Genomic DNA, 141450 nt, shown 5'->3' with positions numbered 1-141450 from the left:
CTTCCTTCTTTCTTCTTCCTTCTTAATTCTTACTTCTTCCTTCTTCCTCCCTTTTCCTTTTTTCTTCTTCCTTCTTCCACCTGCCTTCTTCCTTCTTCCTTCTTTCTTCTTTCTTCTTCCTTCTTCCTTCTTCCTTCTTCCTTATTTCTTCTTCCTTCTTATTTCTTCCTCCTTTTTATTTTCTTCTTCTTCCGTTCTACTTCTTTCTCACTTCGCACTAGTCACTTCTCACTCCCCAGTTCTCATTCGGCCTAATGGCCATTCGGCCTAATGACCGTTCGGCCTAATGACCATTCGGCCTAATGACCGTTCGGCCTAATGACCATTCGGCCTAATGACCCAGCATCGCCACGTGGTGGAAGCAGTCGTACAAAAGATATTTTAGTTACCAGATAAAGATTGTCGCTGTCGTCGCTGTCCGGAACATCTTTTGCTGGCGAGGATAGGGGAGCTAAATGTCAAAGAAGGAAAATCCATATGATTTGACAGCTTGGTACCCAACATGTTCTGGACAGCAGAACAAAGGGAACCGAAGCGACAATCTGTATCTAGTAACTAAAATATCTTTTAGTCGTACAGTACCTACACAGAAAGAAAAATCAATAATAAAATTAAGAAAACCGTTGGTTAAAATAAAAAGTTGCGTTGGTTCTTTTTCGTAGAGAGTTGGGTATGTTTAAAACAAAAGTACGCTAACTTTTACGCACACCATGGCTTAAAAGCTGCGTACTACTCTGAAATTAAAAGTTTAAGTTTTCAATTCAAAACTGTAGAACTGTCAAATCCAAATTGTGGCACTGTAAAAAATAAGAGTGATCTATTTATTTTTATTCCGAAATTAAACATTCATTAGCTCAAAAAGTCCCTTCCCCTTCCTTCATCATTTTCTTTCAAATCGAATCAAATCCTAATGAATAGAAGTTTTTATTTTTTTATTCTTCGAGTTCCTTTTTTCCAGCATTTTTAGTTGAGACAATGCAATTTTAAAGCAGCACTAAAGGTACGTCAAGGTACTGTAGCAAACTGTAGCCTCCTCGGTAGCCTCTTATCGTGGTGCGCATCGTAGGCATGTAGACACTGTACCCTTGACCGCAGCATAATTTTCCGTCAGCTACAAATCCCGAAACATAAAATTATCTGTAAAAAAAGCAGAAATCTTATTGCGCACTTCCCAATCGTTGGACTCCGCACTTCAGAAGTGCGAGATAGTCATAAGTGCGAGATGTCAAAATCCTTTGTTCTCCCGGTTGGCGGGCTGATGAATCGGGTGAAACGGCTTGGCGCCAACGAAAGTTGTTTATGTTTTCATATGAACACGTGGGCTCGGCAGGGTTGCCAGTACATTTGTTTGATCAAACTCTAGAAAAATAATAATGATTTGTAGTGAAAGTTAATCTTTTCGCTACTTTCAAGTTAGTTATAATTTGAATTCTTTGCGGAAGCATATTACAATAATTGCAATAGTGGTACAACAGACGGTTATTTCCAAGTTTCATGCATTTAGATGAAGCTTGGAATAATAATAGATATTGTAAAATATTTGACATCACTGCTCAAAGTGCGATCTATGATTTTCCCAAAAATCCATCGGGAGCTGCAAATGGCAATATATAAGTAAAGGCTATGATATGCAATGCTTTCGAAGCAAAAGCAGTTTTGTTCTTGTCATTGAAGCTGAGATTGAAGCAGAATTTTTGGGCGCTTTTTAGCGATGGCTAAAATGAGTACACAATGCCGCACCGGTGGTGATTCTTCACGTTCTATCGGTTCATTTTAGGTTTTCGTTTACAAAAGGACTCCAGGTTCCATTCGGTGGACAGTGCCTTTTCTGGTGATTTGGCATTTTTTGCGATGATTATAGCCTAGACCGAGACCTAGACTGTCTGGCCAGCCTGGCCTAAAAACAAAACAGGACATAGCTATTGCTATACAACACAATTAGACACTGTTATTTGGTTCCCGGCACCACTAATTTTCCGCTAAGGGCCTGTTCACAAATTACGTAACGCAAAAATCCGAGTTTTTGACCCCCTCCCTCCCCCTCGTAACAAAAAGTAATATTTTTGGTACCCCCTCCCCCCCCCCATGTTACGCGTAACTGTGAAATTTTTAAAGGCAGATTTTTTTTCTTCGCTGAAGCATTTGGGTTTTGGTATTTTGTAAACACTGTTAGGGACGGCACATGATCAAAAATCAAGGATATCAAGAATGCAGCTAGTAGAAACGAAAATAGAATTTGCGATCATAACCATTTACACAGTTTAGCGGAACTATGGTGTCGAGAAATACAATATTCGCTTGGTATTTTTACGCATATCAGTCCCGCTATGTCAGCATGCTTGATTTCGATAATGACTAATGTTCGATAACGATAAACAGCAATTACTTCAATCAGTGATTTAAAAAAAGACATTCAAATAAATTTTTATTTGCGTTATGCGTAACATTTGGTAGTACCCACCCCCTCCCCCACCTTTTAATGTAACAAAGTATAACGCAAGTTGGACCTCCCCCCTCCCCCCAAAAGCGTTACGTAATTTGTGAACAGACCCTAAACAACTTTTCGGCTTAGACACTTTTGTCACACCAGTCCTCACTTGTCCGGTTGAAAAAGAAATTTGTTTACGTTGCGATAGTGGGGATAGAGGCGAGAGAGTAAAATTGGCTGTCAATAATGTTTAGCGCACACTGTGACTTTTCCGTTTTTAAATAGTCAAAAATAGTTTTAATCAATTTGCAAAAAAAAATCAATTTTGTATAAAACTTTAGAAGTTTTTTTTTTTTAAATAAGTGGATTTAATTATAAAGATGATTAATATTAGATTAATAGAATGTGCATTTGCACAGCATGTGAAAGATTCTTTTCGAAAAATGCAATTCCTTTCGTTGGGGCTTAATCCTTCGCTTAAACCCATATACGACCCTCTGTATACGCGTATACGCTAGACTGGAATACTTTCTCCAACATTGAACCAAACTTGGTTTTGTTTTTGACCATCTCATGTATTCCATAGTGCCTGTATAGAACGGAGAAGAACACTGGAAAAACGATTTTTTTATTTACTCTTTTTGCACAATGGTTTACTGGTGACTGATTTGACAGTTTTACAATTTTTAGGTTGAATGGAAGAACTTTTAATTTCACATTCGGAACAAGAAAAACTGAACTTTCATTTAAAAAAATAACTTTTACGAAGGCTAGTTTCATTTTTATTTTTAAGCAAATCAAGTACTTTTCATGTGGAAAGTCCAAAACTTTCTATAAAATCATGTTTGTTTTTTGTGTGTACCAAGCAACTACAAAGCAGAATCAAATCGCCTGCCACTGCAATGGAATAGGTAGGCTACCATTTGTTCGTTTTCTGCTGCTGTCTGTCGCAGGGGCAATCCCACAGTGTTAGCGCGAATTGTGTGACGACCAGAGTGTAAAATAATCGAAATTTTTTAGTGAAGTCCATTTTTCTTCATTTGTCAGTTCACTTCCGACACATTCATAGTCGGCTCTGGACAGTCAATATTCAATTGAATATTAGTCATTGAATATTTACGCACAATTTACAAATTGATAAATTATCTGAAATCTGAACACGTTTCAAATGAGTAAAGTGATTTATCACACAGGACTGAATCCGATTTTCATCCGCGAGGCACTTTCAGCGGTAAACATCAACATAAACAATGATAATTATGTTTTTTTCTGCACATAGTAAACACATTCAGTGACAGTCGAATGAATGAGTTCGTGGAGTAGTCATCTGACTATGTCATTCTATGTTTTGAATATTCATGCGATGTTTGTCAAAATTCGGATCGAAGTTGCTTCATGAAGATGAATATTTTAGGCTCTGGTGACGACATTTTCCAGAAGTAGTTCGGTTTCTCTCTCATTTGATACCCTACATTTTATCTCTTTTTTTAGTTAAGTTATTACTGTTATTATTATCCATTCGGTAGATAATATTGAAATATTATTCTCCAAGTTCTTTTTTTTTTGTTATTATTTTATACGTTTATCATTATTATTATTATTAATCTATATTTTCCCCAATATTTTTTTCTCTACTTTTTCCTTTTTCGTAACCTGGATTGAAGTATCGATATCCTCAAAATTACATTTAAATTTCCTCTGCTCCCCCGTTTAATTCTTTTTGCTTTGTTTGTGCCAGTTTCACCGGTAGATGACCCAACTGACTAATGGAAGAATCAGATACAGGCGGGGTGGATACACAATTTGTGATATCCGATGATGAAACAATTGATTCCCCATCGTTTGAAAACTTGGTCGAATCTCTGTTTACTTCCTCAGAAACCGAGCCAATTAATCAAGCTGCTTCTACCTCGTTTGAAGTTCAGCAAATCACCAATACTTCCGGCTCTGGCATTGCCACTATCTCATTCCCTGAGCTTATGGATACCAACACAGCTCCTGTGTAGACCAAATAACTGGCACAAAGAGAATCGCCCAGCACCACATGATGAACTTACCTGTTCGACCGTTGACTGACGAATGAGCCTTTGCACAGCAAGCTCTCACGGCTGTCGCCTAAGCGCAGCGATGCTCGGGCAGCCGACACGATGATCGCCGAGTTGTTCGCGTTGTATCCATCATGTTGGTAGCACTGGGCAATGTGTGTTGAAGGAATGTATAGGATGCATATACTGCTGTGAGTGGTAGACCAAAGGCTCGTTCTACTTCGGGGATTCCCAACCCACACATCTCTCCTCTTCTCACAGAATAAAACGACGAAAAAATAACAGGAATAAATGTTTAATTAAATCAGCCTATATGTACATTAGAAAACATTTTTATTGTAGAAAAAAAATACATTTTTTTGGATTCATGTGCGTTTAATTTTAATGGCAACTAACTGTCATCTATAATATGCACATAGTCCCGTAGATGACCCGGCACTCTTCTGAGTCTAGTGGTCCGCTGAACCGTACTTTCATTATTGTCCTGTTCCGGGGCACCTACACTTCCTTTATTGTTATCCTGTTTCGAAGCACCTTCATTTGAAGTTTGAACACGCCATTCGGAAACTTTCTTCGTTTGTGAAATATGGCGCTTAATCATACGTCCGTCGTCGTCACCCAGTACAAGACATCCATTTTTTTCTTCCATGACGGTATAGCGTTGTGAGCAAAACCTCGAATCTCCCTTTGCTCGTGATTGTCGTTTGATTATCACCGTGTCTCCAGGTTTCAACTGGCTCTTCCGAGCACCACGGCGGGTGTCTTCGTGTTCCTTTGATTTAAGCTTCATTGTCTTGTCCCTTTCGTCCAATATGCCATCATCGTGATCCGGTTTTCCACGATTGAAGAGTGGCAGTCCTCGTTTCACCCTTCTACCACGCATGATTTCTTCAGGTGGAACTTTTGTTATGGTGTGGGAAGCTGCATTGTGTGCTCGTACAGCGGCTTGTAGCTCTTCACTGTAATTTGAGCCGGTAGAGACAGCTATGGCCATCGATTTATTTATTAGTTTCATAAATTGTTCAACCATGCCATTCTGCTGTGGGAAGTGAGGCGTTGATAAAATAGTTTTCATACCTCTCTCATGGCAATATCGGCTATAATCATCCCCGTTAAAAGGGGGTCCGTTATCGCTCTTTATACATTCTGGAAACCCCTCCTTATCAAATACATCATCAAGAACCTTCCTGGTTTGCTCGAAGCTGGTAGATTTTATGGGACGGGCTATTATGTACCGCGAACGGTAGTCAACAATAACCAAGACGTAAACACCTCCAAACTTGCTATAAGGCCCATTAAAATCAATGGCGATAGTTTCCCAGGCAGTCTTCGGAATAACAGTACGCAACATTGGAGTAGGTTTTTCAGGTAGACCATTAATTGCACATGATTGACAGGCTTTCACCCACTTTTCAGCATCTCCTGCCATCCCTGGCCACCACACACGTTCTCGCAAAATCGACTTCAACTTTGCGGCTAGAGGATGACCTTCATGAGCAACACATAAAGCTTTCTCTCGTAATGATTCAGGTATCACCGCACGACCTTCTTTCAAAATAATTCCATTTTTCACGCAAAGTTTATCTCTCACTGGGAAGAATCGGTTCAACTGCTTTGGCCATTCCCCTGAGTCAAGAGCCCATGACACTCTCTTCATCATATCATCTCGTTCAGTTGCTTCAACAATCTCTTTTTCCGTTAAGAACTTCACGCTGTTGGCTTCAAGGCTCGAAATTTCCCAAGGGCTGGTATCCTCGTTAAACGGCTCGTCGATTCCAGCGTAGAGTCGTGATGACGGATCAGCAATATTGTCTCTTCCACGTATAAACTCTACCTCATAACTATATGGGCTAAGTCGTAGAGCCCACCCGTCTGCTCTTGTTAATGCTCTCTTGGACTCCTCTCGGGATCTGTTGAGGATAAAACTGACGCCTCGAGCATCCGTTCGTAGAGTAAAATGCCTCCCGAGCAGGAAGAATGAAAAATACTCTACTGCCCAAACTGCGCCCAAGGCTTCTCTCTGATTCTGCGCGAACTTTTTCGCCGTTGCTGTCAATGATTTAGAGGCTAAACTAATAATTCTTCTAGTTCCGTCCTTGCCTTCCTGAGTTAGTACCGCCCCAAGCGCTACCGGTGAAGCGTCGGTGTTTATTTTTATTTTTTTTTTATTATTTTTTTTTTTCGTTTCCTCGAACGCTCTAGTTTGATCTGGACCCCACTGTCATGTTTGAGATGTAGCTACTTTCCACAGAGGACAAGTCAAATCAGCAAAATTGTGAGTGTACGAGCTAACGTAAGATGCCAAGCCAAGGAAGCTCCGCAACTCTGATACGGTTGCTGGCTCTCGAAAGTTTCGGATAGTGGAGACTTTAACTTCATCTACATGAAAGCCTTCTTTGTCCAGGAAAGAAATTTGATTCGCTCTTGGTTGAACTCACATTTTTCCCTATTCAAAGTAAGATTGTTTGCTCTGAGTACTTTGAGCACTTGAGCTACAATCTTTCTGAGGTTTTCCGGAGTGTCTGCGAATATTAGGACATCGTCAATATAGACGATAACGTTTTCGATACCTTCCAAAATCCGGGACATTTCGCGTTGAAATATTTCGGGGGCGCAATTGACCCCGAACATAAGCCTCGTGAATCGATACATCCCAGTTTCAGCAATAAAGGTAGTTAGTTCCCTCGACTCCGGACTCAATTCCAAGTGGTAATATGCACTTGTTAGATCCAACTTGGTGAAGAACTTGGCCCCCGCAGCGATGCTCGGGCAGCCGACACGATGATCGCCGAGTTGTTCGCGTTGTATCCATCATGTTGGTAGCACTGGGCAAGGTGTGTTGAAGGAATGTAGGATGCATATACTGCTGTGAGGGGTAGACCAAAGGCTCGTTCTACTTCGGGGATTCCCAACCCACACAGCTCCGTCTGGGGAAAAATCCTCAGAAAACCCTCGCCTGAAAGCATATCCTCCCGGATCTAAAGGCCCCTTTCTGGTTTTCTTTCGGCCCAAAGGCACACCGCTGAACAAATTGTAAATCGCAAAAGACCTGGCAAAGTCGTTTCGGGGCATTGAAGAGGTGAATGCACCGAGCCGCAATAAGTTGCGGGTCACAGTTACTGATCGAGATCAGGCAAATAAGATTGCTGCTTACGAGCTCTTTTTGAGGGAATACCACGTTTACATACCGAGTCGAGAAGTCGAAGTAGCCGGAGTGGTTACCGAGCCGTATCTGTCCTGTGCTGACATCAAATCTCTTGGCGCTGGTGGGTTTAAGAATAGGACCGTCCCAGCTGTTCAAGTGATTGATGTGATGGCACTAAAAAAAACCTCAGATTCGTATCGGGTAACCTTCTCTGGATCGGCTTTGCCGGACTATCTCGTGATCGGGAAGCTTCGTTTACCTGTGCGACTCTATGTGCCGAGTGTAATGCACTGCACCAAATGCTGTTCATTGGGGTTCAAGTTTGTGGCTGGCGAATTTCCATCACTTCCAGGAACATCTAAAACCCCAGCTGTTCCAGTTTTTCGCCCAGAAAGTTTACAGCAACAAAAAAGTCAGCGAGTACCTCAACATAACCAAGTTGAGGTCTCCGACAAAATGACTCTCTCTGGGATTGTGGATTTTATCTTCAATACATTGGATATCTCTCCCGCAGTGAGAAACAGGGCCCTAAGATTGAAGTATAATAAGTAATAATAAGATTGAAGTCCTGCAGTGGAATTGTAGGAGCATCATTAAAAATTTAGCTGCGTTTGAATATTTAGTTCACACTTTATCTTGTGATGCATTTGTTCTTAGTGAAACACGGCTTACTTCAGATAAAAATCTTTCTTTCCACGATTTCAATATTATTCGCCGAGATCGAGGCGATGGATATTTAGGGGTGCTCTTGGGGATCAAAAAGCTCCACTCCTTTTATAGAATTGATCTTCCCCCGATGACAGGCACTGAAGTAGTCGCATGCCATGTCACTATACGAGGCAAAAGCTTAAGCATAGCCTCTGTGTATATCCCATCGAATGCTTCTGTTCGACACAGAGACCTTACGGCTATTTGCTCATCAATGCCTGAGCCACGGTTGATCCTAGGAGATTTTAACTCACACGGTACAGTTTGGGGGGAACTGACCGATGATAACCGTTCATCCTTAATTTATGACATGTGTGACTACTTCAATTTGACATATTTGAATAACGAAGAAGCAACACGAGTGGCTCCTTCAGGACTCGAAAGTAGAATTGACCTCTCAATCTGTTCGATCTCACTAACATTGGATTGCACGTGGAAAGTAATTCAGGATCCCCATGGTAGTGATCACTTGCCTATTGAAATCTCAATTACCAATGGATCGCGTCAGAACCATCAGATTGACAATGCATCCGACCTCACGAAGCACATTGACTGGGGAAAATATGCTGAAGCGATCATCGATGGAGAAGAATTAGTCGACGTACTTCCTCCGTTAGAAGATTACCGATTTCTCTCCGGTTTAATTCATAACAACGCGCTACATGCTCAACGTAGACCAACATCGAACTTTCAAGCTCGTCGACGTCCTCTATTCCTCTTTGGTGGGATGACGAGTGTACTAAAGTATATCGCGAAAAATCCGACGCGTTTAAGGATTGGATCGGAAGCGTGGATCACGGGATAATTATAATCGGTACATCTCTCTTGAACGAAAATTCAAGGGCCTCGTGAATGCCAAGAAGCAAGGGTACTGGCGCCATTTCGTCGATAGCCTATCGCGAGAAATGTCGATGACAACACATTGGACCGTCGGGAAAAGAATGCGAAACGCGTCGTCGATTAACGAGGATGGAGAAAGCTCCTCTCGGTGGATCATTGCATTCGCCAAAAAGGTGTGCCCGGATTCCGTTCCAATACAAGGGTTCGTGCGTGACGTAATACGCGGTCGAAGCGAAATGGATAGTCCCTTTTTGATGGTTCTCGCTTGCTCTCCTTTCTTGTAACAATGGATGGTATTAAGTTCAATCTACTTAGAAACCTCCCAGACGTCGCGAAGATGCGATTGTTGAACTTATACAATCGATTCCTGGAAAGCAACATCGTTCCAGATGAATGGAGACAGGCAAGAGTGATCGCCATAAAGAAACCGGAGAAACCTGTGTCGGATCACAATTCGTATCGGCCAATCGCGATGTTGTCGTGTATACGGAAGCTGTTTGAGAAGACGATTCTTAATCGGCCCGACAAATGGGTTGAATCGAACAGCTTTCTATCAGATACTCAATTTGGATTCCGCAGAGGCAAGGGAACGAACGACTGTCTTGCGCTGCTTACTACAGAGATCCAACTGGCCTATTATCAAAAAGCTCAAATGGGTTCAGTTTCCTTGGACATTAGGGGGCGTTTGACTCAGTTTGCGTTGACGTCCTTTCAGACAAACTCCACGAGTGTGGGCTTTCACCAATATTGAACAACTATTTGTATAACTGGTTGTCTGTGAAACATATGAGCTTTTCTCATGGAAACTCGACAACTTCAAGAATTAGTTACATGGGTCTCCTCCAGGGCTCATGTATAAGCCCCCTTCTTTACAACTTTTACGTCAGAGATATCGATGGATGTCTCATGGAAATTGGACGCTTAGACAGCTTGCGGATGACGCCGTTGTCTCCTTTACAGGAACAGGGGTGGGCGATCTGCAAGGACCACTGCAAGATAGTTTAGACAGTTTATCTACTTGGGCCATTCGGCTAGGTATCGAATTCTCTCCGGAGAAAACTGAGCTGATTGTCTTTTCTAGGAATCATATGCCAGCAGAATTAAAGTTTCATATTGGGGGTAAGAAAATCGCTCAAAGTCTTTCTCATAAATATTTAGGGGTCTGGTTCGACTCAAAAGGCACCTGGGGAATGCACATTAGACATCTGTATAAGAAATGCCAACAACGTATCAACTTCATCCGTACAATAACTGGAACATGGTGGGGAGCCCACCCGGAAGATGTGATAAAGCTTTATCGTACAACGATTCTGTCGGTCATCGAATACGGTAGTTTTTGTTTCCAATCCGCCGCGAAAACTCACATATTGAAGCTCGAACGTATTCAATATTGTCTCTCTATTTATATATTGTATTCAATATTGTCTCCGTATCGCTTTAGGCTGTATGAACTCGACGCATACAATGAGTTTGGAGGTACTCGCGGGAGTACTCCCTCAGATCGTTTCGCGGAATTGTCGTTCAGGCTCCTCATTCGGTGTGAGGTCTTAAACCCATTGGTAATTCAGAATTTTGAGAAGCTAATCAAACTAAACTTCCGATCCAAATTTATGACATTGTTTTACTGTTACATGAGCCTGGAGATTGGCCCTTCTGCGAATGTTCTCAATCGTTGTTGCTTCTTAGACTTCTCCAATTCTACTGCAGTTTTTGATCTGACCATTAGACAAGACATCCGTGAAATACCAGATCCGCACCGATCGGAGTGCATACCACCAATTTTTGCAAGCAAGTACAGCCATGTCATTTGCGACAAAAGGTTTTTCACCGACGGGTCAAAAACAAATGAATCCACTGGTTTTGGTGTTTTTAATTATTTTCATAGCGCCGCTCTTAAACTTCAAAACCCTTGTTCCGTATATGTTCCGTTAGCGGCTATACACTATGCATTAGAGCGAATAGCCTCTCTTCCCTCTGATAAATATTTCATTTTTATTGAGTGCTCTATCGAATCGCTTTTACACTATAACCTTGGTATGGGTCCCTTCTCATTGCTCAATTCCAGGTAATGAGAAAGCAGATTCACTCGCCAAGGTGGGCGCTATGGAAGGCGATATATGTGAGCGCAAAATCGCCTTTAACGAATTTTTCACAATAGCACGTCAACACACTTTGATCAGTTGGCAACGAAAATGGGATGAAGGAGATTTGGGTAGATTGTTACATCCCATTCTCCCACAAGTATCGAAGAAACCTTGGTTCAAGGGATTGACAATTAGTCGAGAATTTATCATGGTAATGTGTCGACTAATGTCCAATCACTACTCTTTAAACCCACATTCCTATCGAATAGGACTTATAGACAGCAATCGATGCGACTGTGGTGCAGGTTACCAACACATCAACCACGTTGTCTGGAGATGTCCCAATTACGACTTTGCCAGGTTCGATTTAAGTGCATCCCTCCGGGCCCGAGGGAAACCAGATAAGGTAGACTTTAGAGATTTGCTGGGTAAGCTTGATCTAGAGTACATGGCCATCGTGCATAACTTCTTAAAACGAATCAATGTTTTTGGCTAAACCCCCTGTCTATTGTAAGGTCATGTCCACCTCGTCCCCACCCGCTCCGCCAGGCAAAAAGTTTGTTTGTATCATTACAGTTTGTCCCCTGTTAATGATAGGAATCTTAATTTATGTTTCTCCATAACAATGAATATTTCTTACATAAACTTTGCATTGGTTCTGATGATAAGTCTTAACATCATTGCAAACCATAAATCAGCCAAGAAAAAACGTAAGATTAAAAACGAGCAATGGGTAATGTTCATAACATAACCACGAGTAGACGTAGGACTTGTATAAACGTAACGTATTTACATTTAACTTCTAACTTTTGGATCTATGGAGTTTGTTTATAGGTATTGATATTGGAATCGAAAACTTCCATGCTGTGTAGAATTATTAGCAAATTGTTTATTCAAAACTTCTGGAAATAGAACTAATAATCAAGTTCATAATTAGAATTAATTTGTTTCTAACTATTAAGCCCTTATTTTGCCCTTAGGGCATTTATAGATTTCTTATTGATAATAGTATTTGAAATTAAAAGATGCTATGAATAAAATTTTCTGGCTTGGACAAAATGAGCTATTTTGAGCGATGTCTCGTTTTCCAAACATAGAAATAAAGCACCAATTTCGTTGCTTCTTTTTGCTAACATGCGTGCTCACTGCTGAATAAAATCACAATAATAAGAAACAAGAAGCAGTTCTTCATCAAATAAAATAATAATATTGAACATTTTAGATTTAAATATTTAGGTAGGATTTTTTTTAAATTTTTGTTGGAGAAATTTTTAAGAGTAGCCAAGAAAGAAGTTTACTGTACTATTGGATAGAACAGCGGTTCTCAACTTGGGGTACATGTACCCCTGGGGGTACCTAAGTTGGCTCCAGGGGGTACCTCGGACAAGAATGCGTAATGGCAGATGTATACCAATTCCAATAAAAATTTAGAAGACTCGGAAGCCTTCTTCCAAGAGGCTCGGAAGCCTTCTTCCAAGAGGCTCGGAAGCCTCCTTCCAAGAGGCTCGGAAGCCTCCTTCCAAGAGGCTCGGAAGCCTCCTTCCAAGAGGCTCGGAAGCCTCCTTCCAAGAGGCTCGGAAGCCTCCTTCCAAGAGGCCCGGAAGCCTCCTTCCAAGAGGCTCGGAAGCCTCCTTCCAAGAGGCTCGGAAGCCTCCTTCCAAGAGGCTCGGAAGCCTCCTTCCAAGAGGCTCGGAAGCCTCCTTCCAAGAGGCTCTTAAGCCTCCTTCCAAGAGGCTCGGAAGCCTCCTTCCAAGAGGCTCGGAAGCCTCCTTCCAAGAGGCTCGGAAGCCTCCTTCCAAGAGGCTCGGAAGCCTCCTTCCAAGAGGCTCGCAAGCCTCCTTCCAAGAGGCTCGGAAGCCTCCTTCCAAGAGGCTCGGAAGCCTCCTTCCAAGAGGCCCGGAAGCCTCCTTCCAAGAGGCTCGGAAGCCTCCTTCCAAGAGGCCCGGAAGCCTCCTTCCAAGAGGCTCGGAAGCCTCCTTCCAAGAGGCTCGGAAGCCTCCTTCCAAGAGGCTCGGAAGTCTCCTTCCAAGAGGCTCGGAAGCCTCCTTCCAAGAGGCTCGGAAGCCTCCTTCCAAGAGGCTAGGAAGCCTCCTTCCAAAAGGCCTGGAAGCCTCCTTCCAAGAGACCTGGAAGCCTCCTTCCAAGAGACTGGAAGCCTCCTTTCAAGAGGCTCGGAAGCCTCCTTCCAAGAGGCTCGGAAGCCTCCTTCCAAGAGGCTCGGAAGCCTCCTTGCAAGAGGCTCGGAAGCCTCCTTCCAAGAGGCTCGGAAGCCTCCTTCCAAGAGGCTCGGAAGCCTCCTTCCAAGAGGCTCGGAAGCCTCCTTCCAAGAGCCTCGGAAGCCTCCTTCCAAGAGGCTCGGAAGCCTCCTTCCAAGAGCCTCGGAAGCCTCCTTCCAAGAGGCTCGGAAGCCTCCTTCCAAGAGGCTCGGAAGCCTCCTTCCAAGAGGCTCGGAAGTCTTATTTGAATCGATTCAGAAGCCTCGTTTCAAGAGACTCGGATCAAGAGGCTCGAAAACCTTCTTTCAATATGCTTGCGAGCTTCCTCATAAAAGACTCGATAGCCTCCTTTTATAGATGATAGAATGATAGAAGAGGTTCAAGAGAAGACAATGTGAGTCACCCACCGCGAGTTTGCATCGGTGGTGATTAAATCGAGGTGGTAGAAGAATTTGTGTACTTTCGGAGACGCATAGTGGCTGGAAATCGTACGTTCTTTGAACTCCGCAAGACGCTCCGATCGAATAGCGTTCGCCGCCGTACCAAACTGACAATCTACAATACGCTCATTAGACCGGTAGTTCTCTACGGACACGAGACCTGGACGATGCTCGTGGAGGACCAACGCGCACTTGGAGTTTTCGAAAGGAAAGTGCTGCGTACCATCTATGGTGGGGTGCAGATGACGGACGGTACGTGGAGGAGGCGAATGAACCACGAGTTGCATGAGCTGCTGGGAGAACCATCCATCGTTCACACTGCGAAAATCGGACGACTGCGGTGGGCCGGGCACGTAGCCAGAATGTCGGACAGTAACCCGGTGAAAATGGTTCTCGACAACGATCCGACGGGCACAAGAAGGCGAGGTGCGCAGTGAGCAAGGTGGATCGATCAGGTAGATGACTTGCGGACCCTCCGTAATATTCATGCCATTGTTGTTTTTGCCTTTTCTTGATTTGTGAAGCATTCTAGATAAGTATTTTAAAAATGAAATACTAGTTTGCAATCTACAAAATTTATCAATACAATGCTAATGCAACTTGTAGCTCTATACCCGGTTTGAAAATTCATGCAAAAGTCACTATTTGGTGAATGTTTAAGGGTAAGTCCACGTTGGACGTTGGACGTAAAGGGGCGTAAAGACCGCTGAGATACCGATCCAGCGGAAAAGGCGAAGTAATCGATGCTGTGCGTAAGTGACACTTGATGAGTATAATGCATTCAACAGCGCAGTAGGATAAACAGTTGCCATTCTTGACACCGATCGTCGGCGTCGCCGATGTCGTAGCCCTAGGGGTTTGCGGGGAATCAATTCCCGAGGTGGAACTGACCGCAAGGTGACGGATGCAGTGATTCATGTGGGAGAAGCCGAGCTTCTCGGAATTATGATGGGCGACAAGCTACCTTCCGCAGCCATGTCGATTATGCATGCAAGAGGGCTTCGATTGCTGTTGCGGCATTATCGAGGATGATGTTGGACATATTCAAGGTGCGCAATAGTAGACGTAAGCTACTGACCTGGGTGCTGCGGAAAGAGAAGCTTTTTTATTGTCAAGCGAGTATAGGGTTATTTTGAAATCAATTCCATAAGCAAAATTAGTTTGCAGCTACTTAGCTCGATTTCGATTTTTTCTCTTAGAACATTTTTGGGATTTTTTTACATCGAATTTTAACAACGAACGATACGCAAACGTTTTCGTAGCCAAAAACATCCTCCTATGCAAAATTTGGGCTCATTAATGTTTTTAAATTTTTACCCATGAAAATTTTCCCAAGGGGGGGGGCGAAATCAAACGTCTTTTTGTTTTTGATGCCGTATGACTTAAAAATACATGAAACGTCAAGGTCTTAAAAAAAACAATTTTGAGAAAAATCGATTTTTTCTCTTAGAACATTTTTGGAACTCAGATGATCAAAAAAAATTTCATCAAATTTTAACACCGGACGATACGCAAACGTAAAATAAAGTTTTGATTAATTTTGAGCATTCCTAAATCATGTTCGAATTAGCTCAAATTTTGCATAGGGGAATATTTTTGGCTACGAAAACGTTTGCGCATCGTCCGTTGTTAAAATTTGATGAAAAAAATTTTCATCATTTGAGTCCCAAAGTCCCCAAAAAGTTCTAAGAGAAAAAATCGAATTAAGCAAAAAAAAAAAAATTTAAATGGCATCAGATCTCGACGTTTCATGCATTTTTAAGTCATTTGGCATTAAGAACAAAAATTCGATTTTCGACTTTTCCTTTGGCCCCCCCTTGGGAAAATTTTCATGGGTAAAAATTTCAAAACTTTGATGAATTTTAGGCACCCTTAAATCATGTCTGATTGAGATCAAATTTTGCATGGGATCATATTTTGGGGCAATGAAACTTGTCAGCAATGTCGTTTTTTGAAATTCGATGACAATTTTTTTCCCATGCATTCCATTGGCACCCTATATGACTTTACTATGGTTTATACTAAGGACACACCTGTGGTACTTGTACTATGGTACAAGAGGACAAGAAAATTATTCCAAGACTATCTTTGATAAAGACAATAATTGATATGGTACTCATTTCAAGATTCTTGTACCATGTACTTGTACTTATACCACCAGTGTGTCATTAGTATTACTTGCATTCCCGCTTCAACCAACTGTTGGATTTCGTACATTTTCGTAACAAGTGATTTCCATATTGCTTCCCTACTAATTCGCCGCTCGAAATATAATGGGAAAATAGTTGTTACAAAACTTACAAAACTTAAACATAATTTATTTTTATTTTATTTCCAAATAACAACAATACTTCTCAATATAAGGTTTGAAACGAACATAACCACAATCTTCAATGTTTGGCTCCGGAAAAAAGGCAGTTTTGGCTTCAGTTTGACAAGCAAATTGATTATATCCGCACCACCCAGCTACTGACAGGCGTTGCCGTATCTATCCTTAGATACGACGGCCGGTCCTAGGCTCATGCTCGTGGGGAAGCCAGTTACCTGCGGACGCTGGAGAGCACGTACCGCTTGATGTGTCTCAGAGTGATATCTGCCTACCGCACGGAAAAGAAACCATTGGTGTAGCGATGCTCTTTGTTCCAAAACCTTGTGAGAAGATGTGATCTGATCAGATCAGATCAGAATGAAGAGCAAAGCTAAGTGGATCGAACTAGTCAAGACGTCGAAGACGAAGTACATGATAGGAAGAGACTCAAAAGACAACTATGTAAGTTACCCACCACGATTCTGTATCGGTGGTAACGACATCAAGGTGGTTGAAGAATTCGTATACTTGGGCTCACTGGGCTGCCCAAAAAGATACCAGCAGAGAAATTCGGGGATGCATCGTGGCAGGAAGTTGTACATACATACTTTGGACTCCGCACGATCGGAGCGATCGAATAGAGTTCGCCGCCGTACCAAACTGACCATCTACAAAACAGTCATTAGATCGGTCGTCCTCTACGGACACGAGACCTGGACTTTACCAGGAGGACCAACGTGCACTTGGAAGTTTCAAAGTGCTGCGTATCTTCTATTTCCATCTCCAAAGAGGAGGGTTGTCATCAACCGTCATCAACGTATCCGCACAGACATTTAATGCTATATATTCTGACTTTATCTAACCTTGACAGTACCTATATGTAAGTTGAAATATACAAATCATGCTCAGCAGCTTGGTTCAATTTTATCCAATATCCAGTCCATGTAATCAGCAACCCGGCAGTACACTCCAGGTACGTTCAATTGGCCACAAGAGCTGACACCGGCGGCAACGATTCCGTACTGCACGAAACGGACCCCCCGATGGTCGACGAAAGTTCCCATTGGTCCACCCGAATCCCCGCTGCAAGAGTCAACGTAATCTTCACCGCCTGCGCACATATGTTTGCTGCTCAACTTGATGTTTAGTCGGTTCTGATTCAGTTTCTGTTGACACTCTTTGTTATCTACGAGAGGCACAGTAGCTTGTAGGAGCACATTCGAAGGTGCTCCATGTTCCGTCATTCCCCAACCAGTTACAATGTATCTATCGAAGACGTTCCTTCGAAGCTTTGCCGTAACTGGTAAGCAAAGTGGTCGCATGTGATCTTCAATAGATAAAATAAACTCAGTTAAGATCATTAGCATGTATTCTAAATGACACTATGAACATGTTCGTTCAAAGTGACTTCAAAGTGATCCACACCACTAAAAATATGTACCTGCAAAAGTGACATCTCTATTCAGGCGAATCAGTCCGATGTCATTACTGAATCTTGGACGATTGTATTCCTCGTGTACAGCGTACGACTCAACCCCAAACGATTCAGATGGATTGGCGCAATCTCTATCGATTTCATTTCCACGTTCATCGTGGAAAACGTTGCAATCTATTTCTTGATCCTTAGTATGTTCCCCCAGTACCACGCTATGTCTGTGGAAATTGAAAGAATGTCAATTAGATGTCAGCATAGCCTTCGCTCGATTCACCCACAATTTCTCCCTTCTAGTCCGGATGCAATGCGCTGCTGTTAGAACATATCGTTCGTTAATCAAGGATCCACCACATCGGTCGGCGATTTTTCCTTTCACCTCATACCGAATGACCGCCATCCAAGGGTACGAAAATACCTTAGTAACATTTGCTCTTGACAATCTATCTTCAGCGGCTTTCCCACATTCTTGCGGTAGTAAGTTTAGCTTGGAAGTAGTTGATCGATTAGGACATGTCCTTGCTGTTGTAGCAGTCGGTGAAGGGGATTGAACGACCACTTCTTGTGGTTCGCAGCAAATGCTACGCGTAACATCGGGAAGTACGCAAGCTGCCTTCCTTATGTAATTAGCATGTCCTTTCGATGGAGGAATAGGATTACTCAACAGTGTGTAAATGTTTCGACATCGTTGTATTGGAACGCAATAGCCAGATTTTTGAAGAGGTGTTGTACACGGAGCATCTTCTGCAAATGGTTAACAATTCACTGTAGAAGAAGTCACAAATTATTTCACTTGTAGCTTGTAAAATACAAACGGCCTTGCACTCCACTAAGCCAGGCGAGTAATGCCCAACATAATCCAATCACCGAGAGTGAATAAGTAGAAGGCTTCATCGCCTCTTGCTCGAAATTAGTCGAATAACACGTAATCGGATCGCTACACACGGATCGGCACAATTATGTACGATGCAGTCGAGGAAGCTCCGAATACTGAAAAAAGCTTATTTACACAGCGTCAATAGGTGAACCATTATCAATCTTAATGACCTTTGCTCCAGCTGCTAATGAATCTTCGGGCGCTGACTGAACATTACATAAACATCTAACATGTTGGATGTTATGTGGGGAATTTGTTGTATTTGTACACAGTAGAGTTGGGCGCAATTGTGTGGCAGAACTTAAACTTCTTCCAATCAAGTGAGATAGCATAGCATATCTGACCGCACACTATCCTGGGTTGGCTGTCGATAGGGACGTTAGATGCGCCAGAAGAACAGCCTGGGGCTTGGCATGTTTTTCATTCAACGATCCCTTTGTTCAACACCTGGCCAGGTCCTTACGATCAGTGGGGATTTAGGTGGGAAGTGTTGATTAGATACCTACTTAAGAAAATGCGGAGAACTCGCGCGACCTTCATAGGTATATGGAGTAATATGTAATATGAACAAATAGATGTTGACAAAACAATTGCATTGATTTTGCAATCTGCGGCATATTTCTGAAATAATAAATTATAGTAATATTAGACTTTGTACTGTGATGCTCCTTCAGAATCATCGTCAGCACCCAATGTTTCTGAAAATGAAGATCAACTATTGTCATTTGGTTAGGTAAATCGTTGACAAGATGATTGTTTATAAATGTTTATGCGAGATTATTTAAAATATATGGAGCTCCGTAGTATGGAAATATTAAAAATAAGTATAGAAAAAACGTTGAAATTTATGAAAATCGAAGGAGAGCTAATTGATCCTTGGTGTGAAATAAACTTCACCAGCAACACTTGTTTCAGCTGAAAAGGAAATATTAATGTTTAGATTGCGATTACATTATTTGACCCTGACCGAAGGACCTCAGCTTCAAGAAATCAGCGTCACCCGATCACCGTGTGTCAATAAAAATATATGGTTAAAATTATTAAAATAAATATGTTTCTTCTATTGTATTGGAAATGTTACCTTTCTTTGTATCTTGTCAGCTCCTCCCGTTTTTATATCACAAAACCTATCAAAGTTTTGTCAGATAATAACGACCTAGGAAAAGGATGCCCTCTCAATCTTCCTGTATTTTTAGTGAACCAGTTTTAGTAATTTTTTAATAAAAATTTATTTGTAAGTGTGGAGAAAAAAATATTAGAAAATATGACAATTTGAAGGGATTGAAAATGAATATATGAAAATATGAATAAAACATGAACATTTATGATAAAAATAAATATTAAAGAATGAAAACATAAACATATGAATATATAACAAAATGAAAATATATAAATTTGAAAATAAGAAAATATAAAAATATGAAAGTGGCAGAATATGACAATATGGGTATATGAAAATATGAATCATGAACATATGGAAATATAAGAGATAAACATTTAAACAAGGAAAATTATGAGAATATAACACATGGAAGGATAAGAATAAGAATGTATAAAATATGGAAATAACTTCACACTTTCACACTATTATATATACATGCTATGAAAATAAAAATATGAGAAAACAAAAGTATATATTTTCATACTTAAAATTTAAATGTATATGAAAAAATAAATATATGAAAATATAAATATATGATAATATAAATATATGAAAATAAAGATATATAAAAATATAAATAAATGAAAACATAAATACAGGTAATCTTCGATATAACGTACCCCCGATATAACGTACACTCGATATAGCGTACATTTTTCCCCGTTATAACGTACACTTTGAAAAATAATTTTAATTTTGGTAGTTATTACAAAATAATTTACTAAATCGTTATGATCATTCATGTAGGGATGGCATCATTGTATGGAGTTTAATTTTATCAGCTAGAGGCATTAATTACTGTTTTCCCCACTTTGCACTATCCTCAGAATTCTCCCGAGGTATTGGATGATATTGAGTTAATGTAGTTTTGGCAAGTCTAGTTGATATTAGTCAAAGTCAGAATTGATGACGGGTTGTTTTCAGGTCTAAGTCAGCTAATGTCGAGTGAAGTAATGGTATTGTAGATCCAGACTTGAAATGTGTACCAGCTTATTTTAAAATAAATCCTAGAGGAAATTCCTGGAGAAGCTCCCAAAATAATTTCTGGTGAATTTTGTAGAGGAATTCCTGTAGGAAATTCTAAAAGAGTTTCAAAAAGAATCTCCCAATTAAATCTTTAAAAAAAATCTGATTGAATTCATGAAGGGATTAAAAGAAACTGAATACATTTTCGAAACGAATTCATAAAGTAATTTCTGGAAGAATATTTTAAAGAATGTACAATGATATTTTTGAAGGAAATCGTAAAAGAATCTCCGAAGGAGTTTGCTGAATATCTTCTTCTTCTTATTGGCATTACATCCCCACACTGGGACAGAGCCGCCTCGCAGCTTAGTGTTCATTAAGCACTTCCACAGTTATTAACTGCGAGGTTTCTAAGCCAAGTTACCATTTTTGCATTCGTATATCATGAGGCTAACACGATGATACTTTTATGCCCAGGGAAGTCGAGACAATTTCCAATCCGAAAATTGCCTAGACCGGCACCGGGAATCGAACCCAGCCACCCTTAGCATGGTCTTGCTTTGTAGCCGCGCATCTTACCGCACGGCTAAGGAGGGTAATTTCTGGAAGAATATTTTAAAGAATGTACAATGATATTTTTGAAGGAAATCGTAAAAGAATCTCCGAAGGAGTTTCCTGAATATATTTTCAAGCAATTCCTAAAGGTATTCAGGGAGGAACTCGAAATATAATTTGCAAAGAAATTCCTAGATTTCTACAGAAATTCCTTCAGGAACTCCGGCAATTCCCGGAGGGATTTCTTCAAAACATCATCCCGATGTTCGAAAATTCTTCCAGGAATTCTTTCGGAATTTCCCTTACACATTAGGTCAATACTTTCACATCGTATTCTTTCTTTAATTTCTTTCAAGAAAATCCTAAGACCTCCGGACCCCCTTCGGAAACTCCTTGAGCAACACTTTTAGAAATCATCCCAGGAATTTCTCAAAAAATTCTAGAATAAAAGTGATGAGTGTTTCCGAGAAATTCTAGAAAATGTAGTCTAATGCGTTAATTATTTGAGAATGGCAGGTAAAACTCGTCTCGTAGGTTTTCTCAGTACTTTAGCAACTGCAGTAGAGCAGGGCATGATTAGCCTCCAGCACCCTGTAAGACCGCATCCAACCACTCACCATAGTCCTCCAACCCAGCACCAGAATTACCTTCGTTAAGTAGCCATTAAGGGGTGGCGTAATTGGGTCGATACTATGAGACGAGGTCACTGACTTGAAAAGGAGGTCATGAGCCTGGGATGCGGTCGGATGTTACAAAGTTACCAAAGTTGGAAGTTGAAGAGTAGAGATAAGGTACTTGGGACAAGAGAAGGCGTTGAGGACAACCTCACGGTCTTTACGACGAAAACCCCAGCAAGAACCGCCGTAATTCCCTGGTTCCGTAGTCGGCCCAATCCGGTATTGTTTCCGCCGATAGTCAAGTGCCATTCTTATTGGTCGAGTTGTAACGAAGCAAGAAGCGAGGAAGATCTCCAAGCCACCCGGCGATACCACCGCCCGGTAAGCCCGCACAGCCACAGAAGGGAGGAAGGAGGAAGAGGAAGGAAAGAGTAGTGCAGTGCTGCGAGGAAGGCCAGTGCTAGTTGGGATTTCTTTGAAAAATCATCCGGAAACAACTTCGGAAATAAATCTAAAAATCATTTTTAAATTCCTTCTCAATGTTTCTTCGAAAAGAATGAATTTTAAGAATTACTTCAGAATCTTCCTAATGAGTTCCTTCCGAATTCAAAACTTCTTCCTGGAATTCTTTAGGAAATTCTTCGAATCATTCATTTAGAAATATGTTCACGAATTCCTTTTAAAGTCACTTCTGACAGAATCCAAGTTTCAAAGTGCTCGCGTTTTCGGAGGCACACCACTCGATACGGAAGCAACACACAACTGTCATTTTTATTTTTTTCACGCATGCTGCGACGCAGCAAAGCTGAATCAACAAAAATGACAGTTGTCCGCCGACTCCATATCGAGTGGTTTGCCCCCGAAAACGCGAGCACTTTGAAACCTGGATTATGTCAGGAGTGACCTTAAACATTATCCGTAAAAACCTTCCGAAACACCTTTAGAAAGATCTACGGAAAATATTCCAGTAATTCTTTCGGATATTCCTTCAAACATTCCTTTGGAGATTCGTTCTGGAATTCCTTTACAAATTCCTTCGGGAAATTATTAGGGGTTTGAAAATTCGCTTAGGAATTTCTTTGGAAGTTGCTTTTTTTTAGGAATTCATTGAGGAGTTCCTTCAGGAGTTTCACCGGAAATCCCTATGGAGATTACTTCGTAAATACCTCAGGAAATTTCTTCAGAAATTCCTGTTAGCGTCGAACTTAGTTTCTGAATTAAAATATAAAAAGACGTTAATAAAAATAAAAAAATCAGGATTTTTTTAAAAGTCCTGCAGAAATTCGTTTAGAACTTTCTCCAGCAAATATTTCAGATCTTTCTGCAGGAAATTACTTTGGATATTCCTCTGGAATTTTCTTCAGAATTTCTTTAAACATTTCTCAGGAAATTCCTTTAGAATGTTTTTCGGTAATACCAGCGAAAAATGCTTCGGAGAATTCTCTTGAATTTTTAGGCATTCCTTTGGGAAATAGTTTGTGTTGTGACAACGGAACAGCAGCGCTGGGAACACGGTCCACGTCGCTTACCTTCCCACCGCTTTCTCGCTGGGCTCATCGATGACAGCTTCAAGCTGTCCTACGATAGACGTCAGAAGCATAAACCGGATACCGCTTTGATATATATGTTGTCATCATTGTTAGATTGTTTCACGTTAAGACTGTTACCAGACATGTGTCGTTTATTCTGTTAGATTATACAGTAGTTTTATTCCGCTTACGTTCGCGTTTTATTTGATAAGATATGACCAACCATATCACGGCTACCTCTCACTAACGCGTCGTAACAGTGGCGACTCGGGTGCGCGAATTTTGTGTCGTTTTCGTGAGTGAAATAGCAAAATCGCGCCTCCCACGCGGAAAAAGCGCAAGCTTTCATCGCCTGCAGAAGACGATTCCGGAATGCCAACCGATCAGCAACCAGCATCAATGGCCACGGATGCGCTCATCCTCCAGGTGTTGAAGCAGCTGGAGCAGCAGCAGCTTGTGACAAACGAACTCCTCCGCAACCAGCAGCAGTCAAACGATCAGCAACGCGCATTTATCCAGCAGCAGGAAAACGTGCTCCGGAACATCCAAGTCCAGGTGCCGCCGAATCCCGAAGCGATACTCGACTCGTTGGCTTCAAATGTGAAAGAGTTCCGATACGAAGCCGAGAACAGCATCACATTTTCGTCATGGTTTTCCCGGTACGAGGAGATGTTCGCCAACGATGCGGCGCGGCTCGACGATCTAGCAAAGGTTAGATTGCTGATGCGAAAGCTCGGCATCATGGAGCACGAACGCTATTGCAGTTTTATACTGCCGAGAACTTCGAAGGATTTTACCTTCGATGAAACGGTCGCTAAACTTAAAGGACTGTTTGGAGCAGCTGAGTCGCTGATAAGCAAACGCTATCGCTGCCACCAAATAGCCAAAAGCTCAACCGAAGATTTCGTTACCTACACCTGTCGTATCAACAAAACTTGTGTTGAATTCGAGCTTGAAATTTTTCTGAAGAGCAGTTCAAAGTGTTAATTTTTGTTTGCGGCTTAACTTCTGAAGCGGATGCTGAAATCCGAACACGGTTGTTAGCGCGGATTGAAGAGAAAACTGACGTTACTCTTGAGCAGTTGTCATCCGAGTGTCAGCGCATGTTAAACCTGCGTCATGATACTGCCATGATCGAAGCTTCAAACAACACAGTTAACGCAGTCAAACGGTCCCAAAAACATTCTCGGTCGTGGAAACAGCCAAGCAGTTCGTCGTCATCGTTTTCAGCTAGTGACAAACAGAAAACCCCACCTAGCCCCTGTTGGAAGTGCGGGTCTATGCATTTTGTACGTGACTGTAGGTTCAAGGACCATAAGTGCTCGATGTGCCACCAAAGTGGACACAAAGAAGGTTATTGTGACAGTGACAAAAAGTCCCTTAAGAAGCGGGTGAAGAGACGGTTGAGAAATGTAATTGTAGAGACAAAAACTGTGCAAGTGTCAGTGAACAATGTTCGGGGAAGAAGAAAATTCGTTCCGGTGTTACTAAACGGCGTCTCGGTTCGCCTACAGTTCGACTCGGCGTCGGACATCACCGTAATATCGAACCGGACATGGCAACAGCTTGGTGAGCCACCAACCAAACCACCGTCAGTGAATGCAAAAACGGCTTCGGGTGATCCGCTTGAACTACTCTCGGAGTTCGACTGTTCGATCACCATAAACGATGTTACCCAAGTCAGTACCGTCTTCGTTGTCGAGCAGAATCTGCAAATTTTGGGACTGGATTTGGTGGAAAAATTCAAGTTGGATGCCGTTCCTATGAACATTTTTTGCCGTCAAGTAAACTCCTCCCCTACATCAATTGTCGAACGACTGAAGAACACTTATCCGCAAGTTTTTAGCACCAAACTTGGCCGGTGCACGAAAGCAACAGTGAAGCTAGATCTCAAGCCAGGACAGCATCCTGTTTTTCAAGCCGTAGATGAAGAGCTCGATCGTCTCGAGCAATTGAAGATTATCACTCCTATCGACTATTCCGATTGGGCGGCACCAATTGTGGTCGTGCGGAAAGCCAGCGGTGCAATTAGAATTTGTGGCGACTACTCTACTGAAGCTCTTCAACCGCATCAGTACCCGTTACCACTTCCACAGGATATCTTCGTTAAACTCGCCAACTGTAAAGTGTTCAGCATTATCGACATGTCAGAATCGTACCTTCAGGTCGATGTCGATGAAGCAACGAGTACCCTCCTGACAATTAACACCCACCGGGGCCTTTACAAGGTTAATCGCCTAGCACCCGGAGTTAAAGCGGCACCAGGAGCGTTCCAACAACTCGTTGACACCATGCTGGCGGGACTCGAGCACACTTGCGGTTATATTGATGACGTAATCGTGGGTGGAAAAAACGAAGAGGAGCACTGGAAGAATCTGAACGCGCTTTTTCAACGCCTACAAGAGTTCGGGTTTACAATTCGTTTGGAGAAATGTTCGTTTGGCCGTGAGCAGATCAAGTACCTCGCCCATTTGCTTGACCAGCACGGAATTCGCCCCGATCCAGCGAAAGTTGAAGACATCAAGCTCATGCCGGCACCCACAAATGTGTCGGAAGTTCGGTCGTTTCTCGGAGCAGTAAATTTTTACGGGAAATTTGTACCGAATATGCGTGCGCTTCGTAGTCCGTTAGATGAATTACTGAGAACGGATGCAAAATTTGTGTGGACGCCTCAATGCCAGCGTGCGTTTGACGAATTCAAAACCATTCTTTCATCGGATTTGCTTTTGACCCATTACAATCCAAAACTGGACATAATAGTTTCGGCTGATGCATCGTCAGTCGGACTGGGAGCGACAATTAGTCATCGCTTCACCGATGGGTCTATTAAAGTAGTCCAGCACGCCTCAAGAGCCTTGGCACCCGCCGAACGCAACTACAGCCAGATTGACCGAGAAGGATTAGCAATCATCTATGCGGTAACCAAATTCCACCGCATGATTTTCGGTCGCAAGTTCTTGCTCCAGACTGACCACCAACCGTTACTGCGAATCTTCGGTAGCAAAAAGGGCATCCCAGTATACACTGCCAACCGTCTACAACGATGGGCCCTAACGCTACTCTCGTACGATTTCAATATGCAATACGTGCCCACCGAGAAATTCGGAAACGCGGATATTCTTTCCCGCCTCATCAATCGCCACGTGAAGCAAGACGAAGATTTCGTAATCGCATCTGTAACATTGGAGCGTGATATTAGGTCAGTAGTATGCAATACTTTTAATGCGTTACCTTTAAGTTTTAAGGCAGTACAACAAAGTACCAAATCGGATCCGGTGCTCAAGAAGGTCTACCGGTACATCCAGGACGGCTGGCCGAACTCTCTGGTCAGTGATGTCGATCGAGAACTTCTTCGTTTCCATAATCGTCGTGAGTCGTTATCTACGATCCAAGGCTGCATCCTCTTCGGTGAAAGGCTTGTTATTCCGTCTCCCTTACGCAAGCAATGCCTCGACGAGCTCCACCGGGGACACCCCGGGATTCAGCGGATGAAATCATTGGCTCGAAGCTACGTATATTGGCCGTCACTTGATACAGAGATCGTCGATTTTGTAAAAGCGTGCTCGCCATGCGCTTTGACAGCCAAATCCCCCGCTTCAGCTGTACCTGTGCCATGGCCCAAGTCCGTTCGTCCTTGGCAACGTGTCCATGTAGACTACGCCGGTCCTATCAACGGTGACTACTATTTGCTCGCCGTGGATTCCTTCTCGAAATGGCCAGAAATCATCCGAACCCGTCAAATCACGGCGTCTACAACTATCACCATTCTTCGCAACATTTTTGCACGACTAGGAATGCCGGAAACGCTAGTGTCAGATAATCACCACTGCAGACAGAATCACAAATCGACCACGTTCTGATTGATGGACGGCACTTCTACGACATTATCGACGTCAGGACATATCGTGGCGCTAACATCGACTCTGACCACTATCTGGTGATGGTTAAACTGCGCCCAAAACTATCCGTCATCAACAATGTTAGAGCGACTGAAGCAACCTGATCGCCACTGCATACGCGCAGCATTTCGAGGCAGCGTTGCCGGCTGGAATACAGTTAAAGCAGCCATTAACGACGCAGCGGAGAACAACGTCGGGTATATGGGACGAAGTCGACGGAACGATTGGTTTGACGAAGAGTGCAGACAGATTCTGGAGGAGAAGGACGCAGCGCGGGCGGTCGCGATGCAGCAAGGTACCCGGCAGAACGTGGAACGTTATAGACGGAAGCGGAGACAGCAGACCTGCCTTTTTCAGGGAAGAAACGCCGCCTGGAAGAAGCGGAGTGCGAGGAGATGGAACAGCTGTGCCGTTCTCAAGAAACACGCAAGTTCTACCAGAAGCTCAACGCACCCCGCAAAGGCTTCGTGCCGCGAGCCGAAATGTGCCGGGATAAGGATGGGAGAATCTTGACGGACGAACGTGTGGTGATCGAAAGGTGGAAGCAGCACTACGAGGAACATTTTAATGGCGCTGAGAGTACAGGCAGTGAAAGTCAAGGCAGCGGAGGAGATGACTACGTCAGTTCAGCGGACGATGGAAGCCAACCAGCCCCCACCTTGAGGGAAGTTAAGGATGCCATCCAACAGCTAAAGACCAATAAAGCAGCTGGTAAGGATGGTATCGGAGCTGAGCTCATCAAGATGGGCCCGGAAAAGCTAGCCACTTGCCTGCACAAACAGAATCTGGGAAACTGAACAGCTACCGGAGGAGTGGAAGGAAGGGGTTATATGCCCCATCTACAAGAAAGGCGACAAGCTGGAGTGTGGGAACTTTCGAGCGATCACCATCCTTCATGCCGCCTACAAAGTGATATCCCACCCAGACAACCACACATCGCATAAGAATGTACGATTAAAATCGTTTACCGATCCAAATTTCATCAAAATCGCATTGTGGTGCGAAGCTCATCAGTTTATTTATAAACTTTCCCGCACAGTAGGCTATTTTGCGAGTTTATTCCAGCTTCATATGTTGACATCGCATATTCCTGCAAACAAACTCAAACGAAATCGGATTATCTGTCAAAAAGAGTTTGTTATCACAAACTACATCGCAATGTATAATGAACAATTTCGCATAAAAATCGTGCATATCGCATACACTGCCGTTCAACGTCGGATAAGAAATACACATATATCGCCTCCACTTTTGTACGCAAAAAGCGTTTTCGCGACTGGTAAGCGATGAAATTTGTGTGCATAAGCATCGCATAACAGAAAAACAATTCTATTATGCATGCATTCTGGTTGTCTGGGCAGATTAGTTCGTGGTAAGAGAGAGAATGAGTTCGTGGTAAGTTATCAAGCGAGTGGCGTGCCCCCGAAAACGCGAGCACTTTGAAACGATTCCGTCAGAAGTGACCTTACAAATTTGAGGCGAAGGCAATACCAAAGAACTCGTGATCCCGCGTCGAAAATTATTTAGCGAGATTTCCAAAATGAAATTACAAAACGTTTCGCTATTCTGAAAAATACCAACTTTGAGAATAATGTCTCGTAGTTGGATCCCAGTTCGAAACCCTTTTGAAAATTAACGAAAATTCTTAAAAAAAACCTTAAAAGCCAATTCAAGCGCTTAAAGAGGGAAATAAAATTTTAATAATTTAAAATGTTGTGAGGTTGTGTAAGTTATTTGCCAGTCGGTCACCAAGCTCAGACCCGACCGCATTGCGTAGGCAAGAGCACGCCACTCAGGATTGGCTTGACAAATGGATTGTAAGTGATTTGACTATGCGTCCAATTTGAGAATCTCGGGCTCATTCAGTAGCCGCTAAGTTGCGAAAAGGCCGACAGAGGTCCTTCGTAGCTTAGTTGGTGAAAGCACCAGTCTAGCGTACTGAGGGTCGTGGGTTCGTGTCCCATCGAAGGTAAAGTGATTACCTCCAATACATTTTTCAAATCAAAATCTCCCACGTAATGTACATATTAACATCTGAGTCTTCAAGACATTTTAAATACTATGCATTGCCACCAATCTTGAAAAAAAAATGTTTTTTTTTATTTTGATTTTTTTTCCTAGGAAGGAACAAAGCAATGATTTTTCAAAAATTTCGAAATGCAATGTCCGATCGGGCCAATTTTTAATAGCAACAAATGCATCATATTGAACGCTGGAGACGCCTAAATGGTCGCCACACAGATTTCACTTTAAAAAAATGAAAAATGTTCCAATTGTGCTTTATTTGAGATAATATACGTAATACCTAAACATAGTTTAAGCTTTCATATTATTCAATATCCACTCTAAATAACTACCAACACGTGTGTACAACCCGGGGAGGTCCTTTACCCCGCATGACTCGACTCCATATGAAACCACTCCGAACAGTACGTATCGTGATAATCCAGCCTTGTATTTTGTTGCCCACATCAGTGGACCACCGGAGTCCCCAGCACAGGCATCGACCAACCCGACAGCTCCTGCGCAAATTTGCCTCTCACTTATTTTGATGTTGTACATCTTTTTATAAGGATTGAACCACTGCTGACACGCTTCCCGATCAATTCGAGGCAGTAAAGCTTTCATTAGCACGTCCGATGGTTCCATATTCTGTGTGTATCCCCAGCCGGCCACAATGTAATTCGGTAGCAGAGAATCTTTCAATTCCTCGCTCATGGGAAGACATATCGGGCTGATGTGCGCTGTAAGAAACGAAGCTAAAGAAATTGATTTGCACATTAAGAAGTTTCAAGAATACTTTTGAAGACTATCGCCTCTGCTAGCCGAATCAGTCCAATATCGTCACCAATAAAACTTTTGCGATAATCGGGATGGATCACATAAGACTCCACGGCAACATCTTCTACAGGGTCTGCACAAACTTCTTCGAAATATCCGTTCAGTTCGGTGAAATTTACACAATCTGGGTTAGTGCTGATAATGTGCTCTCCAAGCCGAACAAATTCACTGTAATTCAAAAGATCAATTCATCATTATTGATAAGACGCGCCATGTTTGATATTACGACCACATACAGTTTACTCGAATCCCGGCCTTCAGATTCTCTTGGTAAGCAATGCGCCGCCGTAACGACATATCGTACGCTAATTAACGATCCACTGCACCTACTGTCCACCTCGTTGCTGTCCAGATCACGATACATCAGCAAAGCCATCCAGGCAAACTCGCTCATCTCCGTCTCATTACCGTTGGCGATGCGATTTGAGTCTGAAAGGCCGCATTTTTCCGGTAGCTCGAAGATCTTCTCGGTGGCACAGCAAACGCCCATTGTCGAAGCCTCAATGTTGCATGTGGCATTGCGGATGTCACTCTCCCGCGGATTTGGTGATGTTTGGTATAATTGCTTGGAAGCAAACAGGTGTGCACATTTTTCAATCGGAACACAGTTCCCGGCGAGGTTGTTCGGTGTAGTACAAGGAATCTCTAATTAAAAGCATATTTACTGGTTCTGAACAAAATGTCTAAGGAATCTTACCATTTCCGACTGACTGGGTTATAAAGATCACAATGCAAGTTAGAAAAATAATTGTTTTCATCTTAAAAATCAATTACGTCCCACTCACTGATGATCGTCGCGTTCCAGCCGCGTGGAAAATATTACTGCAACTTGCTTGCGAAACCTGGTATCTTTAAATGATATAAATAGGTGTTTGAGCAGTAGCGTATCATGCTTGTACTGAGCCCAATCAAGATTATAATTTTCCCATTACGGTTCTCTGATTGTTCCTCCTGTTTCAGCGGTTATGGTTGCCTTCTAATGATTCATTCATGAAATTGACATCAATGTGCATTTGAACAATATGAACTTGTTTTGTGAGAACCAGTACGTAGCGCGTTGTATATAAAAACTTATATTAAAATTTAATTAAGTAGATCTACTGTAGCGTTACCTGTATCCTTGTTGTGCTACTGCTATCGAGAAGCAATATACAACGAATTTCGTTACAATTCTCGTTTCGTTTTCCCCATAAACTTCATGAGGGGTAAAATACTCTGATAAGGCTCCGGTATTCAGACTCTTCAGAATCAAAATGTAACCTTTCCACTTATTATTGACATTACATCCCCCACTGGGACATTGCTGCATCGCAGCTTAGTGTTCTCTAAGCACTTCCACAGTTATTAACTGCGTGGTCTCTAAGCCAAGTTACCATTTTTGATTCGTTTATCATGTAAGAAAATATCCTAGACCGGACCGGGAATCGAACCCAGCCACCTTCAGCATGGTCTTGCTTTGAAGCCACGCTTCTAACCACACGGACAAGGAATTCAACCATATTCTGAGTGTTAGGAGCACCCTATCGAACAGCCCGTGTCAATCAGGAGGATCGTCACTCTAATAGATATTTATTGTGAATCTTTATACCGTTTTTTTTCCCACATTCACCCCCTCCCTCCCACCGGATTATTATAAACCCCTCACACCTCGCCATACGATCGGTGCCCCTAAACGAGACCTTTCTTCCAGGTCATATTTACTGTAGTCGACGAGATACACACACTTAATTTATTTCGCCGAGGCCGGCAAAATAAATTGCCGAGAATCCAACAGCTGATATTTCGGTAAAAATCTCGGTGAAAGTTCAAAATGCCGAATGGTCGTAAAATTAGCGAAACCACCCAGCTGTCAAAATTTACCGTACCGTTCGGTAATGCATTGCCGACTTGATCGGTAAAGTGCTTTACCGAGATTCAGTGAAAGATTATTATTATTTATTTTCGGAGGAATCAAAATAAAAATGAAAAGCGTGAAGTATTAGAATATATTTGCAGGCGTTTATTGTTGCATAATCAACACTATACAGAAAAATCTTTGAAAACTATGTGCCTACAAAAACGATTATTATACAATCCGGGAGTCATATTCCACGATTCCTGATATACATATTCGTGGGCCTATTCCCAAAAGATTTTATCAACTATGTTTAGTTTTGGCCTCGGTTTTGGCCCCTTCGTACGGCCGCGCAGGTAATGCTGTTTCCATCGACCATATTTTGTCTGTTTTCTGCAGGGCAATGTACAGATCAAGCAAATCCGCTGGAATTATAAACATTGTAAAAGGGCAGATTAATTGAAATACTTTCTAACTTTAAACAGATTGAGCAAAATAAAAGGAATCGTATTGAATACTTACAAAAAGTAGAGGTAAAGTAATTTTTCCATTTTTCTTAGTTCTCACGTGTTTGTTTTCACAGCGATACATCACGAAAGAGGATATTACGTTTGACAGATGGGTTTGCCGAAACTCGGATAAATTCCTAATCACCGATAATTGTGGCAAACTTAATTGCCGAGTTTCAGTAACATGTGTAAACGTCATATTTATTAACGAGATATCAGTTAAAATATACTTTAACGATCATGTTCGTCAATTTATTTTACCGAGAGGAAAATTGACGATTAAGTGTGCAAGCCGAAGTTAGGCCGTTGTGGGGGTTTGATCCGGTAAAACGATAAAAAAAACGCGGCGAGTACTTGGAAATAAAATATCTTTATTATCGAACGTGTGCTTACACTGTTGTCCTATATAAAACTGACTTGACATATATACAGACACGGCAATACTCAACATATAATAGGGTGGCTCAGAATGATACCACTACATACGCCCTCCAGTTACACCATGAATCGAACACGATGCCCTGCTGGTGTAATGACTGTGCGACGATCATCTTGGGGATAACTTGACAAATCCTGATCACAAACAAATGCAGGCTTAATTCTATCGATCGAAACTATCTGATTCTTTCCGAACACCAGAATTTCAAAGTATTTATCATGACGCTTAACAACTTCATAAGGTCCTTCATATGGTTGTTGAAGTGGCCGCCTAACTAAATCAACCCGAACGAACACATGACTACAATCCTTCAACCTATGGTTTATGTTGAGGCACCGATGACGACAGAGTGCAGCTAACTGACAACACTACTTGCGCGAAGATGTAGCTGCACCTGCGAGTCATATAATCCGTAGATGAACTGTCGATGTCTGTGGGAAAGCAAAGAGGTAGAGAGTAAATGAAATCTGTAAATGAAAACAATAAAGGTGGTGAAAAAAGTGAATTATAAAATTTGAGATTGTTAGTGGACGTTAATAAATAAACTGAATATAAGTCGGTAGGAGAAAATAGTTAATCGTTCATAGTGGAAAAGGTAATATTATATTGCGGAGTGGAAAGTAGTTAGCTAATAAGTTAATTTGCAGGAATAGTGAAGTATCGCGCATCAAATAGACAGGCAAAAACAAAAGATTTGTTGGAGAGAAAACTATTCATGTAAGTTACTACTGAATGAAAAAATTATACCATATAATTAAAACACAATAACAATATATTTCAGTTTTGAGCTGTTGTGTAACGAAGGCACTGCTACAAAAAAATAGTTTTCATAAGCCATCCGAATATCCTCAAAAATGAAAAAAGAAAAGGCTGAACGATCAGCTGAAGAAACCGAAAGTGACGAAGAGAGTTCACAAGAAGAGGAATCGAGCGGATCCAGGGAGTCGGAAGAAGAGCATCACGAGGAAGAAGAGGACGAAGAAGAAGCCACCGTGAGAAAAATGAAGCGTATCCGGCCGCAAGAAGAAGCAGCCCCGACAAAAGCGCAAATATCGGCTCGGCAGTTTCTTTCCCGAAAGCTGCCAAATTTCACCGGCCAGCCAGATGAGTGGCCGATCTTCATAAGCAGTTTCAATACGACGACGAAAGCGTGCGGGTTTTCAAATCTGGAGAACCTGGCGCGACTGCAGGAGAGCTTACGAGGCCCTGCTAGAGAAGCAGTGTGTAGTCGGATGCTGTTGCCGCAAGCAGTACCAAAAATCATCGACACGTTGCGAATGCTGTACGGACGACCGGAACAGTTGCTAAATACATTGCTAGTGAAAGTTCGGAAGGCGGAACCCCCAAAAGCAGACCGTTTGGAAACGTTCATCGGTTTCGGGATGGTAGTTCAGCAATTATGCGACCATCTCGAAGCGACGCAGCTTAACGACCATCTGGTAAACCCTTTACTGATTCAGGAACTGGTCGAAAAGCTGCCGCCGTCGACGAAAATGGAATGGGTGCGGTTCAAGAGGCAGCATGTTAGGATCACTCTACGAACGTTGTCAGATTTCTTGTCCGATCTGGTGTCAACAGCAAGTGAAGCGACTGGGATGATCGATACACAACCGAATTCATCCGGAAAATCGTCCTGGAAAGGCCAGAGGAGGAAAGCAGAAGGAATACGAGAGCCACCTACATGCACACGCCGAGTACTTTCCAAAAAATCCGGAACACAGAAGAACGCCGTGTCCAGTTTGTCGACGTACGGATCATCGGCTACGGAATTGCGACGAGTTCCAAAAAATGGGCATTCCTCAACGGCTGGAAGTGGTAGATCGATTCGAGCTGTGCCCGTCCTGCTTGAATGGCCACGGAAAAAGTAGGTGCAAGGCGAACATCCGGTGTAAAGTGGAGAGGTGTCGACGACCAGGCGAGCACAATACAATGCTCCATCGTCCGCAGTTAGAGATGCGATCGGACTGCAACGCCCACAACGCAATTGCGCATACGCCGATTATCTTCCGGATGATTCCGGTAACGTTGAACTACGGAGGAAGGTCAGTCAATACCATGGCCTTTCTCGACGAAGGTAGCTCGTTCTCGTTGATCGAGGGCTCCATCGCGAGTCAATTGAAAGCCAACGGGAAACCACAGCCGCTCCGTGTGACCTGGACGGCAGGTATGAGTAGGTTGGAGAGAAATTCGGTGGTGTTCAGTTTGACAATATCCGCCATCGGATCGAAGGAGCAGCTACCGATCAATGAGGTCCACACCGTGGAGGAACTCAAGTTGCCCAAACAGTCACTAAACTATCGCGAACTAGCGGAGCGGTATAGTCACCTACGGAACCTTCCGCTAGCAGAGTACTCGAGTGAATCGCCGAGGATCCTGATAGGTTTGAAACACCTACATTTGTTCGCGCCACTCGAATCGCGAGTTGGACAGCCTGGAGAGCCGATAGCTATCCGATCCAAACTGGGTTGGACGGTATATGGTCCGCAGGAAGGAGGAAGTGTAAGAACAGCTTACGTCGGTCATCATTCGTGCATTGGTGTATCCAATCAGCAGCTGTACGATCTACTGAAGTCGCACTACGTGCTAGAAGAGGCTGGAGTTACGGTAAAGGTACTTCCGGAGTCAGTGGAAGATCGACGAGCCCGTGAGATTCTAGAGAACACCACTAGGCGAGTAGGAGACAGATTCGTCACGGGAATGCTGTGGAGGGAAGACAACCCTACGTTTCCAGATAGTTACCCGATGGCAGCGCGCCGTATGAAGACATTGGAAAAACGTTTGGCACAGAGTCCACAGTTGCAGCAGAATGTCGCGAATCAACTGATCGAGTATCAAGCAAAAGGATACTGTCATGAAGCGTCAGCGAAGGAACTGAGAGACACATACAAGAAGAAGATCTGGTACCTACCCCTGAACGTTGTGATCAATCCGAAGAAGCCGAATAAAGTTCGCCTTGTGTGGGATGCTGCAGCCGCTGTGGGAGGGGTTTCGTTGAACTCAAAGCTCCTAAAAGGTCCAGACTTTCTCACATCGCTGCCGTCGGTGGTGCGCAAGTTTCGGCAGTATCGCGTTGGATTTGGTGGAGATATCCGAGAGATGTTCCACCAGCTGCAAATTCGGCCGGAGGACAAGCAAGCGCTGGGTTCATGTTCGATGAAAGGATCTTCGTGATGGATTGTGCAATTTTCGGGGCGACATGTTCGCCAAGTCAGGCGTTGTACGTGAAGGATCGTAACGCCAACGAGTTCGTGGAGCGATTCCCGGATGCCGTCGATGCGATCGTCCACCGACACTACGTGGACGACTACTTCGATAGCACAGAGAGCGCCGAGGAGGCGGTAAAAAAGGCGAGCGAAGTCCGATACATTCATTCCAAGGGCGGGTTTGAAATTCGGAACTGGGTGTCGAACTCCGTCGAAGTATTGCAGCAGCTAGGTGAGTCAAAAGCGAATCAAGTCGTTCATTTCAACACCGATAAAGCCAAGGAGAACGAGCGGGTTTTAGGTATCGTCTGGGAACCTCAAGCGGACGTGTTCACGTTTGCGATGAAACTGCCGAAGAATGTACAGCCGTGTCTTTCCGGGGACAAACGACCGACCAAAAGAATCGTCCTCAGCATCGTGATGAGTTTGTTTGATACGCTGGGACTGCTAACGATATTCACCATCCATGAAAAAATGTTGATCCAGGACCTGTGGCGCGCGGTTTGCAATTGGGATGAAGTGTTCGACGTCGATTGTCTCAGGAAGTGGCAGAGATGGACAGGACCCGTCACTATTTGGTGGCGGTTCATTGGATTACGATTCTACATGTCTTCGTAGATGCCAGCGAAGGGGCGTACGGCTGTGTGGCATATTTTCGTATGATAGTCGATGGAGCTCCACGATGTTCCCTGGTGCAAGCCAAATCGAAAGTAGCACCTCTGCGAGCGTATTCAACCCCACGTCTGGAACTCATGGCGGCGGTTCTAGGAGCGAGAATGGCCGAGACGATTAGAGCGAACCATAGTTTGACGGTGAAGCGCGTTCAGTTCTGGACAGATTCGAGCACGGTGTATTCCTGGATTGTGTCAGATCACCGCCGGTACAAAGTATTCGTCGCATACAGAATCGGCGAAATTTTAAGCAGAACGAGCCCCATGGAATGGCGTTGGGTTCGTACGAAACTAAACATAGCAGACGACTTGACGAAGTGGAAGGCGGGATTGAAGATAGAGTCCACCAGCGCGTGGTTCACTGGACCAAAGTTTTTGTTAGAGGCGGAAGGCAAGTGGCCAAGCCCGGAGCCACCTCGGCCGAACGTGGTTGATGAGCTTCGGGCTAGCTTCCTGTTTCATCGAGCTGAGGAAGCAAGCGGATTGATCGATTGCACCAGGATTTCAAAGTGGACCATTACGGTCCGCATCATCGCCAATGTTCTTCGGTTCATTTCCAACATCCGGCGAAAACAACAAGATTTGCCGATCGAGGTACTACCAACCGACGCGGCAGTTGGTAACAATCGGCGAGTGGTAGCGGTTACAGTGCGGTGTATAGAGCGATCGTTTTCGAGGGAAGAGTACCAGGCCGCAGAATGTCTACTGTGGAGAATGGCGCAGGAAGAAGCATTTGTCGATGAGGTAACGGTCCTACGCAAGTGCAGAGAAGGAAGGGTCGGTGAACTTGAGAAATCCAGTCCGCTGTTCAAGTTGTCTCCGGTGCTGGATGAAGATAATGTGTTGCGGATGGACGGCAGATTACAAGAGGGTGAGTTTGTTCCGTTCGAGTTGCGGTTTCCGGTCATTCTACCAAGAGGCCATCCGGTGACGATCAAGATAATCGAGCACTATCATCAGCTGTTTGGCCATGCCAATAAGGAGACTGTAGTAAACGAGCTAAGGCAAAGGTTTTATATCCCAGCTGTTCGCAGAGAGCTCGACAAAGTAGCACGAGAATGCGTTTGGTGCAAGGTGCACAAATGTAAGCCGATGGTTCCGAGGATGGCACCACTTCCAGTACAACGGACAACTCCGTTCATCCGTCCATTCAGCTACACAGGAGTGGACTTCTTCGGTCCTATCAACGTCGTTGTGGGACGGCGCACCGAGAAGCGTTGGTGTGCGTTATTCACCTGTTTAGGAACAAGAGCCATCCATCTGGAACTAGTCCACAGCTTGCCCACGCAGGCATGCCTGATGGCTATCCGGAGGTTTGTCTGCCGGCGAGGAGTTCCGATCGAATACTTTTCCGATAACGGGACGAATTTCGTGGGTGCAAGCAAGGAGATAGTGAAGAAAATAGAAACCGACTGTTCGCAAGCGTTGACAAGTTCCCGGACACGGTGGAATTTCAACCCACCCTCGGCGCCCCATTTTGGGGGCGTATGGGAGAGATTGGTGCGGTCGGTTAAGGAGGCGATGGAGGTGTTAGACGACGGACGTAGACTGACCGACGAAGTATTGTTGACGACATTGGCTGAGGCAGAGGATATGGTCAATTCTCGGCCATTGACTTATATCCCTCAGGACCCAGGAAACGGCGGATCGATAACGCCAAACCACTTTCTTAAGGGTCTTCCGGTGGGAGAGAAGGAAGGCTGTGTTCCAGCCAGCGATGAAGCGGAGGCGTTAAGGAACAGCCACAAGAGGTCGCAGGTGCTAGCTGATCGGCTGTGGAAGCGATGGCTGGTCGAATACCTGCCACATATCAATCGGCGTACGAAGTGGCACAGCGAGCGGCCTGCGTTAGAAGTAGGTGAGGTGGTGTTCATGGCTGACGACGATAACCGAAAATGCTGGGTACGAGCGATTGTTGAAGAAGTGAAGCGAGGTGTGGATGGCAGAATCAGGCAAGCGGTGGTACGGACAGCGAAAGGAGTCTACCGACGACCGGTGGCTAAGCTGGCGGTGCCTGAAGTGCGGAATCGTAATCATAGCTACGGAAAGGACCCTTCGCCAATGTTACGGGAGGGGCTGTTGAGGCACCGATGACGACAGAGTGCAGCTAACTGACAACACTACTTGCGCGAAGATGTAGCTGCACCTGCGAGTCATATAATCCGTAGATGAACTGTCGATGTCTGTGGGAAAGCAAAGAGGTAGAGAGTAAATGAAATCTGTAAATGAAAACAATAAAGGTGGTGAAAAAAGTGAATTATAAAATTTGAGATTGTTAGTGGACGTTAATAAATAAACTGAATATAAGTCGGTAGGAGAAAATAGTTAATCGTTCATAGTGGAAAAGGTAATATTATATTGCGGAGTGGAAAGTTGTTAGCTAATAAGTTAATTTGCAGGAATAGTGAAGTATCGCGCATCAAATAGACAGGCAAAAACAAAAGATTTGTTGGAGAGAAAACTATTCATGTAAGTTACTACTGAATGAAAAAATTATACCATATAATTAAAGAGAGATATTCGATCCGCCATTGGTAGCACCGCAACCGCTGCACTAGGCACGGTGCCCCCGGATCAGAGAAACGACTGGTATGACGGCGAATGTGAGCAGTTAGTGGAAGAGAAGAATGCAGCATGGGCGAGATTGCTGCAACACCGCACGAGGGCGAACGAGGCACGATATAAACAGGCGCGGAACAGACAAAACTCGATTTTCCGGAGGAAAAAGCGCCAGCAGGAAGATCGAGACCGTGAAGAAACGGAGCAACTGTACCGCGCTAATAACACACGAAAGTTCTATGAGAAGTTAAACCGTTCACGTAAGGGCCACGTGCCACAGCCTGATATGTGTAAGGACATAAACGGGAACCTTCTTACGAACGAGCGTGAGGCGATCCAAAGGTGGCGGCAGCACTACGAAGAACACCTGAATGGCGATGTGGCAGACGAAGATGGCGGTATGGTGATGGACCTGGGAGAACGCGCGCAGGACATAATTCTACCGGCCCCGGATCTCCAGGAAATCCAGGAGGAGATTGGCCGGCTGAAGAACAACAAAGCCCCTGGGGTTGACCAACTACCAGGAGAGCTATTTAAACACGGTGGTGAGGCACTGGCTAGAACGCTGCACTGGGTCATTACCAAGATTTGGGAGGATAAGCGATTGTAGCAACTATCGCCCAATCACATTGCTGAACGCCGCCTACAAGGTACTCTCCCAAATTTTATGCCGTCGACTAGCACCAATTGCAAGGGAGTTCGTGGGGCAGTACCAGGCGGGTTTTATGGGCGAACGCTCCACCACGGACCAGGTGTTCGCCATTCGCCAAGTACTGCAGAAATGCCGCGAATACAACGTGCCCACACATCATCTATTCATCGACTTCAAAGCCGCATATGATACAATCGATCGGGACCAGCTATGGCAGCTAATGCACGAACACGGTTTTCCGGATAAACTGACACGGTTGATCAAAGCGACGATGGATCGGGTGATGTGCGTAGTTCGAGTTTCAGGGGCATTCTCGAGTCCCTTCGAAACCCGCAGAGGGTTACGGCAAGGTGATGGTCTTTCGTGTTTGCTATTCAACATCGCTTTGGAAGGGTAATACGAAGAGCAGGGATTAACACGAGTGGTAAAATTTTCAATAAGTCCGTCCAGCTATTTGGTTTCGCCGACGACATAGATATTATGGCACGTAACTTTGAGAAGATGGAGGAAGCCTACATCAGACTGAAGAGGGAAGCTAAGCGGATCGGACTAGTCATCAACACGTCGAAGACGAAGTACATGATAGGCAGAAGTTCAAGAGAAGACAATGTGAGCCACCCACCGCGAGTTTGCATCGGTGGTGACGAAATCGAGGTGGTAGAAGAATTTGTGTACTTGGGCTCACTGGTGACTGCCGAAAATGACTCCGCAAGACGCTCCGATCGAATAGAGTTCGCCGCCGTACCAAACTGACAATCTACAAAACGCTAATTAGACCGGTAGTCCTCTACGGACACGAGACCTGGACGATGCTCGTGGAGGACCAACGCGCACTTGGAGTTTTCGAAAGGAAAGTGCTGCGTACCATCTATGGTGGGGTGCAGATGGCGGACGGTACGTGGAGGAGGCGAATGAACCACGAATTGCATCAGCTGTTGGGAGAACCATCCATCGTTCACACCGCGAAAATCGGACGACTGCGATGGGCCGGGCACGTAGCCAGAATGTCGGACAGTAACCCGGTGAAAATGGTTCTCGACAACGATCCGACGGGCACAAGAAGGCGAGGTGCGCAGCGGGCAAGGTGGATCGATCAGGTGGAAGATGACTTGCGGACCCTCCGTAGACTGCGTGGTTGGCGACGTGTAGCCATGGACCGAGCCGAATGGAGAAGACTCTTATATACCGCACAGGCCACTTCGGCCTTAGTCTGAATAAATAAATAAATATAATTAAAACACAATAACAATATATTTCAGTTTTGAGCTGTTGTGTAACGAAGGCACTGCTACAAAAAAATAGTTTTCATAAGCCATCCGAATAGTTTACGAAGACTCGTTGCCTGGAATGACGCGTTCCTACGGGTGCCTTTACGTCCAGGAATGCTTGATGTAGGATTTTTGCAAACTCAGTGCGGTCCACGTCTGTAATAGGTGGATCGTAAAATTCTCCCAGAATTCTCAGCCGAAAACGAGCTCTGCAGCTGAACATTTAGAATCTTCCCGAAATGCACTTCTTAGCCCAAGCAGAACCAAAGGAAGACGTTCATGCCAATTATTTGAAGCGGTGCACATTGATGCCGCCTTCATCGTACGATGGAAACGCTCAACCATATCATTCGATTGTGGATGATATGCGGTGGTGTGGATATGATGAACTCCAAGTAGGTGCGTCAATTCCTGAAATACTTCCGATTCGAACTGACGACCCTGATCAATGGTGATTGTTTCGGGTGTACCGTAACGTGTAATCCACTCGATATATATAGCCATTGATACTGTTCGCGCTGTTATGTCTTGGAGCGGTACTGCTTCTGGCCAACGCGAAAAACGATCGATCATTGTAAGAAGATAACGGAATTCTCTTGAGGGGGGCAGTGGTCCAACCAAATCTACATGTACCTGTTGGAATCGTGCTTTCAAAAGTCAAAAGTGGTGCGACGGTATGACGTGAGATTTTCGATTTTTGACACTGCAGGCATGACTTCACAAACTTGACTATGTCCTTGTTCATCGATGTCCAAACAAATTTATCGGCGATAAGTTTTTTTGTGGCCCGTATCACAGGATGCGCCAGTCCATGTAATTGTTTCATGATTGACAATCGGTGTTTTTCTGAAAGATAAGCCCGAATACAATTACAGGCATACCTCGATAGTACGTACACCTCCGTAATTTTAATGTACGTATTATCGAAGCGTACGTACTATTGAAGCAAAAAAATACCGATCAAAAAAGTTTTTTTTTGCCTTCATGATCTTTTTGTTTGGCCTACATAGATTTTTTCACATTGGGAACAACTTTACCACTACTGCGTTGCCCTTATCGGCTTTTACGTAGTATACTGGTTTTTCCTTAAGCTCCTTTAGAATCCTCCTTTCGTCATGGTTCGTTGTCCCGTGCCGTCCTTCTTTGATGGCGTCTGCCACGATTTTCCTCGCTGTATTTTGATCCTGTTTCTCGATGTTTCGGGAAATCGCTGTCTCCATGTCCACGATGATCTGTTCCACGTCTGATTTCTGTGTGATCGCATACCCCAGTCCCTTGTTGAGGTGGGCAAGTTGTTCCTCGGTAAACTGCTGTGTCGAACGGTTCACGACGAATCCTTCGATGATCTGTACGGTGGGTTTGTCAGTACGGACTTCCTCTGCTGATTTCGCTCGCAAGTTGTTCAGTTTTTTCCTGTGCAGTCTCCGCTTCCGGTCTGATTCACATTCTTCTGCCCTCTTTACCTTCTTCAAAAACAGGTCGAATGATTCCGGGTTATCCTTAGCTAACTTCAAATGCATATTGTAGCACTTCAAAGTCACTCGTTCTAATTTAGCGTAATGCCTCTTTATCGATGTTTTCGTGAACTCGGACTCTGCTTTCTTATTAATACTTTTTGGTACATGAGATCCCATCTTAATCTTATGGCTGACGGGTGTCAACTTCTCTTTTAGGCACTTCTTAAGGAAGGCCACGTCCTTATTAATACTAGCGATTGTTCTCCTCAAATTGAGGAGAACAATCGCTAGCCGCTCGGATGCCATTTTCAGAAAAATATATAAAGCTCTTTTAGTGTAATGTATTCAACCGTCTAAGACGAATTAAGTACTCCCCATTTAATTCCACCAATTATTTTCGATATCTTTGCAGATACGTATTTCGACCACAACTGTGTGGGCGTAAAGATACTTTTTTTCTACAGGAAACTAAGGAATTACTTCAAGAACACCCTCTGAAATTCCACTAGAATTTTTGCGAATTTTTATTTGAAAATATTTCCAAATTTTATTTGAAAATTTTTGAAATTCATTCAAAAAACTTCTTATTTTCAAATTTCTCCAAGATTTGTTTCAGACATTCTTCTAGGATTTTTTTCCGAGGATGTCTCCAGGAAATCCATAGGTAAATCCATCAAGATTTTTTGAAACTCAAACTCAAACCAAGAAATCCATCGTGAATGTTTTGTTTAAAATTACTTCAGGAAATTCTTCAGGAAATCCTTTCGGATACTCCTATTCTTCCTGAAAAAGGAAAAAGGAAAGGAACAGGATCTTCCGGGAGAATCCCTTAAATAATTTCCAGAGGAATATCAAGGGGAATTTTTGTAGGTAATTCCGAAAGAGTTTTGACCAGTGGTGGAATTCTGTGAACCTTGTTCATAAAACAACGCACGTGGATTTTTTGAAACATGTTGCGAAGAGTTTGGTGGCAAATTGAAGTCACACGATCAAAAATACGAGCGAAAAAAAATCGTGTAAAAACAAAATCCTGTGTACTTTTGTTGACTAGGAGATAACTTGACGGAAAAAAATTCTAACGGTTTCCAAATACCCCTTTCAAGTTGCTGCAGAACTACGCCAGCCGCGAACTTAGAAGCATCCACCATGAGTCCAAGTGGCTTTGGCGCATTTGGATAGTGCAGTAAAGTAGTCTCTGCTAACGACTTTTTACAAAACTCGAAACAACGAGCAGATTGCTCATTCCCAGAAATTGGTCTGGAATCGTTCCTCCGGTTATCTGGAATTAGCATCCTCAAGTCATTCTGGATTTCAACAGCATGCGGAACAAAACGTTTGTAGACGTTCAGCAGCGCAAGGAAACGGCGTAAATCCTTGACCGTTTTTGGGACTTCGTAGTCCAGCACTGCTTAAACTCTAGTAGGAAGCGGCCGTACTCCTCTTTCACATATCACGTAACTCAGGAAGTCAACTTCAGGGAGCGTAAACTTGCACTTCTCAATATTAATAGTTAGGCCATTTCCTTCAGGCGGTCCAAAACAATTTTCACATGCACCTTATGCTCTAGGTCATTCGATGAAGCTATGCATATATCGTCAATGAAAACAATGACGAAATCAAGGTCCGCGATTAATTTGCTCATAAACCTTTGAAATGTTTGGCTTGTATTGAAGAGGCCGAAAGGCATTCGAGTAAATTCAAAAAGCCCGAAAGGAGTTATAACGGCGGTTTTCGGTATATCGACCGTCTCCACCGGAATGTTGCAGTAGACTCTCACAAGATCCAACGTAGTGAATATGCTTTTACCTTCAAAACGATTCGAAAGATCGTGTACATGCGGTACGGGATATCGGACATAATCCGAAACTCATCCTTCACCGCTTTCATTTTTTCCGGGTGCATTCAACGAGCTTTACACGCAACCGGTGGACCACGCGTGACGTGACGATGTGATGTGTGACGTCGTGCAAATACTTCTGATGCGCAAACGATGGCGAAAGAATTTCTCGATAATCAGATAGAACTTCGTGAAAAGGATGGCTAGCATTGATGACAGTTATCCCGTGTAAGGTTGTAGTTTTCAAACATCCGGAACTGCGTAGGTTGGTGGTGCCATCAATCAGTTGATGGCGCTGCAAATCAACAAGTAAACCGAAATGCACCAACAGATCTGCACCGATGATTCGCCTGGTACTGCCCCACGAACTCCCTTGCAGTTGGTTTGGGAGAGTACCTTGTAGGCGGCGTTCAGCAATGTGATTGCGCGGTAGTTGCTACAATCCAGCTTATCGCCCTTTTTGTAGATGGAACACACGACACCTTCTATCCACTCCTGCGGCAAAACTTCCTCCTCCCAAATCTTGGTAATGACCCAGTGCAGCGCTCTAGCCAGTACCTCACCACCGTGGTTAAATAGCTCTCCTGGTAGTTGGTCAATCCCAGGGGCTTTGTTGTTCTTCAGCCGGTTGATCTCCTCCTGGATTTCCTGGAGATTCGGAGTAGAAAATCAGCCACTGCCAATAATTCATTGACAAGCATTTCCAGCTTGTCTTCGGGGCGTCACTTCTTTTCCACGGTAGTTTTAACTGATCGTTATTCCAACCGACTACTTATAGGTTTATATTTATTCGACAAAAGTGCAAGAAGAGTGCGGAAATCTCTACTTCGTAATTAAATTAGGATGCCAGCATGAACGCGAATACAGAGAATGAAGTTAGTAGCTCGTAGTTACGTTATGCTACGCCTCTGTTTGATGCAGACATAGTTGACATTGTGAATGCTTTCAGGCAATGTGCACTCGTTGCGAAGAGCTCTCCAAAGTCATCACTGATAGTGCTAGCAAGAATTGGAAGCAGCATGTATGGACAACGGTTGGGATGAAAACGGACGACTACCGTGCGGGACCGAAATCCGTACAGCACCGAAATCCGTCCACCTCATGAGATATCAATAAATTAAAGGAGGTTAAAGGTAATTAATGTAGGAATAATTAATCTTATCCTGTTCAGATACTTGACAGTAAGCTTTTAGGGCATAGAATTGCAAAGAAGGCTTTGAAATTAAAACAACAAAAATCAAAAACAAATCCCCACCCACCAAACGCGGAGTTTGTGCCGCCATTTTGTTTTCGGGTAGAGCATAATTGCACCTAAAGTAGCTGTGTTTTAATTGATAATTGCAAATCATTACATAAGATAAGCGGAATACAAATCGAAGGGATCGCTTCACAAGGTGCGTATCGAACTATTTACAGTGGTAGTTTAGTCAATCAGACTGTTTCAATTTAAATATTTAGTTGAAAAATAGATGTACGGATTTTGATCCTTTGATTCGAAATCCGTCCACGGTGGACGGATTTCGAGTCAGGAGTAGTTGATTTAATTCATTATTGTATCATGTTTTTCGTAGTTTTTAATGAGTAAATGTGAAACACAAAAGTAGAAGCCTTCATGCGCCTGTGTCAATGACAAACGTTTTATTTACATTCGATTCCTATTTTCTAATTACTTTTTCATATACTAAGGTGCTTAAGTGTACGGAAACCATTCAAAGCTAGAGATATCCAACTTCGTTATGAAACTCGTTTGTCAGAACGGAATCTACATCTCTCTAAATCTGTTATCAACTCTGCCCTTGCTATCGCCGAGTGCATATATGCCCAACCGACGGTCCAGGACAATTTGATCCTGGAGTGGAGGCGTCCCCATCAGCTGCAGCTGCATTGAAGTCTACCTACCACTATTAGCTACACGCCCAACACGACAGAATCAACTGTATGGGTACCACGTTAGTCTACGAGGATTTGGAAACAGCCTAAAGTGATTTTTCTCCGTAAAACACTAAACGAAAGAGATCTACCCAACTGGGATCAGATAGTCCGTAACATTATTTTTAGGGACATTTTCTTTACCATCGCTTAGCACTTATCCATAACCGGGTTGAAGAACAAAGTAGAGGGTACAAAGTCCTTATTAGGCACCTAAGCCAGAGAAGTGGATGCCGACATCACACGGCTATCTGATGTTCGTAGAAAGAAAAGTTGTCATTGACTTCCCTTTAACTCTCAATAGCTGAACAACAATATATTCAAGAATCAATATGGCAGCCATATCTTCTTTTTCTTCTTCTTCTTCTTATTGGCATTACATCACCACACTGGGACAGAGCCGCCTCGCAGCTTAGTGTTCATTAAGCACTTCCACAGTTATTAACTGCGAGGTTTCTAAGCCAAGTTACCATTTTTATATTCGTATATCATGAGGCTAGCATGATGATACTTTTATGCCCAGGGAATTCGAGACAATTTCCAATCCAAAAATTGCCTAGACCGACACCGGGAATCGAACCCAGCCACCCTCAGCATGGTCTTGCTTTGTAGCCGCGCGTCTTAACGCACGGCTAAGGAGAATCCATTATTGGTATGAAATCATGTAATATATCTGTCGTTCGGCTTTGATGAGTAGAATTCGTAAATTGTAACTTTTTATGACTAAATAAACAACTCGTGCTGAATAAATCATTGTTTTGCAATGCATTGCAACAATAGTTATTTGGGTATTCCCACAGTTTATGAAAATTAAGATTTACTTTGTTGTTCTTGTTTCAGTCATCATTGGGCTTCCCCCTCGCTCTCTACGATTCGCCGCATTAGACTTACTGCACTTGATAGTGCATGTGTTTGCATGAATTAATTCACCCGTTGATGGAATATGCAGAGACGAGACAACTGCAGCTTATTGCAGTTCAGTTAATATAGCTGTAAGGTTCAGCTGTGCTTATCGCAGCGAATTTAAGATGCTTAATCGATTGCCTTCGGTATACCTTGTCTTTAGTTTGTGCCTATGGCTGGAGATCAAAGCTGATACGCACGGTATGTTTATTAGATTGTATATTTTATTCAAATTGACCTTCTATCGTTATTTTTCTTATCACAACAGGTCCGAATTCGGACAAATTAAAGCTGCTTTCCAGGTTTTGTGGAGTTTCCGTACTCGATAGAATTTTCCAAGGCCAATATGCCCAGATTTTCCGAAATCCATGGATAGCTTTACTGCAGTATGAACATGACGGAGAAATTGAGCATGGTTGCAGTGGTTCCTTGATCAACAATCGCTACGTGTTGACCGCTGCTTCTTGTCTGACCAACAAAACAGATGTTCAGTTGTACGTAGGAGATGATCAAATATTAAAAATGATAGGATTAATGATGTCATTTTACGTTTAAAGGCTCAACATTCGTTTGGGTGAGCTAGACAAAAGTCAGTATCAAGACTGTGTTTCTTACGGCTCGGATATAGCGGAAAAAGACTGTGCCGAACCAGCAGATGATTATGGCGTGGAATCAATAGCAATTCATCCGGAGTATAACCAACAGACATTCCTCAACGACATCGGACTGATTCGTCTAAACAAAAACGTCACTATGCATGGTTCGTTCCCCTAATTCAATATATAATGTGCTAACCGTTGACCATATAATTACCATTGCAGATAACACTAGTCCAATATGCTTACCAATCACTGCAATGCAACCTCCGCCCACAATTACACGGTTCACTGCTATTGGATGGGGTACTTGTGGGAATCGTACGGGCTCGAACGCTTTGCTACAGTCGATGTTGACCTCAATGGATAACGTGGAATGTGGTCGAGAAATTAGCGAGCATCAAATATGTGCCACTCGTTATACGGGCATCGATGTTGGCGGACCACTAGCAACCCCAATGCCTCACCTACATGCGGGTTTAAGATTTGTTCAGCTTGGCGTTGCTTCAGGAGCGGTTGACTCCTGCGCACAAGACGGTTATCCTGGAGTCTATACCCGCGTTTCCAGCTATATAGAATGGATCTTGGAAACCATCGAGCCCTAAGACAATGTAAGCCCCTGCCGAAGGATCTGGTAGGCTTGTTCTTGTTAGGTAGAATTTACTCATTAAATTGATTATGCCAAGTTACAGCTAAATTAGCCATAGAAATACAAATAATAGAACAAAACGTGTAAAAGTTGTTCTTTAAGGGCCGATGTCCACGTAGCGGTTTTGAACTCGCGTGCACGCGGCGTCCACGCATTTGCGGTAGGAAGTACCCAACATCACATAGAATCATGCACACGCACTTGCGTTAACGCGGCGTCGCCTCGCGTCTCATTTGCGGCGAAAGCTACCGCAAAGTCACCGCTTTTCCCCACAGGAACGCAGCGTGCACGCGAGTATTTTTTTGACATTTCTCTATTCTTTTTCTTTCCAACAAGATTTCTAATGGGAAAATCTGCAGAAAGAATCTGTCAGAGCGAAATCAAAACAAACAATAATACTTCGCAAATCAGTTTATTTTGGTTTCACAAATTAGTTTGCAAATAACAAAGCGTTTCAAATCTAACTTCTTTAGATAATAGTGCTAGTAATAGTTCGGAGCAGCAAGTGTTTCTTTCGCTCCTATGTTAATACCAGCCGTGATCAACACACCTTTGGAAAGAAGTGACAAGCAAACATCCAGGCTGGCGAATAGTGTTAAATTCAACCGAAATATGTGCGCGATAGTGACGTTGATTATACCAACTTTATCAGAATAAATTGATTTCCGAACAGACAGCGATGTGACAGTTTTGGACTGAATGACGGAGCAAAATTCAACCAACAAAGTGTATTCCGCGGGACCTTACACCAAGGCAGGCGATACCAGGGGTGGCATTGTGCATCTCGATTCGAACGTAATTCTATCGAGTCGAACATGTTTGGCATTACGGCTTTCGGTTCGATCTCGAAAACGACTCATCGTTCGAGTATGCTCGAGGAGGTACAAAAATAACGAGATGTTTTGGCATTATGGAGACTCGATAGCACACTGAAAAACGACTCAAGTCGAATGAAAATCACTCGTCACCTTTATAGCTTTCGAATGTTGTTCGAGAATCATTTCTTGCTGAAAGTTTTTCATTATATTTGTTATTATTTCTACGGGAAGAGTATAAATGTTTCATTATTGTATCTTGAAGGAAAGAATGTCATTAGTATACCTACTTTTATAGTTTCCAGACAATATGCAATCTCTAATTATCCCGAAATCCTCGTCAAAACGACTTCAACTTAAATCGTTTTTTTTTTTGCAGTTTTTACGTATTTCTTGACGATTTCGATAAACCGCGTGAAAAATCTATGGGGAAAACGTATATATTCCAAAATCTACGTAAAAATAGTTTAGTTAAATAAAAAAACGCGCAAGAGATGACCCAAGTGCATTTAACTAAAACACATGGAAACATCAAAGTAATTTATTATCGAATCCTGTGGCATAAACTCAAAGAAATATAATAAATGCTAAAGCATTTGATGAGTCGAGTCAAGTACGAGACACTGAAGACGGCCTTACTGTTGAGGTCGGAATATGTATCTGTCAAGATACAATTAAGTGATGGAATTCAATGGGATTGTACAAACTCGTCTTATGACAAGTGAAGACATTCCACTAAAAAGCTCAAAATAATTTTCTTAAAAAAATGGTTTTCGTACGGCCGAGTTGCCGAATAATATGCAATTAATAATAAAACTTATAATTTGTGTCGTAACTATATCTCAATTTATAAAACATGTCGAATCGGCATAATGTTTTAATCGGTTTCAACTGCTCAATACATTTATTAATTTGTTTATAAATTAACTGCCAATTCATGCCATGATGCCTTTCCAACAGGCAACACGCTACACGCAGATGAAATTACTCTTATTCTCTTTGTTAACTCACATTCTATGCGCTGAAGGTTGTCTCTCCAGCCAGCGGGCGGCATAATAAACACGAAGACAGCTATCTCTTATTCTCTCTGTTTACATTTCGTTTGACAGTACATACTCGATTGAACTAGTACAGCACCATTCGAAATCTTGTACTGCGACTGAATGAAGTCGAACGAAATACATAATGCCGCATTTTTTTCGAAACGAATGCAAAAACGTACGAATCGAGTGATTCGATTCGAGATGCGCAATGTCACCCCAGTTCCATGGGAAAAATAATAAATGTAAGTTCGATACCGAGATTCCTATATGTTAGCTTTTCTATTGCTGATAGATAAACATGTTTTTAGGAATGTTGACGGAAGGATGTCGTCAAAAATTGTGGATTGCAATTGCAAAAGGAAACGGGACCACATGATAAGATGGTGGCGAGCCACAGTAAGATTCCGGGATCAGTGCGACTCTTCTAGTGTTGTGGGCAACGCTATTGCGATCGATCCGTGTTGCAGTGGAGTGAAAATCGGCTGCAGTATCTGACCAAAATGTTTAATGATTTTTTATACCAGAACAAAATAATGATTCGTCCCTATCTAGCCGATAAATTAAATTAATAAAGAATCGTACCCCAAAGACAGCATATGATGGATTCAAGATAAGAACAATATTAATTGTCTGGATCCACAATTATTCAAGATTAATCTACCCCTATGAAGTAATAAATTTAAGTTGGAAATAAAGAATAAAGATCATTATGAAATTATAACAATAATTATTTATTAGGGAACGTCCACAAATTACGTAACGCTTAGAGGGGGGAGGGGGGGTTGAGCGAAGTGTGACGGTCCATACAAAATTTTCAGATGTTTCATACAAAAAGTGTGACATAGGGGGGAGGGGGGGTTGAAAATTACCAATTTTTGCGTTACGTAATTAATGGATCTTCCCTTATAATTGTAGAAAATACATTGTTTATCCCAAAGCAATGCCAAATTTTTGCCTCTCTGTATTGAAAACGTGTTTTAGGATTGTGTGGCATGATTTTAATTTCACAGCTCTACAATTAATTTCGGAAGTTCGAACTTTTCATTTTAGAAGTAGATAGGGGTGATCGGGGCAATATGGGCCACCTAAGGAAATCGTTCCGAAAAGCGCTGAAATGCTCAAAACACATCGTTCAAATGTAGTTGACTTATACGAGAGAATGTTACCTTTCATATAACGTCGATGAATGACGAAAATGTGTTTGGAAATTGTTGGAATGCACTTTTGAAAATGTATTGATTTCAATGTGTGTTCCCGACTATACGGGGCAATATGAGCCACCATATGGGGCAGTATGGGCCACCCATCCAAAACGTTAATTTAGGCGAAAAAAGTATCGTAATATGGAAGAATATGATATTCCTACAACAGTGAGTATTCCATACCAAATAAAATTAAAAAAAAAACGCTCAACAGCGAACTGAACCGATTTGCCATCTTCACCGTTTGAACAGCCATATTTCAATTGGCCAATGGTCATTTTTTCTGTTTCAATCGCAGTAATGCGCTGTTGTAATTTTTCCGTAATGAATCTTACATATATGATAATATTCTTGTATTTGACTACTGAAATTTGAAATCGTTCGCATTTTAAGGCCTGATATCTTGCTTTGTGCAGGTATGCCCATATTGCCCCATAGATACTGGTTTTGGAAAAAAAAAATTTATGATAAATTCAGATTTGTATCAATACAAACATGTATGTACAATATTCAATTTTAATATATCTTTTGATTGTGGTGTATTTTTGACCTGTATTTTTATCAGTTTTGTGTCAAAACCTTATTTATAAACTCCAAATCTTATAATAATTTTGCCTATGCAGCGGAAATTTACATTTTCAAGTGTATTTTCATGTTTGAATTGAATTTTAATGCGGTTTTCACGTTGATGCATATGTGGAGCATCCTCTTAAAGATCATATATTGTCAGATTTTCTGGATATGATACACTGCGCGGCGTTTGTAATGTTCCCAAATGGGTACTTGCACAAAACTTCACGCGGCGAATGACTGTTGAAAGGTACGGCCGCGCCAAACGTTACACCGCAATGCTGTTCACCCATAAGAATCAAGTAAACGGGGTGCAGAAAGCGCGGCGGTACCTTTCATGAAGGGTTCGCCGCGTGCAACTTTGAGAAAATCAGGCAATAACTTTTACATGATAAAACTTGTCAATAAGCTCAAAATGAGGGTGGCTCATATTGCCCCGTATGTTCATATTGCCCCTACTGCCCCTAATGGGTGACTTTTGAATCGACAGTGAATTGATTTTTCTACTCTCTACTAGATAGTATCAATGCAAGCTCTATCTAGTAAAAGGGCGAATGTCGCAAGAGAGAATTCTCTTCGTCGACTTCCTCTCTTTAAAGTTGGTATCGTGTTCAAAAGAAATTTCTTTTTCTATCTCAATCACATGTTAAATTCCGTTCACTGAATCGGAAAAGTAAAGAATCGAAACAAAATTCTTACAGCAGTATCCACATGAAAAGAACAAAAAACAAAATTGGCATTTGTAAGGTTCCCACGCAAAGTAATGGGAGCTGTCACTTTACTTTCGGAAAAATATTCTGCTCGATTATTCCGTAAGTAAAGGTGATAATTTGCTCCATGCAGATCAGTTGTCAAAATTCCTCTTGGTAATATTGAACAAAATTCCGTAACCTCCCTACTTTTTAAGTCGATACTGGCCTTTAAAATAAAAGTGACAAGCAGAGTATTCCTTTGCAGTTTATCACATCAGAATGCAAGTTCGCATTGTTTTCTATCGTGCTTAGGTGATAAACCACTAAGAAATCCGCTGCTTGTCACTTTTATTAAAAAGAGGGATAGTCGACGAAGAGAATCCTCTCTTGCGACATTCGCCCTTATTCCAGATAGAGTTTGAATGGAACTTTTCGATAACAAACACTGAAGAAGTTTCCAAGTAGGAAATGAAATACGTATCTGCTTATTGATACATAAAAAAGTTAATAGTGGAAGTAAATGGAAGAATAATAGTCTTTTAACCTTGTAGCATTTCCCCTAAGACGCTCTAAAATAATTAATCATGGAACTTTTTATTTTGGGATAATACTGAGTTACTTGCTCTAGTCTGCCATCATATAGGTATGTAAAAGCTAATGACATGATTTTAATAGCATTACCCATTGATTCTTGTTCGGGGGCAATGACCTTCATACAAATCAAAATCAAATTTTTATATTTGTAATTTTTTAAATATTTCACGTTTGATGTCTTTATATGAATCAATAACTCGATTCATATTGGAACAGAATGGAAAATGACAAACTGACAACAGCTGGCAGGCGGATGACATTTGGCGTGACAGATTGGTTTGACGTTAGAAGTTTTGCGGCAAATTACCGCTTGTCGTGTGCATTCATAGCCTGATTCAACGCCGAGTAACGCTGCGTCAACGCAGCTTGAAAAACCGCTACGTGGACATCCGCCCTAAGTTGGAAAATATCGAAATGCTTCAATTACCAGAACTGTCATGTCTCAACCAGACTTATCGGCTTGTTATGTGATCAAAATATCGCTACAAATAGAAGCATCCAGCATAGTTCAACACAGAGCGGAAACTTTATTATTCGAATTTTTGAAAAAAAAATGTTCAAATTATTATATTTAGTTGGTAAATGCTGGGTAAAGCGTATCTGAAGGAATGAAATAGACCACATTTCGCGGCCCTTGGTATTTTACTCAGCAACTATTCTTACCTCCCCACGGTGCCGACTAGGGTACGAGAAACCTCAGATAAAATCAGGTAATCCGGCGCAAGGAACTATGGTTGTACACATACATGGAGGAGGGCGGTTAGTCGGAGGTACAAATCTGATCGAGAGCCATGTTAAAGCTGCTGATCATCATGCGAGTGCCAGCGAGAGACTCTACGCAAAACTGTGCACACAATGCTGCATCGACAAGGCAGCCTCTTCAGCACAATGTAGGTATCGCGACCCTGGTAAGGTAGGCAACGATCGAAATGCCAGAATGCCAGAACGTGGAATTGGCTGCATGGTGATCGGAAGGCAGATAAGGCGAGTTTCCGGTGGAAGCCGATAAGAGATCGTATTTGAGTGTTGAAAATGAGAGGCAAACTCTTCAACAGCCTGAGCAGCTTCTAAGCCCAAACGAATAATAATTCTGATGACATGAAGGAACCGTTTTAAGAGAGCCTTGATTAAGCTTACGAATAGTGCCTTACACACGATGAAAACATTATCATCGGGGACGCAAACGCGCAAATCGTGAGGAGAAAGTTTCTTTCGAGCTTATCATTGGTACGGAATGCGTATTGTGACCTTTGCTGCTACTAGACGGATGGCAATCGGCGGTACCTATTTCACACGTAAGAATATCCGCAAACACATTTATTATTATATCAGACTAAGGCCGGAGTGGCCTGTGCTGCACATAAAAGTCTTCTCCATTCAGCTCGGTCCATGGCTGCACTTCGCCAACCACGCTGTCTGCGGAGGGTCCGCAAATCGTCCTCCACCTGATCGATCCACCTTGCCCGCTGTGCACCTCGCCTTCTTGTTCCCGTCGGATCGTTGTCGAGAACCATTTTCACCGGATTACTGTCCGACATTCTGGCTACGTGCCCGGCCCATCGCAGTCGTCCGATTTTCGCGGTGTGAACGATGGATGGTTCTCCCAACAGCTGATGCAACTCGTGGTTCATTCGCCTCCTCCACATACCGTCCGCCATCTGCACCCCACCATAGATGGTACGCAACACTTTCCTTTCAAAAATGTTACCGTTAGTAACAATAAGCCTGTAAATTAGTGTTAAATTTGATGATTTGATTTGATATATATATATATATATATATATATATATATATATATATATATATATATAAGTTACAAACGGAATCGATCAGCAACCATCTATCCCCAGTATAGAAGACATCAAAGAACGGATAAAAATCATTCAACAGCAACAACAACAATTATCATTCTCTTTAGCTGCATTGAGCCATCAGACCTGAAACCATAACCCTGCAGTCATCATGTTGACGACCCATGTGTCGCCAACACAGCACAAACCACACTTCACCGGACGGCAAGGTCTTATTTCGCTACGTTAGCGTCTTTAACTCAAGTTAGGGAACATTAGCTAGGGACGTGAGGCCTTTGTACAATTCATTTGATTTGCAATAAATCAGTCTGTTCTAGATATTAACCGCGTACACATCGGAGTTAGTTTTTTTAAAAAACGTCTCCCGAAGTCCCTACCCGTAACTTATATATATATATATATATATATATATATATATATATATATATATATATATATATATATATATATATATATATATATATATATATATATATATATATATATATATATATACGTTATGTCGGTTCCGGTCACCATCCAACGCCAACACATTCACCTGGCCATAGCAACAGCGAACACCCAGAACCAGCCCATAGCAAGCGCGGAGCCGTAAACGATGAGCCACGCAAAATTCCACAAGCCGTGGGAACAAAGGTTGCATCGGAATCACGCCACCCGGAGGATTGCGGAATCAGCAGATTTAAGGTGGTTATACAACAAAGCCACGAATCGGCCATCTTGGAAACCACGTGCTTTTTCTAGTGATTTTTCAAGAGCACGAATTGAGAGAACCACAACGCCCATGAGGATGAAACATCCGTAGGTCGTTTGCTTACTTATGCTGAACAATCGACTTTAATTTCAGCATTGTACGAAAATTATTGCGCTAGCTTTGAACTTTTGATAACAGGAGTAGAAAACCGTGTGGTGAGTTTAAAATTCACCACATGGCTTGATTGTATAATCACCTTAATTAATAAAAGTGATCGATAAACGAGTGACAAGTTCAGTTTTTAGTGTGACATTGTAGAATTCAGTTTAATTTAGTGAATAAATTATTTTTTTATAAAGTCTCGGCGAATCAACGCTTAGCTGGCGCAGTCTACGAAAAAAAAAGTGGAAATTAAGTGCATCGAAAAGTGTTCGGAGTAACGAAACCCAACTTAGCAAAGTTCAGTGCGAACAACTGGTACATCGGGAAACCATCGGCGAGGGCATATCGTTGAGTTGCATGTATCCAGAGCGAAGGTGGATCCACTTATAGAACCAACCCCCAGGAAGATCTACACTCACCTAAAACTCCAGGAGGATGCTGATTATCCTACTGTAAGTAATCATTAAAACATTTTTTACAAGTGCTTATTATAAAGTGATCTATTAGTGAGATTATTTGAGCGAAAGGGCATATTGAGCTCGAATACAATCTTCCCTAATTTACCTCGTCAAGTGCACAAATTGAACACGCTCATAAGTGAAATAACGGTGCGCGGGGGAAACAAAGCTAACAGGTATCATATCATTCGTGTGTGCATTATTCGTTGCTCAGTGAAGGCTTAGGGAATACAACACCATGACAGACACCCAGGGCAATCAAAATTCAATCACCCCAGAACAGCTGATTGCGCAAGTGCAACAGCTAACCAACATCCAAGCAGAACTCGTTTCAACAATTAATGATTTGAAAAAGAAGGCCAGTAATCCTTTCACAAACTTCCACATACCCGACCAAATTAAAATTATTTCCGAATTCAATGGAAATAGAAAAGAAGCCATCGCGTGGATTAATGACACGCAAGAGGCACTAGATCAATTTGAAGAGTTCGAACTAGAACCTTCATACAAGCACATAATCCGTGCAGTAAAATCTAAAATAGTGGGAGAAGCAAGAGAAGTGCTGATAGCTTCGGGAAACCCCTCGGAATGGGAGGAGATCAAAGAAATTCTTCTAAACGCATTCGGCGATAAAAGGGACATCACGTCCCATTTGCAATCATTATTTTACGTAAAACAAGGAAAAGAATCACTTAGTGAATATTTCCAAAAAGTCAAAGCCATTGATACGGCAATTAAAACCACAGCCGTCCAGATGGACGACTATAAAGGCTCAATCGAAGCGGTGAACAAGCTTATTAGGTTAATCACCTTAACTAGGTACATTGACGGACTCAATGGGGAAAACCTAGCTATGTATGTCAGAAGCTACCGACCAAAATCCTTGGAGGAAGCTCATGACATAACCGTGCAACATTCGAATGCCTCACATAGGCAGAAAATGGAAACTCGGCAAGTCTCATCTAGCTCATCGGGATTTAACACAAACACAAAATACCAGAATAGAAATGAGAACCCAAAAATTCAGAATACTAATAATCACAATACTCAGAATCCAAACCAACAGAAACCAAACTCTGGAAAATTCAGGAAATTCAATAATCATGATGAAGATGTTTCGATGAAATCCCACATTTCAAAAATGCAAGTCAATAATCATGAAATAAAACATAGTAAACATCTAGATGAGCATGACGAAGAACCGGATGCAGTCGAAAACTAAGCCAACACATCTAAAATCGAATCGGATGATGATGACTATTTCGTTGGAGACGAGATAAATTTTCAGATAGCCGGTTGCAGAAAAACAAAGGGATGAATAACTTCATTCCATATATTACAATACAAACTACGAAGGGCGAAATGAAATTTCTGATAGATACTGGTGCTAACAAAAATTACATATCCCCTGAACATGTAAACTTGGAAAACGCAAAGAACGAAGAATGTCTCAAAGTGGTAAATATTAACGGTACTTTCAAAATCAATAAATCGTTTGACCCATTCTCAACAAAGAAAAAGTTGAAATTTTACGTATTTAAATTCCATCAGTTCTTCGACGGACTGATTGGATATGAATCCCTGTGCGATTTAAACGCACAGTTAGACATTGGAAAAAACAAACTAAAAATTGGAAGGAAAACTATCGAATTGAAAAAGAGGTTCCCTGAAACACAAAAAAATAATCTTAATGAACAAGAAGTCCAGTTCATTAAAATTAAAACAGAAAATGATGGGGATTTTATTATAGGAGAGGAAAGGAACATGGGAAATTTTTCTATCTTGCCAGGTATTTACAATAGTAGAATTCCGCTTTCGTAGCCGTAAAGAACCCCAACAAGACAAACTTAGAAATCAACATCAATGAAATCAGTTTCAATAATAATGACTTCACAGAAATTGAACAGCCGGAAAACACAAAGAGAAACAAATTTAAAATACAAGATGACTCATTAAGCAAACCAGAGAAAGAGGCTTTAGAAAAAATCATTTCGGATAACTCAGAGATCTTATACTTTGAAGATGAGAAACTGTCATTCACTCATCAGATTAAACATAAGATCAGAACAGTCGATAACATTCCGATTCATACCAAATCGTACCGCTATCCACAAGTATTTGAAACTGAAGTGCAAAAACAGGTACAACAGATGTTGAGGGACGGGATTATTATGAATCTATATCGCCCTATACATCACCTGTTTGGGTAGTCCCTAAAAAGCTGATGCATCAGGGGTCAAAAATTTAGATTAGTCATCGACTATCGCAAACTTAATGATAAAACAATTTCCGATAGATATCCAATACCGGAGATATCGGAAATATTAGACAAGCTTGGTAGAGCAACATATTTCTCTACCATTGATCTAGTATCTGGATTCCATCAAATTCAACTAGATAAAAAGACTTCGAAAAACGGCTTTTTCTGTGAATTCGGGAAAATACGAATTCACCAGAATGCCCTTCGGCCTAAAAAACGCCCCAGCGACGTTTCAAAGGGTCATGGACTCCGTTCTTAGGGAATTTATTGGGGTATGTTGTCTCGTTTACATGGACGACATAATAATTTCTCAAGTTCGTTCGAAGAGCACGTGAAGGATATTCGAAAGATACTTTAAAAATTAAAGGAAGCATGTTTGAAAATACAGTTGGACAAGTGTTACTTCTTTAGACCAGAAGTCCAATTTTGGGTCATACCGTTACAAAACAGGGAGTCAAACCGAACAGTGATAAAATCGAGGTGATAAAAAATTGGCCCATTCCGAAAACTGAAAAGGAATTAAAACAATTTCTTGGAACCATTGGTTACTATCGCCGCTTTATTAAAGACTTCGCGAAGATGGTAAAACCCCTCCCTCACACAACTACTGCGGAACGATACAGACTTCAAGTTCACTGCAGAAGAAACCCAATGCTTCGAAAAATGTAAATCCCTTCTGATTATGGACCCTATTTTGGCCTACCCCGATTTTGAGAAGGAATTTATTTTGACGACAGATGCAAGCGATTTTGCGATCGGAGCAGTCCTATCACAAGGACAAATTGGCAAAGACCGCCCTATTGCCTATGCATCAAGAACACTTAGCAAAGCCGAAGAAAATTATTGTACCACGGAGAAGGAACTCTTAGCCATCATATGGGCGGTAAAACATTTCCGGCCCTATCTTTACGGGCGACGTTTTAAGTTAATTACCGATCATCAGCCATTAATATATTCCATGACAAGTGCTAACCAAAAAAATATACGTTGGAAAATAGACCTCAGTGAATTCGACTTCGAAACAATTTACAAACCTGGACGAGAGAACGTCGTAGCAGACGCCCTTTCAAGAATTAAGCAGACCGACCTCAACGCCAACAACCAGAGTAATACAGAGGACGAACACGACGAAAACAACAGTGACGGAGAGACTGTACACTCAGCAGATACTAGCGACGACCATTACATTTGGACGACAGAGAAACCGACTAACATGTTTAGAACACAACTGATATTCAAAATCCATTCACAAGAACTCGACTTTCACGAACAGATTTTTCCCAAATACCACAGATTCACAATCTCAAGACCAGACTTCAACGAAGAAAACATTGTCGAAATTCTCAAAGAAAAACTTAACCCAAACGGAACTAACTGCATTTACTGTCCCATACCATTAACCCAGATCATCCAAGAAACATACCGAAAACACTTTTCTCACAGCAAAATTTTCAAGATTTATATTTCACAGGTACTCTTACAAGATGTTAGACTCCCGGAGGAGCAGGACGAAATTGTGCGGAAAGTCCACGAGTACGCACATAGAGGAACAAAAGAAAATAAACAACAAATCCTTTCAAACTATTTTTTTCCGTAAATCGACAGAAAGCTCAAAATTTACATTAGCAACTGTCCTATCTGCAAGAAATGCAAGTACGACAGAAAGCCCCCAAAATTAATTCAAAGAACCAACAACACGATTCGACCATTTCAAAAATACATATCGACATATTTTTCATAAAAGGCAAAAAATGTTAACAGTAGTGGACGCTTTTTCAAAATTCGCAAATGTGATCGCTCTGAAACCAGAACAATTATTGATCTGAAAAGGGCAATCACAGAGCATATTCGGGTTTTCGGTAGACCAGATGTTATAGTTTGCGACCAAGAACCTGGTTTTACTTCTATCGATTTCATAGGCTTCTTACAAGACTTAAATATAGAGATACATCACGCAAGTTGCAGTAACTCGAACGGAATAGTGGAGCGTTTTCACTCCACGTTAATAGAACTTTTTCGGACATTAAACCACAGACACAAAGATTTGGAACTACATGACAGAATGAATATCTTGGTAGACATCTATAATAATACAGTCCATTCAGCTACAGGGTACAAACCAAGACAAGTTATCTTTAACCACCAAAACCAGACTAACGCTGACGATATTTTTCAAAACTACAAGAAGACACAATCAGCTATTTTGGTAATGATGGAAAAAAGGAAAAGACAAGTAGACGAAGAAAATAAAGGAAAATCATTACCAGAACAGTTGGTAAACGGTAAAGACGTATACATCAAGGTTACACAACGTATCACAAAATACAAAGAACCTTTTAAGACCTCACGAGTGCAAGAAAATAACGACCTCACTTATAAAGATTCATTTGGAATAAAAATACACAAAAAACGAATTAAGAGATAAATTTTCTCGAACTCCTTTCAGACTTATACCACTGACTACAGCGACGACCTTTCACGATGTATCAACAAGAAACGGACTACTGACAATCAAATTAGACACTGCCAGAATACGAGTAGGCTATGAGAGACTTATCCACAAAGTTGATTTAGAACACATCAGGCAAAACATCGAATATATAGAGAATCTTGCCACTAAACTTAATATCACAGACCACTTAGAACAAACCTTTCAATTCAAGATTAGGAAAGCATATGAGAAAATGAATGGTTTTTACCCTAGAAGACACAAAAGAGGACTTGTAAACGCTCTAGGAAAAGTAATTAAATTCGTAGCCGGTAACCCGGATCAGGACGATTTAGATTTAATCAACCAAAACTTTGAAATTCAGGATCAAGTCAACAACAAAATTATAGAAAACCAAGCGAAACAAATCAGAATAAATAACTTGCTTCAATCAACAGTTAACAAGGTTTCCAAAACACTAAGGTCAATTTCTATCAAAATAGATGAAGATAATTCAAGAGTTAGCAGAGATTTAGAACAGATCAACCTTATTTTAAATCTAGATATTTTGATTAAGACATTAGAAAATCTGGAGGAACAGTTAGTTTTTTCGAAATCCAATCACTTGAACAAAAACATTCTTAGCCCAAAAGATAAAGAGTATATTTGGAAGTTCTTAGAAAATCAACAAATCAACATGAAATTCGAAGACGAAATGTATAGGCTTGTTTTATCGATCGCCTCTTTACAAAACAACCATATAATCATAATCATCAAAATTCCTATCATCGAGCAGAAGCAGTACAGACTGATGCAACTGGAACCCATCAACACAAACGGAAAACGAATCGATACAAACATCCGCTATGTGGCCTATCATCAACACACATTTTACGAGCAGAAGGAAAAGTGCTTCATCTGCGACAATACTAATCCCGAGACTAATCCAGTAAACGACGATTGCGTATTCAACATACTCACTAACCGGAAAGCCAAATGTTCAACATATAATCAACCGGAGCAACCAATCATCAAAGAAATCAGCCTGGGAACCATACTGATCGACACAGACACACACGGAAGAAAAAAAGTACCCAAAATTGAGTATTTTTAAACTTACTTTTGAGTTATTTTTTCTCTTCTCTTTCATCCACTCATCCACTCCACTCTTGTTGTCAAAAACAAAAAAGCCAAACAATCCAACGACGCCAGTTCAATACGGGAAGCCAATTTTGAGTTTTATTACCTGCGGTCGAAATTGAGTGAATTAAACTTACATTTGGGTAAATAAATTTTTCGTTGGGTACTTTTTTTAACATGGGAGTAAAGGCAAACTACTTCGACCCTACTTACTCAATTTTGGCTTCCCGTACGGATGTTCGAGGTTGGGTGAATTAAACTCACTATTGGGTAGTTTATTTCTTCCGTGCAACAATATACATTAGACTGGCCCAGGAAACAAAAAGTTGTGTAATTCCACGGGGCACCCCCCAGGATTGTGTCTTTGAATGAGAAAATCAATCTCTGAAAATTTCAGCTCAATCGCTTGTTGTATAAGCTGGCGCATTTGATTTGAAGTTTGTATGGGGATTTCAGCCAAAATGTATGAGAAAATATACCTCCGTCACTCATTCGATCTGGAAATTGGTTCTGATTGCTCGATTGACCTCAGAATTGCAAAAACGGCAGTTGGTATGCTACAGAACAATTTCACAGAACATTGTATGATGATTAAATGAACTTTTATATAGGTTTCAGCTGATGCAATTCGATCAAAAAATCCAAAAATACGCAAATCAGCTCCTAATAAATCACTCGAAAATTATATAAAAGTTCATTTAATCATCATGCAATGTTCTGCGTGTAAATCTAATCTCACTTAAATTTAAATAAAAATGCCATAAAACTATACCCCTAGGACTTAGGTTAAGCACACGACACACTACAATAAACGTTAGACATAAAATATAGTTCAGTGGATGCATAGAGGTAGATAGAGCAGTAAGTTGAGATGAATAGAAAGTTTTTGAGGTTTGGTGACCTCCTTTTCCATGTGAACTCCAATCGAAAAGGACGTGATAGAGCTTTTAGAGCACCGAAAAAGTTATTGAAGAGTGGAATAATTACTTCTAGTGGTGGAATAACTACATCTAGCATCTCTTTTTATGAGAAAGCAGAATTTAAGGGATTCTAAAGGTGAAACAGATATAATCAGGTATGATAACCTACAAGTTCAGGAAGACAATGTTTAAAGCCCATTTGCCTGTTAAGGCCCGTTTTTATGTATATGCTATCCAGATTACCGAGATGCCAAGCCGTCGTAGACGGAAGTTTTGATTAAAGCCAAAACGGTCTTGTGAGACCGTGTCCTATTGATCACCTCCTGGAGATAATCGTCTGCTGATTCAGCCCACCCGACAACCAGATCATCTCGCCATCCCCAACTGCTTCTGAACTCATCTGCCAACACGTGGCGCGCACATCGAGAAACCATCGCATCCGTCGTATGCCGGCCGGCCAGGTATTGTTTGATAACTACACGACTCTGACACACACCCACACAGTATGTAAATTTAGGGTAATAAACCAACAACTGTTAAACACGAGATTTTGTTAATTACTCCCACATATCCGAGGTCTGATTAGTGAAGTAGGGGTACACACTAGCCGGGTGTGGGACACACGACACCTTCCATCCACTCCTGGGGCTGAACCTCATCCTCCCAAACCTTTATAATCACCCAGTGCAGCGCTCTAGCCAGTGCCTCACCACCGTGTTTAAACAGCTCTGCTGGTAGTTGGTCAACTCCAGGGGCTTTGTTGTTTTTCAACCGGCCGATCTCCTCCTGGATTTCCTGGAGATTCAGAGCCGGAAGTCGCATGTCCTGCGCGCGTGCTCCTAGGTTCATTACCATACCGCCACCGTTATCTGCCATATCGCCATTCAGGTGCTCTTCGTAGTGCTGCCGCCACCTTTGGATCACCTCACGCTCGTTTGTAAGAAGGTTCCCGTTTATGTCCTTACACATATCGGGCTGTGCCACGTGGCCCTTACGTGAACGGTTCAACTTCTCATAGAACTTTCGTGCGTTATTAGCAGTTCCTCCGTCTCTTTACGGTCTCGATCTTCCTGCTGGCGCTTTTTCCTCCGAAAAATCGAGTTTTGTCTGTTCCGCGCCCGTTTGTATCGTGCCTCGTTCACCCTTGTGCGGTGTTGCAGCAATCTCGCCCATGCTGCATTCTTCTCCTCAACTAACTGCTCACATTCGCCGTCATACCAGTCGTTTCTCTGATCGAATATCTCTCCAGCCATCTTCAAGAGATGCTGCGCCTAGCTGCTCTTCCGTTGGGAGTGCTCCTTCCAGCTGCTGCGCGTAGTCTTGGACTAGTCTACCGTCTTGTAGCCGCCCAATGTTTAGCCGCGGCGGACGACTCCGACGCGTGTTGATCAGCGTCGAGAGTTTTGAGCGCAAACATACTGCAACGAGGTAGTGGTCGGATTCAATATTCGCACTGCGGTAAGTGCGTACGTTCGTGATGTCGGAGAAGAATTTGCCATCGATTAGAACGTGGTCGATTTGGTTTTCCGTTACTTGATTAGGTGATTTCCATGTGGCCTTGTGGATATTCTTGCGGGGGAAGAAAGTGCTTCGGACTACCATTCCGCGGGAGGCTGCAAAGTTTATGCATCGTTGGCCGTTGTCGTTCGATACGGTATGCAGACTATCCGGTCCGATGACCGGTCTATACATTTCCTCCATTCGGACCTGAGCGTTCATGTCACCGATGACGATTTTGACGTCCCGCAGTGGGCATCCATCGTATGTCTGCTCCAGCTGCGCATAGAACGTTTCTTTCACATCGTCGGATCTCCCTTCGTGTGGGCAGTGCACGTTGATGATGCTATAGTTGAAGAAACGGCCTTTTATCCTCAGCTTGCACATTCTTGCGCTGATTGGCTGCCACCCAATTACACGTTGGCGCATCTTTCCCAGCACTCTGAAGCCGGTTCCCAGCTCGTTGGTGGTGCCACAGCTTTGGTAGAAGGTAGCCGCTCGATGCCCGCTTTTCCACACTTTCTGTCCTGTCCAGCAGATTTCCTGCAGCGCTACGACATCGAAGTTGCGATGATGTAATTCATCGTAGATTATCCTGCGGCAGCCTGCGAAGCCTAGCGACTTGCAGTTCCATGTTCCAAGCTTCCAATCGTGATCCTTTATTCGTCGCCTAGGTCGTTGCCGATTGTATCGAGTCGTATTATCTTCTATGTCGTTCGTAATAGTTGTTTTTAAAGGCGGCTTATTGGGCCTGCGCAAACCTCCTGTCTCGTCGGAGGGCCGTCGTGTCAGGGCTGTTTAGCGTCCCACCTAACACCAGGACTTGGGCTTGTGCGCTTTGAGCGGCACACGGTCGCTTTGGCGGAGCCTACTTGCGGATTCATGCAGCTTTTTATAGAGGTTTAACAGGGCCCACTGTCAAACCCCACCACATCCTAGGCAGGCGCCACAACTCGCAGATGGCCTGGGGAGGAATCGTCAAGTCCTTGGACATAGTCCCTGCTGCCCCCATAGTCCCGCAAACACATCTGGCGGTAATTAGCGACACTTGCTCACAGATAGATCACAAACTGATCAACGGACGGCATTTCTCGGACGTTATAGATGTAAGGTCCTTCAGAGGCCCGAAAGTAGATTCGGTTCACTGTCTTAAGGCTCCCCCAGACCTAAGCGATTCCATCGCCGCGACGGCGACAACTAGTCGCCGCGATTCTATCGTTGGGTCGCTGCAGACATTGTTTCATTTACGCTTCCATACCAACGGCGACAGAATCACAGTCGCCGAGCGATAGAATCGCGTCGCGTGTGTTTGGGGGAACCTTTATAGTTGCAAAAAATTGAGCGCAGGTATTAAGCGTCACGAATTCATGAAATAATAGAACGATGAATTTCGATATCCCACACTTGGTAGTTGACGGGGTTGCTGAACTGAACAGTCAACGAATCTGGCGATATCAACAGATTGTATGAGAGTATCCACGAAACTGTGACTACAAAGATGGATGGAGGATGTATTCTATCCTCGTTACTGTTTCTCATCCTAATTGGCAAGATTCTCGTAGGTGCAATTGACCATTAACTAAACCGCAGGCTGCTTTGGCAGTCTATAACCATGGGACACTTAAACGAATTCGAATTGGCGAATGAAGTTGCACTCCTAGCTCTATGGCGCTCTGTGTGCAATGTAAGCTTATCGCCCTTGCCGAGCGCTCCTCTCCGGCAGATTTAGTTTTCGACGTCAGCGCCGGGCAATCAACGGAGCATGTCGAAAGCTTCCAATATACAGTTAGCCAAATGGCGTCAGACGGCGGTACCAAGATCGACAAAGGCGCACGGATCAAGAAAGTAAGGGCTGCCCATAGCAAAATAAAACATTTCTCAGTAGGGGAATTGTGGGTAAAAACGACACTGCGGGTAAAATCGACACCACTTCAAATCTCTGATTTCAAGTGATTATCGGACAGAATTTCGACACGCTTTGAATAAACGTTTGATTTATTGTATTTCTAGTCATTTTGTAACTGGCGGAGAGGTGTAAGAGTCATAATAAACAGACAATTAGCATTGATCACCATTGAGGAGATGAGTTATGTAAAATTTTGGCATCGGTGTATAAGCTTTTACAACAATAATTTGTTGATTTTCAGTATTTAATCCATCTCTGATCCATAATTGAACATCATTTTGTGTATGTTGTGGAAAAATAGTTAACTTTTCTAATTATGAACATCCACATGTACCTCATCATTATTATGTTATCAGTTGGGGTAAATTCGACACCTGCCACTGAATCACGAAATACCTCTGTTTTATTAGACTCATCATTCGCATAATATAACACTATCAAACAAAATTGAACAATAATAGTAGGTACCTACAAATGATTTTTATTTTGTAAGATTTTACAATAGGCAATGCAAAAATAGTGACTTTAGTGACCATTTTCCGAAAAATAGTGACTTTAGTGACTTTTGGATGCAAATAGTGACTTTTTAGTGACTAGACTCAAGATAGTGACCAAGTCACTAAAAAGTGACTCGCTACCAGGCCTGCGAGAATATGTGGGGCGCCCTGAGACGCAAGAGGGTTCCTGAGAAAATCATCGGCCTCATCGAAGCACAGTACGAGGACTTTTCGTCTAGAGTGCTGCACAATGGGGTCCTGTCCGACCCTATCCGGGTCGTAGCTGGTGTGAGGCAAGGATGTATTCTATCACCGTTACTGTTCCTCATTGTAATCGATGAGATTCTGGTAGATGCGATTGACCGTGAACCAACTCGCGGGCTGTTATGGCAGCCTATAACCATGGAGCACCTAAACGACTTCGAATTGGCTGATGACGTTGCACTCCTCGCGCAACGGCGCTCTGATATGCAGAGTAAGCTCAACGACCTTGCCGAGCGCTCCTCCTCGGCAGGTTTAGTCATCAACGTCAACAAAACCAAATCGTTGGATGTAAACACGGTGACTCCTTCCAGTTTCACAGTAGCCGGGCAACCAGTGGAGAATGTTGAAAGCTTCCAATATCTTGGTAGCCAAATGGCGTCAGACGGCGGTACCAAGATCGACATAGGCGCACGGATCAATAAAGCAAGGGCTGCCTTTGCGAGTTTAAGAAATATCTGGAAAAACAGGCAGATAAGTGAATGCACCAAAATACGAATTTTCAACTCTAACGTGAAATCTGTGCTGTTATACGCTAGCGAAACATGGTGTGTATCAGTGGAGAACACTCAACGGCTGCAGGTGTTCATTAACAGATGCCTGCGGTATATAATTCGGGCCTGGTGGCCTCACAACTGGATCTCAAAAAACGAGCTCCATCGTCGTTGTCACCAGAGGCCGATAGCAACAGAAATTCGGGATCAGAAGTGGGCTGGGTCGGCCACACTCTACGCGGGGGCGGAAACGAAATCTGTAAACAAGCATTAGACTGGAACCCAGCGGGACATCGCAGCAGAGGCAGACCCAGAGGCTCATGGCGGCGAAGCCTCAATAAAGAAATAAAAGAAGTCGACCGAAATCTAACCTGGTAACAGGTTAAAGCGATAGCCGGGGAACGCTCAGGATGAAGATTTTTCAAGTCGGCCCTTTGCACCACCGGAGGTGTACAGGATCCATGAGTAAGTAAAAAACAAATGTGTCTAAGTAAAAGACATTGTAATTCCCACGGGAAGAGGCCCCAAAACGCAATTGAAATTTATTAATAATCACTAACCATAGCAAATAAGGATGAAGGTGTTACGACAACATGGAACACCTAGTCTATGAGATAATTAGCTAATAAAATTATTTAAAAAATCGTCACTAAATTGAATTTTATTCAGTCGAATAAGTTTAATTTTAATTAATTTGGTTTAATCAATGAATTGTGTAAACTATCTTGAGAAAAGAGAACTGTTGGGGTCAGTAGGAATAACAGGAATAACAGTGAGTGATTGAGTGCCGTTGGTAATCGAATAACAGGGTGGTATATATCGGGTGGACCAAACGGCCAAGTTTTGCGAGTGTTGGTGAGTGTTTTGCCGTTACTACGGAAAAAAATCATCGAAAATTTGCAATAATGAATCCGAATCAGCTGTCGTCGTTTACTTTTTTTTAAGTAACAAATTTGAGCAAAATGTGGAAAATTTCCAATGAAGGGATGTGTTGTCAGCAAGGTTGTAAATATTCGGCAGCACTGGATGAAGGTGATGTTTTTTATATAATTTTTTTTATTTTCTTTCTGCTTTGAAATCAACCTCACATTCCCGGAGAGGCAGAAAAGTAAACAACAGAACTCACATCACCCACAGCGCCGCGAAGATGAAATTTACCACAGCAAAATGTACACATTCACCCAGCAAATTGAAAAAATTCACCACGCGTTTAAATGGGACACTCACAGTCATACGGTAAGGCGCGAACTGAGCAGCATGTCAGAGCGACTTGTGAGTGGCTGAATGCGAAATTGAATAGTCGGTGTTGGAAATGATTTTTCGGCTGCACCCAGTCGCACTCACCACGGCGGCGATGAAGACGACAGCAGATTTAACTGAGATCCATGTTTTTCACTGCATTGACTGTGAAATATTTCTACCCTGGTTGTCAGCATAAATACGACAGATTATTAAAATTAATCGATTATCGCAACGATTAATCGATTAATCAAAGTAATCGAATAATTTGCGACATCTCTAATCTGAGCGTGCAGCTTAAACATCTCGGTGTTACTTGTCTCGTATACGAAATAGATATATATATATATATAAAAAAACAGATATATAAATCGACTGGATACGATAGCCAAGAATAACGTTCTCTTCAAGGATGATTCAGAGATAAAGCTACCATAATTTCGGAGAGGTTCACTGCTTCGCAATGATTGTCGCTTAGGATGGCCATCTTGCCCCACTTTCCCCTATGAATTCATAGCTTACTACAATTTAGCAGTCATTTTAACGAAGGGTGCTCTCGTGCACTGATAGTTTAAGAAAAGAAAACACTGACTGAATGCGCTTATCACAAGCGTTATCAATTGATTCAATGAATCAGTTTTATTATAATTATCACTACTACATTATGTTTTCGACACTGAATTCCACAGGCGTTGTTTAGTTTTGGGATTTCGCTTGTCCTGTGAGCTAAGTGGATTCAAATGGGCAGCATCGACAATGTCCCTATGGCAAAGATTATAAGCATGTAGGTGATTGATGCGTCATCGGGTTAAATGGGGCAAAACTTACCGGAATTCGTCATAGTTTTTTGCCGCGTAAACCGCTCTCAGTTTGGCATCGTTCCGAATATGGTACAGCTCGTCCCCTTGGATTTTGTCGAGACATTCGGTTTCCAGTTTTTTGATATCCTTTGCCGATATCATTGTGGCAAACGTAATATTGAGCTCATGGCAGAATAACAAACAAGACGTTGCCCACAGCAACAACGGTGGGACAATTGAGAATGTTGTACTCCACTGTTTAGAACTACTCTCTCGCAAACATCGACACGGTTCCAATATGTTTGCAGAGAGAATGACGGTTTGTACACGAAGGTGAATCTCTATGAACTGCTAATAGCCTAGAAGCCTTGATTCATCTGATTTTTTGCAGCACAAAATTACTTAAATATAACATATTGGCTAATGTTCGGAAATTTGTGTACAATAAGACACAGGCATGCACAATTTTATGGTTTATTATACTTTATTCAATAGCGCAATCAATATTGTTATTCACTGAGCCACTATTTTTCCGTCGCAGTTGCTAAACTGTCCGTTTTCATTTCCTAAATACCGAACTTATTACATTCTCTTACCGACATACATCTAAGATGGGGGGGATTACTACTGTTACAGTCAGAATCTATATTATGGGTTCCTTCTTTTTGTATGATTGGAATCAATCCAATGATAAAACTAAAATAGGCAATGTAACAAAAGAGAGTACAGCAGTGATTTTCTTCTTATTCAATGAAATTAGGACTTGTTTCTGCTCCAAGAAAAGTGGTCACAAAAAATATAAAAAATAGGTGCAAAAATAAAATATACAGACTCTGTTGAACGACATTGAATACCCATAAACGGCAGAGCAAAAACTATACTTTTGGGTAGCTAAACCTTGCTATGCAATGATTTTAAAATGTGTATGTGTGTTTGTGATTGTTGTGCAGCCTAACAACTTTTCGAATCATAATAATAGGCTTTTACTAAATAGAAAGGTAGACTGTAGTGCAGTAGGATTGGGTTTTAAACACTTGGGATTTCAAAAATGCATAATGAATTATGATTACTGCTGGGCGCTATTGCCAGCGCCTTCCTGCAGTATGTCTTGCCCTACTTCTAGCAGCCCACCAGTTCCGGCGCTATGGCCGCTGGTAGCACTTATCTCCGACCCAATTGGCATTATTTCATGCAAAAGCTCCCGCTCGATGGCCATATTGATATCATCTTGCGGGGGTCCGGCGCTCAACGGCTGGGCCGCCGTTATTTCCTCTAGCTTATTGTTCAGTAAACTGTCCAGGTCATCGTCCAATCCGCTGACACCGACGTTGTTACCAACGCTCGATCCAATGGAAGAGCTTTGAACCATGCTCTGGTCATTATTGCTGGCAGTGGCGAGTGAGCTGGTTTGCGGAAATTGTGATGAATCTGGCAGAGGCTGTTGCAGTCCTACCGTGAGAAGATTCTGCAATTCCTCCAGCTGCGATTCCAAGCGAGTATCAGAACACCCATCACTGGTCGACGATGGTTCCGGTGGTACTGATAAAGCTTCAGAAGATTCTGCAATACTGCTCGATTCCCGATGTGCCTCCGTTGGCCTATCGTGCCTTTCGTTGTTGGGCTGAATTGCTAACCTATTTGTTTCCGATTCTTGCGGACTGTCTGCTACGGGAGGACTTTTGTTTTCTTCCAATGGTTCTTGTTCCTCCTGTCCTTTCGAGTTTTGATCATAATCGTCCATTGGAATATCTGAAATAGGCGACGTGGAATTTTCCATCTCGTCAATCTCATTCAACTGATTCTGATCGTCTAATTTCTTTTCTATGTGTTGGGCCACAGCAGGCACGTTTTCCTCGAGCTCATTTCCGTCTTCTGAGTCTTCTTTCTCTTGATCTTCGTTTGGTGCAGGTAGATTTGTTTTGTCCACCGGAGATGAGGAACTTTCTCCTTCTTCATCATTATCATTCTCATCAGCTTCTTCGTTTTTCGTACCTTCGATCGTAAGCGAAGGAACATCTTCCTGTTCTTTATGATCTTCATCACCACCGTCATCATCTTTCTCTTGGTGTTCAGTATTTTCAACCCCACCTTCAGTCGCCTGTGATGAATCCACTTTCTCGTCATCTGTATTGTGCTGAACTTGTTCCTCTTCTTCTTGTTCATTGTTCTCATCTATGGTTTGTTCAATTTTTTGCTCCTTCGACGCTAATACATCTTCCTTTGCTTCTACTGCAGACAAACTCTCCTCTTCCTCTTCATCATCATCGTCATTCCGTGCTTCCTTCTCCTGTTCTTCGGTGTCCGCCGATGGCTCTACTTCCTCGTTTTGGGAACTTTGATGAACCTCATCCGTTTCATCATCTTCTTCTTCATCATCCAAGTCCTTATTTTCTTCAACTTCATTATTTTGCTGCTCAGTTTCTGGCTTGTCTTCCTGATCATCGTCTTCTATTTTACTATCGCTAGTCGCCGATGGAACTACTTGCTTTTCATGTTCTTCCTCAGTGTCGTTTGCGGCTGGCTCATCTTGCGACTGTTCCGGTTCTTCCTCCGACGCATCTGCACTTTCAGCATGTTCCGGTTGAGATTCTTTCGGCTCTTCCTTTATCGGCCGGGGCAACTCGGGCTCTTCCGGTTCGTCAGGAGAGGATGGCTCTTCGGGAGTGGATAAACCTTCACCTGCAGATTGCTCTTCAGGGGGTTCCTGTTTGATGGGTATTGGGAAGCCATCGTCGGTCTCCTGATTGGTGGATTCTGCTTCCGATGGATTGTGCTCATCTTGTTCTTCTTCTTCATCTGGCTCATCCACCGGTTCCTGTTTGATTGGTACTGGGAACTCCGGTTCGCTTACCTTCGCGGATGCTATGGATGCTACCTGTGCGATCACTGGGACTCTTCGTTCACTCTCCGTGTCAGATTCCACCATGGGAGTGGTTGCACCGGAGGAACTGCTCGACGAGGAGGACATGGCAGGCGTGGGGGCGTTTCCTACCACATTGGTAATTACCGGCAGCGGAGATGGTGCCTGTGGAGGAGCAGCAGATTCTTCGGCTTGTTTCGCTGCAGCTTCAGCTGCCAACTTCTGTCGAAGCAAAGCGAAAGGATTGATTTTACCCTTAGACTTCTTCTTCTTCTCCTGAGGCTTAGGATCTTCTGGTGGAGGCGCTTCAGCGATAGATTTTGTAACATCCGGTTTTTCTTGTTTGATGCGAACTCCATCGAATGCGATGACCGGGGAGGCTGGCTTATCCTTACGAGACAGACGCGATTTTTTCTGAGGTGGTGGAGTCGGCGCAGAATTTTCCTCGACATGGGCCGGTTCTTCATCGGGATCGGGCCGTTCTTGTTTGATGCGAATGCCACCAGGCAGTTCAACTTGGTTGACAATGGTTGGCTCTGGGCGTTCGTAGGTCGGATCAACTTTCTCTTGTTTAATCTTGACCGCCAGGAAATCGGGCTTCTTGTAAATCTTTTGCTTCTTGGTTGGCTGGTTGTCAGGCGCGCTTTGTTCCTCTTCGTCATCGTCATCATCGTCCAGTACAATGGTTTTGATTGCTTTTTTCGCAGGTTCGACCACATTTTTCCTAATTTTCAGTATGAGTTTAGGAGAGTCTTGTGTTGGACTTTGCGTTGAGCTCAGAGAAGCTGGAGAACCAACAGCAGATGTACGTGACTCGGGACGTTTCCGTTTTAGGGCAGGTTGCTGGTCTTCTTCGAGACCCGGCTCTTTCTTGATATTTATCGCTAGTTGACTGTCGAAAAGAGATTCCTGATCCTTCGGGGTTTTTGCACGAGCTTGTACCGAAGGTGGCCGAGCTTCTTTTTCGAGTAGAGGTGCCTCGTTCACAGAAGATAATTGTGTTTCCGCTTCCTGCTCGGGTGTAATCGATTCTTCCTGCTCGGGTATTATCGATTCTTCCTGCTCGGGTGTTGCCGGTTCTTCTTGTTCCGGAGTTTCTGGTGCAATTGTGGGTTCCTCCGATTCAATTTCTTGTTTGATTGGCATTGGGAATTGCACCTCTTCGGTTTGCTGGTTTTCTTCTGTTTCAGTATGTTCCTCCTCGGCACTGGCCTGCTGTGGCTCATCATCGTTGTTATGGTCATCATCATTCTGGAAATCTGAATAATCGTTCGCTGCCTCATCGTCGTACCCATTATCTTCCTCCTCTCCGTTCTCAACCGTAACCTGGTGGTCGGGTTCGGTTTCCTCCTCCATGGGCTCTTGCAATTGTGATGGTTCCATATCGATCTCGGTGCATTCCTGCTTGAAAGATGTCTTGTTCAGCACAACGAGCGGCAATTTCCCCGAGCAGAAGGCCAGCTGCTGATCCAAGGTCATTTCGCCTACTTCTTGCGCAAGAGCATACGCTTCGAGCTCTTCTGCACTCTTCGGTTCTGCAGCAGGAGGCTCTGGTGCTGGTGGTGGTTGTGGTGGGAGCGGTTTCTTTACCACTTCAGGTGTACTCTTTTTGGGTTCTTCCACAACCGGCGCTGGGGCGGGTGCGGACGCTTCATTTTCCGCTTCAGCCTTATCTTTGTTCTTATCTTTCTTTTTCTTCTTCTTCTTGGCCTTAGCTTCCGAAATACTGGCAATGGCTTCTGTTACCGAGCTCAGGAGATTATTGATAGTGGCAATATCGCTGTCGCGATCCAACTTGGCTCCCGAATTCAAAAGTGATGTGATCTTCTCAGCTGCAGCAGGAGGTGGTGGCACGGGTTTGATAGTGACAGTAGGTGTTGAATCTTTCCTAGTTTTCTTTTTGCCCCCGGATGGTGTTGGAGTAGGAGCAGGAGAAGGAATAGATGCTTCCGGTTCGAGCTGTGGTGGGAACGGAATTTCCCTTTCCTCCTTGGGCAATTCAGGCTCAGCAAATGCAACACGTCGTTTCCTGCGTTCCGCGATAGTCGCTACAGCTGTCGAGGCCGCTGGTTTGTCCGCAGGATCGATAGGTTCAGCTTTCGGAATAATTACCGGCTCTGGTGTTGGAAGCGTTCCGGTGCAGAACATCATGTAATGACGAGAGAGAATTTGCTTCTTGACGAAATACTTTCCGCACTTGGGACAGTTCGACTTCGGTTTGAGGAAGCAACTGTGCCATTCATAGAGATTTTGAGTTTTGAATTTTTTGTTGCACAATCGACATTGGACATCGGGCAGAATGGTCGGAGGTCTTCCCCGAGCAACTCGGCCACATGCATTCAACGTCATGTGCTTGACTAGAGCCAAGTTTTTATCATACTTTCGTTTACACTTGAAGCACGTGTAGGGAGTACGGGTTAATTGATGCCACAGATTGTGATCTTTAGATTCCAGCACGGTTTCGAAAGTTTCCCGGCAAGATGCGCAGCCAAATTTACGAATAAGTGCAGTATGCTTCGCCCCCAAATGCCCATCCAATTCGCTTTGTGTTTTGAACTCATCCGAGCAATAAGAACAGGGATGTTCGAATTTAATTTTTTTCGGTGGAGGAACCGTTGGTTCAGCTTTTTCCGATGTTTCTTTCACCGGAGAAGGTTCCTTTCTTTTCGATCTTGTGTGTTTTTGCTCATTGACTTCCGGTTGTTTTACTTCCACCTTCTCTTTCTTAAGTTTATCGTCTTTTCTGTCCCTTTTCAAATCTTCCTTTTTCTTCTTCTCATCGTCTTTCTTCTTTTCATCTTCTTTTCTCTTCCGTCCGTCTTCCTTCTTTTTTATTTCTTCCTCCTTTTTCTTTTGTTCCTCCTTCTCTTTCTGAAGTTGCATTTGCTTCATGCGTTCCTTCTTGGTGAGCGCTTTCACTGGAACAACCGGTACTGGTTCGTCTTTCACATCCACAGCAGCTTTAATGCGCGTTGTCGGAGCTGGCGAAGGTGAAGGAGATGGTGGACCCCGCTTTTTCTTTCCCTTCTTGCCTGGACTGGGAATAATGCTGCTGCTGCTGCTCGTAGCTACTTCCACCACCTTTTTTACGTCTTCCTTTTTATCATCCTCCACTTTGGATATCTCCCCGAAGTTCAGCTGAAATGCAATAATGGAAGTAATTAATTGTCGATCAATATCAGGAGCGGCATTGTGAATCTCGACTCGAAACAAGTGAACCGTTTGTTTGAGAAACTGCATATGTAACATTTTTGGCCAAAATGAGATTTTTATATATTCTGAATCCTCGTCCAACAATACATATTCTGGCAAAAAATATGAAAAAAAATTGTTTGTTCAGGAATGTATGAAAAAAATTTCGTTTGTTTGAGAAACTACATATGTCCACGTACTTTGAAGAGCAATTGTGGAGTACTGCTTACATTTTTTGCACTGAAGGTGCCCCAGGGTGTTGAGTTTTGCCAAAAACTGTTGATCTGTTTCGAAGAAATCGAAAGATTTGGTGCAAATTTGTTAAAAAACAGTTTTTTGTTGTTTTCTCGAAATAGTGTAAAATGGACTTATGCAGTTTCTCAAACAAATGATTCAAGTGTTATCGAGACGAGATGCGCAAAGAATGGAGCCTCATTATTCCCTTTATAGAATCAAAAGTAACAGAATGTAAATGATTTTAATAAAGAGGCATTCCACGGGGGCATGTCAGTCGATCCTGAGCGACCATTTCGAAAATATTTGAAACTCTGCACAGTTTTTCAACTTCATCTAAATCGTCATTTTTCGATATCAAATCTTCATATTGAGTCACGACTAACTTTTCAAAAGGGTGTATGTGAAAATGGTTCAAAAATATTTAAAAAGCTGCACAGCAAAAACGGAATGTTCGATTGTTATGATTTTTTCAGCAAAGTTAGACAACTAAATGGTGATTCTTAAGAAAATGTGCACAGTAAAAAAAATTTTTTTTTGCCTTTAAAAATATCATTTTGTCACAAAAACTCAAATATCTCAAAACCCTATCTTTTTTCGAACGTAATTTTTTTAGGGAAAACGGTCCATTATATTAGCTATCTACCATAAAAATTTGGTGATGGTAAACTAATAAACAAAAAGTTATGACATTTCAAACATTTCACAGTTTTCACATTTAGTAAAAAAATTTTTTCTGTGTAAGTTATTTCGAGAATTGCAGTTTGATGCAGATTTTATTGTTAAGGGACGTGATTTAAACAAGTTGTTTTCATGATATTTTGATTTAATTATTCATAGCATCTATAAGAAACTTAGACACGATCCAGTGTTGTGATCAAAAGTATTGATAGTGTCATAATTTTCATTGCACGTGACTGGCGAAAAATTCTTTTAATAGTGTTGAAACCTGTTGATAATTACGTTGATAGAAACATATCAGAAATGTTATTTTTAAGACAAAAGCTGCAAAATCAAAGATTTATATACACGTGTACGCCTATAGTTTACCTGTATATATATACCTCTTAGAGAATAGACTTTATGATCGGGAGGAAACGGGTATCTTCAACAACAACAAATGCATGATAGGTACATACCATGACAATGCTCACGAAAAAGCAAAAAAATTACTACTACTAAGGTTGTTAAAGATCTTATAGTAATTTTTTCTTCAGTCAAGCAAATGACACCAAACTAGTCAGTAAAAACTTAAAAGTGATTTTGTTTATTGAAATATTACGAACAACATGAGTAGCCGCTTTCTCAACTGTTGTAGGCCGTTTGATGGAAAAAAAAGTGTTCAAAAGAGTTACGAAATCTCACCGAAAGCACCATAGATAAACCACAGACAAACAGACGTAACACTAGAAAAAATACCATCGACCATGATTTCAACGATCAATTTGAATTTGATTGGTTGCGCGTTTCACAACTAGAGGCGCTTGCGTCGTAAGCCTTCGAGTTTGACATTTCACTCCAGCGCCTTCTGGTGACAATGTCATACGAAATATTGTTTCGTGTAACATGCTCGCAAGATGGTGGTTGAGGAGTTGGGCGATGAATTTTTCAGAAAATTGTTCAAGCTGTTACGTCTGTTTGTCTGTGGATAAACTGAAAGCGACTGGTTATGCTCCAATGTCCACATTGAATACAAATTTACGCATTTGCACGTCCTGCCGTCTAAACGTTGACAAAAGAGCAATCTGTATATCATCGGTTGAGCAGAGCGCAGGAAGTTCGAAAACGACAGCAACTGAGGAATTGCCAGATGTATCGACAACAACTGAGGAATTACCAGAAGTATTAAGTGCTGAGAGCCTTGCCACCGTACCATCAGCGAAATCTGTTTCAACAAATCAATCGGAAGATGAGTGTATCCAAAAGGTCAACATCGAACGCTTTAACGAGGGCATAGCTGGGATAAAAGTGACTCCGATTAAATGGAGTAAGATGGACTACGTGTGGTAAATACCGAGAAAAAATACCGTGAAATAAACGAAGCTGTACGAAGAAACCTCTTCAAATTAGGACCTGATGATGTGGAAAATACAGACTACGATGAGGTAATTATAAATATGAAGGAAAGGTTCTCGAATGCAGCCACGACAAGGAAAGAAAAATTATTGATTTTGTCGATGCTGCCAAGTTCGTGGTCTATTCAGGATGCCATTGATGAGTTCAAAATCAATAGAAATACAGTAAAAGAGGCAAAACAATTGAAGAATAACTGTCTTTCAACCAAAAATACTAGGTCTAGTACTGCATTAACAGATGAGACAAAAGAAATAGTAGTTCAATATTTTGAAGATGATGAAGTAAGTCGAGCTATGCCTGGTCAAAAAGATTATGTATCAGTAAAAAAAGATGGAAAGCGGCAAGCAATCCAAAAACGATTAATGATGACGACTTTGAAAGAAGCGTACACACGCTTCAAGGAAATTCACGATAATATTAAAATAGGTTTTTCCTCATTTGCAAGCCTTCGGCCAAGGCAATGTAAGCTTCTTTCCAATTCAGGAACACATAATGTGTGTGTGCACAACCCATGAGAATATTAATCTTATTTTACATAGTTTGAAAAGAATCAATTTAACAAAGGATATTAAAATGTTAACTGGTAGTCTTTTGTGTGAAAATACAACATCAAATTGCTATCTACGATCTTGTTCGGATTGTCCAGATTCTTCATCATTGGAAAATACTTTATTCGCTGAGTTTGAAGAAAAATATATTGATCAGTTATCATTTGAGCAATGGGTGACCACGGATAGGTGTGACATAGAAACTATTGTAAAACCTGTAGATGAGTTTGTGTCATATTTTGCTTGAAATTAGAAAGTTTAATCCCTCACGATTTCATTAAAACAGAACAATCCAGCTTTTTAAAAATACGAAAAATACATTACAAAATGGTGAATTTTAGTCATTTGTGATTTTCTGAAAATTACAGCTTTGTATTGCAAGATGAAGTGCAGTCCCATCACTGGAACGTACAACAAGCTACAATTCATCCATTCGTTATTTATTTTAATGGAAGTACGCAAATTGAACACTTAAGTTTTATTATAATTTCCGAAGATTTAAGACACGATTCAGTATCCGTAAACTTGTTCATTGAAAAAATGATTAACTTTTTACGCGTTGATAAGCATAAAGAAGTCAAAAAGATATATTTCATGTCTGATGGAGCAGCGTCGCAGTACAAAAATCGTAAGAATTTTTCGAGCCTATGTCAATTTAAATCAATGTACGGAATTGATGCAGAATGGCATTTTTTGCTACATCACATGGCAAAGGTCCTTGTGATGCTATTGGAGGAACAATAAAGCGCATGGCCACAAGAGCAAGTTTAGCCAAAGAACGTGAGCATCCAATTAAAACTGCGAAAGAACTTTTTGATTGGGCAAATCGTAGAAAAGAAAAAGATTTAACCAAATTATCATTTTGTTTTACTACTACTGAAGAGTACGAAATAAAGGCTTCAGAGCTCAGCGAGCAATTTAATAACGCGAAAACGATCCAAGGAACCCAAAATTTCACTGTTTCATTCCATTGTCGGAAAATAAAATTAAAGCAAAACTATACTCAAACTGTGCTGATAATAATTCAAAAGTGTTCGATATTTTAAAAAATTTGAATAAAATAAATAAAAATAAGTATTAATAAACTGTTTTCATGATATCATAACCCATACCAAAATTCAAACCCAAAACTCTTAGAGTTTCTATAACAACATTGTGTAACTGCCACATTTAATTTAATACTTAGGATAATATTAATTCATTTTTATTTATTTATACATATCATATTTATACATATAATATACATAATATCGATGAATACATAAATATGGAATATCATACAAACAACTTGTTTAACTCACGCAAGGCCCTTAACAATAAAATCAGCATCAAACTGCGATTCTTGAAAAAAATACACGGAAATTTTTTTTTTTTGTTTACTATGTGAAAATTGTGAAATGTTTGAAATGTCATAACTTTTTGTTTATTAGTTTACCATCACCAAATTTTATGGTAGATAGCTAATATAATGGACCGTTTTCCTAAAAAAATTACGTTCGAAAAAGATAGGGTTTTGAGATATTTGAGTTTTTGTGACAAAATGATATTTTTAAAGGCAAAAAAATTTTTTTTTACTGTGCACATTTTCTTAAGAATCACCATTTAGTTGTCTAACTTTGCTGAAAAATCATAACAATCGAACATTCCGTTTTTGCTGTGCAGCTTTTTAAATATTTTTGAACCATTTTCACATACACCCTTTTGAAAAGTTAGTCGTGACTCAATATGAAGATTTGATATCGAAAAATGACGATTTAGATGAAATTGAAAAACTGTGCAAAGTTTCAACTCAATAGAAAATCATGAATTAAAAATTTTCTTAAATTTTGATGCTGTTGCTTGGAATCGCTCTAAAACTATATACCGCATAAGATTATAAGAGCATGTAGAAAGTTGTGGTAATTGCAAGAATAATTCTAGAGACCGATGACAGAAAGAACAGTTTTGAAACGCACGTTGTGAAGGGATGTAAACTGCCGTGAATCGCATATTTGTCACATATGAATAGTTAACACAGCAAAGATGGGACAGATATGTGAGTCACGGCAGTAAAGGATCCAACGAAAGAAACACTTTCATCTCGATGCAACTAACACGAATATTCAAAGACAAGAGACCACCAAAACTCGCTGGAGCGGGACGCAACAAATGCTTTTATATACCAGGGTGGCCACTCAATTTCCATTATCAAATTCCCGGTTTTTCCCGGTTTTCCCGGTTCACATATTGAAACTTCGTAATAAAGGTCCAGAAACCACTACAGCTTCGTCAAGTCGAGATTAATTTTAGTCGGCGGCGTAAATCGGCGTGGCAATACTTTTACTTAACATTTGATTTTTTTTAACATTTGATAGAAGAATTTTTTTAAGGACTTTCCAGACTTTTTATTAACTAAATTTTGTTAAAATATCAAAACTATCCCAATTATTTTAAGGAATTCTTCGAAATCTCATCGAAAAATTCTTCGGAGGGGAAAATACTCGGGAAATTTATTGAAAAATTCTTAAACAAAATCTTCGGAATTTTCAACCGCATTTTTTTTGTCAAATTCTTCGGAATTTCTCCAGCAGTTTTTTTTCGGATTTTCCTGTAGAAATTCTTCGAAATATCTACGGGATATTTTTCGAAAGTTTCCTTAAAAAAATCTTCACATTTTTTTGAAAATGTTTTTTGGGAAGTTCTTTAGCGATCTCCGGAATTTTCTTTGTAAAATTGTGGAATTTCTTCAGGAATCGCTTAAAAATTTCTTTTGATAACTCTTTGGAATTCCCTCAGGAAAACGCTTCAGGAACTCTTTTTTCTTTCGTGAATAAATGCTTTGAAATTTCTACGGGTAACGCTTCGACATTTCCCCAGAAAAAAATCCTCGGGAATCTTTTCGCAATTTCCTCGGGAAACTCTTTAGATTTTTTTTTCAAGAAACGCTTAACAATTTTCTCGGAAACCCTTCCTCGGGAATCTCTTAGGGAATCTTAGTTCGCAAAACGATTCGAAATTTCCTCGAGAAACGCTTTGAAATTTCTGCGACAAGCGCTTTGAAGTTTCCTCTTGAAAATTTTGTAAGAAATCGTTTCAAAATTTCCTCGGGGAACGCTTTGCAATGTCTTTGAAAAACTCTTTGGCATTTCCTCAGGAAACGCTTTAAAATTTTCTCGGGAGTCGCTTCGAAATTTCATCAGGAAGCATTTTGCAATTTCCTTGAAACACGCTTCGGAATTTCCTCGGGAAACTCTTTGGATTTTGACGTAGAATTACGTCCTTCGGTAAGATAGGGGGTCATTCCAAAGTTTCAAATTTGGGACCGGCACGAAAAGCCAATAACTCAGCCGTTTTTCAACGGGTTTTGGAATGAATCGATCAGTAAACTCTATAAGATTTCATAAGGTACCCCGGGGCAAGTGAAAATACGGGGTAAGTAAGTACTATCACTATCACCCTGCAAAGATGGTGTTCGCTTCCGATCCGGCATGTACGAGACGACGTGGAGCGCAGCGAGCGAGATGGGCAGACCAGGTGCAGAACGACTTGGCGAGCGTGGGGCGTATTCGAGGATGGAGAGATGCGGCCTCGAACCGTGTATTGTGGCGTCAAATTGTTGATTCAATGTTATCTGTTTAGATGTAGACTAAATAAATGAAATGAAGGGTACTATCACTGCAGATAATTCGATGAACGTTTTTGATGGTAACAATATTCTAGGAAGATGAAGCAGAACTATCAACGAATTCACCCGACACAAAATATTTGGAATCAATACCATTTAAGGCATCATACTAATGCTATTGCTTGATCATGACTTTAAACTACCGAGAAAATCTATTACTTTTATTTTATTTCAATGGATTTCAAACTAAATATTTGTTTCAAAATTAATCTTTGATGTGGAAAGTGAATATTTTGAGCAATTAAATAATTGTGTGACATTGAAAACGATTTGAATTTTTTAATTAAAGCCAAAATCTGCAATTTTCATTTGCCCTTGAGTTTTAACATACATGGGGCAAGTGGGACATATTTGAACAACATTTCCGAAAAGCTATTTTAACTGTTTTTAGATGGTTGTCTAGTGAGAAATAACTTCGTCATTCATATATCATATGGATCTGAATCAGTTGCAGTTTGATTTCGATGTTAAAAAGTATTGTACAGTTAATTACCAAATGTGTATTTTGCATTCTGTAAATTACAGCAACAGTTCGCTAACTGGGCGCCTTTAAACTGGACTGTTTTTTAACTGGGCGTTCGCTAACTGGGCCAAAGCCCAGTTAAAAAGCAGTTATCCGTCAAAAAACAACAACAAAGACTCGGTGACGAGGGGATTCTGAATGGTATATTCTTTAAGCTTCATGTAAAACACGATCACAACAATGCATCGCGAATTCCCTCGGCAGCCCAGTTAAGGCCACTCCTGACCAGGGATGCCAGATGATATTTTCCAATGTCTTCACAGTCGTTTAAAAATGTCTTCAAATGTCTTCAATATTAAGATTATGATTATCAGCGAAAAATTTCAAAATCCAATAGGTCTTCTTCTTCTTCAATGGCTTCATATTCCAATTGGAACTTGGCCTGCTTTTCAACTTAGTATTAAATTAGCATTTCCTCAGTTATTTATTGAAAGCTTGGCAAGTACAATGGATACACTATGCCCAGGGTGTCGAGAATGTTTCCAACCCGAAAACATCCTAGACCGGACCGAGAATCGAACTCACCATCTTCGGATTGGCAATCCTACGCCTTTTCTTGCAAGGCTACTGGAGACCCCAATAGGTGTGTAAATTCAATAATCTCCTTGTATTACTGATGTTGAATAATGTTTATTTTCTTAACATTCAGATTGTTTGAATTGTTTGAGGATATTTTTTAAAATTCCTTATTGTTTAAAACGAGTTTCCCTTGGATATTGGACTGAGTCGGATTTTAAAACTGAATTTTCACGAGGAACTCTTCCAAATTTCTTTTTAAAGTATAACCTGTTGGGATTCAAAATTTACTGTGAAATACTTGAAAAACATCCAGGGAACTTTCTTAAGGAACGTCCGAATAAATATCTAGATCAACTTCCGGATAAATTCTCGATGGAGCTTCATAGAACTTTCTTCTGGATGGAGCTTCTTATTATTTCTGAAAGTCTCCTGAAAAAAATTCCTGAGGAATTCCTGTTCGAACATCCAAATGATTTACTGAAGGAACTTCTGGAGAAAGTTCTGGAGGAACTTCCGGAGGAATACTTGGAAGATCTTAAGAAGGAATTCCTGTAGAATCTTCAGGATGAATTCCGGAGGGATTTTCGGGAGAAATACCTGAAGGATTTTCCTGATGAATTTCTGAAGGATATTCCTGAGGAATTATTGAAGCAATTTCTGGTGGAATTCCAAAAGAAACTTCTGGAGAAATTCTTGGAGGTAGTTGGAGAAGCCTCTTGAGGTATTGCTGCAGAAAATTCCGAAAGAAATAGAAGGAAATAGAAGTATACTTCCGAAGGCATTCTTGGAGAGTAATTCGGCAATCTTGAAGGTTCTTCCAGAGGAGGAACATCCGGAGGGATCCTTGGAATCAGGGTTTCGACTTTTCGTTTCAATGAGATCAAAGCAAGCGTATTTCGGGCCAAGGGAGAATCTATTTTCGTTGTTTATGTTGAGGATCATCTTTCACCTATCAATCTTTTCTCTAGAATTAGCCTTGGAAGATAAACGAAAATCTTGCCTATTAGATGAAAATCCTTTTTCGGTTCATCACTTTTATCTCTCACTTACTTTTCGCGATAATTATCGCAGAACAATTACAAAATTGTATGGCTGCGCCGCGATTCGAACCCAGAATAGTAACAATAATAGCCGTACATCCAACCAGCGGATGGCAGATTTTTATACAATTCTGCATAAGAACCTTACAGAAACTGTATAATAATTTGGCATATACAATTTCTTAAGATTTTTATACAATTTTTGTACTGAAATAATACCGATGTGTATTATTTTAATTCAATATTTGTATAAAAGCTTACAGAATTGTATATGCCAAGATTTTATACAATGATTGCCAGATTTGTTTTTTGGGTGTAGGGATGCGCTTACTCTAGCCACATCACCACATTATCTGTATGAAAGAATTAAGTTATTTGTTCCACATAAGCTACTACAATTTGCATTGATTGTGCCACGAAAAGACTTGAATATGAAAGAAAACGAGCAAACCAACGATTGGCGGCAATCGAAGTGAGCGAAAAATGGTTATCTCTCCAGGCTATTTTTGTTTCCCGAAAAGCGATTTCTCCCCGAAAATTTCCGTGAGGGAGCATCCTGTGCTCCTGAGATTGAGTGAGCTTTACGAACCCTGCCTGGAATAGCTTCCGCAGAAATCCAGGGGAAAACTTTTAAAAGAATTCCTGGAAAAAACTATTGGAGGAATTCGTGAAGGAACTACCGAAGAAGTTTTGGGGGAACTTCTGGAGGATCTTCCAAATGAATTCCTGGAGGATTTTTCGAAAAAATCCCAGAAACTTCCAGACAATTTCCTGGATGACTTTCGGAAAGAATACCAGAACGTATATTTGAAGAATTTCTTAGAGGAATTCTCAGAGAAAATACTGGAAGAATGGTCAAAGATATTTCTTGAAGAATTGCCAAAGGATTTCAAGGAAGAATTTAACGAAAGTGTGTAACAAGTTTCCTCTGATTTTGCTACTTAGTATTTAATTAAAAATCCCTTAATTTTTTGTGGAATTTCTCTGAACTTTTTTAGGAAGATTTTCACGTAGAAATTAACCATGGAAATAATGAGAAATAATATATCATTGAAAAATAATCATTTAACACCAGAACAAATTCAATTTCTTGTCGACATTCTTAAAAAAATTCTATTAAAATTAATTGAGACAATTTTCTTGTGGAAATTAAAAGGGATTTATTGTGGGAGTTCAGAAGAACTTGTGGAAATTAAGGTGAATTTTCAATTTAAATTTTGGAGGATTCCCTTTAAGAAATTATTAGACATAAATTTTGAACTGAATTCCCAACTTTAAATCTCTTAAATCCTCATAATTTTCATCGGAAATTCTCCTTATTTTACATAGGAAATTCTTTGAAATTTTTACAAAAAAATATTTTAAAAATTCACGGAAAATTAAAAGAGTTTCCCGACGGATATTTAGAGGAAAGTCACATGGAAATGCCGAAAAGATCAAATGAGTTCAAAAGGAATTAAGATAAAATTCAGGTTCTAGCTCAACGGTTGAATAGATTAAATCAAGTCATAGAAGAATTCAATCAACTTGTGCGTTCCAATGTAATAATCGAAATACCACGAAATACCTTTCTGCATACACGTCAAAAACGCCGCCACCACCAAGGAAAAAAAAATTGCCATCGGGAATTTTTTAACCAGCGCACAACTCAAAGTTAAGTGCGTATGAGGTCTGAAATGCGTTGCAGTTATCAGCCCGCTAGTGTGAAGGTATTTTTATGTTTGAGATTCTAGGCCCAAGACAAAGACTTTTATAACTTTTGTAATTTTTTTTTGTATAATCTACATATAGAAGTCGCGGAATTTATAAGAAAAAATAAAATTGTATTTTCCACTAGCTGGCTTATTGATTGTCTTCAGGTATCTTCAAATAAGTAGATAAGTCTTCAAATATTTTGAAAAGTCTTCAAAATGTCTACACGAAATAAATGTCTTCACAGAGATTCAAATGTCTTCAAATTGAAGACATGTCTTCAAATCTGGCATCTCTGCTCCTGACGGAATCCAAGTTTAAAAGTGCTCGCGTTTTAAGGGGCACACCACTCGATACGGAAGCAACGCACAACTGTCATTTTTATTATTTCACGCATGCTGCGACGCATCAAAGCTAAATCAACAAAAATGACAGTTGTGCGCCGCCTCTGAATCGAGTGGTGTGCCCCCAAAAACGCGAGCACTTTGGAATTTGGATTCCGTCAGGAGTGACCTTAAAAAGCGGCGTTCGGTAACTGGGCTGGTGTTTTAGCCCAGTTAGCGAACGGTTGCTGTATCTCCCGCATCAAGAAGAGCAATGGCTATAACTATAATGCGATATTCTTCCGTTTACAATGCAAATACTCTATTTATTCTAATAGGTCAACAAGATTTGTCTTGGGTTTTGTTATTTTCAAACTTTGCATCAGATTCTCCGATAAATTAAGTGCGTAACACATAAATTGGAAATTTTGTTCTGTTACAAATTAAAAACACTGCGCATCGCCTGATTAAAAACGTTTCTTCTGAAGTACTGATTTATATAATAATTTGTGCTATAAACAGAGAAATATTTATTTATACGAAAAGTGAATAAAGATTTGCTTATCCTAGCCACCTAAAACATATGATACAAAAGTAAGCTAATGGAAAACAAGACAATAGCCAAATAGACAGTAAATCGGCTGTTGTCTTGTTGTCATATCTGCTAACATTATAATCCCTTTCTTCTTGCAAAAATAAAGTCCGACATGCAACCAATCTCTATCCATGATCTGAAAATACTTAGGCTTAGAAATAATATGAACAGTATATCTACATTCCTCAAAATAGTTTCGTTCGTCGACAGTAGAAAACAGAATAGGTTCAACTTGCCCCGTTTGAAGGGGTAAGTGGGTCCTGTAGGTAAATTTATTTCTAGCACTACCAATATTTTTGTAATTGAATAAATTTCTTCCAACACATCTACACTTCAACAATGGAAGCATTTAATGATGTATCCGTGGTTAATGTTGTTAAATACCCTGTTTTCTAAGTATGCGTTTTTTTAGGTCCCACTTGCCCCGGGGTAACTTATAACTATTGTAAACAATTGATTCAATGCATTTAACTATTAAAAATTTTCATTTTGCCAGTCAATCTTGAAATTGCACTTTAACAGTAAATTGCCTACCTTTCGGCTAATAGCCATCTGGCATAGGCATCGCACTATACGTAATTCTACGTTCAGTTTGCTGTCGTATCTTTGCTACAACCTTCTACTTTTTTTTTTCAAGAGACGCCTCACTATTTTTTTTAAATTTCCTCGGGAAAGAAATGTCCTCAGATCGCAAAGCGATTCGAAATTTCTTCGGGGAACGCTTCGAAATTTCCGCGAGATACGCTTCGTAATTTCTGCGGCAAACGCTTCGAAATTTTTTCTTAGGAATTTTGTAAGAAATCGTTTCAAAATTCACGTTTCAAAAAGTCACTTCGAAATTTCATTAGGAAGCACTCCGGAATTTCCTTCCCTTCAAAATTTCTTCGAAAAACTGTATGAAATTTCTTTAGGAAACGCTTAGTAATTTCCTTAGGGAACACTTTGAAATTTTCTCAGGAAACACTTCGAAATTTCGTTGGAAAACTTTTTGGTATATCTTCAGGAAACTCCTCGGAATTTTGCCGGAAATCGCTTCAAAATTTTCTCTTGAAACGCTTCGCAGTGTTTTTGAAAACCCTTTTGGAATTCTCTCAGGAAACGCTTAGGAACTTTCTCGGGCATCGCTTCGAAATTTCATCAGGAAACGCTGTGGAATTTTCTCGGGAAACGCTTCGAAATTTCCTCGAGAAACACTTCAAAATTCTCTCGGAAAATGCCTCGGAATTTCTTCGGGAACCGTTTCGGAACTATCTCGGGACAAACGAAATTTCCTCGACAAACTCTTCGGAAGAAATTCGGCATCGATTTAGTATTCTACAGCAGATGAAGCAATCAACTGAAGACACTGTTGGGCTCCACAAATCAAATTAATTGTTCACAGTGTGATAAAGTATATGTAGGTTAAATAAAAAGATCGTTAGATGTAAGGTTCAAAGAACATATTGCAGAAGTAAGTAAGGCTAAGCGGGAAACTGATAAGGGATTAAATTATGAGTTTAGGTCTGAGGTAGCTGAACATGTATATCTGGAAAATCATTCAATTACCACGACATCAAACATTAAACATTGGGGGCAGCAGGGACTATGTCCAAGTGCTTGATGATCCCTCCCCAGGCCATCTGCAAGTTGTGGGGCTTACCTAGGATGTGGTGGGGTTTGACAATGGGCCCTGTTAAACCTCTATAAAAAGCTGCATGTATCCGCAAGTAGGCCCCACCAAAGCGACCGTGTGCCGCTCAAAGCGCACAAGCCCAAGTTCTAGTATTAGGTGGGACGCTAAACAGCCCTGACACGACGGCCCTCCGACGAGACAGGAGGTTTGCGCAGGCCCAATAAGCCGCCTAGAAAACCAATCATTACGAACAATATAAGAGATAATGCGACTCGATATAATCGGCAAAGACCTAGGCGACGAATACAGGATCACGATTGGAAGCTTGGAACATGGAATTGCAAGTCGCTAGGTTTCGCAGGTTGCGACAGGATAATCTACGATGAATTACATCCCCGCAACTTCGACGTCGTGGCGCTGCAGGAGATTTGCTGGACAGGACAGAAAGTGTGGAAAAGCGGGCATCGAGCGGCTACCTTCTACCAAAGCTGTGGCACCACCAACGAGCTGGGAATCGGCTTCATAGTGCTGGGTAAGATGCGCCAACGCGTGATTGGGTGGCAGCCAATCAACGCAAGGATGTGCAAGCTGAGGATTAAAGGCCGTTTCTTCAACTATAGCATCATCAACGTGCACTGCCCACACGAAGGGAGACCCGACGACGAGAAAGAAGCGTTCTACGCACAGCTGGAGCAGACATACGATGGATGCCCACTGCGGGACGTTAAAATCGTCATCGGTGACATGAACGCACAGGTAGGAAGGGAGGAAATGTATAGACCGGTCATCGGACCGGATAGTCTGCACACCGTATCGGATGACAACGGCCAACGATGCATAAACTTCGCAGCCTCCCGCGGAATGGTAGTCCGAAGCACCTTCTTTCCCCGCAAAATTATCCACAAGGCCACATGGAGATCACCTAACCAAGAAACGGAAAACCAAATCGACCACGTTCTAATCGACGGTAAATTCTTCTCCGACATCACGAACGTCCGCACTTACCGCAGTGCGAATATTGAATCCGACCACTACCTCGTTGCAGTATGCCTGCGCTCAAAACTCTCGACGGTGTACAACACGCGTCGCAGTCGGACGCCGCGGCTTAACATTGGGCGGCTACAAGACGGTAGACTAGCCCAAGAATACGCGCAGCAGCTGGAAGTGGCACTTCCAACGGAAGAGCAGCTAGGCGCAGCGTCTCTTGAAGATGGCTGGAGAGATATTCGATCCGCCATTGGTAACACCGAAACCGCTGCACTTGGCACGGTGCCCCCGGATCAGAGAAACGACTGGTATGACGGCGAATGTGAGCAGTTAGTGGAAGAGAAGAATGCAGCATGGGCGAGATTGCTGCAACACCGCACGAGGGCGAACGAGGCACGATATAAACAAGCGCGGAACAGACAAAACTTGATTTTCCAGAGGAAAAAGCGCCAGCAGGAAGATCGAGACCGTGAAGAAACGGAGCAACTGTACCGCGCTAATAGCACACGAAAGTTCTATGAGAAGTTAAACCGTTCACGTAAGGGCCACGTGCCACAGCCTGATATGTGTAAGGACATAAACGGGAACCTTCTTACGAACGAGCGTGAGGTGATCCAAAGGTGGCGGCAGCACTACGAAGAACACCTGAATGGCGATGTGGCAGACGAAGATGGCGGTATGGTGATGGACCTGGGAGAACGCGCGCAGGACATAATTCTACCGGCTCCGGATCTCCAGGAAATCCAGGAGGAGATTGGCCGGCTGAAGAACTACAAAGCCCCTGGGGCTGACCAACTACCAGGAGAGCTATTTAAACACGGTGGTGAGGCCCTGGCTAGAGCGCTGCACTGGATCATTACCAAGATTTGGGAGGAGGAAGTTTTGCCGCAGGAGTGGATGGAAGGTGTCGTGTGTCCCATCTACAAAAAGGGCGATTAGCTGGATTGTAGCAACTACCGCGCAATCACATTGCTGAACACCGCCTACAAGGTATTCTCCCAAATTTTATGCTGTCGACTAGCACCAATTGCAAGGGAGTTCGTGGGGCAGTACCAGGTGGGTTTTATGGGCGAACGCTCCACCACAAACTAGGTGTTCGTTATTCGCCAAGTACTGCAGAAATGCCGCGAATACAACGTGCCCACACGTCATCTATTCATCGACTTCAAAGCCGCATATGATACAATCGATCGGTACCAGCTATGGCAGCTAATGCACGAACACGGTTTTTCGGATAAACTGACACGGTTGATCAAAGCGACGATAGATCGGGTGATGTGCGTAGTTCGAGTTTCAGGGGCATTCTCGAGTCCCTTCGAAACCCGCAGAGGGTTATGGCAAGGTGATGGTCTTTCTTGTTTGCTATTCAACATCGCTTTGGAAGGGGTAATACGAAGAGCAGGGATTAACACGAGAGGTACAATTTTCAATAAGTCCGTCCAGCTGTTTGGTTTCGCCGACGACATAGATATTATGGCACGTAGCTGAAGAGGGAAGCTAAGCGGATCGGACTAGTCATCAACACGTCGAAGACGAAGTACATGATAGGAAGAGGTTCAAGAGAAGACAATGTGAGCCACCCACCGCGAGTTTGCATCGGTGGTGACGAAATCGAGGTGGTAGAAGAATTTGTGTACTTGGGCTCACTGGTGACTGCCGAAAATGACACCAGCAGAGAAATTCGGAGACGCATCATGGGTGGAAATCGTACGTACTTTGGACTCCGCAAGACGCTGCGATCGAATAGAGTTCGCCGCCGTACCAAACTGACAATCTATAAACGCTAATTAGACCGGTAGTCCTCTACGGACACGAGACCTGGACGATGCTCGTGGAGGACCAATGCGCACTTGGAGTTTTCGAAAGGAAAGTGCTGCGTACCATCTATGGTGGGGTGCAGATGGCGGACGGTACGTGGAGGAGGCGAATGAACCACGAATTGCATCAGCTGTTGGAAGAACCATCCATCGTTCACACCGCGAAAATCGGACGACTGCGATGGGCCGGGCACGTAGCCAGAATGTCGGACAGTAACCCGGTGAAAATGGTTCTCGACAACGATCCGACGGGCACAAGAAGGCGAGGTGCGCAGCGGGCAAGGTGGATCGATCAGGTGGAAGATGACTTGCGGACCCTCCGTAGACTGCGTGGTTGGCGACGTGTAGCCATGGACCGAGCCGAATGGAGAAGACTCTTATATACCGCACATGCCACTTTGGCCTTAGTCTGAATAAATAATAATAAATCAAACATTAAAATTTTAGGAAATGTCTCTTCTCCGTGGAAACTTAATGTTGCTGAAAGCTTGGAAATCTACCGACAGGTACAAACGCGGTTGTTGAATAAAGATCAAGGAAATGGTAGCTCCTGGCTCTTCAAGTTTATTCCTAAGCATTAAGCGCAACAAGCGAGTAGAAGTAAGCACCGTAGTAAATATACCTAAATAAATTATTATACCTACGAATCATTTTCTTCAAGTCGAGTCAAGTACGAGACAATGAAGACGACCTTACTGTTGAGGTCGAAATACGTATCTTAAATGGGATTGTACAAACTCGTCTTATGACAAGTGACTCCCATGAAGTCATTTCAAGGGTTGAGCAAAAATGAAAATGGCCAAGATAAGATAACAAGAGCATCATTCAGAATCAGTGCAAGAGGATCATCTTTGCGCAACTCTATAATCAGAAACTTTGACATCTATGACCATAGGAATTATGTTATTTGACGATGAAATGTACTTCCGAATTGGGGTGACTCGGCAGGTGAAATCAAACGCTACACGAATTCTTATGTTGTTGCTTGTTCTACCGCTCCGGATCAAACAAAAATGGTAACATTGTTTACGGAGAAGCAAACCGAAAAATATTCATTACCCAAATTGAAATAATGAAATAAATTATACTCAGGAAGCTTCGCGCGACTTTTAAAATGCATGTTCACATGCATTGTTATCTCTCGATGACTCGCACCGTTGTAAAAAGTACAACACTAGCGAAAAAAGCACGCTAGTCATACACAACGGAGCCGAGACTGCATGAAGGATTCCGGACTAACCGAGTTCCGGAAGGTTAAGGATGTTTGCTACGCTGAGAAGTATCTCTTGCCACGGGGTTGCATTTCAGAGTCAAAACCGGATTTTACTACTGTCCAGAATTCATTTGAAGAATTATTTCAGAAATTCCTACAGGAATCTTCTGAAAATTATTAAGGAATTCCTTCAGATACCACCATTTCTTTGGAAATTTCTCCAGTAGTTCCTACATTTCTTTCCACAATTTTAGCACAAATTTTTTGGAATTTCTTCAGAGATTTCCGAACGAAAGAAAGGGGTTCAAAGGAACCCCTCAAGGAAATTCCATTCTTAAATTTCTCCAAGAATTATGTTGGACATTCTTCAAGAATTCTTCCAGAATTTCTTTCAGGGATTTCTTTGCAAACTCTTCAAGATCATTTGAAAATTCAAAAATGAATTCTAAGAAAAATTCAAAACCTTCTTCAGAAATTCTCTTAGTAATTCTTTATGAATTTCGACAGAAATCCCTTTGAGAATTCCTTTGAAATTAATTCCAGATTCAAAACAGAGTTTTTTTACTACCTTAGTTTTCGAAGGTATTTAATGGGTATTTGTTTCGAAAGTCCATTGGAAATCCTTCCTTTCATAAATTCTTCAAGAATGTTTGAAGTTTAGCGGTCCGATAACTGCAAAACGGTTCCAACCATCGTATTGCAATTCAAAAGCATTGCGGTTAAATGACTTGCAGTTATCGAACGTCTACTGTAATCGATTCCGTCTAGACAACATCGCCCTGACATTGGTCCACAGCGGCATCCGGGGTAATGAAGAGGCCAACATTCTGCGGTGCATCGGTCGGATAAGCCCCTACCTTGGCCGGGAGATCCCAGTCGCCGATGAAAAACGTTAGATAAATGACGAAATAGCTGCAGTCTGGGTCACTGAGTGGCACCATAATCGATCATGAAAAGCACCACCCTTCTGGGTAAAGACTTACTCAACAGTCGATGGTCGATATACAAAGGCACGTGATCATGTGGTGGCCAATCAATGAGAGAATGTGCATTTTGAAGATCAAAGGCCGGGTTTTCAACTTGAACATAATCAACGCCCATACCCCACACTCCGGAAGCACTGATGATGATGAAGCAGCCATTAACGACAAAGCAAAGAGCAATGTCGGGTATGTGGGACGAAGTTGACGGAATGATTGGTTCGACGAAGAGTGCCGACAGATGCTGGAGAAGAAGGATGCAGCGTGGGCTGTCGCGCTGCAGCAAGGAACCTCGCAGAACGTGGAACGATATAGAGGGAAGCGGAGACAGCAGACCCGGCTTTTTCAGGAGAAGAAACGACACCTGGAAGAAGCGAAGTGCGAGGAGATTGATCAGCTATGTCGTGCCGAAACACGCAAGTTCTATCAGAAGCTCAACGCATCCTGCAAAGGCCTCGTGCGGCGAACCGAGATGTGTAGGGATAAGGATGGGAGAAACATGTGTGGTACCTAACTGTCAAATCGTATGTATTTTTTCTTTATTGACATTAAGATCCCCTATCATCGCCAGCAAAAGATGTTCCGGACAGCGACAATGTTTATCTGGTAACTAAAATATCTTTTTGGAGATGGTACCACCAGTTGGGTAATCCAGTCATGAATTGGGTACGCAACCAAGATGACAACGATAGCAGAAAATAACAATCAGTCTGATGCAACCTCTTGTTCATTCAAACTACACGTTTAACGAATAAATAGTTGAATGAGGTACACCTTGTATTTCACTCGTAACAATTGTAAAAGATTATTTCAGCTATTCTAGAACCCGTTCATAGCTCCGGCCTGTTTTATACACGAAGAAGCGTAATGCATTGATGTCTTTTCCAGGATTTTTTTCAAATAGATTACTATGGTTTTCAAAACTTGTTTGTTTTAAACGATCCACTGCGTTTCGGTTGGGTATTGATATTGTACAGACATCGTTCATTGATTTACGATTTACTGATCAATTTTTATAATCCTTAGTTGACCAATATATCACTCGTGGCACGCACATCGGATTTGCTCGAGTTTGAAGTTTGCTCACTACCGCTATCTGGATCGCGATTTGCACAACTTAGTGCCAACAACACATGTCGTTAGTGTTTGTAGGACGAAAATGAGTAAATGTCCAAGGTGTTATGTCTGCTTGTCTGTGGTTATAGTAAATAACAATTTTTAATGTTTTCTGTTCTGTTCTAAACTTTTTACGGTCGTATTTTCAATAGCTAGACTTTAATCAACTACCAAAATCTAAACATGTTTCTATAAATCCCAAATATAGAGAACAATCAAATTGTGTGCGGTAGAAAATTTAGATGAGCGTAAAACTGAGTGTACAACAAAATTCTGCGTAGATTATTTTAAATTCCACATTTCATAGACTATTCAGATTAGGCTTTAATAATAAATATCGGCTTAAAGTGGAGAAAGAAAATTTAATGTATGGGGATTGGCATCAAGTTTTTCTTTATCATGATATTTATTCATAAATGGCGTAATATGAATAGGCTATTACCGACAAACAATATCCCGGTTTTGTGAGTACTGAATTTTCAAAGTATGTATACACATCGTATTGTAAACACATATACAACTTTTATGCGATTTTCAAAGATCAAGTAATGACACACTGAGGTTCATCATGATTAAGATTATGGTGACTTAAGTCATCATTGCTGCAGGAGCATGTACTAAAATACTTTGACTTGTACGCTGTTTCCTAGTCTCAAATCATCTTATCATCAAATCGGCAGAACCAGGGCAGAACATTAACGCAACGACAACAGCGCCCCCGAAGTTCTAAACTTCTGATTCTACTCCCTCCTTGACCACCACTTACCAACTTTCGCGACGGTTCCACCAAATTCAAGTTCAAGATGGACCTCGTCTGCAGATTCGTAGCCGCACACATCAATCGATATTCGTAGAAATCGTTGATCTTGTCCACACAAAGAGCGCAAATGTTTTGCGGCATTTTGTCGTCCTTGTGAACCTAAAAAGCACAAACATCACATTTTTAGATTTCTGCCGCAACCCATTCGCCCAAACACAAACAATCTCTAGTGCGAAGAGAGGGAGCAGCTAAAAACAAATCTAGTGCTCGCTTGTTGTATTTTCTCGCTTTTCCTTCTTCACTAACCTGTATTCCGACGCATTCTTCGATTTTCTTTGCCAGCGACGCTTCTTCATCCTCGTCGCCTACTATGATGGTCTCTGCCCCTTCAATAATCGGAATCTTGTGCGGCTGATCCACCCCGCACAGGCGGCAGATTTTGTAGATCCGCTTGTGCAAAATGTTGATCGCGAAACGCTCCATCGTGCCGGGGTTCTGCTCCGACCGCCGGAAGTCACACTTTGGACACGGGTTTTGGCCTCAAAAATCGATTTTTTCACTCGCACCACACAATTCGACTCGACTTCGGGAGAGCTTCCATGTTTTTTGACACTTTTTGTTCCTTCTTCTTGTGCCTCCTCCTACTGTTGGCGGCTGGGCACGGGAAGATGTTGCGGGTTTTGCTCAGAGGGGTTTAAAAACCCCAAACGAGCGAAAATAATGACAGAAGGCAAAATAGTGTCAATATGTTTTGTTTAAAATTTGAATATGGCAATAGTTCAAATATGATAATTAAAATGTGCTGTTTTTTCAATATTAGGTGATAGCTAATATAAAAATTAAAACTTACTTTTTTATACAGTATTATGGGCTAAACTGAGGGAAAAATTTAAAATATTGATGCTGATGCGATTTGAAATCACTTGTATTGAAACAAGGAAACACGTGTAGGGGTTGCGCTTCAAGACGCTTGACAGATGTATCAATGCGAGTGTGGGTGTGTGCGTGTCAGCTCGGTTCTGATGCACTTTCCTCGACCGGCGGCGAGATGGGAAAGGGAATCTGCTGACTACACCGTCTTCAAGTTTGGATCTTGGTGTGCCCAGTGAGTTTTTGCGATGCATTTTAACTTATTGATGCACTGAATAAAATTGCTTGCAAAAAAAATTTTGCGATTGATTTTGATACGGATAATCACCTAAATCTTGATTTGGGATTGAATTCCATGGGCTAACACTTTTATAGAATGATCAATAGCTTATTTTCTATGAGTAAGCATTACCATACCAACGTGAGCTCAAAATTGATGGGTTAAAACACGTGCGTTTAATTCGACACTGTTTTTATAGAGGGTAAAGTCGCAAACATAAACATTGACCGTATCCACTGATTTTAAAAAGATTAGGGCTTGCGCACGGCATTTTCCACTTCCATTCGGTAGAAGGTGCGGGATTCTACCAACCAGCTCACAGTAGTAGTTGGCTGGGAGCGATAATAATAGGAAATTTGCGAAGCAATTCAATGCAGGGGGGGAGTAAGCCTGTCATCCACGAACAAATCAAGCCTACCTAAGATGTATTATCCGGGCCTCGCCGCTTGGAAAAGGCGGGCCACCCTGGGCCACCCCGCTTGGCAAGTGTAACATTTTTCGAACTGGAATCTTGTAGGATATTGGCCAACTCACACTACTGCTGACTAACAAAAAAAAATGTGGGATTGTTTATTTACATTTGCTTCATACTACATGCAGAGGAGGCGCGATGCACCGCATATTACCCCCCTGATTCAATGCGACTTCCGAAACAACAATGTCAAATCGGACACTCCGCTACTAATTATAAACGCCTTGGGCCCGACCCTTCAATTTTCTGGAACTACCTTTTGGTATTATATCAAAGGGTAGGCAATTTGTGCATTTAGCACTCTTTCTGGATTGGCATTCATCATGCGGCCCCACTTCGGCGGTCAACTTTTGAGTCCTCAGGTTTTCATTGTGACAAACTAACACAACTGCCCAACTTCTGAGTCATTTAGCATTATTTTTCTTGTTAAGCGTGGTCGCGAACTACTCTGTGGTATGCTTTCAGCAGTTACCTCCGTTGTGCATCAAGCGGGAGCAATCGAACATAATGTGATTTGTGGTCTCGTTTGCACCTGGGAAACCAGGGCAGATGGGTAGCATGTAGCCGATGCAAGTACCATCTAAAGCAACCATGGCCTGACAGGGCTGCTGACCATACTATGAGATAAATAAGTCACACACAAGCAAACTGACAAAACAAAATGGTTTTACACCTCACACAGGCCACAAAACAAAATGGGAGTTCAAATTCGGGTATTGATCACCTGACATGGGCATTAATAATTATAATGTTTGAAAACATTGATGTGCATATAAACAGCAAGTCAAAGATTTCCGAAGTTTGAAAAATGCATTGGGGTTAACCACTTCCTTGGGTGGGATTTGACTCCACAAGCTCAGTATGCTAGAAAGGTACTCTCCCAACTAATCTACGAAGGACCTCCGTCGTTTTCTGTAACTTAGTGGATACTGATGATAAAAAATTCCCAACAATAGATGCATGGGGAGGGGATGAGTAAAAATTCCGGATGTGTATAGATGCCCTCGAATAAAACTAAAACAGAATTCCAAAGTCCAGACCAAAGTGATCGAGAAATACTAAATGGCCTGACTTCCTATTATTCAAGACGATGGGGACTATATCATCAACCACAATCACAATGAAATGGAAAATTCAAATGCATTAGCTTTTATTCGTTATTAATAACTATTCAGAAATTATTCAATTAAAGCATTCATGGAATAAGGCCATCCTCTGCAATCAACCACCCCCCTAATCTTCAATCATCACTCGTTTCACGGCGCTTCTTCGGCTTATAGCTTTCCCATTTTTTGTGGTTCAGTTCGTTGAAGTCGTTGCAATTGTCAGCAATATCTTTGAGATACTTTGACAGCTTCATCAGCTCTTTGTCTTTATGACGGTTCAAATGGGCTTCGGCGAAAGGTTTGATCCTCAGGCCGGACTTGGGGTTCATCAAAAAATTTCGCCGCAGATCGTCGAACATGATAGTGTTCTTCGATGAGTACTGCTCGTATTTGCCCCATATCACTCCCAGAGGTTTGACCTCTATCACTCCCCGCACCGGACAATGGACCGTGATCATCGCTTCCGAGTCCAGCATGAACACCAGCTTATAGTCGGAATGGGAGGTCACTCCTAGAAGCTTCATCTTTTCAACAATCCACTTCATCGATGTGGCCGACCAAATAGCAATGTCATAATGCTGATACGCGGAAGTGAGAAACTCGTGTAGATAAGGTCGCATAAGCTCTGCGCCGTTCTCTGCAGCCGAACGATGATCGAACAGTGTGTAATCGATGTCCAGTACTAGCAGACGCTTTCCCTCGCGCGGGGGATTCAGCTCGTTTATTTTGTATTCCCGAACACGTTTGTTGATTTTGGCCAAGTAGATTTCCTTGTTCTCCAGTGGTACCTTATCGTCGTCATCATTGTCCAAGTCGTTCACGACGTTACCAATGTCGTCGGGCTTGGAGGACGCTTCTTCGATATCCGCCTCCAACGAGCCAACCATCATCAGTTTGAAATTGACCTTCAGCTCCAAAAGACCGAGGCGTACCTCATCGGTTGCAAATTTGCCTGCATTTGAAAAAAAAGTAATAAAATTTATTAGAGATTGAATAGTAGAAACTTTTTATATGTTTAGAAAATCAGCATATTGCTAACTATAGACATAAATAATAAAAATATGGTTGTTCCTAAATAATAAAATAGAAAAGAAAATATTCTTACAAATTAGGTACTACAATACACACTCAGATTTCGTTTCGTATTTCGGTAATAAATTTTACCGATTGAGTTCTGTAAATACAATTAATAACCGATGTACCAGTAAATGCAAAAAAAAATACCGAAAATCTGTAAGCGATGAAAATAAATGTATGCTTTATGCCCTCATTTACCGAAGTCGTCATATACCTAATTTACCGAAATTTACTGTATTTTTTACAAAACACCGTAGACTGTAATTTTTTAACAAGATCTCAGTAATACTTCGCAACGATCTAAGAAACTTATTTTCTTCTTCTTCTTATTGGCATTACATCCCCACACTGGGACAGAGCCGCCTCGCAGCTTAGTGTTCATTAAGCATTTCTACAGTTATTAACTGCGAGGTTTCTAAGCCAAGTTACCATTTTTGCATTCGTATATCATGAGGCTAACACGATGATACTTTTATGCCCAGGGAAGTCGAGACAATTTCCAATCCGAAAATTGCCTAGGCCGGCGCCGGGAATTGAACCCAGCCACCCTCAGCATGGTCTTACTTTGTAGCCGCACGTCTTACCGCATGGCTAAGGAGGGCCCTAAACTTATTTTCAGTATACATAAAAATGAATGATACGTGGATCAATGGAAATAATTAGATCTATTCCCTAGAAGTGCTATTTCCAATTTCCTCATTGCTTTTTGGAAGGAAAGCAGGAAAAAGGAAGAATGAAAAAGGAAGAAGGAAGAATGAATAGGACGAAGGAAAAATGAAGAAGGAAGAAGGAGGAAGAAAGAAGGATGAAAGAAAAAGGAAAAAGGACGAAGAAATCAGGAAGAAGGAATAAGGAAAAAAAGGAAGAAGGGAGAATGAATAAAGAAGAAGGAAGAAAGAAGAAAAAAAGAAGTAAAAAAAAACAAAGGAAAAAGGAAAAATGGATAAAAAGAAGGAATAAGAAAGAAAGATGAAAGGAAGAAAGAAGAAAGAAAAACAAAGGGAGAAGCAAAAAGGAAGAAAGAAGGAAGGAGATGGAAAGAAGAAGGAAGAAGAAAGAAAAAAGGAGAAAGAAAAAAGGAGAAAGAAGGAAGAATGAAGGAGAAAGTAAGAAGGAATAAAGAAGAAGGAAGAAGAAAGAACGAAGATGGAAGAATGAAGAAGGAAGAAGTAAGAACGAATAAGGAAGAAGGAAGAAAATAGGAAGGAGAAAGAAGGAAGAAAAAATAGGAAAGAAGGAAGAAGGACGAAGGAAGAAGTTCTCTGTTCTCAGTTCACTTTTCTCTTTTCACTTCGCACTTCCTACTTCTCATTTCTCATTATTCCCTACTCGTAATCTGAGGTCAATTTTTTAAACTTTTCGGCGGTCAAACGCCATTCGGCCAAATGGCCTGGCACCTGTTGAATACATGGGAAGAATTTTTGTTATGAATGTAAAGTGCAGAGCTAATAGAAAAAGCAATACATTTGCACATAAAACTTATTTTGATCGAATAGGTATGCATGCATTAGCGCAGCATTTACTTTGCAAATGCAAAGTACACTGGTCCAAATATAAGTGCGGGGAACACAGATGTAATATGCATTTCTAGACCAACATTTGAAAGGGCGTAACAGCCAAAAATTATTCCTTCTGATTCTACGTCTACATATATAGCTATAAATGTAGACGAAAAATCAGAAGGAATAAACTTTGGCTGTTACGTTCTTTTCAAATGTTGGTCTAGATCAGCGGTTCTCAACCTGGGGTACATGTACCCCTAGGGGTACCTTCGCTGGCTCTAGGGGGTACCTCGGATGAAAATGCATAATGGCGGAAGTATTACAATTCCAATCGGAGCTTATTGATAAAGTTTTGATTATTGTGAATTTTTTATTTCAAAACTTTGTCTTGACATAATAATCGCCATGATCAGTTGCACCCTGCTCTCCTCAACTAGAACAGCGTATGAAGGGCTGCGGAACAAAAAATCAAACGGACAAATGTCGAACAAGCAAATTTTAAACATCTTCAATGTAATCCAATCTACCTGATCCAAACAAAATGTTGAATAATATGTTAGAAACATGCTTTTGAACTAAAATCTAGAATCTAGAAGGTTTGAAAGCCTTCGTTTGAGAGGCATGCAGGCTTTTTTTTTTCAGAAAAGCTCTATTGCTTTGTTGCAAGAGGTTTATAAGCATCTTTCTACGCTTCTCGGAAGCTTTCTTCAGTAGCACGAATGCCTCCTTTCAAGGTGTTAAAAAGTCTTCTTTCGAAAGGTTCGAAAGCTTCCCTTCAAGAGGCCTGTGTCTTTTTGCAAGAGGCCCGGATGCCTCATTTTAAGAGAGCCGGAAGCCTTTTTTCAAAAAGCTCGGAAGGATACTTTCAAGAGGTTCGGAAGCCTTTTTTCAAAAAGCCCGGAAGCATTTTTTCAAAAAGCTCGGAAGCCTCCTTTCAAGAGGGTCGGAAGGTTTATTTTTTGAAAAGGCTTCTTTCAAGAGGCTCGGAAGCCTTCTTTCAAGAGGCTCGGAAGCCTGCTTTCAAGAGGCTCGGAAGCCTCCTTTCAAGAGGCTCGGAAGCCTGCTTTCAAGAGGCTCGGAAGCCTTCTTTCAAGAGGCTCGAAAGCCTCCTTTCAAGAGGCTCGGAAGCCTCCTTTCAAGAGGCTCGGAAGCCTCCTTTCAAGAGACTCGGAAGCCTCCTTTTAAGAGGCTCGGAAGCCTCCTTTCAAGAGGCTCGGAAGCCTCCTTTCAAGAGGCTCGGAAGCCTCCTTTCAAGAGGCTCGGAAGCCTCCTTTCAAGAGGCTCGGAAGCCTCCTTTCAAGAGGCTCGGAAGCCTCCTTTCAAGAGGCTCGGAAGCCTCCTTTCAAGAGGCTCGGAAGCCTCCTTTCAAGAGGCTCGGAAGCCTCCTTTCAAGAGGCTTAAAATCTACCTTTCAAGAGGCTCGGAAACCTCTTTTCAAGAGGCCTCAGGAAGCCTCCTTTCAAGAGGCCTCAAGCCTCCTTTCAAGAGGCTCGGAAGCCTCCTTTCAAGAGGCCTCAGAAGCCTCCTTTCAAGAGGCCTGGAAGGCTCCTTTCAAGAGGCTCAGAAGCCTCCTTTAAAGAGGCTCAAGCCTCCTTTCAAGATGCCTGGAAGCCTTATTTCAAGAGGCTCGGAAGCCTCCTTTCAAGAGGCTCGGAAGCCTCCTTTCAAGAGGCTCGGAAGCCTCCTTTCAAGAGGCTCGGAAGCCTTCTTTCAAGAGGCTCGGAAGCCTTCTTTCAAGAGGCTTGGAAGCCTTCTTTCAAGAGACTCGGAAGCCTCCTTTCAAGCGGCTCGGAAGCCTTTTTTCAAGAGGCTCGGAAGCCTCCTTTCAAAAGGCTCGGAAGCCTTTTTTCAAGAGGCTCGGAAGCCTCCATTCAAAAGGCTCGGAAGCCTTCTTTCAAGAAGCTCGGAAGCCTTCTTTCAAGATGCTCCCAAGCCTTCCTTCAAGAGGCTCCGAAGCCTCATCTCAAGAGGCTCAAAAGCTTCCTTTCACGTGGTACAAAAGTTCCTTACAATAGGCCTGGACGCCTGCTTTTAAGACGCTCGGAAGCCTCCTTTTAAGAGGACAGAAAGCCTTTCTTCAAAAAGCTAGAAAGGAAGCTCGGCTTCTTCCAAGAGGGTTGACAGCATACTTTCAAAAAGTCCAGAAGCATCCTTTAAAGATGAAAGGGAAACCTCCTTTTCAGTAGCTCAAAAGACACCATTCAAGATGCTTGAAAGCCTCTTATCAATAGGTGCGGAAGCATATGTTCAAGATATTCAGAAGCTGCTTTCAAGAGGCTCAGAAGCAGTCTTCACGAAAACATGAGCGGCTCTGAGCTTGAGTAGAGTTTTTGCAAGTTCATGTTCATCCCGAGCGCGTTCTCCTTCAAGCTCGTGTTCACCATCAGCATCGAACATGGGTGCGAAAAATGAACGCGGTGCGGCTCAGCTCAGGGTCGAGCTCAAGTTCAAAACTTGGGCTGTGTGTTCAGGCTGTGTGCTCATCCAGCATACTGTGTGCTTAGGCTGAGAACTGAGGCTGTGAGAATAGGTTTTGGGCCGAGCGCGATGCTTTACGATTATGCGGCACGTTTCGTATTCGCCATAGTTGAGCGGCATAGCAAAAAAAGATTAATCGAAGTTAGTAGATGAAAACAAGTTGTGCTTTCAGCATTTGCATTTGCGTGCGTCAAAACGGGAAAACAATCAAAACGTTCGCAAAAGTACCCATTCTGCGTGGCCCTTTAGTATGCGAAAAGCAAGTGTGTTATGTTTTATTGTTGAAAATAATCCAAAACGTAAAGCAAACTAACTTTAACATGAAAATTTAGTGTGTTAGCAAAGATGGTACATAACATAACTGTTTCTATCCAGCTTCATTAAAAGAATGAAACTCTATTGGAAAAACAAATGAAATATAAAATCTTCCTAAAAAACCAAAAACATAAAAAGTGTACAATAAACGGATTAGTTAATTGATTGCCACTGTTTGGGTCCAGTCTAGAGTGTTTTCGTGAGGGAAACATTTTCGACGCCCTGGGCATAGAATATTTATTGTGTTTGCTACGTAAGATACACAAAACACATGTATACAATGGCAGGCTAATAGGGAACACTTAGTTCAAAGCAGGTCAAGTTGCAGTTGAAATGTAGACCCATTGAAGAAGAAATGTTTCGATATTGTAAACTGTGTGTCAACTTATTTTGTTTTCCACAAACCCTCAACAAATTGTGTTGAACATATAGATTTTTTTTTCTACAGTAAAAATCTATGCATTAGTTGTTCAATAATTCCAATTCCACATGGAGGCTTTTATAATCGTGAATTGAATACTTCTGATTGTTGATTATTGCATTGCCAAAATATGTACACACATTTCCATCCCAAGTAGAGAGAAATCCCTCAGTGCCGGACAACTTAGTCACATTACGTAAAATTCTATAAATTTCGGGTTCTGCGACAGGTACCCTGCATACACAAAATATACGATCCATATTTGATTATTTGTACATGAGTTCCGATGATGTAGGAGGAATGACGGCTTTGGCAGGTTTTGTTCTATTATTGTCAGGGGGTTTCTTTAACTAATTATGCTCAAATTTGGCGTAAACATTTTTGGTATATCGAAGAATATTGTGGCCAAATTTCATAAAATTTGATCAACAAAACCCCCCTGACAATTATAGAACAAAACCTGCCAAAGCCGTCATTTCCCCTACTTTGATAATGACTGAAGGTAAAAAAATCACCGACTACAAAACCGTCCTCCAATATCGTAAACTTTGGCGGAATTTTAAAATATAACCCCGTTCCTACTCGCTTGAATCCAATACAATGAGGTCGGTCTTTGCGAGGGGAATACGTTCCACGTACATCCGCATAGAAAAACTTTGTGAAAAAATTCGCGTATAAAAACGGCGTAAATGCCGAAATCTACTTAAAAAATCGGGTGATTCATAAAATAAACTTAAAAGCGAACCCAGTATAAACATTCATAAGACAATTTTTCAATTGTGTCATATAAGTCAGTGCAAGTAGTGCGACTTTTAAAGGAAATTACATACAACTTAAAGTTCCCACCTTTTTCAAAGTCGAAGAAATAGCGTAAAGACAATATTAAAAAAATTGCACAGGGAAGCAACCGAAAGAATTTTTGAAACTCTTCTCAACAAGTCTAAAGGATATTCAATTGAAAATGGTTAGAAGTACGGGTTTGGACTTTTCCTATGCTTATGTTTTTTGTAGAATGTCTTCTTACTCTGTCATTGAGGATATTTCAAATATCTACGCGCATAATAAAGATGATAAATAAGTTCCTTTTTACTTTAACGAACAAAGTATCATCGAATTATTGAAATTCAGTTATATTAAAACTAGAGTTTCAACACTAAAATGCTAAGCCAAGTCAACCAAGCAGTGTCTGTTGATTGTAACCGACGTTTTTTTGTCTTTATTTTCGAGACTTTCAGACGAGGCTGGCTCGTCTCGATATAACCGATGTTTTGTACCGTGCTCAAAGCGGCGCTCACAGCCGCGCTGAAAACATCAATGTTCGAGCGCCGCTGTGAGCGCGGTGCAAAACATGAGCATCCAGCCTACGCTCGGGTTCATGCTCATTTTTACGAGTGCACATTCGAGCCCGAAGCGAATGTTCATTCGAGTGCGGCAGCACGGATAAACATTTGCGCGGGGCTGCACATTGAAGACTGCTCAGAAGCCTCCTTTTAAAGGGAACGGAACCCTTCTTCCAAAAAGCTCGGAAGGCTCATTTTAAGAGGCTCGAAAGCCTCCTTTCAAGAGCCTCGGAAGCCTCCCTTCAAGAAGCTCGGAATTCTCCCTTCAATAGGCTCAGAAGCGTCCTTTCAAGATGCAAAGGAAGCCTCCTTTTAAGTGACTCAAAAACCGCCATTAAAGAGACTCGAAAACCTCTTATCAAGAGCTGCGGAAACCTACTTTCAAGAGACTCAGAAGCTCCTTTCATAAGGCTCGGAAGCCTCCCTTCAAAGGGCTCGGAATTATTCTTTCAAGAGGCTTGGAAGCCTGCTTCCAAGAGGATGTACCTCAAATAATTCAAAAGTTTGAAGGGGTACCTCTCAAGAAAAAGGTTGAGAACCGCTGGTCTAGATTTTATTCTGAGTGTATCAATAAGGCCCATTTCGGAGAAAAAATGAAAATAGACTTAAATTTTTCTTTCATCGATTTCTTCACTTTTTTGGTTATTTTCGATGCAATTAAGGTTATGGATGAATAAACAGTGTTGATTATGTGCTTATAGAAGTTTTTGCTGCTCGAAATATCATAAACCTGCGAAATGGGAATTGAAATTGTGATTCCCTTTTTTCGAACTGCATTTTCTCAATGTTTTCGTTATGGATAGAGGCCCTTTTCACTTGTTAAGCGAGATATGTTCATCACCGTTCAAAAACAAACCTTTTATGCAGTGTACACACCAGTCAAGCAGTTTGACGAACATTGACTCCAATCAAACGCTTTGGTTGCTTTGTTTGAACGTGTGTGAAGTTGTTCGAACAACCATTTGACAGTTGGCGGCTCGGTTGGAAAAAAATAAAACGGTCGGGGCGGAGTCAAGGATCGACGAACATGTTTGAGCATTTGTCGTGAAGTTGCACAAACCCCCATATATTGTTTGATGGTTGGTGCTCAAGTTGGCGCATCGGTCGCTCGTGTCTGATATTGTTGATCGAATAAAGTGATTGTTCGTGCCGCTGTTGGTAAAACTTGATGGATGTTTGAATCAACGAGAGGTGGTGTCAATGTTGTTGACCGTGTGTACTTGACCTTGAACTTGAACTGCTTGACCGTGTGTACGTTCCATTATGTAGCGTAAACACGCTCAAACACGATGGACCAACATTGACTTCGCCCCCAAGAAAATGCTTCGGTTGCTGCTTTGTTTGACCGTGTTTGAAGTTGTTCGAACAATCATTTGACAGTTGGTGGTTCGGTTGGAAAAAATCAAAGCGACTTGGTTTTGGTTTGAGCTGAGCGGAGTCAAGGTTCGCCGAACACCACTGCTTGACTGGTGTGTACGTTGCATTAGGAAGATAATTTTAAAATGTTTATAATAAATTCTATAGATAAAATGTAACTCAATACCAAATTTTCAAAACGACTTTTCTGCTTTTGTAAACAAAGATTTAATCGTCGATTTGACGAATCTGATAGCACTCCCACGCAAATCAGCACCATCAACACGTAGGTGAAGGCTTCGGCTACCTGTTCGTGGTGTTGGTTTGCGTGGGAGTGCTATCAGATTCGTTAAATTGACATTTGAATCTTTGTTTACAAAAGCAGATAAGTCGTTTTGAAAATTTGGTATTGAATTAAAACCTGATTGATATATGATACGAAAAAAGTTTCGAGCTGTATGATAGATACATTTTTGAAAAACCCAGATTAATCCACCTAGCGGTGATGGTGCCTTTCTCGACCTTCGTAAAATGTGTTTGCTTGAAAGTATAAGAGCTAGTAGCTAGGAGTAAAAAAGAAAAACTTCTTTGTCCGTTCTATGAAAATCGGATTATTTCAAGCAAAGATATTGTAGATCCAGTTGAAAACGCGAGATCTCGGTTCGGTTTTCAACATGATCTACAATATGCTAATAAGAATTTCTACATTTTTTTTCCTTTTCCAATCTTTTTGATGTACATACCCCTGTTTTATTTTACCCAGTTATATATTTTAAGGATATCACATGTGGATGTTTGTTAAACTGAAGCTCTGACTACACAAAAAGAAAACGAAAATGTCATTCCCATCAAGCGAGCGGAGGGCAATATTTGTTATGATATAAATCTCATGACCGTCCTTCTGCCAAACTCCCGTATGAATATGGGAGGGAAGTGTATCAGTGTGGAAGCATCCGATAGTTCGTTTTCGGAGAGAAATTATAGCCTTTCGGTACAACTTTGTAGCACAAGAAAGGCAAAAAGTATTTTGGCCATAATTTCTATAGCAATAGTCCAAGCTGGCCAATTTTCAATAGAAAATAATAAAATAGGACTCCGCGTCCAATGCAATTTGTTGTGAGTAAATCGATTGAGGGTAAGTGCATTAAAAATGAGCTAGACTTTTACGCGCTTTTTTATAACATAAAGCATTTTGGCCATAATTTTTGTGCTCATAGTCCGATATTCCAAATTTTCAATAGAAAACAATACGACAGAATCCCGCGTCGAATGGAATTTGTTGCAAGTAAATCGGATGAGCATAAGTACCAAAAAAGTAAGCTAAACTTTTCGCACTGTTGGTGCGCGCACCGCACACACATACATACACACACAGAGACATCATCTCAGTTCATCGAGCTGAGTCGATTGGTATATAACACTATGGGTCTCCAGGCCTTCTGTAAAAGTTTGGTTTTGGAGCGATCATATAGCCTTTTCGTATACTTTGTAGCCAAAAGGCAAAAACGGTGTTTCGGCCATAACTTCCGATCCCAGATTTCGATCTGGCCAATGTTCAATAGGACACATTGGGACGGGTTTATGCGTCGAATGCAACTTGTTGCGAGCAAATAATCTGAAGATAAATGCCTGAAAATGAGTGACATTCTTTACGCGATTTTTTCGTAAAAGTTTGCATTTTAGCCATAACTGGCCAATTTTCAATAGGAAAAAATGGGACAGGAATCTGCGTCGAATGCAACTTGTTGCATGTAAATCGATCAAGGTTAGGTGTCCGAAAAATAGGTGACATTTTTTTTGTGATTTTTCTATTTAAAAAAAGGTAGTTTGGCCATAACTTTCGATCCCATAGTCCGACCTGGTCAATTTTCAATAGGAAACAATGGGAAAGGATTCTGCGTCGAATGCAATTTGTTGAAAGCAAATCGGTTGAGGATAAGTGCCCGAAAAATAAGTGACATTTTTTACGCGATTTTTACGTATAAATTTGTATTTTGGCCATAACTTTCGATCCCATAGTCCGACCTGGCCAATTTTCAATAGGAAACAATGGGAAAGGATTCTGCGTCGAATGCAATTTGTTGAAAGCAAATCGGTTGAGGGTAAGTGCCCGAAAAATGAGTAACATTTTTTACGCGATTTTTACGTATAAATTTGAATTTTGGCCATAACTTCCGATCCCATAGTCCGACCTGGCCAATTTTCAATGGGAAACAATGGGAAAGGATTCTGCGTCGAATGCAATTTGCGAGCAAATCGGTTGAGGATAAGTGCCCGAAAAATGAGTGACATTTTGTGCGCACACACATACACACACACACACACACACACACACACACACACACACACACACACACACACACACACACACACACACACATTCGTCGAACTGAGTCGATTGGTATATAGCACTATGGGTCTCCGGGCCTTCTATAATAAGTTTGTTTTTGGAGCGATCATATAGCCTTTACCGTATACTTAGTATACGAGAAAGGCAAAAATATACAAAAAAATGAGATATGCTTCAAATATGTCAGAGTCCAAAAAGGATGATAAAAATAAAATTTTCAAATAACCGAGGATGAACAAGACTCTCAAGCGATCACATTTCCAAAATATCAATTGGTTAAACTTGCTAGAGAGTAAGAATCTTTAGATAATTGTATCTCGATTCGAATCATTGATAAAAGCTACTTTTGAACTGATTTTCCTACATGACACCAAAACACAATGCCAAACATCCGATTGAACTTCTTTGTTGACATTGAATTGGTATTAGTTAGGTTTACATTTAATTGATAATTTTGTGCTTATTATCAATCGATTCCAAAATTTGAAAAGTTATCGCCGATGACAACTCGCCTACACACCTGAGAAGTTATCAAATGATAATTCCAATAACTATCGTATGAGAATGATTCAGCACAACCCTGGCTGATATCGTATCGCTGCAACCTTCACCGACGCAAACTGGAACATAGACCAAGCACCCGCTACTAAGTCAGTCTAAACCCCCCGTGGATCAGAAAAGCCCATCGATGAAGCTGGGCTGTCAACGGCGTTTGGTGGTCATCCTATGGAGGAAGTCGGAGTAGACGCGATGCAACACGACGCGAATAATTATTATTCATTCACGTGAGTCGCATCGGACTTTGCGTTTACTCCGGCAGAAACCGAGGAATAAGCAAAAACGAGCCTTAGAAAGTTTCCCAAAACGCATCCACTGCAACAGCGAAGAAGAATTCGAGCCTCTCTACTGCCCGCATAAATAAAAACGATTTGCTTTACTGTAATAATTACTCATTATGAATTAAGCAAAATGGTTTTAAAATATGATTGCAAGCTAATATTTTTATGAAAATACCGATTTTTAACTATTTATTAGCAATAATAGATTAAAAGTTTAGAAATAGGTAAACTAACCAATCACGCACATGCATCACTAGCACAGACATCAAAAATCAATCACTTGTGGGTTTGGATCTAATCCTCAGTTTGAACAAGTTTTCACCCAGAGCGGACGCATCAAAGCGATCGCAGCGGAGCGAACACAGCATCACGGAGGCGCTGGTAACATTTTCAATGGAAATCCATCGCATTGGTGGTGGTCCTCGGTGTGTTGCTGCAGATCATTAAGCCTCAACGAACTAGCATTTTATATGAAGAAAAGGTTGACTATAAAGTGGCGATGCTGGAAATTTATTACAAATTGTGGTGTCAGTTAGTTGTTAGAAAGGCGCATTAGGGGAAAAAAATAATTGTTTTCAGGACCAGCCTTTTCTGAAAAGAAAGGTTTAATTGCGAAAATGAACTGTTTGGCGTTTGGCGTGGAAGCTTGATTTCTGTTAGTGATTTCATCCATTCAAATTTACGGGCTTTATTTATTGAATACAAGAAAGCTGCTTTCCGGCGCGCGAGGCATTTTGATCGGGATTCCGCAAAGCGCTATTGTGCCACCAACATATTATATGTGTTTCTGTTTATTAATAAGAGCTCTACTTATTATTTCCCATGTAGTGGCTAAATTGACTACCGTGCAAACTCAAACTTCGGACGCTTAAGCACTTTCTGATATAAAATCATCCAGTTTACTCACATTTTTAATCACATTGTTTAAATCACTATTGCAATCATCGAGTAAAGTATTCATCTTTGGACTACGTATTAAATATGTGCAAGATATTGCGAAGAATGTTTGCAGTTTATGAAAATGTCCGGCTTCTGTTTGATTCAAATCTCGGACACCGGCGGGGTTGGATTCATATTTCGGACACAACGATTCAAATTTCGGACACCAGATTACACAGTACCGGGAAGAATAATTGAAAACAATTCTCACTGCACAGCACAGACTGTCTTTCAATCATTTCGTTGCATTGTTTTAACATGTCTTATTAGAATGTAACTATACTAAAACAAGCTAAAACTATAAGTCCTTCCTACCCAGCTTGACGAAACATTTCGATGAAATATTTCAGAAAATTTCCCATACGAATTGAAGCGTCCGAAGTTTGAGTGCGTCCGAAATTTGATTCACCACGGTACCTAGTAACCGTGTTTAGCGTGAAAAATATTTTGCCTTTCTTGTATATTTGATTTTAAGATTTTTGACGAAATTGCTTGGGAAAAAAATTGCAAAGCAAAAAAAATCACTTATAATGCGTTTTTCAGCTAGGACTCTTCCCAAAAAATTGTAACGTGCCTTGTTTTGATTTGTTTTACGTAAAACCTATTTTTTTTTTTAAATTTTCTATTTATTTTTGTTGTTGCCTGTTCTCCCGCTTGCAAGGCAGTGGCAAAATACATTCTCCGAACGACCCGTTGTCTGCGGAATTCCGATCAAAATGGCTCGCGCGCGCCGGAAAGCGGCTTTTTATATTATGCGTGCAGCTCAAAACCGAATTTTTGAACTCACGACAATCAATTTTTCTCCTATTAGTCGCAAGTTTCATTACTGCGCATCAGTGCGCTGTATAGCGCATATATTTTTGATTTTGCTTATTTCTCCTTTATTCCGGACATTTTTGAGGATGGTGTTCTCTAGGGTTGCGATGTCCTCCAATTAAAACCAGTCGAGTGGCTTCAGCGGCGATGAGGCCGATGAGTCATGTTAATTCCACGTTTGGAGACTCAAAGTCTATCTAACTGGGAGCAACTATTCGACTTCTTGATTCAGTTGTCCTCCGAGCAGTTTGCTCAAAGTTAATAAAAAAACACAATGGCATATACCATCAATTTCGAATAGCTACGTAGTCCTACGTCACCTTTGCGTACAACCTGATTGGGCTGCACCTTTGAGTTTTTTTTACCGAAATTCGGCGATTCTTTTACCGAAATTTCGTCATAATTTTTTTTGGATTCTCGGCAATCGTAAAATTTTCAGGGCTGTTACAAAATAGTCGAATTCCAATACGCGAAATCCGCGACTAGCAAATTAAAAACCGCGACTCTAAAAACAAATCCGCGACAAACGAAAATTTAATTTCTTACTTATAATTACACGTTTTATAATTTTAAAATTTTTCAATATTTTTGCTTATCTATTGGCATATTCATCAATAGAAAACAAAATGAGAGAACATTTACTTATTTATGTAATATATAAAACTGCAAAGTTAACGCTTTAACTATATCATGAGCCACAGAAAATGCAGCTCTTGAACTATGTCCGAAAGTAATTCAATTTTTAATGTTGCCGGGAAACCTCCCATTTGAATCGATGTTGTATCATTGCATTTATTTATAAGTAGGTTGTGCGGATGGCAGTCTGTTGTCATATGGCTTTATTTGAATTATACTTTTTAGTACACTGTATAGTATTCTTCTAATCTCTTCCATCGTTTTACAAGGGCTTGAACGCATCAATAACCTGTCAGGCTATTTATTGATCAGTCATTGCATTGTGTACTTTCATCAATCCGCCAGTTAGAAAATAATATAAGACATTTTTTTTAAAGCAAGCGATTCTCTACAGAACTCTGCAGAGGCCCGAGCAAAGCCTGACGAATCTGATTTAAAAGTACTCAGGCGAAATGAAAACAGGAACAGTCCTAAGGCCTGCGATTTTTTAAGAACTTGGTTAATATTCACGATTTGAAAAATGATGTTATTATCACTACATATGACTACATATGAGATAATGGATGGGTATTGCTAAGCTTATACAACACGGCAGACTCGACACGTTGTTCATTTGCCGGAAGAGCGTCAAGCGGTGATAACATGCACTAGACATCCCAGAAGAGGCCGTAGTCCTCATGGTAGGCCGCGTACACGATGGCGTTTTGCCTTCTATAGTGGGCATTACAACGTCGTATGTGCTATCCATCGTAGGATTCGTTTGGAGTCTCAAGGCTCAAGTTCAGTCAGACAGTTTACTACACCTGAGTAATCACGAACGAAATCTCAATGGATATAAGAACAGCGAGGAATTTTGAAGCGAAAGTAATGGTACAAAAACTAGCCTTCCAAAAAAGTTATTGGAATGCAGATGAACAAAGGATGAATACTGAATGGTTTGAATGAGATGCCTGCAATAGTGGGAGTCATTGAGCATGGTATAAAACTAGACACAACTGATGGTCGGGAAATTAAAAAAAAACCTCTCGTTCAGCCGACGATATTCGGATTTCTGAATATCACCCCAACCATTGAAATGCAGTCTGATCCTTTCTCACAAAAAGGTCGAACAATCCACAAGGATTTTCTGTCCCAACCTAGACCTCAATCCTTCAGCTTCAGCAGCAAGTTAACATACCACCAGAAAACAGCGAGCATAGAAAAGATTACTGCGAGACACTCGAGGATGCAGATGAACCATATTTGCACCACACTTCCACCAAAAAATCCATGCAAAGCGGCAGGAACCCCAATTCCAGTCCTCAGGCAGAAGCCGGAAACGTCGGACCCTTTCATCGCAATTTTTGTCTATTTTATTAGTGTTTTTGTGTTATTTTTCTACCAAATTTTATTCTTAGAATCATTTCAATGTGGTAATTTTAATTCAAATAACTGGCGAAGCCCTTGGTTGACTCGCAAGACGGTCCTTCTGGTCCTTCTGGTTGAAAAGTAGTGCTTGCGATGCACTTAAGAGATTTACCGAAACCGATTGCTAAACTGTTAGCAAGTTTTCAATAGTACATAATCATTAGAGTGGGGCGCAGTTGTATGGAAAAACGCAAACTTCGTCCGATCAAGTGAGATCAAGCCTTTTCTGAATCGTTTTGGGACCCCAATCAACTGTGCAAAATATGGGCTCGATTGGTTGCGACCTCGCATGCCGCATCGCGTTTTAAATTTACATGGAGATTAGTACGGGAAAACGTACTTTTTAACATTTTTGCTCTTAGAGGCTTCAATTTATCATCAATCACGTGACTCATTACGTTAGCATATAGCCTGGAAGATGCCGAAATACTTTGCCAAAGAAGGTACGCAACTGGAAGTTCTACAAAAAATGTTATTACGTTTCGAAAATTGATTGTTTAAACCATATGCAGGACCGGCAAGAAATCAGTGTTTCTGCCAGCACTACCGGACAACCTGTAATTGTCAGAGTGCAAAACCCATTTTCCTTCTAGTCGAAATTTTTACTTTGTGAAATCATTCCGAATATCTCCCATTAGCTCCAAAGTCCTATAAAATCAATAATTTTGAAATAACACTCAGTTAAATTATTGCTCTACGTAGTACGGCAGTGCTGGCAGAATAAATGATTTTTTGCATATGGTTTGAACACTCAATCTTCGAAGCGTTATAACTTTTTTCGTGAACGTTCCAGCAACGTGTCTTCTTCAGCAAAGTTTTTCGGCATCCTTTGGGCTTTGAGTTATACTTTAACGTAATGTGCCACTTGGTTCACGATGAACTGAAACCTCTAGTAGTAGAAATGCAAAAATATACGTTCTCTCATACTAATTTCCATACAAACTTCAAACGCGATGCGGAAAGCGAGGAAGCAACCAATCGGTCCCAAATTCTGCACAGTTGTTCAGGACCCAGAATGGCTTCGAAAAACCATTGATTTGAAAAAAATACCATGACGCCCCACTCTAAATCATACATACATATTGTAACACACTGGAATAGGTTTTCACGCGGAGGATATGGGCCGCGTAAATTAAAACAACGTAAAAACTGCGTAAATCCTAAAATTCTATTGAAAAATCGCATAAAAAGTATTTCGTGAAACCGAATAAAAAACGACTTCAGTATGAAGCGCTGACTCTTCCTTCATCGAATGTTCCAAGAAAATTAAAAATTCATCGAGAAACGGCTGAGATATTAACGATCAAAGACTATCATATTTTCGTGACGTTTTTCGATTTTTCGCAATCGTAAAGTGTACCCCAATATATAAAAGACAGACATAGTTCTGATATTAAATCAACGTTTCATGCTCCGTTTCGTGATGTTCTTCTTTCCTATTATGGACCCTCTACACACACAGGATTCACAAGTACACAGGACTCTGTTTTTACACATTTTGTTTTGCTCGTAATTTTGATCGCGTGACTTCAATTTGCCACCAGAGTCTTTGCAACATGTTTAAAAAAATCCTAAATAATTCAAAGAAAAATCACATTGTAATAAATATGCGAAAAACATTTAGGATGAGTGCGAAATTAGGAAACTGTAAATCGTGTGAAAACAGAATCCAGTGTATTCTTATAATAATAAACAATCTTTAGTTTATTTTTATAATGAAATTGTGAAAAATTATCTCTTTTTACTATTCAATTACAGGGCATGTTACAACATTCGCGGATTTCGCGATTTTTCGCGGATTTGATTTTTTTTTTTAGATACTGATTTCAAGTGACGTTCAGCGTCCAATAATCTCCAAGCCTCCTTAGTTCATTAATAATTATGGATATACTACAACCGCAATCAGCGATGTATAGGCAGAATATAGTGTATCGTCTCTTTCTGTCAATCGAGCGCATATTCGTGTGCCAATGGGCGCACTACACCTATTCTGCCGTAATCTGAAAAAGTGACGTACACACTTAAATCAATTATTTCAGCTCGGTAATTTTTGACGTAGAACTACGTTTGTCTTTTCTATATTGGGGAACACTTTACGATTGCAAAAAATCAAAAAACGTCACGAAAATATGATAGACTTTGATCGCTAATATCTCAGCCGTTTCTAGACAGATTTTCAATTTTCTTGGACCATTCGATCAAGGAAGAGTCAACGTTTCATACCCGATGTACACTAAAGTCGTTTTTACGCGGTTTATTTTTACACAATTCGCTTTTTATGCGATTTTTTTCACTCGAATTTCGGGATTTCCGCGGTTTATTCAGGCATATTTTGGGATTTAGGTGGTTCAACGTTGTAATAATTTACGCGGCCCATATCCTCTGTGTAAAAGCCGACTTCAGTGTGTTGCAATATTTATGTATGATAATATTTACTATTGAAAACAGTTTAGCAATCGGTTTCGTTGAATCAGTCAATCTCGTAAGTGCATCGCAAGCTTCTTCTGTGCTATGGACATTCGAACTGGAACTTGGCCTGCTTTTCAACTTCTATTAGCATTTCGTTAGTTATTAATTAAAAGCTTTCTTTGCCCGCCATTGCATTAGTATGTATCTTGTTTGGCAAGTACAATGGATACGCTATATCCAGGAAATCGAGAATGTTTCCCACCCGAAAACATCCGATATCGGAACGAGAATTCATCTCGCCATCTCCGGATTCTGCTCCTTTGATTGCAAGGCTAACTGAAGGGGTCTGGGTCATTTGGCATAAGGTCATTTGGCATAAAGACCATTTGGCATAATGGTCATTTGGCATAATTTTGAACTGCAAGAAAAGAGTGGGCATAACGGACATTTGGCATAATTTCGAACTGTGAAAGCGAAAGGGATATTTCATGTAATGTTTAGCGTAGATAAAGTAGGTCGAGGCTGTTTTCTGATAAATTTAGACTGATGGTTGACATTTTTCGGAAGAACAAATAACAAAACGGCAGAATTACTTCGGAGAGACAGAGAGGGATCACATCCATCATTGACTTATTCCGGCCACATGCCTACTTTTAAAGTAGGGATTACATTCACCATTGCTTCAATCCGAGCATGCGCCTACTTTTGCATTGCATTGCAAATACATTCTTTCCACGAGAGGATAATGTCTTTTTAATATTGTCGATTGTTGTTTTATTGTTGTTTTAATACTGTCGACAGACAGGTGTTATATTTACTATTCCGGGGTGTTTCCCGCAACAACTTAGTCACCATTTAGCGAACGCAAAGAAAAATTATGCCAAATGTCCGTTATGCCAAATGGCCTTTATGCCAAATGGCCTTTATGCCAAATGGCCTTTATGCCAAATGACCTTATGCCAGATGGCGTTATGCCAAATGGCCCGCTCCCAACTGAAGACCTCCAAGCCAGCATAGACGTCAAATTAATGCAACTTACAGGCCTTTAGGCGGCGCAGATCGTTTCTGCTGGCTTACACGGGGCGTTTGACGGCTACTTCTCGCTTAATAGACATTATTGCCAGTAGAGGGGCTCGGAATCTTGCTGCAGTGGATGCGTTATGGCAAACTTTCTTCGGTTCGTTTCTGCTGATTCCTAGGTGTCTGCTGGAGTAAACGCAAAGTCCGACGCAACTCACGTGAAGGAATAATAATTGTTATAATTACTATGTCTGAAACTTGATTATGCATATGTACAACATGTGATAGATTTAGTTCGGAAAAGGTATTGGAGGGTAACCGCCCCTTCGGTGGGGTTTGATCCCACGACCCCAGTTCGCATGACAGGTGCTTTCCCTACTAAGCTACGAAGGACCTCCGTCGTCCACCGCAGCTTAGCGGGTACTGATGAAACCAAATTCCCAGCACCAGGTACCAGCCGATCTCTCGCAATACATTTTCAGAACTAACTCTCTCAAATGTATTTTTGTACACAATGTCAACCAAGTAGGATGAGTATTTAATATTGTCCGGCTCCTACACACTTGCTTCATCAGCAACGGCGCTCAATGAAGTAGGGTTGTGTGAGGTTGTGCCAGTTACTCTCCAATACCTTTTCCGAACTAAATCTATCACATGTTGTACATATGCATAATCAAGTTTCAGACATAGTAATTAATTTCCACTCCGGGTGGCTTAATACCCGGCATATAGGCAATTAACTTTGAATGTACCGAATTGTTATAAGCTAGCGAAAAATACCCAGATTCGCCTGGGTGTTTGTGATACAAATGCCATATTCTGAAATTTTTTCAGTACCGCACTTTAGATAAATTTTCGTGCTATTGTTTTGTTTCCCGCAACCACTGACCCAAAGCTGTATTCTACTAATTTTCTACCTTTCCCCGTTAAATTACCCAACCTTTTGTACATACAAACCTTACAGATGCCAAGACGAATCGATTAGGGAGAAAATTTTGCAAATTGGGTAACCCGTTCGTGAGATTATTCGTCAGGAAAGGAACCTAAACTATTTTTTATTCATATAGATAACTGTCAAACTTCTTTGTCGCGTCTACTCTGACTTCCTCCTTAGAGGCAAACCAGAGTAAACGCGACGAGCGATGCGACGCGACAGTGCAATTTGACAGTCTGTTGATAATGATTGTTAAACTGGGGTTTAGACTGACTTAGTGGCGGGTGTTTAGTCTCTGTTCCAGTTTGCGTCGGTGATGGTTGCAGCGGCACACTATCGGGTAGCTGATCCCGTATACCCGCTACCCGTACAAGTTGTATGGGGAAGTACGTATAAAGCCTCCACTTTAGCATCTTATATGACATCATTTACATTTTGTTGACTGAGTAGGGTTATGCTGAATAATTCTCATACGATACTTATTGAAATTATCATTTGATAACTTCTCAGGTGTGAAAAGAGGGCGATAATTTTTCAAATTTTGGAATCGATTTATAAATAAACACAAAGTTATCATTTCAATGTTAACCTAACTAATACCAATTTAATGTTAACAATGGAATTCAATCGGATGTTTGGCATTGTGTTTTGTAAGAAATAAAAAGTTAAAAAGTAGCATTCACCAATGCTTCAAATCAATATACATTTATCGAACGATTCTTACTCTCTAGCAAGTTTTTATCAATTGATGATTTGGATATTTGATCGCTTAGAAGTGTTGTTTATCCTCGATTATTTGAAAATTTTATTTTTTTATCATACTTTTCAAATGTTCTAAAAATTATGTACAGCACCATTACCCGTACATTACATATAGCTACGTAGTTCAACGTCACCTTTGCGTACAACCCGATTGGGCTGCATCTTTGAGTTTTTTTACTGGTTTTGTCCTGTAAAAAATATTCCATACCGGAAGCTCGGTTAATAGTTGGAAAATTACTGACATCTGTAATATTGTTCACTGATCTTTCAGTAAAATGAAAAGTCAAAAATATAAACTACCGAGATAATCGGTTTTCACATATATTTCTATATTTTCACCGTGTTCTGTAATCAATCTTACCAACGTCGTTAATTTTTAAACCGAGTTTTCAGTTAGCAGTCTTACGTCTTACGCGATACTTTAGAAATCGCCATTTTTTAAACATCTCTTCGTGTTCCAAACTTATGAACGGCAAGCAGAAAATACGAATCGAACGAAATGAAATAGTGATATTCAACGTTTTGTGGGTAAGTAATATGATTAGGCTGTAACTATGTTGTAAAATCTAAGTGTTTTCATTATATTTCCAGCAGTAGATACATTTTCCTACTGTGGCCATCATCACTAGAAAGGACGCTACGCCCCGTCGAACTTCCAGTTTTTCCCCCCGATCGGATTTTGTTTTCAAAGAAACGGGATTTGCGGATTATATATGTATGCACCAAAGTAAAATATGTACATGAGAATAATGCAAATAAAACATGTTTAATTTTAATTTTTCATATTTTTTTACGTCGGAAATATTAAAAAAAAAACAAAATTACAAATCGCTCGGTATTTTGTTTACAGGTGCACCGCAAAAAAGTACCGGAAAACTGTTAGAAAAAGTACTGAGATATCAGTAAAACTGATTTTTTTGACATGTGAACGAACATGTGAATTACCGTAATGATCGGTATTGTTTTACCGACCGCTCAGCGGGTTTTACAGAACATCTCGGTAAAATTTGACATTTCATCGAATAGAATGCAGTACCGAGGACTCGGTAGTCAATGTGGTTTACCGAGCTAACCGAGAGCTCAGCTGTTGAGAATTCGGTAATCTGATAACCGAGCACGGTAATAAAAATTAAGTGTGTATACGCCATTTTCCAAAAATATTGTTAACGAATACTACTCATCGAGCTCTTTAACAGAAAAATAGAAATCATGCATGTTGTAAAATGGCTGTTACGTCACTTTTCAGATTACGGCAGTATTGGTCATTATGCTCTAAAATCTAAATAATTGAAACGATTCGAATAATGAAAAATTTAAGTAACGAAACAAATGAGGTTATTCAAATAAACTATAGAGAAATATTTTTTTGATTTCCGCGCTGCTGCCATCTATTGGAGACGAACGTGTGCGTTAAATTACTGTAAGACGGAAAGTATATTTTAAAATGTTTTAATAAAAATAATTCAACTTTCGTGTTGCTAATCAAGTTAACCAAATTTCTAAACCGAAAAATTAAACTATTTTCGGCTAAAATATGTTTCGAAATTGATGACCTGTATACCTATAGGTATGCCTTGCCAGGTGAAATAAAAAAAAGCATTCACCCAGACCCCATTTTGCTTTCACGCTGCCGTCAGGGCCAAAAGATAATTAATAACCTCTTTAATTAAACCTTTTACGAAATTTTTCTCATGATAAGAGGCTTCATTTAGTCGTTTTCAAGTGTTTGTCTTGGATTGCATTCGATTTTAGATGAATGTCAAGCTCACAGGGCACACATATTTTCCCCGCAAACTCTTATTCGTATACCATGATGTTTAATGAAATAAGGCAAATGAAAAACTAATTACATTACATTTACTATACACAAATCATGCAATCCTATCGAAAATAGTAACTAAAGCAGAAAACACTTCCTACCTTTGTATTTCAAGTTGAGCAGCTTCTGCCGTTCCGGCTTGACCTGAGTCTTCTTGAAGATTTCGTGCTTCAGCACCGCAACGGTATCGTGATCCGTGAGGTCCTCAATCGGATACTCCTTGCCGCTCCATTTGACGATGATGTTGATCTCTTTCGAAGCCTGGGGCTCCATTTTGCCGGGGAAAATTTCGATTCAAGCCGAGCACTATTTTACTTGCAAATTTCACCTGTTTATCGTTTCTTCTGCGGCGGTTGTTGTTGTTGCTGGTGCAGTCTCCCACGAACTTTTGTATCCGCGGGCGGCGCGGCGAATGAATGCAGTTTTTGCGCGTCGACGGTGTAATTGCATTCAAGCTGTCAAATCGACCCGGCGTGAATGTGTTGGTGTGTTATTGACCTCAAAGCAAAACAAAGTGGTGTTTGAATGGTTAAATATAAATATATTCGGCAATTGGTTTCGAATATTTACTGATTATTATGTGTAATATCGTGTAATATTTAAAATGTGTGAAACAGCAAGTAAAAAGGCGAATTTTCTGCAAAAGTATTCATTTCTAGCCGAAATAAATTCGAATCGTTTCGTTGGTTGCTATGATAGTGTAAGTAAATAAAGTAAAGATATTAGATGTTAAAGCAGGGTGCCCAGATTATTTTTTGATAAATCGGTAACTTGACTAAAAAAATCGGTATTAAATTATCGGTTGAATAAGGGTGCGGCCAGAGTAGACGCGAAGTGCGAAGCGAAGCGTCCATACGATTTGACAGCTCCTTATTATTGATTGTTATTCCTTTGTGTGCAATTTTCGCGCCGCGTCGCGTAGACGTGTCTACTCTGGCAGACACCTAAGGATCAATTTTGTACGTACATCTTCTTCTTCTTCATTGGCATTACATCCCCACACTGGGACATTGCCGCCTCGCAGCTTAGTGTTCATTAAGCACTTCCACAGTTATTAACTGCGAGGTTTCTAAGCCAGTATACCATTTCTGCATTCGTATATCATGAGGCTAATATGATGATACTTTATGCCCAGGGTAGTCGAGACAATTTCCAATCCGAAAATTGCCTAGACCGGCACCGGGAATCGAACCCAGCCACCCTCAGCATGGTCTTGCTTTGTAGCCGCGCATCTTACCGCACGGCTAAGGAGGGCCCACGTACATACGTACGTATCCCCCCGCTTATCCGGACTGCGGTCCTTTTCATCTTATGTTTCTAATTACCACCTTGTCGGTTAATTTTTCAGATGCGAATTGTGAGAAATGTATGAAAAATGTGCTGCATATTGTTTCCTAAAACTGTCGTGAATTTTTCAGCTTGAAGGTATCCTCAAACCAGATGTCTTTGGTCATAAGTTTTCATAGGGGCGAGATCCACTGCGTTTCAGCTCGAAAAATCTGCTCTCATTTATTTGTAGAAAAAGAGAACATAATCGAAACATTTCCCTGAACTTCGGACTAACACGAAGAGTCTAAATAGCTTATGTTGGAATCACATGTTTCTGCCTTCCACCAAAAAGTCTTTAAAATGAACATTATCTCCCATAATCTCTCTAAAAATAATATTTCTGAACAACAAAATAAAATAAATAATTTTTCTGATATGTTCTGAACATTTTATTATAATTAAGCGATTGTTTAGGTTTTTTAGCTACAACCCAACCCAATTTTAGCCACTAACATTAATTACACCCAGTGGTGCGAATTCTCAGTCTCAGTGACTGAAATTTGTTGGATATTGATACCATTTCCTCTTCACACTCACTTCCTAGCAGTGAAAACTGAAAATGATTAGCAGCAACAATCAAAGATAAACTCTCTTCTCATTGCACACGTAGCTCGCAGTGACAGACCATTCAGTTCACTCGCTGCTGCGTGAATGCGACGGCCCTATATAAATGCATGGGTTAATACTATCACTTGAAAGACAATGACAGGAAATTTGTGCCGAATGATCATCAGCTTCAGCCCGCCAGCGATGCCAGATTGCTTCAACATCAATTCCGTAGATTCGCTCAAAATTATTGCCTTGCCCTATTTCGGCGCTTCTCCACTCTCCTAGTATACAGAACATTACACGACTGATATCTAACTTTTCTCACTGCATACAAATTAGGTAACAACAAGACCACTAACCATCAAAATTTATAGCTACTGGTCTTGTTATATCCGTACTTTCATGAAAAACCAAGAAGAAATAGATTCTTGGCATAGTGACCTATACACGCACTTCCACACTCGCCGCAATGGCAGTTGCTATACATATTTTACATATACATATACATAACTGTTTCTAATGCTGATACTACCGCACGCAGAAAAAACTCTTGTAAATACAATGATATTTGATGTAAATTTAACAAGAATTTCACATTGTTTTGGCGGTAAAAAGAAATATTATTATTTCAACAATCCAGTATAGACCAATGCAAACTCTAACTTAACCTCACTTATTTTGACAGTTCACAGAGCTTGTTTACAAGGTGTTAGAAGAAAAATCGACGAAGGGAAAATTAAAATTCATATTTTTAGTTTAAAATTGCTGTGATCCGAATATTTTAGTGTTATTCTTTGCATTCAGCATAAAATCAATCGCAATGGACATCTACATGCGAATAAAATGACGAAACAATTTTATCGGAAGCTGCGCCGGAGGCTAAGTCTCGGAGAAAAAGCTCTGTGAACTGTCAACCTACGTCATCATGCACTGGTCTATTGTTGTTCTTTTAGAAGCTTTAAAAGCTTCCAAATATCAAAAAGCTTCTATACCATCCGCGGAGCAATAATAATATTGTTGTTTCAAACAGAGATGTATTTTAGATTTCAACATCATTATTTTTGAAACAAATAAAAAAGCTATTAGAGTGAAATCAGGAGTGATTCAGTTTGATTCTAAATTTTCGACCACTATTCTAGTTTGCATCTGGAGCAAAATAGAACAAACTCGCTGGTTTCCCCAGCAGTGTTCTATTCATGTTTTTCAAATTTTCAATTAATTGAAATCATTATGTTACTGCCAAGAAAGGCGCCAGAATTGCAAAGTGGATTGATCCGTAGATAAAATGACGCATCCATACACCAAAACAATTGAAAAATATTTGAATCTCGTGATTCAATCGTGGTTCAAATCTGCAGAAAATAGAACGGAGCGTTATACCAGTTTTATTTTTTGACAGTTGACTGGTATAAAAACTGAATCTAGAACAGCTGCTGGGAAATTCAATGTTTCAGATTCATATTCAAACTGACAGCCCCGAACAATTTGAATCACTGCTGATTTTACTCTTATTATTTTAATAATAATCTTTATTGAATTTTCGCAGTACAATTGGATTTTGATGATGATCCAATTTCAATAATAAGACAATGTTTTTATGGAAATATATTTTATTCGTGCATTTTCAAACTTAAAATTACCTATAAAACATCACTTATAATTGGAGATTTAAAAAACATCCGCGATCCAGAGTGTGCCGCTGGGATCTGAAACAAAACTATATTAGAAGTCGAAATAAACCTTTATGAGAGTAAATACTTACATGATAAAAATTCATATCTATCTTCATGTTAGTTCTGGGCAGAGCAAAGAAAGATATTTTCACAGGCACCCATGTAATTCTTCGGATGCTAGATTTCCATCGTACATCATTTGGCAACTGGAACTAGAATTATTGAGAAGGTTAGTAGGGACTAGGGAGTCAGAAGCGGCAGTAACCTACCTTATACATCGAGTACATCAACGGTTCCACCGGCTATGTATCGTCCACTTGGATAAATGAATAATTCAAGCTCTATCTGGTAAAAGGGCGAATGTCGCAAGAGAGGATTCTCTTCGTCGACTTCCCCTCTTTTAAATAAAAGTGACAAGCAGAGGATTTCATCGCGGTTCATCACTTCAGAATGCAAGTTTTCAATGTTTTCTTACGTTCTGAGGGGAAAAACCGCAACGAAATCATCTGCTTGTCACTTTTATTTAAAAGAGGGGAAGTCGGCGAAGAGAATTCTCTCTTGCGACATTCGCCCTTATTCCAGATAGAGCTTGAATTAAACTAAATCTATCTATAGGTTCAAACTTTCTGTTCTGTTTACATATTTCTAGCGGAACGGTATAAAATGTCCCAAATGAGTTTTATAAACAAATTTATTTTTGTCATTTATGATGCTGTTTTCATCTATCCACGAAATGTAATTACATGTTGAAAATAATCATATATTTTACCCTCTGTATTACGATGTCTGGTGTTTATATATAGATAATAATCATGCATGTTTTGATAAAGCCCGTTTGCTCACATCAATCAATGAGACAGTTTTTAAATTATTCTCTGTAATTATCTTTTCGGGAAAGCTCAATTTCACAGGATAGTTAAAACAATGATATTTTCTTGTTAAAATCAGCAAGACATTTCGGTCGGAGACGAGCCAGCCTCGGGCTGAAAGTCTCCTTAATAAAGATACAAAAAAAAGCAAGACATTTCTTGTCGAAATAATAATATGCAAGGTAAACTTGAAAATAAATATGTATTTGAAAATAACAAGCGATATTTTGATTCAATGTGAATTGTTTTGTGTCCGTGTGGGATGAAAATGGGAGCTATGGGATGAAGCGAGATGAAGTGTCGAACCTTTCATACAATTTCATATCAAAGAAACCGTGTTTAAAAATTCATAAATATCTTCCTTAGGATGTTTTCAAATGTGTAAATTGACATCACTTGAGCTTTCTCAAAAGCTCATTTCCAACAGTATTGTTGAAACAATAATATTTCGTTATTGTTATTATGTTACCAAATCTTGTAGAAACAATAATTGTTGTCGTATTTTCAAATGAATGTTAACATTTAAAAACAACAATCTTATTTTTTAATTCAATGTAAACAGTTTTCTGTCCGTGCGTTTCGCAATTTATTTATTCAACTCTGTTAAAAATTTCAACCTAAAATCAGTTTACTATTATGGACTTCTTATTTTTCAAAACATTTCAAATTATTAAGCTGAAGCGCTGGCGGTGTCGTAGATGTGGTAATGTTGGTTTGCCAACAATTTTGACGTAATTAGTTTATTCGTAATTTGGCGTCAGCAGTTTGAACTATAAAGTGAGTAAAACAAAACCCTATTTTGACATTGAAATTAAGATAGCAAACCAATAAAATCCTCAAAATATCGAGATTACAAACTTCTATTTATTAAATTTCAAGGAATTTCTGGAGCAACTCCTGGATGAATTAGTATTTCATAAATGTATCCATAATTCTATGGAAAGTCTGCTTGACATTTTTTGTAAATACTTTAAACAATTCTATGGGAACAATTATCCATGAATTAATATGGTAAGTAATTCAAAACATTCGTCTTTTTGAAATTGCTTCAGAAATCCTCTAGATATTCCATCAAAAACTATTCCAGAAATTCATTTTTAAATTCCAAATCCTTCGCAAATATTCAGAAACTTCTTCGAAACCTCCTAATAGAGTTGCTTTCGAATTTAACTAACTTCCGAATTTCACAAATTCCTTCGGAAATTTATAAAGTCAATATTGGTTAGTTCTGTAAAGAATTCTTCCGGAAACTAGTTCAGAAATTCTTATAAGGATTATTAAAGGAATTCCTCCAAAAATTCCTTATTAATATTTTCAGAAATTTCAACAGGAAATTATTCAGAAATTATTTTATTAACTTTTTGGGAAATCGCTTCACTATTTTATTTATTTAGAAATTTATCCAGTAGTTCATTTGGACTTTCATCTAGAAAACTAGTTTATTTGTGGACGCAGTAGCGCCCCTGGCAAGTGTTTTTTATATAAACGGTTTATGTGTTATTCAACGTCTGTTGTCTGTGATTTTTTTCATTAAATGCTGTGTCTTGTTGTCTAAGGTTACCACTGGTTTTGTTTTCTGCATCTGATAGTAAAACAGTAGTGTAAAGCAGTAGTGATAGTGTCAAATATTTTATTTTTGTGAGAATTTCCCTGCATGCTGCGTCTGATTGGCTAGTCACCGGACAGACAAACAGGGCTATTATATTTATGATTTTAGGACGAAGTAGCCGAACGAATTACAAAAGTAAATTCCAAAGTTTTGTAAAAGAATGTTCGACATTCAAAAGTCTTAAGAATAATTTTCAGAGGATTTCGCGTAGAAACTGCTGAAGAAATTTACAAGGACTTTTCCGAAGGTATCCCTGGAAGAATGTGCAATGGAATTATCGGCGGATTTTTTTGAAAATTATTTGGAACTCCTGGAGGAGCCCCCGAAAGTATTTTTGGAGGAATTAACAAAAGAAATATTGAAGGATTTTCCGAAGGAGAACTTGAGTGGATTTTCAAAAAGTATTCCTAAAGGAATTTCTGGGAGAATCGCTGAAGGAATTTCCAAAGGAGTTTCTAAAACAATTCCTTAGGAAACTTTGAATCCCTGGAGGGTTTTTATTTGTCAAAAATGTGAAATGTCAAATAAGAATTTCGTCCAGGATTCAGGATTTATAACAATTATTTTTATGAACTATTTTGGCGTAAACAAACAATTTTCAGGGAAAATATTCAGTTTACTGGGTCGCGTGCACCATTGTGTCCCAGTTGAACTCCGCCAGAATATTTTTTTAAAGCAATGATGTATATGTAATAAAATGTTTAATAAATGTTTCAGCTGTGTTATGAATTGTGCAGTCAAGAATCCAGGGTTCGCTTGAGCCTTGAAATTAATTACGTGTATCGGAGACGAGCCAGCCTCGGGCTGAAAGTCTCCATAATAAAGACAAAAAAAAATACGCACTCTAAATATCTCCTTCGGACCAGACTATTGGGAAACTATATGGTTTTTTTTCTTCTTTTTTCTTCTTTATTAAAGAGGCTTTCAGAACTATACGGTTCGAAAGACCAAATGTGCCTCTTTTTCGCTTTCAATCAGTGGCACCTTCCTTTACTGACTTCCAACTGGTCAAAGTTGAATCCTAAATTCCACAAAGATTGCACACATGGCTGTTCTTACTTAGCTTCTGGATTATAACACAAGAGCAAGAGTATTATTCAATAATTTATATAGGATGTTCAATTTCACTGAATTATTTGCAACAAGCTTCGTGCATCATACACAAGAAATATTTTCAATGTGATTCTTTACTGGACCTTAGGCAGTGGTAATCTCGGTCAATGATCGACCATTTATTTGTTTTTTCAAGATTGCTTTCATAATTAAAAGGGAGGGAGGGATGAGTATCAGCGTGGAAATTGATCTCTCTTCAATGCTGATTTTCTTTCCTTTTTCTTCAAATGGAAGCAAGACAGAAATTTATTCGATTCAAATCGTAACGAAAATTATCAACGGATCGCTTTTTCAAATCGAATACTATATAAAAAAAATTCTGGAACTATTAATTCTAATGTTTTCGCCACTAATTCTATCATGAATGCGGTAAACCTTATGCAGAAGTAATCTGCACATCCCATAAATCAAAGAGATTGGAATGTTTTTGAATTGTTGTATGAATGCGCCATCTACGGATGAATCCACTTTAAGATTTTTATGCGTATAGCTTGGTGTAGCCTATTTTTTCGTCTGTGAGTTATATATTCATAATAAAAATTGTATAAAGCCTATACAATTATTAAAAAAAAACATGTCCCCCTCGAATTATATTTGTCTGAAATTAATAAATTGAGGAAGCAATAATAAAATTTCCATTTTTTTTAGAATTTTCGAAACATTCTTTAATAAATCCAACTCGAAATCCAATGAGTTTTTGATTTTTCATTTAAAAAATAATTATTATTCCCTCCCCTTGACCTTTCGGAGACCAATAGGACATAACTTTCAATAAATATTTGTAACGGTATTTCCCTCTAAATAGAAACCCATATATCAGGAACTTATATATATTGTTTACTCAACTTGAACTAAATTTGTAACCAGATAAATTGAAACTAAAAGTGTTCTAGTAAAAAAAAATCCGTAGATTTCCGCAGAAATTTTCAAATTTCCGTAGTTTTTATCTACGGATCCGTAAATCCGTAGAAAGCACTCGATTCCGCAGATCTACGGAAATTTCCGTAGATCTGGCATCGCTGCAGCCCGCTGTTGGCAAACCGAGTATGCTAAGCTATTCCTGCTTTGCCTTGCTGACTGAAAGGCACCCAAGGGCCTCATACGCCTGTCAATGGCGAACAAAGCTCGTGTACTCTGCATCGAAGCTTAGAACCGGTGTTAGGGCGCAATCGTTTATGTGAACATTTTTATATTCGGTTAGTTACCGCAACTAAATTCTTTTTCGAGTCCCTATAATCAAGCAAGTATCTCAAGCATACCACATCGTTATATTGCTGCATGATTGAGTGTTTAATTTTGACAAAATATCGAAAACAAAAGTGTGCATAAAAATTGCCTCGCCATAACAAAAAGGTGGTAGAGAATTAACACTGTTGTTTACAGTTTAGAACCAAATCCAGATGTCGCACATGTTGGGGTAGGGATTCAGTGCTCCGCCTTCTCCCCCTGAAGGCACCGTCATAGGCAAAGAGGAGCAAAGAAAAATCCAAAACAAAAGAATCACACTCAGCAGGCATTGTTGATAAATTGCACCACTGATTACACCTACTTTCTGTGTCTATTCTCCTTTCTATGAAAAAAGTTTTGTCGCGCTCTTCTCAAGCGCTCAGCTCTTCGCGGTGATAACGCGCAATCAAAGATTGCACAGCAGCGCGCTCTTAACCATAAGCTCAATGCCCACGTTGCCTCTTTTCAACGCTGCGTGCGAGTGACGCTAAAAGGACGCAAATGTGCATCGGGAAAAAGCGGTAACGGTAACGTAACAGCTACCGAAAAACGTCTCTCACGGTATGCTACCTATCGAGAGTGTATAGGGGAGAACGGTCCAAAATGCACCCCTGGGGCAAAATAGCCTCACTCATAAAATCACTGTAGTACATTTATGAACGAATATTACCATTACAATTCATAATCTGTTATCCATCATTGGAAAATTTTAGAAAAATTTAGCAAAATCTCTTCATATTCACTCAAATTTAACGATTTTCTATTTCTCCACCATATCCGTAAGATTGTAGTACAATCCATTAAGAAAAAACAAACAACCATGCGTTCACCATCATTTTACATGCAATTGAGTCATTTTAGACCATCATTCGGGCGTTTTGCCCCAGGCCTATTTTTAAAACATTTTCTAAATGCGTTAGAAAGTTATGAAAACCTTATTTTTTATAGGATATCATTGTGAAATGTAGCTGGGTTTGTAAACTTTGCACCAATACGTTGAAATGGTTGAGTATTTTTGTTTATATGGGCGAAAACATCGAAAAAGCTTAAGAAGTGCATTGTGGGAAGTTAAGGATGCCATCCAACAGCTAAAGACCAATAAAGCAGCTGGTATCGGAGCTGAGCTCATCAAGATTTAATGTTTATTTTTTTTGACAATTTCTATATTTCAAGACAAAATTTTCAAAACGACTTATCTGCTTTTGTAAACAAAGATTCAAACGACGATTTGACGAATCTGATAACTCTCCCATGCAAACCGACACCACCAATAGGTAGGTGAAGGTTTCCGCTACCTGTTGATGGTGTTGACTTGGGGGGTGGGGGCTGGTTGGCTTCCATCGTCCGCTGAACTGACGTAGTCATCTCCTCCGCTGCCTTGACTTTCACTGCCTGTACTCTCAGCGCCATTCAAATGTTCCTCGTAGTGCTGCTTCCACCTTTCGATCACCACACGTTCGCCCGTCAAGATGCTCCCATCCTTATCCCGGCACATTTCGGGTCGCGGCACGAAGCCTTTCTGGGATGCATTGAGTTTCTGATAGAACTTGCGTGGTTCTCGAGAACGGCACAGCTGTTCCATCTCCTCGCACTCCGCTTCTCCCAAGCGGCGTTTCTTCTTCTAGAAAAAGGGGGTTTCTGTTTCTGTGTTCCACGTTCTGCCGGGTACCTTGCTGCAGTGCGACCGTCCGCGCTGCGTCCTTCTCCTCCAGAATCTGTCTGCACTTTTCGTTGAACCAATCGTTCAGTCGACTTCGTCCAACATACCCGACGTTGTTCTCCGCTGTGTCGTTAATGGCTGCTTTAATTGTATTCCAGCAGTCCTCAAGAGGGGCCCCATCGAGCTCACCCTCTTCCGGCAAGGTTGCCTCGAGATGCTGCGCGTATGCAGTGGCGACATCAGATTGCTTCAGTCGCTCTAACATTGTTGATGACGGATAGTTTTGGGCGCAGTTTAACCATCGCCAGATAGTGGTCAGAGTCGATGTTAGCGCCACGATTTGTTCTGACGTCGATAATGTCGGAGAAGTGCCGTTCATCAATCAGAACGTGGTCGATTTGTGATTCTGTGGTGGTGATCTCCAGGTGTACCGATACGGGAGGCTGTGTTGGAAGTAGGTGCTGCGAATGGCCATATTCTTGGAGGCGGTAAAATCAATTAGTCGTAGGCCGTTTTCGTTCGTCAGCCGGTGAGCGCTGAACTTCCCAATAGTCGGTCTAAACTCTTCTTGGCCAACCTAAGCGTTCAAATCTCCTATGATTTGCGCGTAGAATGCGTCCTTATCATCATCAATGCTTCCGGAATGTGGGTTGTGGACGTTGATTATGCTGAAGTTGAAGAACCGGCCTCTGATCCTCAACCTGCACATTCTCTCATTGGTCGGCCAACACCCGATCACGCGCCTTTGCATATCGCCCATCACTATGAAAGCTGTTCCCAGCTCGTGTGTGTTGCCGCAGCTCTGGTAGATGGTATGATTACCTCTAAACGTTCGCACCATTGATCCCTTCCAACAAACCTTCTGCAGCGCTACAATGCCGAATCCACGGTCCTTGAGCACATCGGCGAGTATGCGTGTGCTCCCGATGAAGTTGAGAAGGTGCAGTACCACGAACCAAGTTTTCAATCGCTAGTCCCTTTTCGTCGCAGTGGTCTTCACCGATGGTTACGGTCCGTACTCTCTTGCTGATTTTTCGTCGCGTGAGGAAGGAATTTGTGAAATGTATTTAACTTATATCAGAAATGGTACACTAATATCATCAATCAAAGTTGAAGAATGAGCAATTTTTAAAGAAGGAGTAATTACTATGAAACAATATTATGAATGTCTAGTTTAGAAATACTAGAATAAGAGATCGGCGAAGACGCGATCTTGTTTCCAATCGAACCGTCAAAAGCGGCTCCATTTCGACTTGTTTACTTTTTGCATCCATAAGAAGCAAGCAAAAAGTTCAAGTGCTGCCAGTATTATTTTCACGATTTCATACATTTTCATACGTTGCCATTTCGACAGTTTTTCACTCCGCCGGTCTCTGGTTATAGGGTTGCTAGTCTAGATGATTCTGTTAGAAATAAAAAAGATTGTTGATTTATTGCCGATTTCACCAATTTGAAGAGTTATGTGTAGATTGTGATTTGCCCGCTTCTTTTTCTCGCACCCACTCTCATTTCGGGTTGATCGATTTTTGTAACTGAAATTTACCCAATTATAAGTAATGGGACTCGTTAGTCACATGTAAGCGTGTACACTAAATCGATTCCCGCCATAATTTTACGTCTATTTGTTTTCAGATTGAGCACTCACACACAAATATTATACACGGAAAATCAAACTTTTTTGAGTGTATTGAGTGTGAGAAAAAGATGACTGTGAGAAAACAAATCTCGCGAAACTCTTATAAAGTGCAAAAAGCGTAATAAGAAATAAATTAAACTTGTGTTGTGCGAGATTGAATCTCTCCGTTTCAGTTTCTTGTCTATTTAGACCTTCTGTTCCTTTCGACCTTTTGTCCCGTTCGACGTTTGGTCCTTTTTTACCTTTTGTTTCTTCGACCGTTTGTCTTTCGACCTTTATCTTTCGACTTGTTGTCCTTTCGACCTTTTGTCCCTAACCCATTTATACGAGGCTCGCTCCCAAAACAACAGCTTCAGTCTGCATAAAAAGTTTCAAAGCGTGTGTACGTTAAAAGATAGGCAATTAATTGAAAAAAAAGTACGAACAATCATCAAATCGTCATCATTTTCAGAATAGCTTCATTACCACTGGGGGGTAAATTTGGGATTTTTACTCCCATTTTAAAGTCTTCAGTTCCCGGTGTGTCCCAGAAAGTATAAGCACGATTTTCATGCGCTCCTATTTTTTTCTGATGAAATTTAAATGACATTATTTACTGAACATCATTGTTTACCTTATAATCTGTCGCTCTGTGATTCAAAAGTGGTTAAGTTTTTATGGAGTACATGAAAAAATCTGAACGTAAATCGGTCTCTATGAGCTATTTGCTCGATCGGAAAATTGTTCGATCTTTTCCCTTAAAAATGGTTCGTCTTCTCAGGTTCGTCTGTTCAAAATATGGAAATATCTGAAAACATCGAAAAATAAAGTCGGCCGAACAAGACACAAAATGAACTACGGACTTGAAGGAAGCAGAAGAAGAAAAAAGAAGTTAATAACATGCCGCATATGTCAGAGCCTGGGCCCATAACTTACTTACTTATGGATCCTGTACACCTCCGGTTGTGCAAAGGGCCGACTTGAAAGATCTCCATCCTGAGCATTGCCCGGCTACCGCTTTAGCCTGTTGCCAGGTTAGATTTCGGTCGACTTCTTTTATTTCTTTATTGAGGATTTGCCGCCATGAGCCTCTGGGTCTGCCTCTGCTGCGATGTCCCGCTGGGTTCCAGTCTAATGCTGCTTTACAGATTTCGTTTCCGCCCCTACGTAGAGTGTGGCCGACCCAGCCCTACTTTCGATCCCGAATTTCTGTTGCTATCGGCCTCTGGTGACAACGACGATGGAGCTCGTTGTTTGAGATCCAGTTGTGATGCCACCAGGCCCGAATTATATAATGCAGGCATCTGTTAATGAACACCTGCAGCCGTTGAGTGTTCTCCACTGATACACACCATGTTTCGCTAGCGTATAACAGTACAGATTTCACGTTAGAGTTGAAAATTCGTATTGTGCACGGAAAAAAATAATGAAACATAAACAGCGCGTGAAACTTGACATGCGGAAATTTAAGCTATTATACGCTGAAATGGCCCTCTTCCTAACAATATTGCTTACAACTTGTATGCAATATCGACGATTCACGTCAAATATTGTATACATTTAGGCTACTTCTCGTGTGGAAGTACGCTAATAATGACGTTCCATTTATGTGCATGATTTTCAGCGTAAATTTCAGTGGATTTTTCTATCTGTGTGGTGCATTCACTTATCTGCCTGTTTTTCCAGATATTTCTTAAACTCGCAAAGGCAGCCCTTGCTTTCTTGATCCGTGCGCCTATGTCGATCTTGGTACCGCCGTATGACGCCATTTGGCTACCAAGATATTGGAAGCTTTCAACATTCTCCACTGGTTGCCCGGCTACTGTGAAACTGGAAGGAGTCACCGTGTTTACATCCAACGATTTGGTTTTGTTGACGTTGATGACTAAACCTGCCGAGGAGGAGCGCTCGGCAAGGTCATTGAGCTTATTCTGCATATCAGAGCGCCGTTGCGCGAGGAGTGCAACGTCATCAGCCAATTCGAAGTCGCTTAGGTGCTCCATGGTTATTGGCTGCCATAACAGCCCGCGGTTTGGTTCACGGTCAATCGCATCTACCAGAATCTCATCGATTACGATGAGGAACAGTAACGGTGATAGAATACATCCTTGCCTCACACCAGCTATTTTATTTATTATCAGACTAAGGCCGGAGTGGCCTGTGCTGCACATAAAAGTCTTCTCCATTCGGCTCGGTCCATGGCTACACGTCGCCAACCACGCAGTCCAACCACGGGTCCGCAAGTCATCTTCCACTTGCCCGCTGCGCACTTCGCCTTCTTGTGCCCGTCGGATCGTTGTCGAGAACCATTTTCACTGGGTTACTGTCCGACATTCTGGCTACGTGCCCGGCCCACCGCAGTCGTCCGATTTTCGTGGTGTGAACGATGGATGGTTCTCCCAACAGCTGATGCAACTCGTGGTTCATTCGCCTCCTCCACGTACCGTCCGCCATCTGCACCCCACCATAGATGGTACGCAGCACTTTCCTTTCGAAAACTCCAAGTGCGCGTTGGTCCTCCACGAGCATCGTCCAGGTCTCGTGTCCGTAGAGGACTACCGGTCTAATAAGCGTTTTGTAGATAGTCAGTTTGGTACGGCGGCGAACTCTATTCGATCGGAGCGTCTTGCGGAGTCCAAAGTACGTACGATTTCCAGCCACTATGCGTCTCCGAATTTCTCTGCTGGTATCATTTTCGGCAGTCATCAGTGAGCCCAAGTACACAAATTCTTCTACCACCTCGATTTCGTCACCACCGATGCAAACTCGCGGTGCGTGGCCCACATTGTCTTCTCTTGAACCTCTTCCTATCATGTACTTCGTCTTCGACGTGTTGATGACTAGTCCGATCCGCTTGGCTTCCTCCATCTTCTCAAAGTTACGTGCCATAATATCTATGTCGTCGGCGAAGCCAAATAGCTGGACGGACTTATTGAAAATTGTACCACTCGTTTTAATCCCTGCTCTTCGTATTACCCCTTCCAAATAGCAGACACGAAAGACCATCACCTTGCCGTAACCCTCTGCGGGTTTCGAAGGGACTCGAGAATGCCCCTGAAACTCGAACTACGCATATCACCCGATCCATTGTCACTTTGATCAACCGTGTCCAGGGTTGTAAATTTTCGGCAGCACTGGATGAAGGTGATGTTTTTTTATATCATGTTTTTATTTTCTTCCTGCTCTGAAATCAACCTCACATTCCCGGAGAGGCAGAAAAGTAAACAACAGAACTCACATCACCCACTGCGCCGCGAAGATGAAATTTACCACAGCAAAATGTACACATTCACCCAGCAAATTGAAAAAACTCACCACGCGTTTAAATGGGCCACTCACAGTCATACGGCAAGGCGCGAACTGAGCAGCATGTCAGAGCGACTTGTGAGTGGCTGAATGCGAAATTAAACGGTCGGTGTTGGAAATGATTTTTCGGCTGCACCCAGTCGCACTCACCACGGCGGCGATGAAGGCGACTGCAGATTATACTGAGATCCATGGTTTTCACTGCATTGACTGTGAAATATTTCTACCCTGACCGTGTCAGTTTATCCCGAAATCCGTGTTCGTGCATTAGCTGCCATAGCTGGTCCCGATCGATTGTATCATATGCGCCTTTGAAGTCGATGAATAGATGATGTGTGGGCACGTTGTATTCGCGGCATTTCTGCAGTACCTGGCGAATGTCGAACACCTGGTCCGTGGTGGAACGTTCGCCCATAAAACCCGCCTGGTACTGCCCCATGAACTCCCTTGCGATTGGTGTTAGTCGACGGCATAAAATTTGGGAGAGTACCTTGTAGGCGGCGTTCAGCAATGTGATTGCGTGATAGTTGCTACAATCCAGCTTATCGCCTTTTTTGTAGATGGGACACACGACACACACGACACCTTCCATCCACTCCTGCGGCAAAACAGATGATGGGTACGTTCAAGAATACTTGTAGCGGCGGTTACTGTCCATTATCCGAAAGCATCATAACCCAATACTATTTTGACTTCAGTGTATTAAGGTCACTCCTGACGGAATCCAAGATTAAAAGTGCTCGCGTTTTCGGGGGCACACCACTCGATTCAGAGGCGGCGCACAACTGTCATTTTTGTTGATTTAGCTTTGCTGCGTCGCAGCATGCGTGAAATAATAAATAAAAATGACAGTTGTGTGTTGCTTCTGTATCGAGTGATCTGCCCCCGAAAACGCGAGTACGTTTAATCTTGGATTCCGTCAGGAGTGACTTTAAGTGATGGATACGGTAATCTGTGTAGTGTCCTAGGCCCTTGTCGTTATCCTGTCCGGTCCGCAACTTAGCGACCGCAATGAATCCGGATTCTTGCACATCTTCTTTACTCCTCCTGTCCATCTACCAAGGCCCTCCTGACAGGCCTCCCTGTCTCACCCCGTTTCCATGGCTTCTTACCTGTCATGCACTATGACGTCAAGGAGATAGATTCCCTAAACCATTCCCAGGAAAATTCTATTGAAACTTTTTGGGCTTTGACAAAGGCACTTTTGTGAAAGCACTTTAAGGAAGCGGACTCCATCATCTTTATACATAAAAATGAATTTCTATCTGTCTGAACCTTATAGACTCGGAAACTACTGAACCGATCGGCTTTAAAATTTGTATGCAAAAGTTTTTGGGGTCGGGGAAGGTTCTTAAGATGGTTCGAGACCCCTCCCCGCTCTGGAAAGGGGGGCTCCCATACAAATGTAACACTAATGTCTGCATAACTCGAGAATAAATCAATTTTAGGCGAAACGAAGTGCGTCGGGTCTGCTAGTAACTTAAAAAAAAAGACTGAAAATGTAGCCTAAATCGTTGACAAACGGTCTGTGCGGAAGCTAATTACATCGTACTTATACTTTCTGGGACACCCTGTATTTCTTGAAAACAGTTCAAATTTAAGTTTTTTTTGACAGGTTATGAAAGAACTTTAACTTTTTTCGACAACTGGTTTTCGAAAAATATATATTTTAAAGTGGGTGGGTGAAACTCTCCTGGAGTTTAAAGCCGCACATCTTTCGGCAAAGCATCGGATGGCTTCAAATCTCAACTCATTTTATTTTTAAAGATTGCTACATAGATTGTGCTGAACAGCTGAATTAAAATTATCGCACTTCGAATACTTGCATTACAGAAATATATGATCCATCTTGCATTACCTGAATTTCCGGAAACCAGTCGCACAAGTATTGCCGTTTTTGCTGGATTGGAGCCGGTTGATGTGAAAGAGATGCTTAAAATGGAAGATACTTCACTATTGCTAGACGATGTGATTAAATATTTAGACAAATATCAGATCATACCGAGAAAAGTTGTCGATATCAATGTAGACTCGGTGCTAAAAGTTTTCAAACAATTGGAAAAGATCAAAAGCGACCATTCCTGTAAGATTTTTACAACCTCCGATATGTCGAAAATCAAACTGACCGGTTTCAAATCGATGGCTGATCATTCACTGGAAATGATGCGAACAGGAGACGGCGAATTCCAAGTGACATCCCACAGTCTGCCGGATCTTGGATCGTCCATCGAATTATTCAAGTGGCATGCATCTCCGGAAGCCCATGCTTCCTCGTTTGTTCAAATACTGGAACAATTGGAAGAGTTCTACAGCAATATGCACACGCTGGACGAGCTGTGCCACGTGGTCGAACCGGCGCACATCGATACACGTTGCACGTGGCGGATCATTCGGTTCAATCAGAAGGTGTTCCTCAAGATCACGCTTCACCCTTTGCAGCCGTCTTCGGTGGTGGTTGCGTTTCTCGGCCCCACCATTGAAGTCGAGTACCTTCGAGAGCTGTACAACGGGAAACTGCACGACTGGGACCCGGAGAGCGATGTCTACACCAATCTGCTGAGGATATTCGAAATAATGGCGTTTCCTATGCGGATCGAGCAACCCGGCAACGATGAGGAGGTGGCCGCGTGTGGGATCTGCATGTCCTATCGGGATGATCAGAATAAGATCCCAATCATATCGTGCGACAATGAGAAGTGTTCGCTGATCTTTCATATTGGTTGCTTGAAAGAGGTAAATAGCTTTATTCTAAAAAATAATTCGACCATTTTGTTAATTTCTAATGCCGAATAAATATTTCAGTGGTTCATGTCGCTAAAGGACAGCAGAACGTTCTTCGCCATTTCAGTGGGCACCTGTCCTTATTGCAAGCAGAAAGTGTCGTCCAGCTTCGATGAACTGTTGAACAATTTGGAATTGAACCCCGCCAAATCAGCATAGGAGAAGGCGAAATAAAATACAAAGCAAACTTGGAAATTAAGGCATTTCGCAAAACAAAAATAGTTCAAATGATGACTTCCCTGTTCCCACATGCTAAGCACGTTCGCCCGTATGTAGTTTAACAACGCCGATTTTACTTTTGTCGCGACTAACTCAACGGTTACGATGATGTGAGATGATTACAGTAATTCGTCAAATTGCTTATTTAGCTTTCGTTGTCTAAATCACTTACATGCTCTCATAATAGGCAGTGGAGAGAGGTAAACAATGATCGAATCGGGGTAAATTGTAAGCAATAGCTGCGTGTCACTCTTTAAACATTTTTCCCAGTTTTTCGCAGGAAAATTTCGCACAAACAATAAATTGCAATCATTCAACTTTCGCTTAGGAATTTCGTTAAAACGCTGATTTGCAATTGAAGTCACGGATCGCCCAGTGTGTCCACCAGAAACACGCCAACATGAAGGTATCCGCAGTGGAGCTGGCCACCTTCCTATAGTTATCGCGAAACGGTGTCCATCACCCACGGTTGCGCAGGTGATTTGGTATTTGTATTTTGCGCATCGTTTGCGCCAATTTATTCGAACGGTAGTAGGGTGGACGGGGCGCGAGTTGCCCGCATATTGGCTGATGATCGATCGATCGGTCCATTGCAGGAAGCAATAAAAGTAAAGCGCGCCCGTGAATGCGATCGATTTTCAACCGGGGACGACAACGAACGGTATACGAAATTTGAATTCCATTCGTTTGCAATACTGATTCCGACAGGTAAGGTATATTTGGTTTTCGGTGGACTGGATCACGCAAATAAAGGAAGGGAATTAGTAAAAGGCGACCTAGAACAATGACGGTAAGTTGCTGCTTAAACTCATGGACAATGCAAAGCACGCCGTTTGTACTGTTGCAATTTTAGGCAGGTTTGGCAATCAATCAAGATAAAGATAAATTTCAATTCTGTGTTGCGTTATGATGAAATCTTTCGTAACAGAGAACTACTAATCGATCGTTTTGTAGAGGAATAATATAAGGGTTACTGCTCTTGGACTTTATCTCATAGCTCTAGCTTCTTTATTATACAAATTTTTGTTAGCGATCTACCTGCCATCAGTTTAGATGATGAGATAGAGGAGCTCATAAAATGGTTACCATATCCCGCTCAACAGTTGCCTAAAGTATTATCATGATATTTTAAATTGACAACTTTTTTGACTACTGATGGAAATGTTGTGATGAAAGACCAGCGCAGAGTAGTCCCACGATTTCTCCAAAATCGAATTTCGCAATTGGCTGACGAACCTCATCTTGAAATTTCGGCTACGAAACATCGATTTCGATCAAATTGGTTAACTTAAGGTTTGATAGACTAGAATGGACGTGCAATTGAATCACTTCCTGACACATTTCCGATAACAAGGTCCGACAAACCATGAAAAAAGATTTCATGAAAATTCCAGGCGTTTATCATTTGCTCGTTATCACTGGTTGCTTTTCACGTTATGTCGAGGTTACTGCATAAACTATGTAAATGACAGCAAAAGAAACAATTATCAAGGTGAGAGAAATTATTGCAAGGTTTGGATATCCAATTGAAATTGTTTGTGACTATGGTCAATCGTTTTCCTCAGCTGAATTATCCTATTTTTGTACAACAAACACTGGCGGAGCCAGCTATTGTTTTTCGGTGGGGCACCACTAAGCGCAAGAACAATAGCCATCGAGAACAATGGCGTGATTGCATCGCGTGGTGCCCCACCTCTGTCTCCGCCAGTGACAACAAACACAATAAATATCAAAAACACTGGCTTTTCACAGTGGATTGTTCGAAAGACAAAATCGAACGCTGTTGAAAACTCCTAAGATAAGTTGTACTATGGGTAGGGTGACCATATGGTATCCTAAAGGAGGACATGTCCTCCTTTTTCGATAAAAATCGGATGTCCTCCTTTTGGGCTGAAATGTCCTCCTTTTTGTACATTTTGAGGAAACAATTAACAATGCTAGACATTATTTCTGGGAAGTTTTTTTCTTGTTATCGCTGAGGAAAATATTATAACAAAGATCCATTCGCAAGTAAAACGTACGGTTGCAAATATACATTTGCGTTTAATTTCTTTCCAACTTGGAATCCTTTCCATCTAGTTTTTGATTAAAATCAATATTAATACCAAACATTAGATGAGTGTATTAGAAGATGTCACCAAATGTTTTTAAATAATTGTTTGATAATTTCACGAAACTGTGAATAATGGGCTATGAATAAAATGATTCAAATGCTTCTCAAGGTGTGCTGCGAGAAAGCATACATTGAATTATTGAGTCTTATTTCGATCGTAACACATGGTACGTGTCCTCTAAATAAGTCTAAAGAAATCTAAAAATGGTCACCTGTCATAAGTCGACTTTAGTACTATTGCATTTAATTCCACCGCAACGTGGTCCCATAACAGGTAAAGACATACCACTAAAAGAGCTTGATAAAATGTGTAGGACTCATGGGACTCAAACCTATGACCTCATTGCAAAGACGGGTGCAAAAATATATACCCTAGTCAACGATATTCTCTAATTAACCATAAAGTT

General features: G+C 41.2%; 8 protein-coding genes across 8 annotated transcripts; 3 read left to right on the top strand and 5 right to left on the bottom strand.

The window, feature by feature from the left end:
• Positions 1–17042: 17042 nt before the first annotated feature.
• On the bottom strand, positions 17043–18622 carry LOC134208149 (serine protease grass-like). The gene is made up of 4 exons (XM_062684217.1): positions 18462–18622; positions 17928–18390; positions 17656–17867; positions 17043–17541 (listed from the first exon to the last, which is right to left on the bottom strand). Exons 1-4 carry the CDS (start codon positions 18538–18540, stop codon positions 17120–17122), a joined length of 1176 nt encoding a protein of 391 aa, XP_062540201.1. The 5' UTR covers positions 18541–18622; the 3' UTR covers positions 17043–17119.
• A 10871-nt stretch (positions 18623–29493) lies between these two features.
• On the bottom strand, positions 29494–30949 carry LOC134208147 (serine protease grass-like). The gene is made up of 4 exons (XM_062684216.1): positions 30790–30949; positions 30329–30737; positions 30052–30260; positions 29494–29995 (listed from the first exon to the last, which is right to left on the bottom strand). The coding sequence occupies exons 1-4, from the start codon at positions 30848–30850 to the stop codon at positions 29568–29570; spliced, it is 1107 nt and encodes a 368-aa protein (XP_062540200.1). The 5' UTR covers positions 30851–30949; the 3' UTR covers positions 29494–29567.
• A 5904-nt stretch (positions 30950–36853) lies between these two features.
• On the top strand, positions 36854–38842 carry LOC134205989 (uncharacterized). The gene has a single exon (XM_062681682.1). The coding sequence runs from the start codon at positions 36854–36856 to the stop codon at positions 38840–38842; it is 1989 nt and encodes a 662-aa protein (XP_062537666.1).
• An 8555-nt stretch (positions 38843–47397) lies between these two features.
• Positions 47398–48687, top strand: LOC134208146 (CLIP domain-containing serine protease B10-like). Its single transcript, XM_062684214.1, has 4 exons — positions 47398–47554; positions 47622–47847; positions 47911–48113; positions 48175–48687. The coding sequence occupies exons 1-4, from the start codon at positions 47479–47481 to the stop codon at positions 48552–48554; spliced, it is 885 nt and encodes a 294-aa protein (XP_062540198.1). The 5' UTR covers positions 47398–47478; the 3' UTR covers positions 48555–48687.
• A 21182-nt stretch (positions 48688–69869) lies between these two features.
• LOC134222386 (coiled-coil domain-containing protein 103) lies at positions 69870–70379 on the bottom strand. Its single transcript, XM_062701541.1, has 2 exons — positions 70110–70379; positions 69870–70043 (listed from the first exon to the last, which is right to left on the bottom strand). The coding sequence occupies exons 1-2, from the start codon at positions 70241–70243 to the stop codon at positions 69944–69946; spliced, it is 234 nt and encodes a 77-aa protein (XP_062557525.1). The 5' UTR covers positions 70244–70379; the 3' UTR covers positions 69870–69943.
• A 162-nt stretch (positions 70380–70541) lies between these two features.
• Positions 70542–96476, bottom strand: LOC134222378 (titin-like). The gene is made up of 3 exons (XM_062701535.1): positions 96139–96476; positions 95839–95991; positions 70542–76079 (listed from the first exon to the last, which is right to left on the bottom strand). Exons 1-3 carry the CDS (start codon positions 96313–96315, stop codon positions 71148–71150), a joined length of 5262 nt encoding a protein of 1753 aa, XP_062557519.1. The 5' UTR covers positions 96316–96476; the 3' UTR covers positions 70542–71147.
• Positions 96477–98587: 2111 nt separating this feature from the next.
• LOC134222368 (ubiquitin-like domain-containing CTD phosphatase 1) lies at positions 98588–121272 on the bottom strand. The gene is made up of 2 exons (XM_062701528.1): positions 121082–121272; positions 98588–99512 (listed from the first exon to the last, which is right to left on the bottom strand). Exons 1-2 carry the CDS (start codon positions 121251–121253, stop codon positions 98695–98697), a joined length of 990 nt encoding a protein of 329 aa, XP_062557512.1. The 5' UTR covers positions 121254–121272; the 3' UTR covers positions 98588–98694.
• Positions 121273–121542: 270 nt separating this feature from the next.
• LOC134222361 (E3 ubiquitin-protein ligase Fancl) lies at positions 121543–138910 on the top strand. Its single transcript, XM_062701521.1, has 3 exons — positions 121543–121680; positions 137764–138663; positions 138733–138910. Exons 1-3 carry the CDS (start codon positions 121585–121587, stop codon positions 138868–138870), a joined length of 1134 nt encoding a protein of 377 aa, XP_062557505.1. The 5' UTR covers positions 121543–121584; the 3' UTR covers positions 138871–138910.
• The last annotated feature ends 2540 nt before the right edge of the window (positions 138911–141450 follow it).

The sequence above is a fragment of the Armigeres subalbatus genome, chromosome 1, assembly GCF_024139115.2.
Source record: "Armigeres subalbatus isolate Guangzhou_Male chromosome 1, GZ_Asu_2, whole genome shotgun sequence".
Classification (NCBI taxonomy): domain Eukaryota; kingdom Metazoa; phylum Arthropoda; class Insecta; order Diptera; family Culicidae; genus Armigeres; species Armigeres subalbatus.
Note: the sequence above shows the minus strand (reverse complement) of the source record. Positions and strands in the feature narration are given on the sequence as shown.

Coding starts and splice junctions, on each gene's coding strand:
- LOC134222378 (XM_062701535.1), bottom strand. CDS start 96,315: ATGGAGCGTTTCGCGATCAACATTTTGCACAAGCGGATCTACAAAATC. Junction 95,992..96,138: donor AAGAATGCGTCGGAATACAG/GTTAGTGAAGAA, acceptor TGTGCTTTTTAG/GTTCACAAGGACGACAAAAT. Junction 76,080..95,838: donor TGGAACCGTCGCGAAAGTTG/GTAAGTGGTGGT, acceptor ATTGCATTTCAG/CTGAACTTCGGGGAGATATC.
- LOC134222368 (XM_062701528.1), bottom strand. CDS start 121,253: ATGGAGCCCCAGGCTTCGAAAGAGATCAACATCATCGTCAAATGGAGC. Junction 99,513..121,081: donor GCTCAACTTGAAATACAAAG/GTAGGAAGTGTT, acceptor TTTCAAATGCAG/GCAAATTTGCAACCGATGAG.
- LOC134208147 (XM_062684216.1), bottom strand. CDS start 30,850: ATGAAAACAATTATTTTTCTAACTTGCATTGTGATCTTTATAACCCAG. Junction 30,261..30,328: donor GGCCGGGATTCGAGTAAACT/GTATGTGGTCGT, acceptor TTTGAATTACAG/TGAATTTGTTCGGCTTGGAG. Junction 29,996..30,051: donor AGAGGCGATAGTCTTCAAAA/GTATTCTTGAAA, acceptor CGTTTCTTACAG/CGCACATCAGCCCGATATGT.
- LOC134208149 (XM_062684217.1), bottom strand. CDS start 18,540: ATGAAGCCTTCTACTTATTCACTCTCGGTGATTGGATTATGTTGGGCA. Junction 18,391..18,461: donor GCTTAGTGGAGTGCAAGGCC/GTTTGTATTTTA, acceptor AACCATTTGCAG/AAGATGCTCCGTGTACAACA. Junction 17,542..17,655: donor TAGAGATGTCACTTTTGCAG/GTACATATTTTT, acceptor TATCTATTGAAG/ATCACATGCGACCACTTTGC.
- LOC134222361 (XM_062701521.1), top strand. CDS start 121,585: ATGTGTGAAACAGCAAGTAAAAAGGCGAATTTTCTGCAAAAGTATTCA. Junction 121,681..137,763: donor TCGTTGGTTGCTATGATAGT/GTAAGTAAATAA, acceptor CTTGCATTACAG/AAATATATGATCCATCTTGC. Junction 138,664..138,732: donor ATATTGGTTGCTTGAAAGAG/GTAAATAGCTTT, acceptor TAAATATTTCAG/TGGTTCATGTCGCTAAAGGA.
- LOC134205989 (XM_062681682.1), top strand. CDS start 36,854: ATGGCCGAGACGATTAGAGCGAACCATAGTTTGACGGTGAAGCGCGTT.
- LOC134208146 (XM_062684214.1), top strand. CDS start 47,479: ATGCTTAATCGATTGCCTTCGGTATACCTTGTCTTTAGTTTGTGCCTA. Junction 47,555..47,621: donor GATCAAAGCTGATACGCACG/GTATGTTTATTA, acceptor TTATCACAACAG/GTCCGAATTCGGACAAATTA. Junction 48,114..48,174: donor CAAAAACGTCACTATGCATG/GTTCGTTCCCCT, acceptor TTACCATTGCAG/ATAACACTAGTCCAATATGC.
- LOC134222386 (XM_062701541.1), bottom strand. CDS start 70,243: ATGATATCGGCAAAGGATATCAAAAAACTGGAAACCGAATGTCTCGAC. Junction 70,044..70,109: donor AAAAACTATGACGAATTCCG/GTAAGTTTTGCC, acceptor TCTTTGCCATAG/GGACATTGTCGATGCTGCCC.